The 106113-nt window shown below is 41.1% G+C and overlaps 2 protein-coding genes and 2 long non-coding RNA genes across 25 annotated transcripts; 2 read left to right on the plus strand and 2 right to left on the minus strand.

Annotated features, from left to right (window-relative positions):
• The first annotated feature begins 10423 nt into the window (after window positions 1-10423).
• LOC121816429 (uncharacterized) lies at window positions 10424-13967 on the plus strand. Its single transcript, XR_006056037.2, has 2 exons — window positions 10424-10800; window positions 13610-13967. It is a non-coding gene; the product is annotated as an uncharacterized LOC121816429 (long non-coding RNA).
• A 22888-nt stretch (window positions 13968-36855) lies between these two features.
• Window positions 36856-102027, plus strand: ZNF283 (zinc finger protein 283). 21 transcript variants are annotated; one of them, XM_060398682.1, is made up of 9 exons: window positions 84141-85831; window positions 88611-88820; window positions 89941-90136; window positions 92475-92636; window positions 92723-92795; window positions 94205-94262; window positions 96186-96312; window positions 97371-97466; window positions 99457-102027. In XM_060398682.1, the coding sequence occupies exons 6-9, from the start codon at window positions 94248-94250 to the stop codon at window positions 101280-101282; spliced, it is 2064 nt and encodes a 687-aa protein (XP_060254665.1). In that variant the 5' UTR covers window positions 84141-85831; window positions 88611-88820; window positions 89941-90136; window positions 92475-92636; window positions 92723-92795; window positions 94205-94247; the 3' UTR covers window positions 101283-102027. The 21 variants fall into 21 exon arrangements, with proteins under 21 accessions (XP_042088079.1, XP_012045886.2, XP_060254672.1 ...); XM_060398685.1 differs by having other exon boundaries at window positions 90030-90136; XM_060398683.1 differs by having other exon boundaries at window positions 84141-84224.
• On the minus strand, window positions 59660-78824 carry ZNF404 (zinc finger protein 404). 2 transcript variants are annotated; one of them, XM_012190498.5, is made up of 6 exons: window positions 78699-78824; window positions 77955-78030; window positions 77337-77463; window positions 67285-67344; window positions 63981-64107; window positions 59660-61294 (listed from the first exon to the last, which is right to left on the minus strand). In XM_012190498.5, the coding sequence occupies exons 4-6, from the start codon at window positions 67312-67314 to the stop codon at window positions 59775-59777; spliced, it is 1677 nt and encodes a 558-aa protein (XP_012045888.1). In that variant the 5' UTR covers window positions 67315-67344; window positions 77337-77463; window positions 77955-78030; window positions 78699-78824; the 3' UTR covers window positions 59660-59774. The 2 variants fall into 2 exon arrangements, with proteins under 2 accessions (XP_012045888.1, XP_042088080.1); XM_042232146.2 differs by having other exon boundaries at window positions 78618-78824.
• On the minus strand, window positions 80280-84062 carry LOC132657767 (uncharacterized). The gene is made up of 2 exons (XR_009596360.1): window positions 84033-84062; window positions 80280-83955 (listed from the first exon to the last, which is right to left on the minus strand). It is a non-coding gene; the product is annotated as an uncharacterized LOC132657767 (long non-coding RNA).
• Window positions 102028-106113: the final 4086 nt, after the last annotated feature.

The raw sequence follows: 106113 nt of genomic DNA on the forward strand, positions 1-106113 counted from the left end.
CAGAGAAGCAAACGTCACCTCCTCCCTGAAGCCTTCCCTGACCTGCACCCCCGCCCCAACAATCATCCCTCCACCCTCGGCCTCAAGCACCTCCCTGTCTCCCAGCCTTGGTCACTCTGGGTTAGGCTAATGTCCTTCTCCTTCATCAGGCTGTGAATTCCTCAGGGGTCTCAGGGGATGTTTGTGATGATGTAGGAATGAGTGAATCAACGACCTGACAAACTGACAGGGAGACAGAGCTTCCCAGAGAGGCAGTTACTCATGGGATGCAGAAAAACAGACACACCCGGTATGGACTGATGCAAATCTGTGCAGACGAATCAACCCAGACCTGAGGAACCGGACGTGCCCACAGAAGGTATTTGATAGACTTTTATTAGATTGTTTTAAATACTTTATTTATCTGGCAGTGTTGGATCTTAGTTGCATCACGTGGGATCTTTGGTTGTGGCACACAGACTTTCTAGTCATGGCACAACTGCTCTGTGGGATGTCGGGTCTTAGTTCCTGGCCAGGGATCGAACCCATGTCCCCTGAATTGCAAGTCAGATTCTTTTTTTTTCCTTCCTAATTTGGCTGTGCTGGGTCTTAGTTGTGGCACACAGGATCTTTAATGGCTGCATATGGGGTCTAATTCCCTGACCAGGGATCAAACCCAGGCTCTCTGCATTGGTAGAGTGGAGTCTTAGTCAGTGGATCACCAGGGAAATCCCTAGATTGTTAAATGAATAAATTTCAAAACACTGGAGGGGACAGACACAAGCAGATGATTAGAGACATACCCTGTTGCCCAAGGATGCAGACACGCCCACGTGGACGCTCAGACATTGGGCAGACGGGGACTTCCAGATGGGCAGTGGGGCCTGTGACAGAGAGCCCAGGTCCTCACTGCCTGATCCGCCTTGCTTCTCACTGCTTGAAGGCTTTGCTTGCTGGGGTCATACCCACTCACTGTGCCATACAGGGTGGGCACCAGGCACATGCAGAGACCTAGAGTCATGAGCCCACAGATGGACGGGCAGAGGCAGTGACCAGGACAGCCTTGATGGTTTCCTGAGCTTGACTAAACTCGACACGGGGTTTCTTCCTGACTACAGGAGACCCCAGCCTCCCTTTTCTTAGAGCATTTACCTTAGAAAACTTGTCATTGCCGATTCTTTCCCGGTTCCTTTAAAATGTAGGTAGATCCTCTCCCAGCTGCTTGCCAGTTTTACAGCCCAGGAATGTCTTTCTCAGGGACCTGGGAGCCATCCCTTCGAAATGTCATCATTAAGGAAGATAGTACCCCTGTCCCCCAGGCTCTGTGTATGGCGGGGCAGGAGCCAAATTAGCAAACACAGATGCCTGATCACAGCAAAGAACACTTGCAAACACAGGAGTAAGTCATTGTGCTGGACCATCCCTTGGACCTACCTCCCCTCTGTCTCCGGCACTTTCCCACTAGTTTGTCCAGCGCTGAAACCACCACGCCCCCCATCCCCCACCCTGCCTCGTTTTATTTCAGTGGAACTGAGTTCAGTCTCTCTGCTTTGGGAGTACAGAGTCTTAGCCACTGGACCAGCAGCGAAGTCCCTGCCAGTTTTTATATTCTGCATAAATGTTCTTCACATACATGATCAGAACTGTGGAGTTTTCTTCTGGGACTTTAGTCACAGCCTTACCCAAAGCTGAATTGTGTATATTGTGTGCCAGTATTTTCTTATTTCACATAGACTCTGCTACATCAGTATTTCTTTTTCAGATCAGACCTTAATTTTTTAAAACAGTTCAGTAGTGTTAAACATATCTAGATTGTTGTGCAGCCAATCTCTAGACCTTTTTATGCTGCAAAACTGAAAATTCAGACCCATTAAACAGTATCTTCTCTTACCCTCTCCTCCCAAAGTCTGGCATTTGCCATTTAACTTTGTGTTTCTATGAATCTGACTACTCTGTATGAAATAAAACAGTGCTTGTCTTGTTACAATTGGCTTATTTCACGTAGTTCTCACGGTTAGTCCATGTACCTTGTCGTTCATCCATGACACATGTCATAGCATGTGTCAGAATTTCCTTTTTTTTTAAGGATGAGTAATAGCCCGTTGTATTTATCTGTTTCATTTTGTTTAATCATCCATCTGTTGATGTGCACATAGATTGCTTCCGCTTATTGGCTGTTGTGAATGTGGCTGCAATGAATATGGGTGTACAGCCATCAGTTGGGGACCTTTCTTTCAATTCTTTGGTATTTATACTAAATCCGATCCCAATTCTGAACATTGCAAACTGTTGTGGATTGTTCCCCTCATTTTCTTGTTTTCAAGCATGTGATCCAGGTTGTCTGTCAATTTCTGAGGTGACTCCTTGAGAGGCAAGTGATCAAGACTGTGGGACTCTACAGCCATGGAAGGGAAGCCAAGGGGGCAGGGCTGGGCAGAGGGAAAAGCTGGGCTGTGGTTCAGCCCCACGAAGGGTTCAGTCCACTTTGGGAAGCTCTAGTGTGTGGGTTCTTAGCAGCTTCTTCATGAACCTGCTAGGATGAGAAGCAAGTTCTTCATCCCTAAAAAGATCTAAGTGATAAATCACAGCAACTACCATCCTCTACTCATTCTCTTTTTAGTATATTTTTTCCATCTCCAGAGCTTGAAATAAAGATGAATTTTAATAATCTTTGAGATGAAATAAACTCACCTGAATCTGATAATTTATTCCTCAATGGGAAGGATTTGGTGAAACAACATTTCTGTCTTTTGGAAGTTAAACGTCCATATCTTAATTAATTAAATGACATTATTTTAATTAATTAATCTAGCTGTGTTGGGTCTTAGCTGCAGCATTCAGGATCATCGCTGTATCATTCAGGATCTTTCCTTACAGCACACAGGCTCTCTAGCTGTGGCTTGAGGGCTCAGTAGTTGCTGCAAGCGGGCTTAGTTGCTCTGAGGCACGTAGGATCTTAGTTCCCTGGCTAGGGATTGAACCGTCATCTCCAGCATTGCAAGGTGAATTTACCAGGGAAGTCCCAACATTCTTACTTAAAGCAAATAATTTTTAAGAATTTAAATTTGCATTTAATATCCAAACATTCAAATTTCTAGAGTTTAGATTTGAGTCTAATATTCAAATTACATGGCTAGGTCCTTGGGTTGAATTAAGTATGCAAAAAAAGTTAGATTAAAGGATTCTTTGTTTTCCTCCTCTTCTAGTTATTTCTTGAAAATTTTCCTTCATAGTTTAAATGGAGGTAGAAGATAAATTCAGACCAATCATTAATGGATCTGGATTCATCTACGTTCACCTGAAATAACACCTGGGACAGTCCCTCCAACCCACCACCTTATTTTTCACAAAAATGTATTCAGTGATCCAATTAGTTTTGTAATAGCTTTCCGTGTTCTGGCCCTGATTATTTTTCTTTTTTTGTGACTTTTCAGGATTTTAGTTCCCTGACCAGTTTGAACCTGGGGCTACAGCAGTGAAAGCACCGAGTCCTAACCACTGGACTGCCAAGGAATTCCCTGTTTTTCCTTCTTGATAGATGTCATTTTTGACATTGACATTGAAGTTGCTCAGTCGTGTCTGACTCTTTGCGACCCTGTGGACTGTAGCCTACCAGGCTCCTCCGTCCATGGAATTTTCAAGGCAAGAGTACTGGAATGGGTTGCCACTTCCTTCTCCAGGTGATAGATGTCAGATAGGACTAATTTTTTAAAAATTTTAACGCCTTAAAACAACATGTACATAACAAGTAATTAATTTTTAGAATAGTTTTTATGCTGATGAAATTTCTAAAGCAATAATTAGCAACTACTGTAATAATATAGTTAAGAGACTATTGTGTAATACTCTTTTATTTCCACCCACCTACATTCTTTGTGGATTACTAACACCCTAATCAATGTTAGTTATTATATAGCGATTTAGGCCAAGTGAAAGCATATATGGTTTAAATTTGGAATTCAGTATTTCTAGTCTGGTATAGTAAATAATTAGCAGAAACTATGAATTGCAATATGAAACACGGAACGTGGCCAAAGCACAGATACCAACAGGGATTTTTTTTAAAAGATCCTTTGTGTGTGTGTGTGTGTGTGTGTGTGTGTGTGTGTGCTGTGCTCAGTCATGTCCGACTCCTTACAGCCCCATGGACTGTAGCCCATCAGGCTTGTTTGTCCATGGGATTTCCTAGGCAAGAATATTGGAGTGGGTTGCCATCTCCTACTCCAGTGGATCTTTCTGACCCAGGGATCGAACCTGTGTCTCCTGCATTGCAGGTGGATTCTTTACCCCTGAGCCACTGGGGAAGACCAATTCATGGTTCAGTTCAGTTCAGTTCAGTTCAGTTACTCAGTCGTGTTTGACTCTTTGCGACCTCAAGAACTGCAGCACGCCAGGCCTCCCTGTCCATCACCAACTCCCGGAGTTCACTCAAACTCACATCCATTGAGTCGGTGATGCCATCCAGCCATCTCATCCTTGGTCGTCCCTTTCTCCTCCTGCCCCCAATCCCTCCCAGCATCAGAGTTGTTTCCAATGAGTCAGCTCTTCGCATGAGGTGGCCAAAGTACTAGAGTTTCAGCTTCAGCATCATTCCTTCCAAAGAAATCCTAGGGCTGATCTCCTTCAGAATGGACTGGTTGGATCTCCTTGCAGTCCAAGGGACTCTCAAGATTTCTTCTCCAACACCACAGTTCAAAAGCATCAATTCTTCGGCGCTCAACTTTCTTCACACTCCAACTCTCACATCCATACATGACCACAGGAAAAACCATAGCCTTGACTAGACGGACCTTTGTTGGCAAAGTAATGTCTCTGCTTTTCAATATGCTATCTAGGTTGGTCATAACTTTCCTTGCAAGGAGTAAGCGTCTTTTAATTTCATGGCTGCAGTCACCATCTGCAGTGATTTTGGAGCCCCCCAAAATAAAGTCTGACACTGTTTCCACTGTTTCCCCATCTATTTCCCATGAAGTGATGGGACCAGATGCCATGATCTTTGTTTTCTGAATGTGGAGCTTTAAGCCAACTTTTCACTCTCTCTTTCACTTTCATCAAGAGGCTTTTAGTTCCTGTTCACTTTCTGCCATGAGGGTGGTATCATCTGCATATCTGAGGTTATTGATATTTCTCCCGGCAATCTTGATTCCAGCTTGTGCTTCTTCCAGCCCAGCATTTCTCATGATGTACTCTGCTTAGAAGTTAAATAAGCAGGGTGACAATATACAGCCTTGACGTACTCCTTTTCCTATTTGGAACCAGTCTGTTGTTCCATGTCCAGTTCTAACTGTTGCTTCCTGACCTGCATATAGGTTTCTCAAGAGGCAGGTCAGGTAGTCTGGTATTCCCATCTCTTTCAGAATTTTTCACAATTTATTGTGATCCACACAGTCAAAGGCTTTGGCATAGTCGAGAGAGCAGAAATAGATGTTTTTCTGGAACTCTCTTGCTTTTTCCATGATCCAGCGGATGTTGGCAATTTGATCTCTGGTTCCTCTGCCTTTTCTAAAACCAGCTGGAACATCTGGAAGTTCATGGTTCACGTATTGCTGAAGCCTGGCTTGGAGAATTTTGAGCATTACTTTACTAGCGTGTGAGATGAGTGCAACTGTGCAGTAGTTTGAGCATTCTTTGGCATTGCCTTTCTTTGGAATTGGAATGAAAACTGACCTTTTCCAGGCCTGTGGCCGCTGCTGAGTTTTCCAAATTTGCTGGCACTTTTGCTCTATTTACCTACTACTGTTGAACCAGTAAAAGCAAGTGGCAGATATCATTTTGCTTAACTTCTAAATATAAACCCTGGAGTAGGCAATGAATCTTTTCCCGAGTATGACTCTCCCTCTCCCTCTCTGGAGGCTATCTTTTTAAATTGAAGTATCATTGATTCACAATGTTTTGTTAGTTTCAGTTTTTCAGCAAAGTGATTCTGTTATACAAACACATACATATTCTGAGTGGGATTCTTTTCCACTAGAGGTTATTATTGAATATAGTTCCCTGTGCTATACGGTAGGTCCTTGTTGTGTATCTATTTTATGCATATTAGTGTGTATCTTTTAATCCCAAATCCCTGCTTTCTTCTCTTCTCCCTTTGGGAACCATAAGTTTGTTTCTATGTTTGTGAGTCCATTTCTGTTTTATAAATAACTTCGTTTGTATCTTTCTTTTAGATTCTATACATGTGATATCATAAGATACCTGTCTTTCTCTGTCTGACTTACTGCTCTTAGTATGATCGTCTCTAGGTCCATCTGTCTTGTTGCAAGCGGCATCATTTCATTCTTTCTTATGTTTAAGATTACATTGTGTGTGAGTGTGTAGAAATATATATATACTGGAGAAGGAAATGGCAACCCACTCCAGTATTCTTGCCTGGAAAATTCCACAGACAGAGGAGGCTGGTAGGCTACAGTCCATGGGGTCACAAAGAGTCGGACATGACTGAGCGACTTCACTTTCACTTTCACTTTCATATATATATATATATATATATATACACACACACACTCCACATCTTCTTTTTTAAAACATTAAAAAACACTTTTTATTTTATATTGGAGTTTATTCAGTTAACAATGTTGTGATACTTTCAAGTGTGCAGCAAAGCACCTCAGCCATACATACACATGCGTCCATTCTCCCCAAACTCCCCTCCTGTCCAGGCTGCCACATAATATTGAGCAAAGTTCCCTGTGCTATGCAGTCAGTCCTGTCAGTTATCCATTTTATTATTATTTTTAAATGTTTATTTATTTATTATTTATTTGGCTGCACCAGATCTTAGTTACAGCATGTGGGATTTTTAGTTGTGGCACATGGGATCTAGTTTCCTGACCAGGGATCGAATCTGGGCCCCCTGAATGGTCAGTGCAGAGTCTTAGCCACTGGACCATCAAGAAAGTCCCTTGGTTATCCATTTTAAATATAGCAGTGTGTACATGTCAATCCTAAATTCCCTAACTATCCCTTTCTCTTACCCTTCCCCCTGGTGACCATAAGTTTGTTCTCTAAGTATGTGACCCCATTTCTGTTTTGTAAATAAGTTCGTTTTATACTGCATCTTCTTTGTTTATTCATCTGTTGGACACTTAAGTTCTGCAGGCTATTTTTAAAGAGCTAAATGATTTGAAACTCAGTCATTTATCTCCCATTCACACAATAACTGCAACAATAATGAAGGGCCAACAAAGAGAAATATTCACAAACATGAACTTTTGCCCACAAAGAAGTTATAGGTTTGAGGCACAGTACCCATTAAAATCTTTTGGAGAATCTATTTTATTTGTGTGATCAAGATAAAAGTGCAACCAGACAGGCCCAGATGCCTTGAGGCAAGAGGTGCCCAGTGCAGGCATGAGGTCAGGCATGAGGTTGGGCACTACCCTGGGTTGTACCCGTGTAGAATTGACCAGAATTCATGCAGGGACGGTTGCCACAGCAGGGAATCAAGAGAAACAAGTTTCCAAAGGCCCCAGGCACAGGTGAGGCTGAGAGGCTATGAATGAAGTAGCGCCTAAGACCTGTCTGAATGCTCCCCTAATTAAACTCTTCTACACAATTATCTGAGCCTGGTGATGATTAGAGTTTAGATCCTAAACTACTGACACTATTATCATTAGTGATTAACTACCTATTACAAGTTTCTATTTGTTCTTGTCAATTCTTTAAGTTGTATCTTTCTAGGAATTTGTTATGTCATCTGTTACCTTTCTTCTCCCCCCTCCACCCCCGCTTAAAAAAATTATATATTTGGCTGCAACAGGTCTTAGTTGCCACCTGTGGGATCTTGTTTCCTGATCAGTGATCAAACCTGCCCCCCTGGCATTGGGAGAGTGGAATCTTAGCCACTGAAACACCAGGGAAGTCCCTTCCTTCCTTCCTTTCAGTGTTTTCTCCTTAATTAGCTTATGCTTCATTAATTCACTTGCTTGGCTCCAATTCCTGTTACTCATTCTGGTATTTTAAGTTTAATACCTAATTTTCTTGGTATATTGTTTGTTGTTTTTGCTACTGTAATGCATAGTGGCTTGTTTCCTTACATTAAATTTGAGGTTGTCTGTAAAAGCTCTTCAATGTATGAATGGAAGTTACAATCCTCCAGAGAATTTCCTTGATGATTTTTCCAAACACCCTGGCACTCCAAGCCCGGGATCGATTTTATATTAATTTCTCAGCCTGAATTTCCCAGAACATGCTAGCAATATAAATCAAGGTACTAACAAAATATTAAGAGAGGTACACAGTAATTTGGGGTTCCCTGATGGCTCAGACAGTAAAGATCTGCTGCCTGCAAAGCAGGAGACACACATTTGATCCCTGGGTTGGGAAGATCCCCTGGAGAAGGGAATGGCAGCCCACTCCAGTATTCTTGCCTGGGGAATTCCATGGACAGAGGAACCTGGTGGGCTACAGTCCATGGGGTTGCAAAGAGTCAAATACAGCTGATCAACTAACACTTTCACTTACACAGCAATTTACAAAAAGGATCTTATATCACGCCCTCCCTTGGCTTATTCCAAAAAAGGAAGGTTGGTTTAACATTTTAAAAAATCAAGGTATGCTGCCATGTTATCAAAATAAAGAAGAAAAATTTTACGGTCGTATTAGTAGACACAGAAAAGACATCTGATTAAAACAATCAACAGAAAATTATAATAATAATTATGAAGATTTTTAGCAAATTAATAATTACAATGAACTTATTTCTTTGGATTAAAGAGTGTGTGTTTTTTTAAAAAAGAAAGTTAGAGCAAACATCATACTAAATAACCCACCCAACAAACAACCCACTCAGCAAACATACACAATGCCCATCACACATAGTCAGAGACATACACTGACATGTCACATGCATAGATGGGCATACATACACATGTAACACAGAATCACAGAGATATGCCACAGGCCACACAGCAGTCACACTCTAGCCCTGTCATGCTACACGCAAACACACACACACACTTTCACCACAGTCACAGATTCATCCCAATCCTGTCATCCTGTCTCTTCTGTCTGGTGCACACATATGGCCTTGTCACACGGTCATAGAAAAACACTCCCACTCCATCATAAGCAACAGATAAGCTCATACAAAGCTTATGAATGTTGGCTTAAAACTCAACATTCAAAAAACTAAGATTATGGCATCCAGGCCCATCATTTCATGGCAAATAGATGGGATAACAATGGAGACAGTGAGAGACTTTATTTTCTTGGGCTCCAAAATCACTGCAGATGGTGACTGCAGCCATGAAATCAAAAGACGCTTCCTCCTTGAAGAAAAGCTATGACCAACCTAGACGGCATATTAAAAGGCAGAGACATTGCTGACAAAGGTCCATCTTGTCAAAGCTATGGTTTTTCCAGTAGTCATGTATGGATGTGAAAGTTGGATCATAAAGAAAGCTGAGTGCCAAAGAATTGATATTTTTGTGCTGTGGTGTTGGAGAAGACTCTTGAGAGCCCTTTGGACTGCAAGGAGATCCAACCAGTCCATCCTAAAGGAAATCAGTCTTGAATATTCATTGGAAGGACTGCTGCTGAAGCTGAAGATCCAATACTTTGGCCACCTGATGTGAATAACTGACTCATTAGAAAAGACCCAGATGCTGGGAAAGATTGAAGGCAGGAGGAGAAGGGGATGACAGAGGATGAGATGGTTGGATGGCATCACCAACTTGACAGACCTAAGTTTGAGCAGACTCCGGGGGTTGGTGAAGGACAGGGAAGCCTGGCGTGTCACAGTCCGTGGGGTCGCAAAGAGCGGGACACGACTGAGCGACTGAACTTAATTGAAGCTCATACAATGCATTTTACATGCAGCTACAAAAACAAACTGGCCACTTCGTAGGCACAAATGCCTGCTTACACACACCCACACACCCAATTCCATGTCACAGGACATCTCAGCCCTGTCGTGTGCACAGTCATGCAAATACAATATCACCTTTCATACAGTGTGACCCACTTTTGGCCCTACCACGCGCACAGTGTTCACACACAGCTCTTACACCACACCTGTCCCTCACTATCACGGAAGCACACTCCGACCTTGTCCCATACCTGACTCTGCATCACACGCAACCAGGAAACACCCTCATCTGTTTTGACCACCCCTCCCTTCTTGTCTGTCGCACCATCACCTCCCTCGCAGCTCGCGTTCACCTGGACAGCTACCCTCAACCGCCGGCTGGGGTCCGAGTTAGCAAAGTCCTCCCTTTCACGCCCTACATCTATTTCTGTTTCCACTGGACCGGCTCACAACCGGAGCCCAAGAACCACAAGACCGCTCTAAGGGGACTTTCGAGACCGCCTGTCATTCGCGCCTTGTGAGCTGTGGGAAATGTAGTCCAGAGCCGGGAAAGCAGAAGACACCGGAAGCCTAAGGGCCCTGGGGCATCCTCGCCGCGGAGTTTTCTGGGAGTTGTAGTCGGGGCTCATAGTGCGCAGGCGCCGGATCTGGCCATCCTTGGTCTTGGGTGCCAAGGGTGAGTGTTCCGAAGCCAGCAGGTGCTGGACGATATGAGTGCCTGTGCACCTTTGCGCTCCGGAAGGCCCAGTGTAGGCTGAAGGTCCCTTCAGGGGCGCAAGCACCTGGAGTCCCAACAGGAGTGTGTGTGTTTGACTCTGGGTTACTGTGACAGGCGAGGGACAGATTGAATGGCTTTGGATGGGTGTGGTGGTGTTCTGGAGCTGGTTCCTACAGTCAGATGCTCAGAAAAATTGAAACGTGTTACCACAACCGTTGATCTGGAGCGCCTCATCCTGCACTGGCTTGAAGCAAGGCTTCGGTTCCTGGCCAGAGAGCAAGGTCCAGTCCAGGAGGTGAGAGCACTGAATCCCAGCCACTAGACTAATGGTCAGTGACAAGGTCCTGGCCCTTGAGCTTTGCAGAAAAGGAATTCTCACAATGATGGAAAGTAGTGTAACAAAGGATTTATTAGGAGGAAAAAATGAGTACAATATACATGGATAGACACATGGGCAGACTCAGTTGCTGAGTCTCACCTTCATGGAAGTTTGAATTACTTATATGGAGCATTTCTTCTGGTTTTCCTTGGCTAACCATTTTGATTTGTCTGGTTCAGAGTCCATATTTGGTATATCTCAGGATCCTCCCCTCTATGCATCTCTTAGCCGAGATGGATTCCAGTGAAGAGGCCTATGGGTAGTTAACGTCACTTAGCATCATTCCCCTTTTGACCGCCAAGGAGCCTCTCTGTGCATGTGTAGTTGGGGCGGTCTCCTGACTTGGAGAATGAGAAATATGTGGTCTCTTATCTTCTATCTGGGCAGGGCCCAGCCTCCGCTCTCTATCCTGCCATTCTTGTTTTGAAGTATCTACCCTAGGGAGGCCCATCTACCTCCTGCCTCACCATTACAGTAGACCCTCAGTATCTGCTGGAGACCCGCTATGGATAGTGCTGAGGATGCTGAAGTCCCTTTAATAAAACGGCATAGTATTTGCATGTGGCCTGTGCATATCCTTCCCTACACATTGTCATCTGTGGATTACTTGTATTAGATATTATTTACCTAATAACTAATGACGCAGTTTTGATCCCTGGGTCGGGGCGATCGTCTGGAGAAGGAAATGGCAGCCCACTTCGGTATTCTTGCCTGGAGAAACCTGTGGATAGAGGAGCCTGGCTGGCTACAATCCATGGGGTTGAAAAAGTCTGACATGACATAGTGACCACATAACAACAACAAAGCAAATCCAAGTTTTGCTTTTTGGAACTTTTTGGAATTTAAAAAAAATTTTTTTTAAATTAATGCTTAGTTAAATTCATGAATGCTTAACCTATGATATGGAGGGCTGATTATATTTAAAAGTTACATAGACTTAAAAGAAATATGTTTAGAAAACTAAGGTAGTAAATACTCAACACATCACTTCCTAACTATTATCTATGCTCTTGAGATTATGTCTGTTGTGTCTGTAGGGTGGAGATAACTGTATCATGGTGTTCACTGGACATCTCTTTCCAGCTCCACCTTCAGTGATACCACATTGGTAGCTAGAAATTGGCCATCACAGGACACTTAACACCCATGGGTATTGGTAATTACTACAAATGAGGACTTGATGTATTGTTTTGTTGGTCTGGGAATGAGGGAGCTTCCCAGAGTCCTACCTCCTCCACCTGCAATGTCCTTCTAGTGCCCTCTTTTGGTTAAGCTTACCATTGCGAGCTGAGGCAATTGTTTAATAATGGAAACAAATGACTTACCATGTCTTCACTTGTTGGTGTTTACCTGCTGAGTCATGTCTGACTTTTTGCAGCTCTGTGGACTGCAGCATGCCAGGCTCCTCTGTCCTCTGCTATTTCTCAGAATTTGCTCAAATTCATGTCCATTGAGTCAGTGATGCTGTCTAACCATCTCATCCTCTGCCGCCCTCTTCTCCTTTTGCCTTCAATCTTTCCCAGCAACAAGGTCTTTTCCATGAGTCGGCTCTTCGCATCAGGTGGCCAAAGTACTGGAGCCTCAGCTTCAGCATCAGTCCTTCCAATGACTATTCAGTGTTGATTTCCTTTAGGATTGACTGGTTTGATCTCCTTGCAGTCAAATGAACTCTCAAGAGTCTTCTGCAGGACCACAATTCAAAAACATCAATTCTTTGGCACTCAGCCTTCTTTATTGCCCAGCTCTCACATCCATACATGACCACTGGAAAAACCATAGCTTTGACTGTACAGACCTTTGTTGGCAAAATGATGTCTCTTAACAAATTTCAAAAACAAATGTAGTATACAGTATTGTCGAGAATGTGGGGGAATGAGAACTCTCATGGGGAACGACTACAGTCTTTTTGCAACTCATCTGGATATAATTATTACAATGCCTGAAAGCAAACCCCTAATAAACCAGCATTTTTACATATAAGACAGAGAAGGCAATGGCACCACTAGCCTGGTAGGCTGCAGTCCATGGTGTCGCCAAGAGTCGGACACAACTGAGCGACTTCACTTTCACCTTTCACTTTCATGCACTGGGGAAGGAAATGGCAACCCACTCCAGTGTTCTTGCCTGGAGAATCCCAGGGACGGGGGAGCCTGGTGGGCTGCCATCTCTGGGGTCGCACAGAGTCGGACACGACTGAAGTGACTTAGCCGTTACATATAAGAGTCTAGTTTACAAAAATTCTGACTTGAAAGAAGATGTGAATACAGTAAGGCTTAATGAAGCCATGCCTGTCATGCCAAATTAATCTCTGGTTAATCCTTTGAGGACATGTTAGTCTCTGCTGAACAACATGATAACTATTTGTGGCTATTAAAGTCATTAAAATTAAATAAGATTTAATATTCAGTTCCTTAGTCAAACCAGTCACGTTTCAAATGCTTGTTAGTCAGTGTGACTACCAGTTGCTGTATTGGAAATGTTGAAAGCATTAGTTGCTCAGTCATGTTCGACTCTTTGTGACACCATGGACTCTGTTGTTTGAATATTTAAAAACTAAAATCAACTCAGTATTACTAAGTCCAAATGGATAATTTTACTTGTTTTGAGAGATTTTATGCTGCTTTCTACCCTCTCAGATGCTTACTCTTTCTTGATATACTCTTGATATACTTTCTTGATATACTGAAAGACTTCACTCCTTACTGTTTTTCTCCTCACTGAAAAGCATTAGCAAAAGGAATTGACGAGAAAAGTCAAACTGCGAAGAATTGTGGCATCAGAAAATGTGAAATCTGTGAGATCAATTTAAAATCCCAATGGACTTCCCTGGTGGTCCAGTGATAAAGAATCCATCTGCCAGTGCTGGGGACATGGGTTCAATCCCTACTCTGGGAAGATTCCACATGCTGCAGGGCAACTAAACCCATGCACCACAACTACTGAGCCTGTGCTCCACAACAAGAGAAGCCACTGCAATCAGAAGCCTGCACGCCGCAACCAGAGAAAGCCTGCATGCAGCAACGAAGCCCCAGCATGGCCAAAAATAAATAAAACCACAGCAATAAATGTTTTTGTAAAATGTATTTCTTTTTATTTTGTAATGACAAAAAGCAATGTCTGCTCATTAAAATGAGAAGACAATACAAATAAAAGGACAGGAAAAATACCCTTTGTTCTACTAAGCCAAGCACCAACACTGTCATCACTCTGCAGTAGAGAGTCCCAGGTCATGTTTGATGCACCTAATATGCATCAAATTCACAGGCTTTCCCCCGTCATTCAAACATTTTGTACTTCAGTACTTTATTAAACAATGTATCATTGTTTGGATGTTAAAACTGCACCAACAAATTCCTTAATGTTGGATGTTCTAGTTGTTCCTGTTTCCCAATAACCAATCCCAGATGACAGGACAAGGAGGGCTATGTCAAAATAAAGAAATAAAAGACCTGAAAAATGGGTGCTCTGAATTATCATTTCTTAGCAACGTGGACCAAATCCTTGATTTTGGCAAGACCATGTCATGGGATCATTTCCCCAGAGATAGCTACAGGATTCACCCAGGGGTGCTCAGGTTTAGAAGCAGGTGCAAATCTTCGGTCCCAGAGGAATCTGTGCCTAAGGAGTGATGAGTGTGGATAGTAGCTCTAGGGAGCATTAATCCACCCCGTCCTCCTGCAACACAAGGTTCCCAAACTTCTATCCAATATGGCAGCTTCCTCAGTCTTTTTTTCTAGGTAGGGAGTGCTAGGATATAGAGGGGATGTAAGGACCGAGGGGCCTGGTGGGCTACAGTCCATAGGGTTGCAAAGAGTTGGACATGACTGAGCAATTGAGCACACAGGCATGCACACAGACAATTATACATCTGAGAGAAAGTTTCAGTTGTTCTTGATACATAGGAAATCTATATAAAAAAAGGAAAAGCTTTTAAGCCAGTGAAAGAGCTGGCTCAAAACTCAACATTCAAAAAACTAAGATCATGGCATCTGGTCCTATCACTTCATGGCAAATAGAAGGGATAACAGTGGAAACAGTGAAAGACTTTATTTTCTTGGGCTCCAAAATCATTGCAGACAGTGACTGAAGCCTTGAAATTAAAAGATGCTTGCTCCTTGGAAGAAAAGCTATGACAAATCTAGACAACATATTAAAAAGCAGAGACATTACTTTGCCAACTAAGGTCTGTATAGTAAAAGTTAATGGCTTTTCCAGTAGTCATGTATGGATGTGAGAGTTGGACCATAAAGAAGACTGAGCATCAAAAAAATTGATGCCTTTTAACTATGATGTTGGAGAAGACTCTTGAGAGTCCCTTGGACTGCAAGGAGGTCAAACCAGTCAATCCTAGAGGAAATCAGTCCTGAATATTCATTGGAAGGACTGATGCTGAAGAAGCTGAGGCTCCGATACTTTGGCCACCTGATTCGAAGAACTGACTCATTGGAAAAGATCCTGATGCTGGAAAAGATTGAAGGCAGGAGGAGAAGGGGACGACAGAGGATGAGATGGTTGGATGGCATCACCGACTCAATGGACATGAGTTCGTGCAAGCTCAGGGAGATGATGAAGGACAGGGAAGCCTGGTGTGCTGCAGTCCAGGGGGTCACAAAGAGTCAGACACGACTGTGGGACTGAACAACAACAACAGGAAATCACCCTGAAACTTAATGACTCAAAACAAGCCTTGGGAATTCCCTGGCAGCCCACTGGTTTTAGGACTCCACACTTCCACTGCAGGAGGCACGGGTTCCTGGTTGGGAAACTAATATTCTGCATGCTGCATGGCATGGCCAAAACAAAAACAGAACCAGCAGTAATAACAACAACCGAACCAAACCAAACAAAACTGCAATTCTGTCATCAAAAAAGGAAATTGCTATTGGACAGCACGTCACCGTTGACGGCCACACTGGGCAAAATATCCTTTACAATGAAGGTAAAAGAAAGATAATTTTAGTCGTGGAGGAGCTCAGCAATGATGTCAGCCAACTAAACTGTTGGTGGGAACCCTTCAGGGAGATACTTACACGCATGATCAGTTGTGTCTGACTCTTTGTGACACCATGGACTGTAGCCCACCAGGCTCCTCTGTCCATGGGATTCTCCAGACGAGAATTTTGGTTGCCATTCTCTTCTCCAAGGGATCCTCCTGACCTAGGAATTGAACCTGTGTCTCCTATCTCTTCTGTTTAGCAGGCAGATTCTTTACCACTGAGCCACCTGGGAAGCCTGTTCAGGGAGGATATCCAGCCAAACGACACTTACATTAGAACTAAATTTTCATGGAAGGATAGATGAGGGGCACGCCCCGAAGTGGTGCCCCCACACACCTCTGACCTTTCAGTTCCTCTCAAAATCTCAAAGCACTTTACCCTTGCAAAGTCTTTGCAACGCCAGAAATTCTCCCCTCCATATCTTCCCCTGAAATACTCTTTCTCATCTTTGGAACAGCAGCTTAATCACTAATTTCTCTTTCAAGCCTTCCCTACACTCACATATCATGATTACCCATCACAAGTTCTCCAGAAATCCTTTTCTTTTTGTTCTTGCAACTCATCACAATGTGTGATTTTATGTTCCTTTATATTTGGATTATTCTGTGGCTGTGTTCTTTGTCAAATAAAGTGTCCATTAGGTCAGACGTTGTGACTCTTTGATTATTCATTGATGTATGTTAGTTGCTCAGTCGTGTCTGACTCTTTGCCACCCTATGGACTGTAGCCCCCCAGGCTCCTCTGTCCATGGGATTCTCCAGGCAAGAATACTGGGGTGGGTTGCCATTTCCTCCTCCATATTCATTGATAGCAAGGGTCAGAAAACTATGTTCCCAGGACTTCCTTGGCGGTCCAGTGGTTAAGATTCCATGCTTCCAGTGCCAAGGGTGTGTGTTCAGTCCCTGATTGGAGAGCTAAGATCCCACAAACCAGGTGGGACAGCAAAAAAAAAACTTAAAAAAAAAAAACAAACAAAAAACCCTGGGTCAAGTCTGACCCACCACCTGTTTTGTACAGCTAATGAGCTAAGAAAAAAAAAAAAAATGGTTGTCACTTTTTTTAAACGAGAGATAAACAGATTTGTGACGAGTTGAAAATTATTACGATTTGAACTTCACTGTCTTTAAATCAAGTGTGAGGGGAACACAGCTCCACTGTTTGTTTAGACCTCGCCTATGGCTGCCGTCCCACTGCAGTGGCCACGTCAAGTATTTGCAACAGACACCCTGTCCTGAACACTTACTGTCTGGTCCTTTATGGGATAAATGTGCCAATTCCTGCTCTATAGTCAACACAGAGACAAATATCTGACAGATAGTGGGATTTATTTGTCCACATTCAGTGTATCAGTTAGACATCAGGCATTTACCTCAAGAGCTAGAATTTTACTTCTTTTTTAAAATTTTTATAATTTTATTTGTTTATTTTTGGCTGCTGTGGGTTTTTGTTGCTTTGGGTGGGCTTTCTCTAGCTGTGGCAGCCAGGGGCTACTCTCTAATTGCCACGCGCGGGCTTCTCCTTGCAGCGGCTTCTCTTATTGCGGAGCCCTGGGTTCGAGGCATGAGGCCCACAGTAGTTGCAGCACGCAGGCTCTGTAGCTGGGGCTCTCGGGCTTAGTTGCTCCAAGGCATGTGGAATCTTCCTGGACCAGGGATTAAACCTGTGTCCCCTGCATTGGCAGGTGGATTCTTTACCACTGAGCCGCCACGGAAGCCCTTTGTTTATCTGTTTTTTTAAATTTTATTAGAGTGTCGGTGGCTTACAATTGGATTTTTAAAAGCAATCACTTTCTTCCAACAGTGGGAAAACAAGAGGCTTCAATTAGGCAAAGGGGATTCCTGGGTGCTAAAAAGTCAGGTTTGCCTCACCGGCTGGTAGGCAGTGAACCCAGAGCGGCTCAGTTGGAGGGTTGAAGGGAGAAGACTGTGGAGCTGGATGTGGAGACGATCAACACAGGAGAAAGTGTGAGCATGGGGACACGGGAGTTTGTCATTGATTCTGTTGCTGCACAGTCTGTGTGCAAGTCACGCACGTCCCCTCTGCTCCACCCTAGGGACATGTCTGTCTCCTTGCATCACAGGAAAGTTTCCTGCATGGTGCATCGGTCTTCCTGGATTTTTCTCATCAAGCGTTAGTAATTGATCATGTCGTTATTTTTTTTTTAACCAAAGTCAGCCATTTCTCGGAGGTATTATCAATTCTCCTGGCAGACAATGTCACCGCTACCAGTGACATTATAATGACTGTCCTAGTGGGAAATGAGGTCATGGTGTCTCTAACCTATAACTGGGGTGCTTTCTCACACCCTGAGATATGAACCCTGGCAGAGACAGGCTCACCAGGCACATATCAGAGGGCTGCTTGGTGAGTATGTTTTTCTTTTCTCTCCTTTTAGAAGAAGTCCCCCAAAGTGACTTTTGGTGTTGGAACTTTATCTTGGAGTCCTACTATGCTTTCTTAGTTGGGAAGAAGCAGTGTGTCACCTTAAATCTGAAGATTACAGTGAAATCTATGACCTTCGTGAGGACTCTACTAGCGCTTGCAGGTTTTTTTAGATTTTTTTTTAATGTGGACCATTTAAAAAGTGTTTATTGAATTTGTTACGATATTCTTTCTGTTTTATGTTTCAGTTTTATGGCCCCAAGTTATGTGGGATCTTAGCTCCCCAACCAGGAATTAAACCCGAGACCTCCGGCACTGGGAGGTGACGTCTTAGCCACTGGATGGTCAAGGAAGTCCCAGTTCTTGCCTGTTTATGGCATTTACTGTGTTACTCTTCTCTTCTTTATTTTTTTTAAGCAAGAGGATAGAACTTATTAGAGAGGAGGAAAGTACAAAGCCCTTAGCATAGACACTGCGAGGGGGTAAAGAGTCCCCATCTTCTTTTTTGTTCTTGGCTTCCTGAGACCTCTTTTGTCCATACTTTCTCAAGATTAGACTTGCTAGAATTCTCCTTGCCTTCCAACCTTTTAAAACTTTTCTTTAAAACTGGGGACCACAGGACCTCCATTGTAGGAATATTGTGAAGAATAAATATATAAATGTCTGGCTTTGACACAGAAAATGTGGGTTCTTTTTTTTTTTTTCTCTCTTGTTTTCTCTGGGATCAAGATCAGCTTTAGAAAAACAACCATAAAGAGCTATCCCCTTGGGTGGTGTGAGGAAAAGGCATAAAGCCTATTCTTTTCAAGTTCTTCTTAGACCATAGGGAAGAGATGCAACTGTTGACTCTGAGTCTTATAAGGAGAGATGTATTCCTTTAAAAATATATATGTATTCATTTGTTATTTTTCTTTTTGGTTGCACTTGGTCTTTGCTGCTGCGTGCTGGCTTTCTCTAGCTGCTGAAAGCAGGGGCTGCTCTTCATTGCAGTTCATGGGCTTCTCATTGTGGTGGCTGCTCTTGTTGTAGAGCAGGCCTCTAGGCACATGGACTCAGCCAGCACATGCACAAGCTTAGTTGCCCAGAGGCGTGTGGAATCTTCCCGGACTAGGGATCAAACCCATGTCCCCTGTGCTGGCAAGTGGATTCTTATTCATTGCACCTGCCAGCCGGGAAGTCCAAGGAGAGATGTATTCCTGAATTTATTTCCCAGAGCCAAGCATAGATGTAAAGCCACTCATGGACCACATTGTCGTCACTGAGCCCGAGTCACAAAATGAGCCATGACTTTAGGACAGGAAGCCCTGAGTTTGGGGCTCTAATTCAGGATGGTTCCCTCTCACATGCCCAGATAAGACCGCACCCTGCCCTCGGTGCTGGAGAGGAAATGAAACGTGCCAGGGCCGGGCCCGGCAAAGAGCCCATTGAATGAGAAATGATGGAATGATTGTTTTTTGGCTTCAGCAAAGTGGATTTATTGTAACATGTAACAAGTCCAGAAGGTAGGGAGGCTATATGCCTTTTTTATTTAAAGCGGCTCCATGATGTTATCAGGGCTCAGATGTTTTTGAATCTTTGCCTTCTGTCATTCTCTGGATCTCATTCTCTACCTGGTTTCCCTGCAGTGCCCCAAACTCTCAGAATATCAAGATAAAGTAAAAAGAAAAGAAAAGGAACCAAACAGACTTCTTTCTTTTTAAAAGGTTTTTCTAACAATTTTATTTATTGTTCTGAGTTTGACTATTTTATTTATTATTAAAAAAACTTTTTTTATTAGAGTCTAGTTGATTTACAATGTTACCTTAACAACAATGTTGTGTTAACTTCAGGCATAGAGCAAAGTGATTGTTATACATAAACATACATCCACTCTAGATTTGAACATGCCATTATTTTTAACATTAGTCATTTGGTGCCTGCAGGGAGAAGGTTGCCACCTTGCTTCCCCCCAGCTGGCTGAAGGCCAATGCCTGAAGAAGGAAAAATCTAAATTGATTACCCTTCTTACTTGGGGACTGTCTTTTCTGTCTGAGTATGCGACCACTTGCTTGAACTCACTCTTCCTTTCTTTCCCTTATATGTAATGCTGTTTTTTGACAAAGGAAAGCTCACTCCAAAATATCTGGATGTCTGTTTTTTTCTCAGCACACTGCTTGGCTTGTGGGATCTCGGTTCCTCAACCAGATATTGAACCCGGGCCCCCTGCATTGGAAATGCCAAGTCCTAACCTCTGGACCACCAGGAAAGTCCCTGGATGTCTGTGTTCTTATTCCACATTTTTAATTCTCATTATCTCATGTCTAGTTTTCCATCTCCACACTGTGTTGTTGTTGTTTAGTCGCTAACTCATGTCTGACTCTTTGCAACCCCATGGACTGTATGTAGCCCACCAGGCTCTACTGTCCATGGAATTCTCCAGGCAAGATTACCAGAGTGGGTTGCAGTCTCCTCCTCCAGGGCATCTTCCCAACCCAGGGATCAAACCCACATCTCCTGCATTGGCAGGTGGGTTCTTTTTACCACTGAGCCACCTGGAAGCCCCTCTCTGCATTGTACTTGTTCCTAATGACTTGTGTTCATGCACCACAACACATGGGATTCTGTGGAATTATCACAGGATCTGCCCTGGTGTTCATGGCTCTGTACTCCTTCAAGGCAGATTGAAGTGTGTGTGTGGGGGGGCACTCCCTTAAATCTGGCTGGTCCCCAGTTGCTGTGTGTGTTGGCTACTAAAGCTTCTTACCTGTATATCTCTCAGGAGTTTTGCCCTTCATTAAAGAGCAGCCTGACCAACAAGGCTATCACCTGAATGGCTAGCGATTAATGATTGACAGGAGTGGGGTCTGTAAACCTAGCCTATGGTCTCAGTGAGGAGTTAACTCTGTGCCACAGTGTGCTACAGTCCCTTGGACTGCAAGGAGAACCAACCAGTCCATTCTAAAGGACATCAGTTCTGACTATTCATTGGAAGGGCTGATGCTGAAGCTGAAACTCCAATACTTTTTGGCCACTTGATGTGAGGAACCGACTCCTTGGAAAAGGCCCTGATGCTGGGAAAGATTGAAGGCAGGAGAAGGGGACGACAGAGGATGGTTGGATGGCATCACCGACTCGATGGACGTGAGTTTGAGTAAACTCCGGGAGTTGGTGATGGACAGGGAAGCCTGATGTGCTGCAGTCCATGGGGTCACAAAGAGTCAGACATGACTGAGCGACTTAACTGAACTGAACTGAACAGTGTGTGCACCAGGGCCCCCTTGTGGGAACAGGCTTGCTTAGCCTCTCTCCTGCGGCACCTGCCTCCCGCCCTCCCTCTCTCCTGAGAGTTCTCTCAGTTAAGCAGCTTGACAGCTTCTCCATCACAGGCTCTGCTCCACGGGAACTTGACCTAAAATGCTGATTATCCCGCTTCATAATGAACAAGAGGCTTAGCTTAAAGGCACGAGACTCCAAATCTGAGCCGCTAAGAACTGATGTTCCAGTTATCAAAGACATCTCTGAGATGGAGTGTGTGTGTGTTCCTTCAGCATCCTGTGCTTGGCACTGGAAATCGGAAATGGCGTGAAGGTCTTCCCATGGGCCATTATTCCTGGATATTTGGAAATTGATTGATGGGAATAATTGAATATGACACCTCTCCTCCTTCCTCCCTTCCTCCTTCCTCCCTTCCTTTCTTCCTTTTTTTTTTTTTCCCTTTTACCATAACCCAGTAAAAATGGACTTTAAGGTCGTACTGCTAATCTATAGCCCTCCCTGCTTCCTTCAAATACAACAGCTGCTTCCTCAGAACTACCAAAGGCATGAGCCTTTGAAAGTAAGATGCTGTTTAATTCCCCCTTTTCTGAGACGGCTTTGTGCTTTAGCTGTAAAGTAGGAGTTGAGATAGGAGACATGGAGAAGCCATGCTTGGATTCAAAGGTTCCTACATTACTGTCCTGTAATTTCAGGTAATTTATTAAGTTTTCCTCATCTATAACAGATGATGATAATAACACCTCTTTTATTTCTTTATTCCCCATCATACAGCTTAAAGGACCTCAGTTTCCCAACCAGTGATCAAACCCATGCCCCCTGAAGTGGAAACACGGAGTCTTAACCACTGGACTGCCAGGAAAATCCCAACATTTATTTTTAAAGAGAATATTAGTAAGTTACACTATTACATAAAGTACTATACTTAGAACATTGCCTTCCTCCCTTGATTTAATTCTCCAGGCAAGGATACTGGAGTGGGTAGCCATTCCCTTCTCCAGGGAATTTTCCTGACCCAGGAATTCTCCTGCATTGCAGGCAGATTCTTTACCAGCTGAGTTATCAGGGAAGCCCATTTTAAAAGAGAAATTAGTAAGTTAAAGTATCACATGAAGTACTATACTTAGAACATTGCCATCCTCGCCTGTTTTTATGTACTTGACACACACGTTTCAGTCACATACCTCCCCTTCATGACTTCCAGAGTTTCTGCTTAGCATGAACAATTACTTTTCCAAACCAGAAAGGTTTAGAATGAAAAGGGGCTCTGATCAAACTCCATGGGTGCATTTCTGCCTTTCTTCTTGCAATATTCCTATTGAATTGCTACTGAATGTGTCTTTTCTACCTCAATGCGAACACTGGCTCCCAGCATCAACACATTTATTCACATTCTCGATGCAGTAAAATATAGTTTCAGAATTGCTTCAACCACAGAAAACACACCTACTAAACGGAGTTCCAGATTTGTTTGCAGTTAATTTGCTGTTCTCTTCCACCACCTACCTCACTCAAGACTGGGGGTGTCTGTTCAAATATTGTCTTGTTTTCTTTTCCCTCTTTCCTCAGCGCAGTTATGGTAGTCATTGAAGTCCAATTGGGTTCATTGGTTTCAGTTTTAGTTTTTTTTAATCCTTTCCCATCCTTTCTGATTTTTTTTTATTTTTGGAAAATGTAGAACGTTTTAAACATGGTTTTAAAAAAATCAAAGTATGTTCATTTTTTTCAGTTAGAGAAGTGTCATTGCCTCCCTTAACTCTTTTAGTTTATGAGCATCTATTTTCCATTCCGGTCTGGTAATCTCTCTTGTGGAAAGGTCACAACAAGGCTCCAGTTTGTGCCCTTGTTGAGTGTAAGCAGAAGAGAGGGAAAGGGCTGTAGATTGGAAAGCCTCAAGTTCCACAGAATGACTGGATCACTCTGGTGGTGGTAGTAGTAGCTTAGTCGCTGTGTCCTGTCCAACTCTTGCAACCCCATGGACTGTAGCCCACCAGGCTTCTCTGTCCAAGGGATTTACCAGGCAAGAATACAGGAGTGGGTTGCCATTAACTTCTCCAGGGGATCTTCCTGACTCAGGGATAGAACTCAGGTCCCTTGCATTGCAGGCAGATTCCTTACCCACTGAGCCACCAGGAAAGCCCAGGGATCACTCTATTCATTGCCAATTCCCTGCAAGGCACTCCACTTTAAAACCTAATGAAGCAGAACTTGGTAGGGAGATTTCTTCCATCACCTTTCACCCTGGGGTTTGGTGGAGAAAGAAAGGAGAGAGTATCTGGGCAGAGCTGGTAACCCTACATCTGTTTTCATAATTTTCTCAATTCAGCAAGGCTTTTAATTTTCCTGGATCAACCCCTCCAAAGTCACATCACTTGAGATTAAAAAAAAATTTATTTATTTGATTTGGCTTCCGTGGTAGCTCTTTACCACTGTAAAGAATCTGCCTGGCAACGCAGAAGACATGGGTTCAATTCCTGGGTCAGGAAGATTCCCCTGGAGTAGGAAATGGCAACCTGCTCCAGTATTCTGGCCTGGGAAATCCCATGGACAGAGAAACCTGAAGGGCTTACAGTCCATGGAGTCACAAAAGAATTGGACTCAACTTAGCAACTAAACAACAACAATTTATGTTATTATTTATTTGGCTGCACTGGGTCTTAGTTGTGGCATACAGGATCTTTTTTATATTTTATTTTATTTATCTATTTAAAAAATTAATTTATTTATTATAATTGGAGGCTAATTACAACACTGTGGTGTTTTTTGCCATACATTGACATGAATCAGCCGTGCACATGTGTCCCCCTGTCCCGAACTCCCCTCCCCCCTCCCTCCCTATTCCATCCCTCTAGGTTGTCCCAGTGCACCAGCTTTTAGTGCCGTTTCATGCATCGAACTTGGACTCATCATCTATTTCACATACGGTAATATACGTTTTCCATGATATTCTCTCCAATCATCCCACCCTTGCTTTCCCTCAGAGTCCAAAAGTCTGTTCCTTACATCTGTGTTTCTTTTGCTGTCTCACATATAGGGTCATCGTTACCATCTTTCTAAATTCCATATAGATTTGTTAATATACTATATTGGTGTTTTTTTTCCTGACTTACTTCACTCTGTATAATAGGCTCCAGTTTCATCCACCTCATTAGAACTGACTCAAATGCATTCTTTTTAACAGCTGAGTAATGTTTCATTGTGTATATGTACCACAGCTCTCTTATCCATTCATCTGCTGATGGGCATCTAGGTTGCTTCCATGTCCTAGCTGTTGTAAACAGAGCATGCAGGATCTTTTTATTTATTTATTTATTTTAATTTTAAAATCTTTAATTCTTACATGACATGCAGGATCTTTTAACTGTGGCATATGAACTCTTAATTACTTTTGGATGTGAGATGTTGTTTCCTGACCAAGGATGGAATCTGGGCCCCCTACATTGGAAGCTGGAATCTTAGCCACTGGACCACCAGGGAAATCCCCACCTAGGATATTATTATCTAATATTATGGATATTGGGTCAATATATATCCTTGAAATACTATACAGGGGAGCAACAAGTGTAGAATATCAAAGGTCTCTCTCCAAAATTATCATCTTTCTTGACCACATTTGCCAATATTAGTCTCATTTACATCTTTTCTACTTTTAACAAGTATAGTTACTTTTATTTCTATTTTATTAATTTATTCTTTTATCTTCATGCTATGTTCCCTCTAGTGTCCTAAGCAAAATTAAGCAAAATACATAAGTTAATTAAATATTTTTTTTACAGTTTACAATTATTCCTTCAAATCTATCAAATCAGGCAGGCTGAGCATGTTACTCAAATTCTCTATATTTTGTTTATTTTGGGAACTCAGTGACATTTTTCAGATAGATATCTGTTAAACTGTATCTTGTGTCTTTCTATTCCCTAAAGCCTTTTACTATAAAAAGGAAACTGTCAGTTCAAAATCCTACAGGATTAAGGGACTTCCTTGGTGGTCTAGTGGTTAAGATTCTGTGCTTCCAATGCAGGGGCCACAGGTTTGATCCCCAGTTGGGGAACTAAGATACCACATGCTGCACGATGTGGCAAAAAAAAAAAAAAATCCTGCAAGGTTAAGCCATTAACGTGAATAAATAAAGCTTATTTCATGGAGACTACAGTGAATTAGAGGATGACTTCCCAGTCAATAGAGGTGACAAAACCTAGCTCCATTTACCATTTTTCATGGGAAAAGCCTGGCCATGACTATAGCATTTTCTAATTTTTTAAGCGAAACCAAAAAACTAGATTGTTCAGAAGTTGGCATTTAATCTAAAATTTATAAACCACAGAATGGGAAAAAGAAAAGACATACTGGTGCCATAACTGCCCATTTTCTGCCACTGTGTAGCCCGTGTTTAGACAAACATCATTCCTAAATACATAGCCACATTGCTGTTCTTCAGTTGCTAAGTTGTGTGAGACTCTGCAATGCCATGGACTGCAGCACTCCAGGCTCCCTCGTCCTTCACTATCTCCCAGAATTTGCTGAAACTCCTGTCCATTGAGTCAATGATGTCATCCAATCATCTCACTCTCTGCTGCCCCATTCTTTTGCCTTCAACTTTTCCCAGCATCAGAGTCTTTTCCAGTGAGTCAGCTCTTCACATCAGGTGGCCAAAATATTGGAGCTTCAGCTTCAGCATCAATCCTTCCAATGACTATTTAGGGTTGATGTCCTTTAGGATGGACTGGCTTGATCTCCTTGTAGTCCAAGGGACTCTCAAGAGTCTTCTCCAACACCACAGTCTTAAAGCATCAATTCTTTGGTGCTCAGCCTTCTTTATGGTCCAACTCTCACATCTGTTCATGACTACTGGAAAAACCACATAAAGTGCTAGCAAATCATTTACAACTTGGAAAATAGCTAGTTTATTCTTTCAAGATAGTTTTAATCAATATATGTATATCCAAAAATCTGAAGTAAGATTTTACAAATATGAATCAAGGTAAAATTTGCCACATGAAGGAAAAATAATACACATCTTATCTTTCCCTCTAGACCATCTGGCTTTGAATAAAATAAGCTGCTGGATGTTGACATTATGGCTCCTGGTGAGTTGGTATTGGGGATTCTCTTTCTCTTCCAGACTGGAGTTGGGCTCTTAGGGAATTTTTCACTCCTTTATTTTTATATGTTGACCTTGTTCACAAAACACAGTCAGAGGCCCACAAATGTAATTCTCAATCAGTTGACCTTAGCCAACTCCCTGGTCCTTTTCTCTAGGGGAATCCCTCAGACACTGGATGCTTTTGGTTTGAAACATTTCCTGGGAGAAGCTGAATGTAAGGTTAGCTTTTATACTCACAGAGTGGCCCGGGGGGTTTCCCTCTGTACCACCTGCCTCTTGAATGGCTTCCAGGCTATCACAATCAGCCCTAGTAATTCCAGGTGGGCAAAACTCAAACTTGAAGCTCCGAAATTTGTTCAACCCGCCTGTTCCCTCTGTTGGATTGTTCATCTCCTGATAAATGTTGTTGTGCCAGTGAGACTGACTCACCAGATAATTACCGCAAATGTAACAGAAAAGCAACATTTTGGATTGTGTTCTGCAAAAATGCCTGATTCATTTTTGACCTCAATCTACGCCTTCCTGTTTCCTTTCCTTGATATGCTGTGTTTGGTACCCATGGGTTGGGCCAGTGGTTCCATAGTGCTCTTCCTGCAAAGACATAAGCAGAGAGTCCAGTATATTTACCACAATAGTCTCTCTCCCAGAGCATCCCAGGAGGCTTCTGCCATTCGCACTGTCCTGCTTCTGGTGAGCTCATTTGTTTCCTTTTATTCTCTCTCCTCCGTCTTATCACTTTATATGACTTGCTTTGTCAGCCCCAGCTTGCAACTAGTGAATGTCAGTGCATTCCTGGCTGCTTGTTTTCCAGCTCTCAGCCCCTTTGTGCTCATCAGGTGTGACACTCAAATCTTCAGAACCTACCTTGTTATTTGTGGTAAAACAAAAATCTCCAAATAGTCCTTTTACAAACAGCTACCATTCATTCAACACTTTTTAAGCACTCAGTATTCAGTGACTGAGTTTAACTGTAGACTCATCTAAAATGTATTATTTTTCAATGTGATTTGTGATTTAGTTTAGTTTTCTGTATGCTTTTGTATTTTCTCTTTGCATATTGTCTTCCAATGCAGCAAATATGTTTTCCTCTACCCAAGAAAAAAGGGATCACTTTTATTGACTCTTGGCATTATCCTATATGACAGGGAGCTATTAATAATTCCAGTGGAAGACCTACTTGATACTATTCTTGCCCTACTACATATAATTTGATTTAGCTTTTTAAGGCCTCATCCTTAAAATGGATCAGCTAAGGACCAGCAGGCACTTGAAGAAATATTGTATCCTGAAACAAAGACAAAGACAAACAGATAGGGGAAAATCATGTGGGAGAAAAAGGATATTAAAGAAGTAAGCTAAAATGTTACAGTTTGTAAGCAATATTGTTGGTGAGATACGGAACTCTATTACATGCATAAGGCAAGGGTAGTATGCTATCAAAAGAATGATAGAAGACCAAAAAGACTACTGGGACTTAGAAACATGACAGCAGAGGTGAAGTACTCAGTAGAGTGGTTGGAAATTAAAATGGAGGAATCTGTAGGAAATCGGATGAAGGGATAAGAACATTAGAAACCTTAGAAAAGAAACAGAAATGATATATGCATCCCTATGTTCATCTTAGTATTATGGAAACAACCTACATGCCCACTAATGGATGAATGGATAAAGATGTGGGAGATTCACAGATACACAAGAATATTATTGAGCCATAAAAAGGTGAAATCCTGCCCTTTGAGACAGCATGGACGGACCTTGAGGGAATTATGCCAAGTGAAAAAATCAGACAGAGAAAGACAAACAACATATGGCTTCATGCATATTGTGGCATAAATATAAAAAAAAAAAGAATCAAAAAACAAAATAAATGAACAAGCCAAATCAAACTAAATGTGTAGACATGGATAACAGAGTGGTGGTTGCCAGAGGGGAAGGAGTAGGTTGGTGGGTGGGAGAAGGTGAAGTGGTTAAAAGGGGTGTCTGGCTTGACCACACTGACTCCATTTGTCAGCTCATTCTCAGACTCACAGTCCTACCATCTTCCCCTTCTGAGTGACTGAACTTAGCCTCCTCACAAGGAATGCACCCAAACCAGAAAAGTTCTCTATCAATTTTTACCCTTGCCTTCATCTGATAGGCAAATAGTCGAACGCTTTGCTGGTGCCGATGGTCAGTGGTCATGAGACCCATCAGAGAGAGGAAAAATGCCCCATTCCTGTCAGTGTGGGTGTCCTTTTTACTTGGTAGTCAAATTCTATTTTTAGCTTTGACCCCTTTAGATTACCCCACACCCTTTTTGATGACATGGAGTGCAGCTGTGAATGCTTCTGGATCATCCATCTACCAGATCTTTCCTGACTGTATGTAAGTTAACCACAATGAACTTTAAAATTGCACTTTATGTAGTGGCCTGCTTAATATTCCAGTCTCAAAGTTTCTTCTCAGTTCAGAGACTATGACTCAATATCTTTACTTCCCCACAGGCAGTCAACTGCAGAGTCATGGATGGAAGCTAAATTTTTGGTGGTAAGGAGGCCTAAGTGCATACAGAAATAGAAATATAATGTTATACACATGAAACATAATGTTATAAACCAATGTTACCTGGATTAAAAAAAAAAGAAAAAAATAATGGCCCCAAACTTCCCAAATCCAGGAAAATAAATGACATCAAGATTCAAGAAGCCATATAGACTCAAAATAGGATGAATCCAAGTAATCCACAGTGAGATCATGGTAACCTGAAAGAATACACATATAGAAGATATACAAAAGAAAATGAGAAAGACAGCCGACCACACACACACACACACACACACACACATCAAGGAAACAGAAAGGAATATAGCAAGAAGGGAAAAGTGACAAAAAAGCTGTAAGACAAACAGAAAACAATTAACAAAATGACAATAGTAAGTCCTTCCCTGTTAATTATTACTTTAGATAACAATGGATTAAACCTCCCTATCAAAAGACAGAGTTGTTGAAAGAATAAACAAAAAAAGATCCAACTATATTTTATCTACAAGAGATTCAATTTAAATTTAGACACACAGACGCTGAAAGTGAAAGCGTGGAAAAAGACATACCATGCAAATTAAAAATGAAATCATGGGTGTTGTTTAGTCACTAATTTGTGCCCAACTCTTGGCAACCTCATGGACTCTAGCCTGCCAGGTTCTTGTGTCCATGAGATTTCCCAGGCAAGAACACTGCCATCTCCTTCTCCAGGGGATCTTCCTGACCCAGGGATCGAACCCACGTCTCCTGCACTGGCAGGTGGATTCTTTACAGCTGAACCACCGAAAGCATGAGTGGCAATACTTTAAGTACCTAAAATAGATTTTGTCAAAAGTTCAAGTAGGGCATAAACATATCAAATGAAAACGCCTGGACATCTATTGCCTTGTTATAATGATTCTTAGTAGCCCTCAGTCTCTTCTGACACATATACATGTAAATAAGAGGTGTATGTATGTATTTTACATTTTAAAAATTTTTATTAAATTATTTTTTAATTTTTGCCTGTGCTCGGTCTTTGTTGCTTTGCATGGGCTGTCTCTAGTTGTGCAGAGGAGGGGCTTCTCTCTGGACGTGGTGTACTGGCTTCTCATTGCGGTGGCTTCTCTTGTTTGCTGCACAGGCTCTAGGGCACGCAGGCTCAGTGGTTGTGGCACACGGGCTTAGTTGCTCCACAGCATGTGGATTCTTCTTGGACCAAGTATCGAACCCATGTACCCTGCATTGGCAAGCAGATTCTTATCCACTACACCACCAGGGAAGTCCTGTATTTGACATTATTAACAGGCATAGAATATTGTTAAAAATCTGGCATACATAACTTTTGTAGGGAACAAAGTATAAAGAAGGTTGAGAAGTGCTTGCAAACGAGACTCTCAACCAGGGCTGAACATTCTTGCAAATGAGATGTTCTGCCCAGTGTAGGGAACTAGGTTTAAGAAAGGTTGAGAAGTGCTTGCAAACGAGACTCTCAACCAGAGCTGAACATTCTTGCAAATGAGATGTTCAGCTAAGAATCCTATTTGTTCCCGTGGGAAAAGAACATTTCTTGCACACAAGGATGTTTCTCTGATTCCTCAAAAGGAACAGACCCTGGGACAAAACGGATTCTAAGTTGATAAGGAAGTTCCCCAAAACAAAGTCTTAGCTGCAGTAAATAAGTCAAGGTAAAGGTTATCTCGCCCTGCGCCTGCACACTGTATAATAGTCTCTGAATCATAGTGCTTGGCAGCTTGCCCTGTAGGTTGTTGTGCAAGGGATATAAAATAAAGCAGCTGTAAGAAGCAAGTGTTAAAAATATAAAGATTTAAACCACTCTGCAGTGTTGGTGTTTCATTCCGTTGCCAGCAAACTTTGCCCTTGTTCATACACTCATACAAACACAGTTGCCTTCAGTTTCTATATCAAAAAGTTTAAAATTTCAGCACAGATAAATTTTTTATAACTAATGAATATATTTTAAAAGTATATAATTGTGTAAGTACAACCCAAGAAATAGAAAACACAAAGTAACTTTAAATCCTTTTATCAGCTTATCTCTTCATCTTCCTGTCTTCCTGTAGTTTCCACATTCCTGAATTTATAATGTTTGTTTTTTATTATGTACCACTTGTGCACAAAATATTGCTTGTTTTGCCTCTTTTTAAAGTTTTATGAATGAAATTATACTGTATGTATATAATGCTTTGCTCATCATATTTGTTAAATTCAGTAATTTTCACTGCTGTGCACTGTCCTACTGTATATGTACTCCACACCTAATTATCCATTCCTCTTCTGATGGGCATGTTTCATTTCTGGATTTGTTATTGCAGTGAAATGAAAACAGTGAAAGCAATGTAGTGAAATCAATGTTGTTGATTTTGATGACAGTGAAAATTTTGATGACAATGAAAATTTTGATGAAACCAATTCAGTTCAGTTCAGTTCAGTTCAGTTCAGTCGCTCAGTCGTGTCTGACTCTGCGACTCCATGAATTGCAGCACACCAGGCCTCCCTGTCCATCACCAACTCCCGGAGTTTACTCAAACTCATGTCCATTGAGTCAGTGATACCATCCAGCCATCTCATCCTCTGTTGTCCCCTTCTCCTCCTGCCCCCAATCCCTCCCAGCATCAGACTCCTTTTCCAATGAGTCAGCTCTTCGCATGAGGTGGCCAAAGTATTGGAGTTTCAGCTTTAGCATCAGTCCTTCCAGTGAACACCCAGGAAACCAATTAGGGTGAAGCAAAAGAGAGACTTTTGGAAGAGAAACAAACCAACCAACAAAAAAAGGTCAGAAAAGAAAATCCTTTTTTTTTTTTTCGGGAATGCTTAGAATTTTATTCTGAAATTACAATAGGAGAGGAGTTTTATCTTCTCCCCTAATACTATGCCCATTAACTGTTCATCTATTTTTATCTACCATTTCAGATAAGAGAAAAAAGTCTGACAGAAGAAACTATAGATATTTTGGTTCAGCATTGCAACTGGCACAGGTCCTGCCTAAGAAATAAAAACTTGATTTTGTATATTTAGAATATTTTTAAATGCAATAATCATTTTTGGAAATAAAACAAGTAATTTTCTGACTGACTAATTACATCGTCTCAGATTCCATCCCTTATCTGACCCATAAGATAGGACATCTGATTCCCTAATTCTGGGCTCTGCTCTAATCTACCTGCCCCTACCAGTGGGAATTTATTTCTTTAGTCCAGGGTTTTCAAAGTCATTTGCTCAAGTTCCCTTAACATCATAGAAGAGTGGAAGCCTACCTCAGCCATTCCATTACTTTGATTTCTTTTTTATTTTTCAAGGTTATGCTGATTTGCATTCTTTCCCATAAAACATCTTTGATTCATTATAAAATATCCAAATCTTTTGGTAGATAAATTTCAAGTCTTTTTCTGCATATTAAATTTGATTCTCCAACAAGATGATATGACACTATTCTATTTTTGAGGTAATGAAACTGGATTATTGTCCTGTTCAGTCACGTCATTCACTATCAAAACACACAGTCACGATTCCCAGGCACATATAGTGGTTGGTAGATAATCAAACTAAAAAACTAACATGCCAAGTTAGATAACATTGTACTGTTTTTCAATTCCAGCTGGACAGTGTCCCATTTTCACAATCACCATGGTACTCACACAAAAGAAAAACCTGTCAGAAAAAACATCTCACAAATACTGTCATGTTCAGTTTTACTGACATTAATAGAAATACACAAAGACACAGACCTCAAGTCTCTGTCCTTCTCACAGGTCCCCATGGTCACAATATCCATTCATGACCATTTATTGTTGTTTCCCAACAATGGCATATAATCTCTAATACAAACTGCTTTGAAAGTGAAAGTTGCTCAGTCATGTCCAACTCTTTGCGACCCCATGGACTATACAGTCCATGGAATTCTCCAGGCAAGAACACTGGAGTGGGTAGCCATTTCCTTCTCCAGGGGATCTTCCCAACCCAGGGATCGAACCCAGGTCTCCCGCATTGCAGGGAGATTCTTTACCAGCTGAGCCACCAGGGAAGCCCAGGAAACAGAGATTCACATTTGCAGAAACTATCCCATCGATATAAACAACTCTACACAGTGTTCCAGATGTCGAATTGCATCCACAAGCTCACCTAAGGCGATACACACTCATCTTTTCAACTGCCAGACCCTGCTCCAGTCTCTCATACCCAGGGAAGCTCGTCGTCGCCCAGCTCAGGGTCATTTCCATGACTTTTACCCCAGATGCCTCAGCTCACTGAGGCCTAAGCCCCCTAACTGAGAGAATCATTCCTAGGTAGGTTGACAAGAAGTTCAGGGTCCCAGAGGAGGAGAGAGGGGTCTGGAGTTCTCAAGGAGGAGAAAAGGACAAACATTTTGTTCTTTAAGCCCAGAGCCGATGATTGCACAAGAAAACAACTCATCTTGCTCAAGGATATGTTTTCCCTTAAACTCTGTAGGAATGATAATATAACAACAATGTATCCTGCTTGTGGACATATTTTTCCTTCTTGAGAACCTTCTGACTAATTCTGTCATCTTAAAATATATATTATATCTCTGTTCATTTCCAAGGCAAACCATTCAATATCAGTAATCCAAGTCTATGCTCTGACCAGTAATGCTTAAGAAGCTGAAGTTGAATGGTTCTATGAAGACCTACAAGATCTTCTAGAACTAACATCCCCAAAAGATGTCCTTTTCATTATAGGGGACTGGAATGCAAAAGTAGAAAGTCAAGAAACACCTGGAGTAACAGGCAAATTTGGTCTTGAAGTACAGAAGGAAGCAGGGCAAAGGCTAATAGAGTTTTGCCAAGAGAACACACTGGTCATAGCAAACACCCTCTTCCAACAACACAAGAGAAGACTCTACACATGGACATCACCAGACGCTCAATACCGAGATCAGACTGATTATATTCTTTGCAGCCAAAGATGGAGAAGCCCTATACAGTCAGCAAAAACAAGACTGGGAGCTGACTGTGGCTCAGATCATGAACTCCTTATTGCCAAATTCAGACTTAAATTGAAGAAAGTAGGGGAAACCACTAGACCATTCAGGTATGACCTAAATCAAATCCCTTATGATTATACAGTGGAAGTGACAAATAGATTCAAGGGATTCAATCTGATAGAGTGCTTGGAGAACTATGAATGGAGGTTTGTGACATTGTACAGGAGGCAGAGATCAAGACCATCCCCAAGAAAAAGAAATGCAAACAGGCAAAATGTTTGTCTGGGGAGGCCTTACAAATAGCTGTGAAAAGAAGAGAAGTGAAAGGCAAAGGAGAAAAGGAAAGATATACCCATTTGAATGCAGAGTTCCAAAGAATAGCAAGAAGAGATAAGAAAGCCTTCCTCAGTGATCAACGCAAAGAAATAGAGGAACACAATAGAATGGGAAGACTAGAGATCTCTTCAAGAAAATTAGAGATGCCAAAGGAACATATTATGCAAAGATGGGCATAACAAAGGACAGAAATGGTAGGGACCTAACAGAAGCAGAAGATATTAAGAAGAAGTGGCAAGAATACACGAAGAACTATACGAAAAAGAGCTTCATGACTCAGATAATCACGATGGTGTGATCACTCACCTAGAGCCAGACATCTTGGAATGTGAAGTCAACTGAGCCTTAGGAAGGCTAGTGGAGGTGATGGAATTCCAGTTGAGCTATTTCAAATCCTGAAAGATGATGCTGTGAAAGTGCTGTACTCAATATGCCAGCAAATTTGGAAAACTCAGCAGTGGCCACAGGACTGGAAAAGGTCAGTTTTCATTCCAATCCCAAAGAAAGGCAATGCCAAAGAATGCTCGAACTACCACACTAGTGCACTCATCTCACATGCTAGCAAAATAATGCTCAAAATTCTCCAAGCCAGGCTTCAACAGTACGTGAACCATGAATTTTCAGATGTTCCAGCTGGTTTTAGAAAAGGCAGAGGAACCAGAGATCAAATTGCAAACATCCATTGGATCATCAAAAAAGCAAGAGAGTTCCGGGAAAACATCTATTTCTGTTTTATTGACTATGCCAAAGCCTTTGACTGTGTGGGTCACAACAAACTGTGGAAAATTCTGAAACAGATGGGAATACCAGACCACTTGACCTGCCTCTTGAGAAATCTGTATGCAGGTCAGGAAGCAACAGTTAGAACTGGATATGGAACAACAAACTGGTTCCACGTTGGGAAAGGAGTGTGTCAAGGCTGTATATTGTCACCCTGCTTGTTTAACTTATATGAAGAGTACCTCATGAAAAATGCTGGGCGGATGACGCACAGGCTGGACTCAAGATTGCCAGGAGAAATATCAGTAGCCTCAGATATGCAGATGAAAACACCCTTATGGCAGAAAACGAAGAGGAACTAAAAAGCCTCTTGATGAAAGTGAAAGAGGAGAGTGAAAAGGTTGGCTTAAAGCTCCACATTCAGAAAACGAAGATCATGGCATCTGGTCCCATCACTTCACGGCAAATAGATGGGGAAACAGTGGAAACAGTGACAGACTTTATTTGGGGGGGGGGGGCTCCAAAATCACTGCAGATGGTGACTCAGCCATGAAATTAAAAGATGCTTGCTGCTTGGAAGCAAAGTTATGACCAACATAGACAGCATATTAAAAAGCAGAAACATTACTCTGCCAACAAAGGTCTAGTCAAGGCTATAGTTTTTCCAGTAGTCATGTATGGATGTGAGAATTGGACTATAAAGAAAGCTGAGCGCCAAAGAATTGATGCTTTTGAACTGTGGTGTTGGAGAAGACTTTTGAGAGTCCCTTGGACTGCAAGGAGATCCAACCAGTCTATCCTAAAGGAAATCAGTCCTGAATATTCATTGGAAGGACTGATGTTGAAGCTGAAACTCCAACACTTTTGCCACCTGATGCAAAGAACTGACTCATTTGAAAAGACCCTGACGCTGGGAAAGATTGAAAGCAAGAGGAGAAGGGGACCGCAGAGGATGAGATGGTTGGGTGGCATCATCAACCCAATGGACATGAGTTTGAGTAAACTCCGGGAGTCGGTGATGGACAGGGAGGCCTGGTGTGCTGCAGTCCATAGGGTTGCAATAAGTCAGACACGACTGAGCGACTGAACTGAAATGAACTAATCCTGTCATCTTAAAATGTAAAGTATGGGAGTGGGCCTAGTAAGACCATTACAACCTTGAGACATTCTTTTGATTTATTGTAGTAACCAATTTAAAAAGTATATAGCTCCCTTGCTAAGACTAGCGAGGGGGGCACTCTCCATCCCCTGTCTGATGTCTATGTCAGAAGCTTTCTCTGTCCCTTTTCATACTTAAGTAAAACTCTGCTACTCAAAAGCTCTTGAGTGATCAAGCGTGGTCCCTAGTCCTGAAACTAAATCTTTTTCGGAGATCACAAATCTGACATCGTTCAAAGTAAGCTATCATAACCCCCATCTCCACCTGCCCTGGACTTCAGAATGCCTTCCTCGACGTTCGCTGACAACTTCCTAACTCTCCCTCAGCCACGCCAAAGACAACGAAGCCACTAGGTTCGGCCAATACTCGGAACTTCTCTCTCCAGCAAAGATCAGAAATTCAGATTGGCTTTAGAAAAGGCGCCTGTGACAGGCGGAGCCAAGTTGCATGCTGGGATGAAGGTCCAAATTCCCACCTTCCGGGGGATTCACTGGCTCCGGACTACATTTCCCAGACGTCTTTCGGCACAAATCCTCTCCGGGCGGGGCGAGTTGACGGAGAGCTCTTCGAAGTGCTCCGCTGGAGCCTCTAAGGATTTTCTGGCTCTTATTTCCCATGAACCTCTGGGCCTAAACTAACCCCAGTCTCTGGGTCCCTGTCCGGTGTCTTCGAGATTTTTGGTCTCTGCGCGGTGAGTCGGTCGCGTTGGAGCAAGTGGTCAGCCCCCAGGGACGGTGGGACGGCTCTGCGGACATCTCCAGCGCCCGGTCAGAAATGGCAGTGAGGGAGGGAGGCGCTCGAGGTGAGAAGGCCCGGCGGCTGACAGGTTGTGTGTTGTCCGGAGCCTCAAGCCTGGTGTGTGAGCGAGAGTCAGAAAAATGGTGTGTGACAGACGGCGTGACAGGGCCAGAGTGTGTCTCCCTAACGGTGTGCGAGATTGGGGCTGTGTGACAAAGTGAGGTGCGCGGTCTTGTTAGTACGTGTGGATTGCTTTGGCGGGACGCTCTAGGTTCCCTCTAGATTCTCTTAGTCGCTGCCGGAGTTAAGGGACCACAAGAAAAGTAGCCGTGTCTTAAGCCCTAGAATGTGTGTTTCCGGCAAGAAGACACAGATCGAGTCTTGAGATGAGGATTCTACAGTTTTACATCTGGAAGCGTCCTCATCACAGTCTCCTGGGAAGATGTGTAGGACTCCTCTTTGCGGGGCCAGCTTCATGTGTCAGCACCACTGCAACCAGACCTCTGTCCCCAAGAATTGCTCTCAGCTGAGTTGCAGCTTCCCCTTTAATTCAGTTTGTTTGTGTGTGGACTACGGCAGATGTGACCCCGAAAGTGTTTTGTTTGTTTTTAGGTAGGTCTATCTGTGTTCCAAGGAATGCTGGTGTCTCACGATTTCTTCTCATCCCTTCCCGCCGCCCCTACCGACCCCCCTCATCCCCACGTCCTCCCGCACCCCCGGTGCTGCTGGGTTTCTGAGATGACCCTGAGAAGTAGGAAATAATTCTTGCATATTTTTTGTTGCTGCATGTTCAGGTGAATTTGTCTTTCTTTTTTAAATTCATAGTTCCCTTTGTTTCTTCTCTTTCTCTGCGTCTCTTTTTTAAGTCTTCATTGAATTTGTTTCAACGTTGCTCCTGTTACATGTTTTGGTTTTTTGGCGGAGGGATCGAGCTCACACTCCCTGGATTGGAAGGCGAAGTCCTAACCACTGGACTGCTAGGGAAGTCCCACCTTTGTTTTTAAATCATGAGAATTTTAGTTTTCCTTGACCTTAAATATCTCCATTAGTAGTGTCTGTCCTGGGCCTTCTGGTGAATGACCCACCACGCTGATGTAGCCCTCTCCCCAGAGACCCCCTATTGTCCTTCTCCTCAGTCAGTAGCCATCTGTTCATATGGCAAATTGTTCAAATCCTCAGATGCATTGGAAGACATTTTTCAAGGATTATATCCAAATGTTTTAAATGGACTATTCAGTGAAGAATGAGAATGGTGTCGCCACATTTGTTAAGTATCTACTCTGTAGGAAATATTGTGTTTATGTGTGTAGATTTCCTTGCTCTCACTTCGAAGGAAAAAAATGATTTGTGTTCGTTCAGAGGAGAATCTTGACAGTGGAAGTGTCTCACTATAGTAAGCTACAGCTATAAGATGTTGAGGAGCTGGTAGATGTCATTTGTTTCAGACCCACTGATTTTCAGCGTTGGGCCTGTTGGTTCAGTTTTCTTCATGACTGAATTCCCTATCACTCAATTTTTTACATTTGCAAATATCTTTATTTTTCTGATTGGGCTTCCCTGGTAGCTCAGCTGGTAAAGAATTCATCTGCAATTCAGGAGACCCCAGTTTGACTCCTGGGTCAGGAAACTTCCTGGAGAAGGGATAGGTTACTCACTCCAGTATTCTTGGGCTTCCCTGGTGGCTCAGGTGGAAACGAATCTGCCTGCAATGTGGGAGACCTAGGTTTGATCCCTGGGTTGGGAAGATCCCCTGGAGAATGGAACAGCTACCCACTCCAGTATTCGTGCCTGGAGAATTCCACGGACAGAGGAGCCTGGCGGACTACAGTCCATGGGGTCCCAAAGAATTGGACAGGACTGAGCAACTTTCACTTTTATTTTTCTGATGACAGAGTTAACACAGGTTTGTTGGAAAACATTCACCAATCCAGGAAATGTATAGAGAAGAAAGTTAAAAATTATATCCCGTAGAGTTAATCATTCTTATTATGTTGATGTCTTTTTATTCAGTTGTTTAAGTCAGGACAGGCTCACTTCAGCACACCTAGACTAAAGCTTCTTTTTCCTTCTGCAGCTCTGGCTTTTCTGGACTCTGTGTTTCACCAATAGAGGAACCCTATGGAGCACTAATTAGTTCCTGGGATTGTAGAACCATGACTGACGTAAGTTGGTCTTTCTCCTTGACATGGTGTGATGTTTAGGTCATGTGGATCTTTTCCTGAATTACCCTAAAGCTTTCTACTTAACAGAACCCCTTCCTTGAACCTCCTTCTCAGTTCGTCCTGTTCCGGTAAAGGGTGATGCCAAATAGCCCAGCGTCTGCCCTCTGTGCCATTTCCAGTCGGCACCATCGTATTTATCAACCACTTGACTCAATGTCTCCTGTGGCTCAGTCTTCCATCAAGAGTAGTGAAGGGATGGAGTCCTCTGAGGGAAATATTTGAGCATCTGTCCAAGAATAACACAAAGGAATATACTGAACAATCAGTTCGCTTTTATTTATATACTAGGAAAACCAACAGTAGGTTGAGTTCATCATCTTTCAAAGGCACGAAGAGGATTCATATAAAGAGGAGGAAAGAGGGGAGAATGAAGACTTCAGACCTTTGGAAAGAAACAGTTTTCCTTTTGCAAGCCAAGATGCCGATTAATTCATGTTCTATCTAGAAAAAGAAAAGGATAAAGTTCCCTCAATAGTTTTCCTTTTTCAGGCTAATATGTAGCCATCAAAGAAGCAGGTCAGGGTGCTCTGCCCTTAGCCAGCTGAATGGTCACCCATGGGAAGAGTTTCAATTGTGTATTCTCTGGTAGAGCTTTGGTATTTAACTGGCACTGATCCATATCAGGCTGTCTTAGGTCTTGCCTTTTGTTATTACTTCAATCTTTGTTCAGCCAGGGCTGCCCCGTTTCCCTAATTAGGGTTTCTCATTCCCATGACAAGTCTGTGGTGTGATGAGTTAGTGATGAGGGTTCCTTTGGGTCACACAGGAAAACTTGGAACTTCTACATAAACCTGAGTTTTCCTGAAAGATAACTTAGAATATAGGATTTCTTAGTTTCAGCTTCAGTTTGTATGAGATCACATGTTTTGTAAACTTTCAGGATTAGAGTGGGGAGTGAGTGGTTCTTTCCAGGGATTCCCTTATCAATAAACACCAGTGTCAAAGTCCATTTTGTTATTGACCAGGTTGTGACATCTGTGTCATGTCTGATCTTCTATCCGTATCTGCCAACTCGAGAACAAGCAATGTGTTAAGCGATGGATAGTTGATGGTACCACATAAGAAGAGGATCTGGATTCTTAAATACTGGATGATAACAGACTCCTGGAATTAAGAAAATCTTTAAAATTTTTGTTCACTCTGAATGTATAATAGTTATTAATCTTGTACGTTCATATGATGAACTGAATTGCATCTAATAAAAATGTTTTATGTATCCAATTCATCACAATAAGAAAAGAATGCTAACCACAGGGAACTATACTCAATATTTTATAATTATCTATAAGGGAAAAGAATCTGAAATCCCTGTGCTATATACCTGAAACTAGCACAATATTATAAATCAACTATACGTCAGTAAAAAATTAATATAAGTTATAGAAAGGAAAATGCCTATGATATAATCTAACAAAATGATTCACTTGAGGTTTAATGATAATCCTTAATTTAATGGAAATCATTTTTCTAAAATAAGAGATTTTATAATACATTTGGGAAAAGTGGGGTTTTTTTTCCATATTTTTTTAAAGGGATGAGATCGTGTAGCAATTCCTATATATAAAGAATTTATGAAGTGGGCACCTAGCAGATTGTATGTATGTATACACACCCAGAAACATCCCTGTCCCTTCCCCCAACACACTTTTTATTTAATAGAAGAGAAACTGGGATTATTTTATGCATATCAGACAGATCTGGACAGCTGAGTTATCTCACAGTATACAGGAAGTTTTGCGATAACAGGTTTCTTCTTGAACATGTAGACACTCTGCTTTAATCAAACTAATTTCCTTACTTTTTCCTACCCATCTGTTTCACAGGCTTTCAGCTGACTTGGTTGCTATGTTTTTCTCTTCTTATAAGTTATCCTTCATACTCCTCTCTTTTTTCCTCTTGGAAATATTTTTTCACTTTCTTTAATTTCACAAGTAATGAGCGGGTTTTTGGTTTTAGGGCTTGGTGACATTCGGGGATGTGGCCATTGACTTCTCTCAGGAGGAGTGGGAATTCCTGAACCCTGCTCAGAGGGACTTGTATGTGGATGTGATGTTGGAGAACTACAGCAACTTGGTCTCACTGGGTAAGCTCATCTGCCTGAAATAATTTACTTTTCTATCTGCAACATCAGCTTTCTCCACTGGGAATTACAGGGCTGTTTTTGAAGAAATCAGGTGAATTTCTCCTTCATGTTCTCAAAATAATGCTTTGGTATTCATTGGCTTAGAAATGGGTTCATTGAGCACCTTGATCATCCCATCCCTCAGGAGCTTCAACCCTCTGGCCTTTTCTGCAGTGGCCTCTCTTCAATGACCAAGGAGCTGGATTTGTAGTATGGGGCATATGTTTATTTCATAACTACTGTCAGAGAAACCACATTTCAGACTGTGTTTAACGTCAGCATTTCTACAGGTGATCTCTGTCCTTGCTAGTCTTGCTATGCTATGCTAAGTCACTTCAGTCGTGTCCAACTCTGTGCGACCGCATAGATGGCAGCCCACCAGGCTCCCCCATCCCTGGGATTCTCCAGGCAAGAACACTGGAGTGGGTTGCCATTTCCTTCCCCAATGCATGAGAGTGAAAAGTGAAAGTGAAGTCGCTCAGTCATGTCCGACTCTTAGCGACTCCATGGACTGCAGCCTACCAGGCTCCTCTGTCCATGGGATTTTCCAGGCAAGAGCACTGGAGTGGGGTGCCATTGCCTATGTGGTTCTTTTATGTGAGGGACCATAGAAAAGCCAGAACAGAGTTACTGAAAGAGAGAGTACCCAGAAGTGAGTGAGGGAGACAGGAAGAGCCCAGGTGACAGGCTGTGGTGTTGGTTATGGGGAATAATGTGGATTGTTCTCTCAGTGATTAGAAGCCATGATTTGGTTTACGTGGGGTTTTAACTTTTTTATTTTTAAGTGTTACACAAACACCTATGATAAGCTGCTTCCAGGGTTTGTTAGAAATTGCAGCTTGTCAGGTCCTACTCTAGCATCTGTATTTACTTATGGTCCCTGGTGATTTTTATTCCCCTTAAAAAGTTGCTCCCCTTTGTTATATTCTCACCCACATATGGGAAGTGCAGCTAAAAACAAAATCCTGATACACTGTGGCTTTCAGAAGAACCTCTCTACTTTAATAGAGTGGTGGACTGAATGAACAGAAATTCATTGCATACTAAGTGAACATGTTCTTTTACTTCCAACATATTTGAAGTTGAAAATTACAACCTGAACTTTGCACTTTACAAAGTTAAATCCTACACTGAGTTAAAGCCTAGAAATGTCTCACAAAACTTGTTTTCACCTTAGCAAAATAACAACAGTAACAATAATAACATTAATAGTTAACATTATACTTACTAAAAACCAGGCCCTGTACTAAGCAGAGCAAATACATGAATGTTTTTAACTTTTATAACATCCCCATGAGGTAGGTACTATTTTTAACCCTTTTTATAGAGGAGATTACTGAGACACATACACAGTTTAAATGACCTCCCAAGGTCACACAGCTGGTGGGGACAAAGTAGCAACAGTTGCACCTAAGAAGTCTGGCTCTAGAATCTGTGTTTTAAAACCACCATTATGTGTTTTGTTTGCTCAAAAGAGGCAGAACCTGAATGAGCCTAAAACAAGGTCATTTTTCTACTTTATATGATCTCATGTTCTTCATTCCCACTGTTTCTCTCTTCTCTGGAGTCTTTGTCAATATTATTTTTACCTTTATTGCAAATTAGACCAAATGTTTTGCACTTATTATTAAAAAAAAAACCAAGAAACAAATCTCTGCACCATTTGAGATTTCTTTTCCTGCAACCAGACACTCCATTTCTAAGCCATATATAGCAGCATTATTGGAGCAAGGAGAAGAGCCCTGGATAATTGTTGGGGATGTGAGGAGGTGCAAAAAGTTAGATCCCAGGAAGGCAAAGGCAGGAGGGAGCCATCAGCCCAGGGAACACCCTCACAGGTCACACAGGAGGAGAAAGGGAACAGCTGGGATGGTGTTTGGAAGTTCGTTATGAAGGACCAAGGCCTGTAGAGTGAAGGCCTGACACCTGGGAGAAAATAGAGATCTCAGTTTGAGCTACCAGAGGAACTTCATATTGATCTCATTTCTGAGACTCCTTGTTTCTCTTCTTCTATTTCCCTCCCATTTCAGCAAGGAATTCTTTTTTGTTCCCATTGGAACCATTTTACTTACATGTTGGATATAGCTATTTTCCAGCTGTTTTGCATTTGTGTATGTGAATGAATATACATACTCGTTCATCAGTTCACCACGTATTTGGAGTTCCTACTCCTAGCCAGGCTGCATACTGGGCACTACTAATACCATCACGAACAAGATTGATAAAACTTGCTCATTCTTGTGTACTTTGTGTCATTGGGGAGAAACATAAATAAGTAAATAAATAGATAAATAGTATCATGTAATGAAACATGTTATTCATGAGAGGCAGGCAGCATAAGAGAACAGAAAATGATGGGAGATGTTGGAGAAGACTCTTGAGAGTCCCTTGGACTGCAAGGAGATTCAACCAGTCCATTCTAAAGGAGATCAGTCCTGGGTCTTCTTTGGAAGGAATGACGCTAAAGCTGAAACTCTAGTACTTTGGCCACCTCATGCGAAGAGCTGACTCATTGGAAACGACTCTGATGCTGGGAGGGATTGGGGGCAGGAGGAGAAGGGGACGACCGAGGATGAGATGGCTGGATGGCACCACCGACTTGATGGACGTGAGTGTGAGTGAACTCTGGGAGTTGGTGATGGACAGGGAGGCCTGGCATGCTGCAGTTCATGGTGTTGGAAAGAGTTGGACATGACTGAGCAACTGAACTGAACTAAACTGATACAGCTAATTCAGATAAGGGGGTCAGGGAAAGCATTTTTGAATAGAAATGTGAAGTCTAGGATCAGGTTATATGAATACCTGGGGGAGGAACATTTTAGTCGCAATGAACTGAAGGGCAAAGGCCCTGAAGGTGGTAAGGAACTTTATTGGAAGAACTCTAAGAAGGGTAGAGTTAGTAAAGGAGAGTGTGCTGGTCCCGGAGATAAGCACAGGTTTGATAATATACAGTTGTAGTTTTCTTAGGAATTTGGATTGTTTAGTTTCAGTCTGAATTCATTCATCTGTTCTTGATTTACATTCCTTATTTCTTGAATAAAAATTTATAATATTATGTTTCAAGTATATAGCAAAGTGATTCAGTTATACATACATATGTGAATATATATATATTTCAGATTGTATTCCATTATAGGTTATTACAGGATACTGACTATAGTTCCCTGTGCTATACAGTAAATGCTTATTGTTTTTCTATTCTGTGTATAGTAGTTTTGTTAATCCCATACCCTTAATTTCTTCCTCCCCTGACTTTCCCCTTTGGTAACCGTAAGTTTCTTTTCTATGTCTCTGAGTCTGTTTTTGTTTGGTATATAGATTCATTTGTATTATTTCTTAGATTCCACATATAAGTGATGTCATATAATATTTGTCTTCCTCTGTTTGACTTACTTCACTTAGTATGATATTCTCTAGAGCCATCCATGTTGCTACAAATGGCAATATTTCATTCCTTTTTATGGCTGAGTAATATTCCATTGTGTGTATATATATCATATTCTCTTAAACCAGTTGTCTGTTGATGGGCGTTTGGGTTGTTTCCATGTCTTGGCTATTATAAATAATGCTGCTATGAACCTGGGGTACATGTATCTTTTTGAATTAGAGTTTTTTGTCTTTTCAATATGTATGCCTAGGAGTGGGATTACTGAATAATAATAATTGCTCTATTTTTATTTTTTTAAGGAACCTCTGTTTTTGTTCTCCATAGTGACTGTACATTTTACATTCCCACCAACAGTATATGAGGGTTCCCTTTTCTCCACACTGTCTCCAGCATTTGTTACTTACTTTTATGATGGCCATTCTGACTGGTATGAAGGGGTGCCTCAGTGCAGTTTTGTTGTGCATTTCTGTAGTAATTAGTGATGTAGAGCATTTTTTTATGTGCTCGTTGGCTAACAGTGTGTGTTCTTTGGAGAAATGTTTATTTAGATCTTGTGCCCATTTTTTGATTGGGTTGTTTGTCTTTATTGATATTGAGTTGTATGAGCTGTTTGTGTATTTTGGAAATTAATCCCTTTAATGAGGCTTTTATGAGGAGGAACTTTGAGGCTATTAAATGTTGTATTCCTCTTCAAACTTTGTTTATTCATATGTTGGATTTCTAGTCAGCAGATTGTAATTTGTTCTTCCCATTATTTATTTTGAAGCTCAAAATATATGAGCTGGTCCCAGATGTGATCCATGGGAACCCTCTAAATAGTAGCTTCTGTGTCCTTTGGCATGTCTCCACCACACTTAGAGCACCTCCTTATTTTCTGACATAACTCCATGTTCCAGCCCTAAAGTCAGCCTTTTCTTCAAGGTGCGCTGGTTCCTTTTAGTTGAGTATGGTATTTAGAAGCCAGAATCTGAGTGCTAGATTTGCTCATTGCTGCTGGGGAATGGCTGTCCCTAGGCCCTCTCAGTGAACAGAGTAGGGAGAGAATATGTTTATATGCATGCATGCATATATGTACACACACTTACATCTATCTCATGAGTTCACACAGATGTCTCCAGTTCCTTTTCAACACTACAGGTTTTATTTCAGCTTATTCACCTTCCATTTCTAACTCCCTTTTCTGACAATGAAAAACCTGGGTTCCATTATTCTTAATGTATTTATAGTTGACCCTTGAACAACATGGGTTTGAACCACGCAGGTCCACATATATGCAGATTTTTTTCAAGAAATATACAGTAGACTCTCCGTTTCCACAGCTTCTACATCCATGGAAAAGGAAGGCCAACTATGGGACTTTGCATCCTTGGGTACCTGAGGTGAATTCTGGAACCAATCCCCCGAGATACTACCAAGGGATGACTGTATTTATTTGATCAAACTCTCTGTGACTAACCAGTCTTCTGTTACCACTGCCACCACCACCTTGATCGTGTGATTGCCTTTCTTACCCCCTTGGGCTGACAACCAGGTCACTCGGCACATGAACACTTGTCCTTACCTTGCTTGCATTCTGACTCCTGACATGAGACAACCCTTTTACATTGTGACCATCCTCATGCTGGCTGACCTTCAGATCCTGCTCTGGGCCTCATTTTATTAAATCCTGATCCTTGAGGATGCGTTTTGAAAATATTCTGTGTGATGAGACAGAAAATCTTCATTAAGCTCTTCTGCTGTATACTGAAGTGAAGTGGTTACCTTGCAGGAAATTGCCTGTGTCAATGTTTGAATTATGAGTTAAACTAGCTGCTTTTTTCATGGAACACCCCCTTTTTTTTTTCCTTGAAAGAATGACTGACAGGCAGACTATGGTTGAAGCCTTGAGTAGTTGGAAAACATTTTCTTCTAAATGAGCATGTCACTTTAAGAACAACTGAGAGTATTTATTGCCAATGATAAAATTTAAACTTTCAAATAAATATTAGAATTGTGTGAAGCTTATATCCATTATTTTGAGTTTACAGCTTCCCAGTAAATATTTTTCTGATGAGGTAGATATATTTTTAACTTATGGTTTTCTTTGATATTATGTAATAAAATACGTCAGCATTTCAAATATCTGCAGAATTCAGTGAACCAGTATTTTTCAAATGACCAGTGCATGATATTACAGAATTATGCATGGGTAAAAAAAAAAATCATCCAAAGTGCAATGGATTCTGTAACATAATATGAAGAATTCATGAGTATGGTTGCATATTCCACCTTGGAACTAACCTTTTAAGAAACCATCACTTCTCATGTTTTACTGTATCAAAGAATAGCATCCACTATTACTTAAACAAGCTCATAGAATATTCTGCTATTTTATAATTACATATCTGTTAGAGGCTGGATTTTCTTCATATGCTGTTTTCTTCAGTGCTATTTCTTCAACCAAAGTAGCATTGCCAGTTTGAATGCAAAAGAATCCAGCTGTCTTCTGTTAAGCCAGATATTAAAGAGACTTACAAAATATTTTAAGAAGTTATTCATTAATTTTTTGTTTTGGAATTTTTCTTCCAAATATGGTTACTTTTCATAAAATTCATAATGATTTATCATTTTTAAATAAATTAATAACTTTAAATTTCTCAGTTTTAATTTCTAATATGGTTAATTTCAAAAGATATAACCTACATAAACAAAAGCTCTTTTGGGTCCTCAATGCTTTTTTTAAAAAAAAACAGCTAAAAGGAAGTTAAACTTCTGTTCATTTACTGTCACTGTTGAGCCTTAAACAAAAACATTCAAATACCAAGTAATTATAATGGAAGCTCAATTCATATTTGTTGAACTACTTATTGAGGCTAAGTTGTACATAAGTGCACTCCTTTTAGTTTACATTTGGTTATCTCAAAGTAATTGTAATATTAGGTTGGTCAGTTTAAATACTGGCTTCCTTCTGGATATACACACAGTCTTCACATCCAAATGTTATTGTATACAAAACAATAAGAAATTATTAAATAAAATAGCAATAGTCAGTGCAGTTTAGGCCTGTGCCCAATTAATGTTGATTAAAATTGCTTGCCACAATTATTTCCACAGTACTCATCCAACATTTATTAGCTTACCAAGGTATTATACAATCACCAATAGGCAAAAACACTAGATTTGTATACTTGTATTGCAGATACACTTACACATGTGCAAGCAAGGGATTCACAATATTGAAGAGTATAAGAGTCTACTGAGACCAGAAAGTTTGAGAACTATTGCTCCAGGGTATGGTTCTTACTTTCAATATATGGTCTTTGAGAGGCCTCAAAGTAGATGCTTGGGAGTGTTCATTGAGGTCTTTCCATTTGAACTGGGCTGACTTCCAGTGTGCAACTTCTAGAATCTCTGATTGTAGTCAATACCCCAGGCACCCTGTGAATGCATAACATTTGGTTACAGATCCAAGGGAGAAGCCCTGCATAGGTTCCTGGGGCTCCTTTTCATGGCTTCTCCTTTGATAAACCTTGAACCACAAATTCCACTCACCTTAGTAGCCCTAAATTCAGATCCTAATATTCTTTGCCTAGTGACTTGATTGGTGGAAGGGCACATTTTAGTTTAAGAGACTGTTTACAAAGGAAGATGATGAGGAACTTGTTAAAATGACCTTTGTGGAATCCTCCAGAAAACTGTCAGATCAGAACGTGATGATGACAGAAAACAACAAAATTCTGTAAAGCAATTATCCTTTAATAAGAAATAAATTTTTTTTTAAGGCAAAAAAAAAAAAGAGAGAACATGATGAGATCACAAGAGCTGAAAAGTCACAACTGAATTTGTTGTTGAACAGAAGAGAGGCTTGTGCCTAGGAGTTTACTAAGTCTCCTGATTCAGTTTACTTATGAGTATTATTTTCAATGTGTCTTTACTTCTAGTATAAAGGACTTTTTTTTCTGGTAAAGGGAATAAAATGTTTTGGTTTTCTTGTTTTCTTTCAGATTTGGAGTCGACATATGAGACAAAAAATACATTTTCAAAAAAGGACATTTTTGAAATAAATTTTTCCCAGTGGAAGATAAAGGAAAGAAGTAAAACCATTGAGCTCGAGGCATCCATTTTCAAAAATAACTGGAAATGTAAGAGCAGATTCAAGGGGCTCCAGGGACACCAAGAGAGATTCTTCAGTCAAGTGATAATCAGCTATGAAAAAATGCCCACTTACAAAAAGCATGAATCTCTTATTGCACATCAAAGAACTCCTAATCAAGAAAAACCTTACATTTGTAAGGAATGTGGGAAGGCTTACAGTCATGGCTCAAAACTTGTTCAACATGAGAGAATTCATATGGCTAAAAAACATTTTGAATGTAAAGAATGTGGGAAGGACTTTTTAAGTGCCTATCAACTCACTGTGCATCAGAGATTTCATACTGGTGAGAAACCTTATGAATGTAAGGAATGTGGGAAGACCTTTAGTTGGGGATCAAGCCTTGTAAAACATGAGAGAATTCATACTGGTGAGAAACCCTATGAATGTAAAGAATGTGGGAAGGCCTTTAGTCGTGGCTATCACCTTACTCAACATCAGAAAATTCATATTGGTGTGAAATCTTATGAATGTAAAGAATGTGGGAAGGCCTTTTTTTGGGGCTCAAGCCTTGCTAAACATGAGATAATTCATACAGGTGAGAAACCTTATAAATGTAAAGAATGTGGGAAGGCCTTCAGTCGTGGCTATCAACTTACTCAGCACCATAAAATCCATACTGGTAAGAAACCTTATGTATGTAAAATTTGTGGAAGGGCTTTTTGTTGGGGCTATCAACTTACTCGACATCAGATATTTCACACTGGCAAGAAACCCTATGAATGTAAGGAATGTGGGAAGACCTTTAACTGTGGCTCTAGTCTGGTTCAACATGAGAGAATCCATACAGGTGAGAAACCCTATGAATGTAAAGAATGTGGAAAGGCCTTTAGTCGTGGCTATCACCTTACTCAACATCAGAAAATCCATACTGGTGAGAAACCTTTTGAATGTAAGGAATGTGGGAAGGCTTTCAGTTGGGGTTCAAGCCTCGTTAAACATGAGAGAGTTCATTCTGGTGAGAAATCTTATGAATGTAAAGAATGTGGAAAAACCTTTGGTAGTGGCTATCAACTTACTCGACATCAGATATTTCATACTGGTGAGAAACCCTATAAATGTAAGGCATGTGGGAAGGCCTTTAACTGTGGCTCTAGTCTGGTTCAACATGAGAGAATCCATACTGGTGAGAAACCCTATGAATGTAAAGAATGTGGGAAGACCTTTAGTCGTGGCTATCACCTTACGCAACATCAGAAAATCCATACTGGTGAGAAACCTTTTAAATGTAAGGAATGTGGGAAGGCCTTTAGTTGGGGTTCAAGCCTTGTTAAACATGAGAGAGTTCATACTGGTGAGAAATACTATGAATGTAGAGACTGTGGGAAGGTCTTCAGTAATGACTATCAACTTAGTGTTCATCAGAGATTTCATACTGGTGAGAAACCTTATCAATGTAAGGAATTTGGGAAGACCTTTACTTGTGGGATAAGCCATGTTCAACATGAAAGAATTATGTAATAATATACAAATATAAAGATACAAATACAAATACAAATACAAATAATATACAAATTATATACAAACAAATAATATACAAATATAAAGAGTGTGGGGAAGCCTTTATATGGACAGCCTATTCAAATGGGGCAGCTGATGCTGGTGAAACTTTATGACTGAAGAAATGTGAAAGAATGTGTCTGTGTATGTGTATAGACAACTTACTTAATGTGAGAAGTCTTACTCTTGAGAAACCTTTTGAATGTAGGGAATGTGCAAAACCCTAAACTGTGTATGGATAACTGATATCAGAAAATTCATATTAGTGAGGAATATTTTGAAAATGAGGACTATGAAAAGGCCTTTCAACTTCTGTATGATTTTGAACATCTATACTAATGTGAAGCCATTTAAATGTAGGAAATGTGTAAAGATCTTTAATTCATAATACAAAGTCTCATAAGTGTTGGAAAAATTATGCTCATCAGAAACTCTTAAAGGGATATGGGAAGATTTTAAATTTAGTTTGGTTCTTGCATATCAGAGAATTCATACTGCTGTGAAATCCTGTGAATTTAAGGAGTATGGGAAGACTTGTAATCATGGTAAACATCTTAAAATACATCAGGGAATTTATCCTAATGAGAAGCCATTTGAATTAGAATTGTAGGAAGGCCTTTAGACAAGTACCACTCCAGCTATTGTCCAGAGATGTTCTGCCAGTCTATAAAATCATTGCCTGTCAATCATGAGATAAATGCAGAAAGTGAGAGTAAATGTTTGGAAACTTTTATAGAAATTTGATATTGCCATAACATTATCATTATATTTTACAAAAGTATCAGTCAACGAATGATTGGAAATTAAAAATGAAAACTTTGTCCTTTATCAGTTGAGAGACAACATTCATACTTTAAAACAGGAGACAAGTTACAAAGTAACTTAATTAGAATAAGAAATTCTTCACTCCTCGGACAATGATTAGAGTAGCAGAATACTTAATGCTTCATAAGATATGTATGATGTATATACTGTTAGGACCAAACTGGAGCCAGGACACGCTCTAAGGGGCAGGCTAGGCCTGAGGTTTAGTCTCTAGGAAAGCTGAGGCACTGGGAACTCCCACAGGCAGTGTAGCTAGACCAATCAGAAAAATCCCCGTAGCGCCCCGCCCATGCCAGACCCAAGCCAATCCAGATAGGGATGCGAGGTTTAAAAGTCCCGCGCGCGCTTACAGTTTAACCAATCAGCTATGCTGTTACAGAAACAAACAAAGAACCGTCTGTATAAAAGTAGATGTGATTCAGAGCTCGGGGCTCTTGTTGGATTCCACTGTGCTGGATGAGACCTGGGCCCTAACTCGAGCTAGCAATAAACCCCTTTATGCTTTTGCATTGCTGTGGACATCTTATTCTCTCAGTTTTGGGGACTCGGACTCTGGGCATAACAATACTTCAGACTTTGGTAAATCTGAATAAGGAAAAGTCAAGAAAGTTGGCAACATTGTAGAATCATTAATAAGAAAAGATATAATTAGAGATATGGAATTTTTTTTAATTTAAGGCAACACAATGTATTTAAGCATATTTGGATCAATAAGCAAAGGAAAAGACTGAAAAAAATTGCTCCAAGATCTATTTCGTAGAAACAATAGTTGGAAATTGTCATCTTCTTAGGTATCAATTTCAAGAGGAAAAACAAATTTTTTGCTATCTCTTCTGGATAACATATATCTAGTAACAAAACTAAATGGAGATAGCCTCTAAAAAGCAAAAGCTAGATTAATTGAATTTGCATGCATGCCTGTTCAGTTGCTTCAGTCACATCCAACTCTGTGAACTCGTGGACTGCAGCCCGACAGGCTCCTCTGTCCATGGAGATTCTCCAGGCAAGAGTACTAGAATGGGTTGCCATGCTCTCCTCCAGGGGAACTTCCTGACCCAGGTAAATGCAAAATTTTTAATTAAAATACCAGTAAGCAGAATCCAGATGTAAGATTGCACAATAGAAAATAATTTTTATGGAATATCCAAGCCCCAGATTTTCTGGTTTAAATGGAAATATAGGCTAACTGACAAAAAAAACAAAAACAAAAACGAATCAGTATGAGTTTAATTCATTCTGATAGTTCACCTTAGATTTGTGTGACTTTTAGAGTAGGAAATTACATACAATGACTTAATTCTAAGAAGAATTTAGTATTTGTAAATCAGAATGCATCTCAAAATTGGTGACTTCATTTTCATCTGGGTAGCTGTTATGATTTAGTGCCAGCATGAAAGTATATTAGTTATGATAAAATAAAAGAATGCTTATATACTCAGAATTTGACCCTTTAAAAATGACTGATTTCCAAAAAATCAGTTACATCAGAACTGGACTGACAAATGTCTGTGGTTCATCTTGGTCATTGTTTTTATCTGCACTCACCTCTATGTCCATTTTTGCAGATAGGCCATCCATGGTATCTCTGTTCAGTCGTTTATGGTCTAGTGGTTGACAGCATTATTCCACATAATTGTAATAATAAAATGTAACACAAAGCAGAATACTTTGAGTGTTTTAATAGAATATATCATCACCAGTTAGTATTTTACTCCTCCTGGGTACCATATTTGCATGTTAACTAGGCGATACGGCGATAGCACCTTATCCTACCATTTCTGAAATTGTAGGTCTCAGAAGCCACCAGTGCTTAACAGTACTTGAGGAACAAAGGAAATTAACTCTCTGATTAAAGAAGCTTATGAAGCAGCATCTTCTAAAATACCCTCTTAAGGAACTACCTAAAGTACCTTATCAGCTTATCAAAAGACTAAAGAGTAGTGAAGAAAATTGTTCAACTGTGTTTAAGTTGGCGTATCTCAAACTTCACTATGGCAATACCAATTCTCATGACTTATTAACATCTTGAGGGTGTGAAACTGCATTGGGAGGTGCAACCATAACTAAAAGAGACGATAAAGTTGGAAATTTCAGTCACCAAGTCTGATTGTTTAGCTATGACAGGAGACAGTATCGTACTTTCAGTTGCCTTCTAATGTTTTCTGTTACTTATGAGTAAATATCTTTGTTGTGTCTAAGTAGGCATGGCTCCTGAGTTTTATCAAATGCCATTTTATCATCTCTTCCTGCAGTTGTATTTAATTGTTATACTGTGATAATTATTTATACTGACAGACTCTTTGACTTCCTCCTGTTTCTAGGTATACTCAGGTTAGCCATTGGTGTGTGTGTGTGTGTGTGTGTGTGTGTGTGTTGGATGCACTACTTGATTTCACTATTTTATTTAGAATTTTTACATCTTGTGAGTGAGACTATATGATGATTTTCTTTTAGAATATATATATATATATATATATATATTTTTTTTTTTTTGTGATTACCTGTTCTTTAAAACTGCATTACTGTATTGGATTGTTTTGTTTTGAATTGGAGGTCCTTAATCATTTTTCTAGTTTAATCTGTTGATTTTCTTGTCTTTGAATTTCTACTTACGGACACAACAATTTCACTGAATATCCAGCACAGTTCCTTTAAGGAATCTTCATAGTACCAGCCAAGATCCACATAAAAAGAGCATTCCAACATAGTCCCTAATTGAAAATCTTCCAGTATGTGTTCTGGAAGATACTGTGTTGGGAAGTCAGAATGCCTTATAGGACTGTATAATTAGCCATGTCTTTCAAAGTATACACATTTCTTTCTGTGCATACTGGGAGATAGAATTGCTTGAATTTGTTTATGGGTATATCCATGTTCAGCTTTAATAAGTTTAGTTCTCCTATGTATTAAATAGATTTCCAAACAAATATACCAGCTGGCATGCCCAACAGCAGTGTGTGTTTGTATCCTTGACAATATGTGGCATCATCAGTTTAAAAATATATGTACATATTTTGCTACTGTGGTAGATATACAGTGGCACCTGATTGTAATGATTGTGGTTCGCATTTCCAGTTTTCTGATTGTCTGTTGGCTATTTGAATTTTTCATTATCTCTTCACTCCTTGTTCATACATCATTGGATGCATTAGGTGTGTACAGTTTCACAAAGTATCTGCACAATTTCTAGGACAGGATTTAACACGTAGCCCATCGTGTGTGCATTTATCCTCCACTAGACGGGGAGCTGGTTGATGGCTATGATGGAATCAGCTTTGTCTTCGCATCTCCAGCTCCCAGTATGATCCATGAGTTTTAGTTGTTTAACACAGTTAGGATACACTCATCAGAAATTAAAAGAACCAAAATGACTGAAGCAATGAGGAAGTATATTGAGTCATATAATATGATCCATTCTGGGCTGGTTGCCCTTTGTGCCTGACATGAGAGATATGACATGAGAGAGATTGTGATCTCCACCACCATCACATTAGAGATTTGTCTCACTTTTCTCCTATATTGAGTTTCTAGTTCTCTGCTCGCTCCCCAGGTGGAAAACCTCTAGTTGCTTTCTTAGAAGGGGGTGATTTTTTAAATAACTCACATGGTTAAATAACTCACAAAGGTTATTCTCCTCTTCTGTTTCTGATGTCTCATTTTGACCAGCAGATTCTTGGGCATGTTCTTTTCACGGTCCATGGCAGAAGCACAAAATGCTGAGCCAAAGCATCTTTAAAGTCTGTACACCCATCCTGATCAGTTCACATTCTATTGATTAGACAAGTCAAGTGGACAAGCCCAACATTAACAGAGGCAGGGATGAGCCATGCCAAAGGCAGATGGTAAAGGAAGAATTGTGGGAAAACAGTATAAGCTACCAGGCTCATAATAGCCTAGGTCAGTCAGTTCATTCGCTCAGTCATGTCTGACTCTTTGCGACCCCATGAATCGCAGCACGCCAGGCCTCCCTGTCCATCACCAACTCCCGGAGTTCACCCAAACTCATGTGCCTCGAGTCGGTGATGCCATCCAGCCATCTCATCCTCTGTCGTCCCCTTCTCCTGCCCCCAATCCTTCCCAGCATCAGGGTCTTTTCCAATGAGTCAGCTCTTCGCATGAGGTGTCCAAAGTATTGGAGTTTCAGCCTTAGCATCAGTCCTTCCAATGAACATCCAGGACTGATCTCCTTTAGGATGGACTGGTTGGATCTCCTTGCAGTCCAAGAGACTCTCAAGAGTCTTCTCCAACACCATAGTTCAAAAGCATCAATTCTTCGGCGCTCAGCTTTCTTCACAGTCCAACTCTCACATCCATACATGACCACTGGAAAAACCATAGCCTTAACTAGATGGACCTTTTTTGGCAAAGTAATATCTCTGCTTCTTAATATGCTGTCTAGGTTGGTCATAACTTTCCTTCTAAGGAGTAAGCGTCTTTTAATTTCATGGCTGCAGTCACGATCTACAGTGATTTTGGAGCCCAAAGAAATACAGTCTGACACTTTCCCCATCTATTTCCCATGAAGTGATGGGACCAGATGCCATGATCTTAGTTTCCTGAATGTTGAGCTTTAAGCCAACTTTTTCACTCTCCTCTTTCACTTTCATCAAGAGGCTTTTAGTTCCTCCTCACTTTCTGTCATAAGGGTGGTGTCATCTGCATATCTGAGGTTATTGATATTTCTCCCGGCAATCTTGGTTCCAGCTTGTGCTTCTTCCAGCCCAGTGTTTCTCATGATGTACTCTGCATATAAGTTAAATAAGCAACAACATAGGTGGCTTCCCTGTATTACCTTATGGGGGTGGCTGAGCAATAGTTAATCATTTCAAAGATAATATATCTCCATGATGTCAGCCAACAGAAAAATATAAACCTTTCCTATAACCACGCTCATAGTTGCCATATAAATTTATAAATTTACATCTATTTCTTTTAAAAATAGTAAATTATCATGTATTAATATGGTTTAGATTGAATCTTCCTTGGTGGCTCTGTGGTAAAGAATCTGCCTGCCAATGCAAGACATGTGGTTTCAGTCCCTGGGTTGGGAAGGCCCCCTGAGAAGGGAATGGCTACCCACTCCAGTTTTCTTACCTGGGAAATCCCATGGACAGGGGAGCATGGCAGGCTACAGCCCATGGGGTCGCAAAAGAGTTAGACACAACTTAGTGACTAAACAACAAATTGAGTCTTATGATGACTTGTGGCAGAATGATTGTCACTAATATGTCTGTTTATGAATCAGTTCAGTTCAGTCATTCAGTCATGTCCGACTCTTTGTGACCCCATGGGCTGCAACACGCAGTCCATGAATAGTTATGAATAGTTGTGGAGAAAATTACAAGAAAAAGGGAGAAAATGTGTCAAAATTCTGTATGTTAAGATGCTTTGTAATACCAAAGTTAAAGAAATTTCTCCTTCATACAGACTTCCTGAAAATGTGACCCCCACCATGTGAGCACAATTTGACAAAGAAATAAAAGGTATGGGCAGATAAATAGATGTTCTTAATTTGCGGGGTTGTCTCACAACATGGAACTCCTCCAGGTTAGTATTATTTGGACCTTAGTGCTGGACTGAGAGGTGCTCAACAAAAGGCTCTGCAGGGTCCCACTGACAGCCTTTTAAAAGATGGAGGCTATTGGAAGAGGTCATCAAAAGGACGTGACTACTGGTTGACCTGAAAGCTGGACCCTGGCAATTGGAGATTCCTTCCTACCCCCTTCCTTGGAATGTGCAGTCTTCTCAATGTTCTCATACTAGGAGCCATTTCAAGGATGCAGTCTTGAGATATTGTGTTGTGGAGACCATCTGGACAGTAAGTGTGACTGAACTCAGTTAAGGCTTCTCTGTAGACAGCTTGCAGTTGCCCAAGATAAACCTCCTACATAAGTTCCCTTGCTTATTTACACTGCCACCTACAATCTGGAGTGGTCTGCCTATTCTGTTGCCCTCCATGTACATGGGTCAGTTTTGAATTTTACCTGGAAACTCCTGAGTTTGCAAACCAACACCAAGAAGGGAAAGTGCTTGGAGACTTTAGAGGAACTGGAAGGTCAGAGGTGCGGGAGCATCACTCCTGGATGTGCACTTCATTTCCCTTTCCCTGAAAGCTTAGTTGTGATTTAAGTATCATTTGGCTGGATCCCCTCCCCTAAGAGTTCCTTCAAACAATTTCCATAGGTTACATCCAGTGGATGGCATAATTGCTGAGCTCCATCATAGCTGAGATTTTTTCTTTTTTGTGTGCATTAGTCTGGGTTCTCCAGAGAAACAGAATTAATAGGTGATGACTCATATACACTTTGCCAACAAAGGTCTGTATAGTTCAAGCTGTGGTTTTTCCAGTAGTCACATATGGATGTGAAAGTTGGACCATAAAGAAGACTATGTGCCAAAGAATTGATGCTTTTGAACTTTGGTACTGGAGAAGACTCTTGAGAATCTCTTGGACAACGAGATCAAGCCACTCAATCCTAAAGGAAATCAATCAACCCTGTTAATCCAAAAAGGATTAACACAAAGAAAACTGTACTGAGGCACATAAACAGCTGAAAACTGAAGGTAATGAGAAAATCTTGGAAGCATGAAGACAAAAATGACTTGTCTTCAGAAATGAAGCAGAAAAATATACAAGACCCAGAATTCAGTAGCAAAGAAAAGAATCCATAAAGAACAAAGGCATTTCAGTAAAAGAAACAATGAAAATTTGTCATTAGCAGACATGTACTCCAAGAAATTAAGTTCTTCAAGCTGAAAGGAATTGATAATGGAAATTTAGATCATTGGGAAGGAATGAAGATCATGTGAAAAGGTAAATATATGAGTAAATAAAAAAGTTTTTTGGTCTTAATTTGTTTAAAATACAAGACTGTTTAAATTTCCAAGTGGAGTGCTGATGTGACTTTTTGGATTACTACTTCTTAACTGCAAAAAAAGAGGAAAAAGTACTGATGCAATGGAGAGAGCTGGTGGTCAATACATGAATCAGGAGATTAAAGCTAGCTTCACTTATGTGCCCCCTGTTATTTGACAAAATAGTACACAATATTGTCTATGAAGTTATCTTGTCAAAAATGTTTAATCTGATACCTAATCAAGCCTCTGGAGAAGGCAATGGCACCTCACTCCAGTACTCTTGCCTGGAAAATCCCATGGATGGAGGAGCCTAGTAGGCTGCAGTCCATGGGGTCTTGAAGAGTCAGACACGACTGAGCGACTTCACTTTCACTTTTCACTTGCATGCATTGGAGAAGGAAATGGCAACCCACTCCAGTGTTCTTGCCTGGAGAATCCCAGGGACGGCGGAGTCTGGTGGGCTGCCGTCTATGGGGTTGCACAGAGTCGGACATGACTGAAGGGACTTAGCAGCAATCAAGCCTCTACACACAGTGTTCACAGTAAATGCGAAGGTTAGAGAAACAAGTTAAGCCTATCTGAAGAAAAATTAGCACAAATCTAGAATGGGCAACATTATATGGGTTATTTCTCCTGAGCCTTCAAAGAGTTTGACCCACAAAATAGGTGGATGATAAGTTCTTGACCAAAACAGACTCAATTGCCAGAATCGTAAAATATAGGACCTTAGTTTGTTTTGAGCTTTTAGAAAAAGCAAACACTTTTGAAAGACATTTCTTAAATAATTGGAGAAATCTGTAAATGGACTGATTATCGGTCTAGTATTAATGTCTTTTAGGCGACAATGGCCTAATAGTCATGTAGAAGATAATCTTTAAATCTAGGAGTTGTATTTTTGAGTTGTATGTTGATTTTTTTTTAGAGGTGAGGTGATACCTGAAACATTTACTCAAAAAGCACAGCACTATGATATACTATAGTATACAACATATATATATATATGTATATATGTTCAATATGTTATAAATATGATAGCTGTGAATATATATACATTCTTAGATGGAGAGAGAGTGGCAATACACTGAATCTAGGTGGAAGGCAAACAAACCTTCATTATACCATTGTACCGTTCATGTAAATGTGAAATTTTTCAAATACCTGAGGAAAACTTTGCCAAGTCAACACCTCTCTTTTGGCTACCCAACTGAAGTCTCTTAATTTCCATGAATTGTAGAGAATGTGAATTGTCTGTCACCGATATTACAGAAATTACTGTAAGAAAATTTCTTCAAGCCATTTTGTAATTTTTCAACAGCTACACACTCAGCATTCAACAAATGCATAGGGTTTCTTCCCATTATTCATCTTTAGGGGGATGAGCTCTGAATAAAAAAATTTCCTGTTTAATACAGCCTATGGGATTTTGTGCAAAATTAATGCTTTGACATGAAACATGAAATATGGATGATTTTTAAAATGCTCATAGGGTCTTCCTTCCATGTGAATTTATAACAATACTAGTAATTATCATTAAAGAATGATTATTAATAGTAAGCAAATACTCTGAGCCAGACACCCTTCCAAGCATTTATATTTATGTTAAATAATAATCTTTAGCATAACATAGTTAGGTGGTAGAAAAGTGATAATATTAAAGGATGTGCCAAGGCTAAAGGCTTTCTGACTTTCATTACATTAAGAGTTTCTCGCCAATGTGAAATCTTTGATGTTGAATAAGTTGAGAGCAACGAGTAAAGACCTTCCCACATTCCTTACATTTATGTGGCTTCACACCAGTATGAATTCTCTGATGCTGAATAAGTCGCTCGCTACGATTAAAGGCCTTACCACATTCCTTACATTCATAAGGTTTTTCACCAGTATGAATTCTCTTATGTTGAGAAAGACCTGATATAGAACGGAAGGCCTTTTTACATTCTTTACATATATATGGTTTCAAGCCAGTATGGACTGTCTGATGATAAATTAGTTGAGAATTAAGTCTAAAGGTTTTTCCACATTCCTTACATTCATAAGGTTTCTCCCCAGCATGAATTGACTTGTGTGTTTTAAGGTCTCCGACACGACTGAAGGCTTTCCCACATTGTTTACATTCATATGGTTTCAAGTCACTGTGAATGATCTGATGTTGAATAAGGTAAGAATGGAGCTTAAAAGTCTTCCCACATTCTTTACATTTATGGGGCTTCTCACCAGTATGAATTCTCTGATGTTGTGTAAGTTGAGAGCCTCTACAGAAGGCCTTCCCACATTCCTTACAATAATAGTGTTTCTCACTACTATGAATCTTTTTATGTTTAAGAAGGCTTGAGGCTCTACTAAAGGCCTTTCCACATTCCTTACATTCATGAGGCTTTTCACCAGTATGACTTCTCTGATGTTCAGTAAGTAGATAGCTGCGAACAAAGGCCTTTCCACACTGTTTACATTTATATGGTTTCTCACCAGAATGAATTTTCTTGTGTTGATAGAGACTTGAACGATGACCAAAGGCCTTTCCACATTCCTTACAGATATAAGGTTTCACACCATGATGAATTTTCTGATGGAGACACATATGTCGGTACAACCTAAAAGTTTCCCCACATTCCTTACATTCGTAGGGTTTCAAACCAACATGAATGTTCTGATGTTCAGTAAGGTGAGAAGGACGTCTAAAGGCCTTTCCACATTGCTTACATTTGTAGGGTTTCACACCAGTATGAATTATCTGATGTTGAATAAGCTGTGAATAAAATCTAAAGGCTTTCTCACATCCATTACATTCATAGGGCTTCAAATCAGTGTGACTTTTTTTATGTCTAATAAAATGCTGGAGAACTAGGAAGGCCTTTCCACATTCTCTGCATTCATAGGGTCTCACACCACTATGGTCTTTCAGACTTTCAGTAAGATGTGAATATTTCCTAAAGCCCTTCCTACATCCCTTACATTCATATGACTTCTCTTTAGTGTGAATTCTCTGATGCAGAGGAAGAGATATATGTTTTTGGAACATCATTTGACTAAAATGTCCCACTTGAGATGCCTGTTGTCCTTCAAATTCATTTCTGTTCTGTGAATCATTTCTAAAAATAAACCCCATAAGGTTGAAGGTTTTACTTTTGATTGTCTCCCAATGGTATGAATTTACTTCAAAACTTCTTTTTTCTGAAGATAATTTGTTGTTCTCAGTTGTGAAATCAAAGTCTGAAAGAAAACAAGAAAATGAATAAATGCTATTTTTCCGGTACAGGGGAAATATAGTAAGAATAATGATAAAATTGACAAGTAAATCCATTAGAAGTAAAAGGCCATAAAATTCTAAATTACTGTGATAAAGTTTTTTAAAGGTGTGACGGACTCAGAAAATTGTGAAAGTTCACATGAGAATGTAATGTTTGTGAGTAGGCAAAGAGAAAAATCAATAGTTCTCGATTAGTGGATCAGAATTATCACAGGAATTTCTTACATATACTACTCTCCCCCCTTTTTATTTTATTCTTTCTTTATTATAAAGAATAGCTTTATTGCTTTGCCAGGCAAAAGGAGCTGCAGTGGGCTAAAACCCTCAAGACTATGTACCAACCTGGAGGAGGCAGTGAGAAGTTTTATAGTAATGGTTCAAAGAAGGCATGATCAGCTCATGGATATACTACCCTTTAGATATCCACTGAGACTGAGTGAATCAAAATCTATGAGTAGGTCTTGATCAATTACATTTTAATATTTTCTATCATATGGTTTTTCCAGTAGTCATGTATGGATATGAACTGGACTATAAAGAAGGCTGAACTCCAAATAATTGATGCTTTCAAATTGTGGTGCTGGAGAAGACTCTTTTGAGAGTCCCTTGGACTGCAAGGAGACCAAACCAGTCAATCCTAAAGGAAATTAACCCTGACTATTCATTGGAAGGACTGATTCTGAAACTAAAGCTCCAATACTTGGGCCACCTGATGTGAAGAGCTGACTCATTTGAAAAGACCCTGATGCTGGGAAAGGTTGAGGGCAGGAGAAGAGGGCAGCAGAGGATGAGATGGTTACATTCAATGGACATGAGCAAACTCCAAGAGCTAGTGGAGGACAGAGGAGCCTGATGTGTTGCAATCCATGGGGTCACAAAGAGTCAGACATGACTTAATGACTAAACAACAACACAACCAGATGGATCTCTATGTAATTTTTCCAAAGGTCTGTCTTTATCTTAGGATGAAACCCAAGCATATAACCACAAATAAGAAGACTCTGTCTTATTTCTACAAATTAATTTCAAGCCCTTGACATCTTTGTTCCCCTATATCTGACCACATTGCTTCTTTTCAGCTACTAGAACATATTGTGATGTTTCCCATTGCCTGTGGCTTCACATGAATGCTCTACCTTTCAGGAATCCTCTTAGGTGGCTTGTATAAATGACTACCTCCAGGTGTGGCAGGTTAGAAATCACTTCCTCAGAAAGGCTGGCCCTGCTAAATGTAAGTATATTCATATCCTTTATTCTATATCCCAACACCTAATTCTGTCTTCATGATGCTTTTCTTTAGTACATATTGTCTCATTTATTTTACTTATTTTCATACTCTAAAGCTCACATATGCATTTCTTCTACTACTGAAAAACAAGTTGTATCATACGGTATTACATAATTAACCGAAGAATAAAATACTGAATTAAAAGTAACGGATGAAAATCACAGTAAGGATTAAAGTCAAGGTCACTGGAGAAGGCAGCTGAGTAAAATAATGACCTAGTTTATGAAAATTATGTGGCAATCACCAACTATCTCTCTCTGACTCTTAATCTCTCACATTTTATTGCCTCAGTGGGTGCATGCATGCTAAGTTGCTTCATCTGTAGCCTGCCAGACTCCTCTGTCCATGGGATTCTCCAGACAAGAATATAGAGTGGGTTGCCATGCCTTCCTCCAGGGGCTCTTCCTGACCTAGGGGTCGAACTCATGTCTTATGTCTCCTGCATTTGCAAGCAAGTTCAGTCTCATCAAGGACTTCCCTGGTGGCTCAGACAGTAAAGCATCTGTCTACAATCCGGGAGACCTGGGTTCAATCCCTGGGTTGGGAAGATCTCCTGGAGAAGGAAATGGCAATCCACTCCAGTACTATTGCCTGGAAAATCTCATGGACAGAGGAGCCTGGTAGGCTACAGTCCATGGGGTCGCAAAGAGTCAGACACGACTGAGCGACTTCGCTTTCCTTTAGCTTTCTTTGCCACTAGCGCCACCTGGGCAGCCCTTTATTGACTCAGAACTGTGAGATAAGTTCTCAAAAGATCTAACCTAAGTATAATTAGAATCCCAGAAGAGAGGAGAGAATGATCTAATTTTTTCTAAAAACTGAACAAAGACACTTCTGAATAGAACCTATCAAATCACTGAAAACCAACATTTCCACTGCTATAAATTTTTAAAAAATACTCAAAAAGTTAATGAGCTTGATTCACCCTACCAATGTAAAAAATTACAAAGTCTCATTTGTAGTAAAGAGAAAACAAGACTCTTTGTTACCTGTTCTCTGTACAGATGAATCAGCAATTAAAATAGAATATTTATAGATATTCTGAACATATACATAATATGAAATTTGCCTTCTTTGCCGGTATTTATGCAGAAAAATCCCAGGATTCAATCCTTTGGTCCTTTAGAAAAGGAAGCAACTACAGGATGGATCAGAAGGAGGTAGGACAGTAAATGAAGGATAGGGGAGATGTAGGTGCTGAATGGAGGAGCCCATTTCCATCTAACAAAGCCCAAAATAGTCCTTTGAGAATATGGAGCAGAAATTTTGTGAGTGTCTTGGCACAGAGCATAAAATATACAGTTAAAAAAGTAGATATTCCAGACAGCAGATTCTACATTATTCCAGGCAGATGTCCTTACCCAGTGATACCAAGTTAGTATAAGTCTCCAACATCACATCTTTGTACAAATTCTTCTGATCTGAATCTAGGCATTCCCACTCCTCCTGAGAGAAGTCTATGGACACATCACTGAATGTAAGAGGCACCTGAAATGACAGATCCATGTATTATTTGTAAAAGCGGGAAAAAAATTCAAGATGAAATATTGAGTTGCAGCAGGGGGCGATATATCATAAAAACAAGTAAGCTGAAGTTAAAGATCATGACATGGTTAGATGAGAAGAAATAAATTAGTGTATCTGAAGTACAGTGCCTCAGTTCAGTTGTTCAGTCATGTCTGACTCTTTGTGACACCATGGACTGCAGCACGCCAGGCTTCCCTATCCATCACCAACTCCCAGAGCTTGCTCAAACTCATGTCAATCGAGTTGGTGATGCCATCCAACCATCTTATCCTCTGTTGTCCCCTTCTCCCCCTGCCTTAAATCTTTCCCAGCATCAAGGTCTTTTCCACTGAGTCAGTTCTTTGCATCAGATGGCCAAAGTATTGGAGCTTCAGCTTCAGCATCAATCCTCCCAATGAATATTCAGGACTGATTTCCTTTGGGATTGACTGGTTGGATGTCCTTGCAGTCCAAGGGACTCTCAAGAGTCTTCTCCAACACCACAGTTCAAAAATGTTCAGCTTTCTTTATGGTCCAACTCTCACATCCATACATGACTACTGGAAAAACCACAGCCTTGACTAGATGGACCTTTGTCGACAAAGTAATGTCTGCTTTTTAATATGCTATCTAGGTTGGTCATAACTTTCCTTCCAAAGAGTAAGTGTCTTTTAATTTCATGGCTGCAGTCACCATATGCAATGATTTTGGAGCCCAAGAAAATAAAAGTCTCTCACTATTTCCATTGTTTTCTCATCTATTTGCCATGAAGTGATGGGACCAGATGCCATGGTCTTAGTTTTTCTTTTTTTTTTTAATTAATTATTTTAATTTGAGGCTAATTACTTTACAATATTGTGGTGGTTTTTGCCATAAATTGCAGCCATGGCTGTACCTGTGTCCCCCATCCTGAACCACCCTCCCACCTCCCTCCCCATCCCATTCCTCAGGGTTGTCCTAGTGCACTGGCTTTGAGTGCCCTGTTTCATGCATCGAACTTGGACTGGTGATGATCTTAGTTTTTTGAATGTTGAGTTTTAAGCCAGCTTTTTCACTCTCCTCTTTCACTTTCATCAAGAGGCTCGTGAGTTCCTCTTTGTTTTCTGCCATAAGGGTGGTGTCATCTGCATATCTGAGGTTATTGATAGTTCTCCCAGCAGTCTTGATTCTAGCTTGTGCTTCATCCAGCCTGGCATTTCGCATGATGTACTCTGCATAGAAGTTAAATAAGCAGGGTAAAAAATATACAACCTTGACGCACTCCTTCCCCAATTTCGATCCAGTCTGTTGTTCCATGTCTGGTTCTAACTGTTGCTTCTTGACCTGTATACAGATTTCTCAAGAGGCAAGTCAAGTGGTCTGGTATTCCCAGCTCTTTCAGAATTTTCCACAGTTTATTGTGACCCACACAGTCAAAGGCTTTGGCCTAGTCAATAAAGCAGAAATAGATGTTTTTCCAGAACTTTCTTGCTTTTTCGATGATCCAACGGATGTTGGCAATTTGATCTTCTGTTCCTCTTTCTTTTCTAAATCCAGCTTGAACATCTGCAAGTCTCAGTTCATGTACTGTTGAAACTTCACTTGGAGAATTTTGAGCATTACTTTACTAGCATGTGAGATGAGTGCAATTGTGCTGTAGTTTGAGCATTCTTTGGCCTTGCCTTTCTTTGGGATTGGAATGAAAACTGACATTTTCCAGTTCTGTAGCCACTGCTGAGTTTTACAAAACCATCAATCTTGATTTCACTTTTAAATAGAGATCAATAACTAAATTTAAACAACTTGCCAGATATAATACTATTTACAGCTAGTAAGATAACATAATTTATACTATAGCCCAAATTATTATTCTGAAACTTGGGGATTCTTTTTTTTAATGTTTTATTTTTTATTTTTTGGCTGTGCCATTAAGCATATGGGATCTTAGTTCCCCGACCAGGGATGGAAGCCCTGCCCCCTGCAGTGAAGCACAGAGTCTTAACCACTGGACCAGCAGGGAAGAATCAATGTGGGGATTCTTGACTAAAGAAGAATCCAAACAATTTTATCTAATTGGAGAAAGGCATCCATTATTGTCAAGATACAAGTACATTATATGTCAGATTATATCATAAGTATTTCCCTTACTCTGACAAGTTTACATTTTCATAAACATCAGGTTTTTCATAGACATCAGGTTTAATCTTTCTTAAAGTGTTAGGTTATTAATAATAACAACATATATACTATTATAGTATTTTGGCTGGACAAAAATCCTAACCTCTTCCCCAAAGTTTAGTATTATCCAGCAGATGTGGTTCCCAATGATCTTCCTTTTTACAATCTCTTATTGAACTTCTGGTTCTTGAGTTAAGAATACACAAATATAGAATGATCCAGAATAATACTGAATCACTCAAGACCAGGAATTTCTCTTCCACCACATAATGGACCTCAGAACCCTATTCATTTCTCAGTGATTCCTTAGCCAGAACCCCACCTCTCTCTCTTTCTCGGAAGGGACCAACTCCATTTCAACCCAAACCTAAAAGCTTTTCAAAGCTGAGGTCTCATCCCACACTGAAACTGAGACCATTGATAACCAAATTCACCCTTTGTTGTTGTTCAGTCCCTAAGTCATATCTGACTCTGACCCCCATGTACTACAGCATGTCAGGCTTCCCTGTCCTTCACTATCTCCTGGAGTTGTGTTCAAACTCATGTCTGTTAAGTCAGTGATGCCATCCAACCATCTCATCCTCTGTCGGCCCCTTTTCCTACTGCCCTCAACCTCTCCTCTTATCTACCTGGAAAACAGTGGAGAAAGTTCTCTCTCTTCTGGTCAAAGAGGACCACCATTTTTATATATAATTAAACTACAAACCCAACAAGGGAAGCTCAAATATTTCCTTCAAGGTACTCTACCCCTTCACTGCTCCAGCACTGCCCCTAAGAGAAGAATGAACATACAAGATACATGAATTATTTGATGAAAAACTGAAAAACCAGTTCAAAAGAAGGGAGCAAACAGAGAGGACAAAATCATACTCTGTAAAGGGAAAAAGTGAAAATTGGCTCAGAGATACAGCTTCCCTAAGAAGATTTTGGGCTAAAGAATGAAAATATTACTTGAATTAAAAACTATAATATTTCAGGAAGGAAACAGAGTCATCCACTTACCGGGGCCATGATTTTAGAACTGCCAATCATTCTCAGAAGCTGAGTCCAGAGAAGCCAGAGCTGAGGAAGGAAAAAGAAGCTTTGAGACCCAGCGTAGCTCAGAACTGCAAAAATTAAGTTATGAGAGCCTTTCTTTTTTCTTCTTTATTCCTGTTTCCCATCGTCCTTGCCACTCTTCCCCTTCCGGAACACATAAACACATGTCAGGGGATATAAGTAGCAGTCCAGACAATTCTGGCTTCCCTGATAGCTCGGCTGGTAAAGAATTTGCCTGCAGTGCAGGAGACAGGTTCAGTCCTGGGTTGGGAAGATCTCCTGGGGAAGGAAATGGCAACCCACTCAGTAGTCTTGCCTGGGAAATCCCAGGGCCAGAGGAGCCTGGCAGTCTACAGTCCATGGGATCACAAAGAGTCTAACATAACTGAGTGACTAACTCATACACACACACACACCCCAGACAAATCCAAGCACCCTTTCTTATGCCTAGGAAACAAGCCACATAAGCATGGATACACAGCAGGGGCTCTCTGAAGCCAGTTCCAGACACACCCCTCTGGCCTATTTCTAATTCTGATCATACCATATGTACCCAGCCTGGGTTGTCCAGTCACAATGAGTAGATCCTCCCCAATCAAGCTCTACCTGCCAGGGTTGAGACCAGGCCATACAACAAAAACTTCAATAAGCTCATGGCCTCCCAGTGGATCTGGACTCTGCTAGACAAAAGGCAGAAAACAGTAGAGACCAATCTGAAAATCTTAACTACTGTAAAACTGCCTGCCCATGTGAAGCCTGAACTTGACTCTCAAGGTCCCGTGGGGTGACAAACCTGGGTTTTTCCCATCAGGATTCACTTTGCTTTCTGACATGAATTATTTCCTGTGCTCCCCCACATCCCTTGTTCCCAACCCACCCAGCACCCACAAGACAGAGGTAAATTTATGCTCACTATAGCTGTATAGCAACACATAGATTTTTGTAACCTTCTATGTGATAGCTTCTCTATACACATTAACTTTTAATCCTAAAATGTAATTATTAACTCAGTTCAGCAGATGGGGAAATAGAAGCTCAAAGAAGTAAAGCTATTCCCCCATATAATTAACAGTAAGTAGAAGTGATGTGTTTTGAAACACATTTCTATAAACTCAACTTTTTTTTAACTGTTGTCTCTGACACCCAGTTTTTTTTTTGTTGTTGTTGTTCCATTGTATGAAATCTGAGCACAGGTAATTAAGATATCACCTGCCAAAAGACCTACTAAAGATGTTTTAAACCAATGAAGAGTACCATTTCACAGGTATTCTACTGTCAGATTTTAAAAGTTACATGCACCATGTACATGAACATTAATACATGCATCATGTATTAATAAGGCTGTAGGAAAATAAGAACCTTATGCTCATGCTGTCCTGTAGACCTATGAAAACGTACTGCAATTGAGACTTGTACAAAAAATATGCATAAGAATAATTTAATGATGGAAAGCCATTTCAGAGACTTCATCAAAAAAAATAACAGTAAAACGTGCCTAGAAATGTATAAAGGAATATGATGACAGACACTAGTTAAAATGAAAAAAAAAAAAAACTGGAGAAACGTCTAAAAGTACTTAGATGGATAATTAATTAAATAAAGTGTATTCATTCATATAATGGAAATGAAGTAAAGGGGATTTCCTGGTGGTCCAGCAGTTAAAAGTCCACCTTCCAATGCAGGGAACACAGGTTCAATCCCTGGTAAGGAAACTATGACCCCACAGGCTGCAGGGCAACTAACCCCTTGCACCACAACTAGAGAGACTTGTGCCACTATGAAGATCCAGCACAGCCAAAATTAAAAAATAAAATGAAGTAGATATTTAAAATGATTGGGCAGATCACTGGTTCTCAATTGGGGGTGATCCTGCTCCTCAGGGCACATGTGGCAATGTCTGGAGACATACTATGTTGTCAAAATGTGTGGAGGGAGGCTACTATCTAGTGGGTAGAGACCAGGGATGCTACTAACCACCCTACAATGCACAGGAAAGCCCCCCACAATAAAGAATTTTCTAGTCAAAAATATAAACAGTGCTAAGGCTGAGAAACCCTGACATAGGCTTATTAAAGAAAGATAACATAATTCAGAATGTCAAGAATATGTTATTCACAATGTCAGTATATGATAAAACTTAATGAAAATGCAAAGAAACAGGAAAATGTTACTGATAATCAAGAAAGAAAAGTCTCAATAGAAATAAACCCAAAGATAATCCAGTCAGTGGAGCTAACAGACAAGGATTTGAAGATATTATGATTAACATGCTAAAGAAAAGAGAGGAAAAGATGATAAAAATGGAATGCAAAATGGGGTATATCAATAGAGATTCACTTCAGTTCAGTTCAGTCGCAATAGAGGTTAAGGCTCTTAAAAAAAGAATCACATGGATATTTTATAGTTATAAAAATATATTCAGTTCAGTTCAGTTCAGTCGCTCAGTCATGTCTGACTCTTTGCAACCTCATGAATCACAGCATGCCAGGCCTCCCTGTCCATCACCAACTTCTGGAGTTCACTCAAACTCATGTCCATCGAGTTGGTGATGCCATCCAGCCATCTCATCCTCTGTCGTCCCCTTCTCCTCCTGCCCCCAGTCCTTCCCAGCATCAGGGTCTTTTCCAATGAGTCCACTCTTCACATGAGGTGGCCAAAATACTGGAGTTTCAGCTTCAGCATCAGTCCTTCCAATGAACACCCAGGACTGATCTTCTTCAGGATGGACTAGTTGGATCTCCTTGCATTTCAAGGGACTCTCAAGAGTCTTCTCCAACACCACAGTTCAAAAGCATCAGTTCTTCAGTGCTCATCTTTCTTCAAGTCCAATTCTCACATCCATACATGACCACTGGAAAAACCATAGCCTTGACTAGATGGAATTTGTTGGCAAAGTAATGTCTCTGCTTTTCAATATGCTGTCTAGGTTGGTCATAACTTTCCTTCCAAGGAGTAAGCATCTTTTAATTTCATGGCTGCAGTCACCATCTGCAGTGATTTTAGAGCCCCCCAAAATAAAGTCTGACACAGTTTCCACTGTTTCCCCATCTATTTCCCATGAAGTGATGGGACCAGATGCCATGATCTTCGTTTTCTGAATGTGGAGCTTTAAGCCAACCTTTTCACTCTCCTCTTTCACTTTCATCAAGAGGCTTTTTAGTTCCTCTTCACTTTCTGCCATAAGGGTGGTGTCATCTGCATATCTGAGGTTATTGATATTTCTCCCAACAATCTTGGTTCCAGCTTGTGCTTCTTCCAGCCCAGCGTTTCTCATGATGTACTCTGCATATAAGTTAAATCAGCAGGGTGACAATATACAGCCTTGACATACTCCTTTTCCTATTTGGAACCAGTCTGTTCATGTCCAGTTCTAACTGTTGCTTCCTGACTTGCATACAGATTTCTCAAGAGGCAGGTCAGGTGGTCTGGTATTCCCATCTCTTTCAGAATTTTCCACAGTTTATTGTGATCCACACAGTCAAAGGCGTTGGCATAGTCAATAAAGCAGAAATAGATGTTTTCTGGAACTCTCTTGCCTTTTCCATGATCCAGCGGATGTTGGCAATTTGATCTCGGTTCCTCTGCCTTTTCTAAAACCAGTTTGAACATCTGGAAGTTCACGGTTCATGTATTGCTGAAGCCTGGCTTGCAGAATTTTGAGCATTACTTTACTAGCGTGTGAGATGAGTGCAATTGTACAGTAGTTTGAGCATTCTTTGGCATTGCCTTTCATTGGGATTGGAATGAAAGCTCACCTTTTCCAGTCCTGTTGGAAAACTGCTGAGTTTTCCAAATTTGCTGGCATATTGAGTGCAGCACTTTCACAACATCATCTTTCAGGATTTGAAAGACCTCAACTGGAATTCCATCACCTCCACTAGCTTTGTTCATAGTGATGTTTTCTAAGGCCCACTTGACTTCACATTCCATGATGTCTGGCTCTAGGTGAGTGATCACACCATCGTGATTATCTGGGTCGTGAAGCTCTTTTTTGTACAGTTCTGTGTATTCTTGCCACCTCTTCTTAATATCTTCTGCTTCTTTAGGTCCATACCATTTCTGTCCTTTATCAAGCCCATCTTTGCATGAAATGTTCCCTTAGTATCTCTAATTTTCTTGAAGAGATCTCTAGTCTTTCCCATTCTGTTGCTTTCCTCTATTTATTTGCATTGATCACTGAGGAAGGCTTTCTTATCTCTCCTTGCTATTCTTTGGAACTCTGCATTCAGATGCTTATATCTTTCCTTTTCTCCTTTGCTTTTTACTTCTCTTCTTTTCACAGCTATTTGTAACGCCTCCTCAGACAGCCATTTTGCTTTTTTGCATTTCTTTTCCATGGGGATGGTCTTGATCCCTGTCTCCTGTACAATGTCACAAACTTCTGTCCATAGTCCATCAGGCACTCTGTCTATTAGATCTAGTCCCTTAAATCTATTTCTCATTTCCAGTCTATAATCATAACGGATTTGATTTAGGTCATACCTGAATGGTCTAGTGGTTTTCCCCACTTTCTTCAGTTTAAGTCTGAATTTGGCAATAAGGAGTTCATGATCTGAGCCACAGTCAGCTCCCAGTCTTGTTTTTGCTGACTGTAGAGAGCATCTCCATGTTTGGCTGCAAAGAATATAATCAATCTGATTTTGGTATTGACCATCTGGTGATGTCCATGTGTAGAGTCTTCTCTTGTGTTGTTGGAAGAGGGTGTTTGCTATGACCAGTGCGTTCTCTTGGCAAAACTCTATTAGCCTTTGCCCTGCTTCATTCCGTATTCCAAGGCCAAATTTTCCTGTTATTCCAGGTGTTTCCTGACTTCCTACTTTTGCATTCCAGTCCCCTATAATGAAAAGGACATCTTTTTTTGGGTGTTAGTTCTAAAAGGTCTTGTAGGTCTTCATAGAGCCGTTCAACTTCAGCTTCTTCAGTGTTACTGGTTGGGGCATAGACTTGGATTACCGTGATATTGAATGGTTTGCCTTGGAAATGAACAGAGATCATTCTGTCATTTTGAGACTGCATCCAAGTACTGCATTTCGGACTCTTTTGTTGACCATGATGGCTACTCAATTTCTTCTAAAATATATTACTGAAAATTAAAATTGTACGGGATGATTTAATAGCAGAAAGCTGTTTTAATTAACATAAAGTTAAATTAACAATAATCTTATACTGAGAGAAGAACAGAGCTGAACATAAGAGAAATATAAGAAACTGTCAAAATGTAGAAATGAACACCTAAAACAAAATAGAACAGAAAATTTATTTGAAGAAATAATGGACAAAAACAGTGCAACTGTCATGAAATATCTTGATATATAAATGAAAAAGCTCAGCAAACCTAACCAGTTGAAATAATGGAATCCATACCTAGGCACATCTTGGCCAAACTGTTGAGAAACAAAGCTGAAAAACATATATTAAAAGTATGTAGTTTAAAAAAAAGACATCTGTTATAAATAAACAAGAAAAATATTCCATATCTCAACAGAATCTTTAGCAGCCTGAAAAACGGGATCATGTCTTTAAAAAGTGCTGAAAGGAAAAACCCTGAGAACTCTGAATCTTATACCCAGAGAAGATATCTTTCAGAAAGGAAGGTGAAATAATGATTTTTTTTTTTTTTTAACAAAGTGAAGTCACTCAGTCGTGTCCAACTCTTTGTGACTCCATGGACTGTAGCCTACCAGGTTCCTCCATCCAAGGGATTTTCCAGGAAAGAATACTAGAGTGGGTTGCCATTTCCTTCTCCAGAAGATCGTCCTGACCCAGGGATTGAACCCAGGTCTCCTGCATTGTAGGCAGATGCTTTACTGTCTAAGCCACCAGGGAAGTCAGCTGAGAGAATTTTGTATCAACAGATCCATAATACAAGAAATACTAAAGAACAGAAATCAGGCAAAAAGAAAATAATCCTAGATGGAAGCATGAATGAGCAAAAAAGCTAGGAAATATTTCAAGCTAAATGATTATGGAAATATGGCATAACAAAGTTTATGAGATGCAATCACACCAATGCTTACAAAGACATTTTTAGGACTTCCCTAGTGGCCCACTGGATAGGAATCTGCTTACCAAAGCAGGAGACACGGATTTGATCCCTGGTCTGGGAAGGTTCCACATGCCACTGGGCAACTGAGCCCGTGCGCCACAACTACTGAACCTGTGCTCTAGACCCGCAAGCTGCAACCACTGAGCCCATGTGTCTAGAGCCTGTGATCTGCAACAAGGGAAGCCACTGCAATGAGAAGCCCTGACTTGTTGCAACTAGAGAAAGCCCACTCAAAACAATGAAGACCCAGGGCAGCCAAAAGAATTAAGTAAATTATAAAAAACAAAAGAATAAAAGACCAAAAGACATTTTTAGCTTTAAATGTATATTTTTGTTTTTGTTTAGTATTCACAAACGCTGCAGATAAATACCATTCATTATCTCATCACCACTGATAACTGCTAGGTGTACTGAAGCCATAGCAAATCAACTGGTAGTCAAATTATTATGAAAATACTTTGTCAAATTACTGCAATGCCAAGTAAATCCATAATTTATTTTCTCCCATAGATATCATGAGCATTTATAATGACTACCCACTTATGTTTTCCCTTTCTTTTTACCTTTTGATCCCCTTCCCCTAAACATAAATGTATGTTTTATAAAGTAGAATGGTTAAAAAACAATAATTTATCTCTGGAAGCTAGAAAAGGAAAAACAAATTAAGTCTACAGAAAGTAAAACATACTAAAGGAAACAAATGGCATAAAAAAACCCCAGACATATAATAGAGAAAAATCAATAAAGCCAAAATCTATTTCATTGAAAAGATAAGATTAATAAACCTCTTGGTATACTGTCAAGAAAAACATTGCCCATATCAGGAATATAAAAGGAGATATCACTACATATTTATAGACATTATTTTGATAACAGATACATTGATAACATAATTTTATGAACTCTATGACAATAAACTTGAAAATGTAGATGAAATTTAAAATTTTCTTGAAAACACAATTTATCAAAACTGATATAAAAAATGGAAAATCTGAATATAGTTAGATTTATTAAAGAAATTAAATCTGTATTAAAGACCTTCCCATGAAATGTCAGGCCCAGAGGTTTCAGTGGCAAATTCTCCAAACACTTAAGGAATTAAAAATGCCAACCAAACTATCTTTTCTAGAAAACAAACCCTCAAAATGGACCATGTCATGAGGTCCATAATTATGATATCAAAACCTGACAAGGACATTATAGGAAAGGAAAACTACAGTATATCTCTCTCATGAACGTAGACGCAAGAATATTAAATACAATATTAGCAAGAAGAGACCAGTGATATGCATGAGCAAGAGTTTATTCTAGAAATGCAAAGTCACTTAATTTTCAAAAAGCCATCAATGTAATCTTCCAACTTTAAATAAGACAGCGTTTCCCTGGTGGATCAGTGGTAAAGAACCCATCCACCTGCCAATACAGGAGGCACAGGTTCCATCCCTGATACAGGAAGATCCCACATGCTGCGAAGCAGGTAAGCCAGCATGCCACAACTCTTGAGCTTGAACTCTAGAGCCTGGAAGCCACAAGTACTGAGCCCCAGTGCCCTAGAGCCCTGTGAAAGTAAAAGTCTCTCAGTCATGTCCAACTCTTTACTACCCCATGAACTTCTCCAGGCCAGAATACTGAAGTGGGTAGCCTTTCCCTTCTCCAGGGGATTGTCCCAACCCAGGGATTGAACCCAGGTCTCTTGCATTGTGGGCAGATTCTTTATCAGCTGAGCCACAAGGGAATCCAAGAATACTGAGGTCGATAGCCTATCCCTTCTCCAAGTTTGACCTAGGAGTCTCCTGACCCAGGAATTGAAACGACCCAGGAATCGAACCAGGGACTCCTGCATTGCAGGCAGATTCTTTACCAACTGAGCTATCAGGGAACTCCGTGCTCCACAAGAGAAGCCAGCACAGTGAGAAGCCCGTGCACCACAACAAAGAGTAGCCCCCACTTGTAGCAACTAGAGAAAAGCCCGTGCAGCCCTGTGAAGACCTAGCATCGCCAAAAATAAAACCACATAAAATTATTTAAAAAATAACAAAGGAGAAAAACTATTCAATTACTTCATTAAATGCAGAAAAACTATTTTATAATATTCAACATCAGTTCATGATAAAAATCCTTCAAACTAGGAATGGAAGTGAACTTCTTTAATTTGATAAAAGGGGGTTGGCAGAATAAAACTGGGAGGTGAAATATGGACCACTGCCCTGAGCTCAGGAACAAGGCAAGGGTGTCCACTTTTACCACTTCCATTTAACTTTCTACTAGAAGACCTCTCTAATACCATATGAGGAAAAAGTGAAATGAAACGTATGAAGATTGGAAGGAAAGAGGTAAAGCCATCTTTATTTGCAGATAACATCATTTTGTACATAGAAAACTTTTTTTTCAATTCTATAAACTATTAGAATTAATACATGAATTTATTAGCAAGTTTGTTGAGTAAAAGGTCACAGTATAAAACAATTATATTAAAACAAAGCTATTAAAAATGAAATTTTAAAAATCCCAACAGTATAAAAAATATGAAAAATATGAAACACTTTGAAATGAACCTAACAAAAGAAGTGTTTTCAACTTATAGACTGAAAGCAAAACATTAAGGAAAGAAAGAAGAATTAAATAAATGGAAACTTATTTTACGTTTATGAGCTGGAAGAATCAATTTTAAGATGACCAATTTGCTCTAAATTGATCTATTGATTCAATGTATCCCTAAACAATATCAGGAGCTTTTTTTTAGAACATTAATAAAACTCATTCTAAATTTATATGGAAATGGCTCTGAAGGTAAAGAATCCGCCTACAATGCAGGAAACCTGGTTTGATTGCTGGGTTGGAAAGATCCCCTGGAGGAGGACATGGCAACCCACTCCAGTATTCTTGCCTGGAGAATCCCCATGGACAGAGGAGCCTGGCGGGCTACAGTCCATGGGGTTGCAAAGAGTTGGACATGACTGGGCAACTAAGCACAGCACACAGCTAAGAATCCAGAACAGTCAGGGCAAGTTTGAAGAACAAAGTTGTCGAGTGTACATTGCCAGTCATCAAGACATATGTGTTATGTAATTACTGTAATTTAAACAGTGGGACTGACACAGGATTGACAAACAGACCAACAGAATAGAGTCCAGAAAGAGACTTGCACATATACAGCCACTTTTTTTTTTTAACAATAAAAGTCTAACTGTAAATTGGAACAGAAAGGATAGTCTTTTCAACAAATGGTACCAAAGCAAGTGGATAGCTGTATGGAAAAAATGGTTTTAACCCTGATCCTACCACACACACATATAAATCCAAGATGGATCATATGCCTAAATGTGAAAACTAAAGCTATAAAGTTTCTGGAAGAAGAAACAGGAAAATATCTCCATGATCATGGGATAGCCAAAATTTTCCTCTTTTTTTGGGGGGGGTGTTCATTTTTATTTCCACTTATTTTAGACTTAGAGAAAATTTGCAAGAGTAGTATAGAGGGTTTCCTGTATATGCCTCAACTTACTGTTGACATCTTAGGATGATTATCAAAACCACGAAATTAACAATGGTATAGTAGATACTATCAATGGCATATCTTATTCAAATATCACTAGTTTCCCTCTATTAATGTCCTTTTTCTTTTCCAGGATCCTATACATGATCCCACATTGCATTTGGCTATTATTTCTTCCCACCCCATAATATTTATTTTTTTGGCTACACTGGGTCTTAGTTGCGGCATGTGGGATCTTTAGTTGTGGCATGCTAACACTTAGTTGTGGCATGTGGGATCTAGTTCCCTGACTCGGAATCGAACCTGGGCCTCCTGTATTAGGAACAGAGTCTTAGCAACTGGACCATCAGGGAAGTCCCAGACTGTTTGTTATTCCTCCTCAGTGTCTTCCAGTCTTCACAGTCTTTCCTGTAGTAATGGTTTTCAATTGCTGCCATAACAAATTAACCATAAATATATCTTAACACAACACACATTTATTGTCTCACGGTGTTTTGTGGACTTGGAGTCTGGACACAGTTTCACTGGGTGCTTTCCTCAGGCTGGTCTCGGAAGTTACAAACAGGTGTCAGCTGGGCTGTGTTCTCATTCAGAGGCTCAACTGGGGAAGAATTCAATTCCAAGTTCATTCAGATTGTTGGCAGAATTCATATCCTTGTGGCTAGATGACTGATGGCCCCAAATTTTTTATGGCTGTCAGCTGGAGGACACCCTCAGGTCCTAGAAACCGCCTGCAGTTTCTTGCAACAGGAACTTCTCCAACATTGCCACTTACTTCATCAAGCCCACAAGGCGAGTCTCTAGCTCCAGTCTGCTACAATGGAGTCTTATATGATAAAATGGAACCACAGTAGTGACATCCCATCACTTTTTCCACAAAAACTAACATGATCACAGGACTGACGTTAGGCCACAGGTTAAATAATTTAGAGACAGAAGGGCTTGGGGACCCTGACAAGGATGCTTAATCTACATGGCCCTATGACTTACAGATACGTTACTATCAGACAGTATATTTCATCCCCAGGGAAAGAAGGATCATATGCCTTTAAAATTAAAGTGTATTTTACCAATGAGGAAACACAAACTCACCTTAACTTAAACTTTTTAGTTGTTTAACAAAAATTCTTTCCTCTCTCAGGATCCTACTTTTTAGAGACATGCAGCACTAGGAAAAGAGAAAGTGAACATGAGACATCAGCATTTTCTTGGAGAGCACATTCATTTACAAAACACGGCCCCCTCTCATCCAGTCCACCATAAACAACCAGATGGGAGTGAACAGCTGGAACAGCGTTGACCTCTCCCAGTGTGAGAGAGGCTGGGGTCACTGATGTCTAGGGTGGAGTCTGTGGAATTGACAGCAGGCTTCTGGGGCCAGAGTTTCGGAAATGCTGTGGCTGTGAAACACAGCTGGCCCCTCGAAACTTTCAAAGGGGACCCTCCCAGGAGGAAACCCACTCCTAGGACGTCATTAGATCTTCCCAAAAGCCTGTTTGGGGCCGTATTCAGCTTCAGAAAATCTGATCTCGTGATCCAATCTGTGTCTTCTTGCCGGGATCCTCCATTCTTCCATTCTAAAGCTGACACTCTGGTTTCCCTCCTTTATCTGCCACAGACCCCAACGGGAGACAGAGACAAGAGACAAGGGTTCCAGTAACAATCCACACAGCCACACAACTGTCGCTCATCCAAAAGCCACGCATCATTTAAATAAGCACCATCACCCAGTTAAATAATGACACACAAACGTACACTTCATGGAGACACGATTACACATACGAGTTTCTCAATAGGTACATAAATCTCTGCTGCTCACGCAGACACGAGCCTTACACTCGAGGACTGACACGTCTTGTCCGCGCCCGGAGCGTCCTCGCCTTGAGCGCCTGTCACCAGAGGGGGTTCCAGTCCGGCTACCGAAATAGACCATGGAAGCCTGTGCCGTTTTTATTTTTGGATGGGATCTCCTTAACACGTAAGGACTACAGCTCCTCCGCCACCGGAAGTGCACCCAGGGCCCGAGGCTGATGCGAGCCCGGTGGCTTCTGGGAAACGCAGTCCATCCGGAACATTTCTGGCGCTGAGAGAGCTCGGCGCTTCGAATGCGCAGATGCCAGGACTGTGTCGGCGCACGGTGGAGAATGGCTAGACCTCGGAAGGAAGATGGTTGCTGGTGAGGTTAGCGTACGTAGAAAAAGCGAGTGGAATCTGAGTCCAGTCTGTAGAAGGCGGGGTGGGATCCTGGGGACTTCAGAGCCCCAAACCTGCGGCAGGAGGAGACGGCGGGCTCTCGGGTACGGTGGTGTTTTGGGTATGGTGGTTTCTTGGGTATGAGCTCTGAGTATTGGGACTTCAGTCTTTTGACCCTCATCCCTACCCCCATTCCTGCTCAGGTAGCATCAGCATCCCGAGTACCCCAGAAGCACACCTGGCATTAAGTGTGCATTTGTTTTTAAAGAAAGAACCCCTGGGGTTGTGTGTGTTGGCGTTTCATTCTCTGTGTTTTTGTGGGACCGCAATGTGTGTCTGTAACCATGTATGGCGGCTTCCCTTGTGGCTCAGCAGTAAAGAATCCGCCAGTCAATGCAGAAGATGGGCTTGTATCCCTGAGTGGGAAAGATCCCCTGAAGGAGGAAATGGCAACCTGCTTCAGTTTTCTTGCCTGGGAGATCCCATGGACAGAGAAGCCTGGCAGGCTACAGTCCTTGAGGACACAAAGAGTCAGACACGACTTAGCGACTAAACAACCACCATGTATGGAATTGTGTTTCTGTTTGGTTTGTTTCCTAGAGTGTAAATGTGAAGATGGTTTGTTTCAGATTTTGAGATATTATAAAACTTGTTAAGCACACTTCCTTCCCACTCCTCCAACCCCACCCTGAAATTCCTCCTGCCCAATATCTTGCGTTTCTTTCCGTTAAAGGCTACGTCTGGCTGACTTTTGCCAGAGACATACACTAGCAGGGCCAACTCATCCGTTAGACGCAGTATGCAAAATGCCTAGTGCCCACAATACTCTTTGTTGTTCGTTTAGTCGCTTTTCCCGACTCTTTGTGACACCATGAACTGCAGCACCTCAGGCTTCCCTGCCCTTCGTTATCACCTAGAGTTTGCTCAAATTCATGTCCATTGAGTCCGTGATGCCATCCAACTATCTCATCCTCTGTCGCCCCCTTCTCCTGTCCTCAATCTTTCCCAACATCAGTGTCTTTCTTTTCCAGTGAGTCGGCTCTTCACATCAAAATATTGGAACTTCAGCATCAGTTTTTCCAGTGAATATTCAGGGTTGATTTTAGGGGCCTACCAAAAAGTCTTTTAAAATCAGAAATAAACATTAATTTTTGGTCAAAGGAAATGTTTAATTCAAAGAAACTCATCTTATTACTATACCTAAAGAATCACGAAATACTGTTATTTTTATTTTCTGTTTATTGATGAAGTTCTAACACAGCCCCGCATTGTACCCAAATCAAATCAGATTTCAGTCCAGCCTTATTCCTCTTCAGTGGGACTTGTGAAAACAGCACTGTACCTGCTGACCTTAGGTGAAACTGTGGTAAACTCTGACTTTCCCTCATGTGAGTTTTCCATGACCCCAGGATGAAGTGGAACATTTCCTTCCCCAGCTGTCTGGGCACCTTGAAAATGAAGTTTGAACACATATTTTGGTCTCCTAATAAAACTTCCCTCCCCAGACTCTTTGTAAATAAGCATTAAAAAGTTTGAGTGCTTTTGTGACTGTGTGTGAATTATATAATATAATGCACACTTTGAGGCCTGTGAGATTATGGCCTTAGTTACGAGATTGTGTGTTTTTATCTATGCGTATGACTTAAAATGTGATGCCTTGAAAGACATGCTTTCATTATGTGGGCATTTTATGGATATTGTGAATGTGGATTACTTAAAATAGGTTTATTAAGTGTGAACAGGCTTATTAAGTGAGAAACTACATGAGATGGAAATATGTGATTCTGATTATATGAACATAGAACCCTGTGATATTATGACTGTGTATCTTGGTGAGTGACGATAAGTTGCCTTACTCTTCTCAACAATGAATGAGAGGAATGTTGCACCTTTATGGACCAATAACTTTAAGATTTGGGTTAAAGGATTTGCTATTTATTTGGCAAATCATTTGGATATTTTATACTCTCTTCAGTCCAGTTCAGTTCAGTTGCTCAGTCGTGACCGACTCTCTGCGACCCCATGAATAGCAGCACGCCAGGCCTCCCTGTCCATCACCAGCTCCCGGAGTTCACTCAGACTGACGTCCATCAAGTCAGTGATGCCATCCAGCCATCTCATCCTCTGTCGTCCCCTTCTTCTTCTGCCCCCAATCCCTCCCAGCATCAGAGTCTTTTCCAATGAGTCAACTTACCCTTAAAAAGAAGAAATTCTGACACATGCTATAACACGGATGTATCTAGAGAACATTGCATTAAGTGAAACAAGCCCATCACACAAAGATGAATACAAGAAAAGAAAACTGAAGACTAATATCTCTGAAAAACATAGATGCAAAAACTCTCAACAAAATATCAACAAATTGAACTCAACAGAGTATTAAAAGGATCATATATTAGGACCAGGACTTCCCTGGTGGCTCAGTGGTAAAGAATATGACTGCCAATGCAGGAGACATGGGTTTGATCCCTGGGTTGGAGAAAGAAATGGCGACCCACTCCAGTATTCTTGCCCAGGAAATCCCAGGGACAGAGGAGCCTGCCGGGCGATAGGCCATGGTGTCGCAAAAGACATGACTTAGTGACTAAACAACACTAGCGACTAAACAACACTAGGACCAAGTGGAATTTATCCTCCGATACAAGGATGATTCAACATATGCAGTATGTACCACATTACATCACTTTAACAGGATGAGAGATAAAAATCATAGGACTATCTCAATAGATAAAGAAAAAGCATTTGACAGTACATCCTTTCACGATAAAAACTCTCAACAAATTGGTATAAATGGAACATAACTCAACATAATAGAAGCCATATACAGCGAACTCAGAGATAACATCATACTCAGTGGTGAAAGGTTGAAAGCTTTTCCTTTACAAACAGAAACAAAACAAAGGTGCCCACTCTCACTGCTTCTATTCCACAGAGTACTGGAAGTCCTAGCTGAGCAATCAAGGTATAAAGAAATTAAAAGGCATCCAAGTCAGAGAGGAAGAAATAAAATTGCCTTTGCAGATACAAACAAAAGAGATATACAAATACATATATATTTTCTAAACACTATACATCAAAACTGTTAGAACTCATCAGTGCCTTCTGTCAAGTTGAATAATACAAAATTAACATACAAAAACCGGTTGCTATTTTTATACAGTAACATATGTAAAATAATTCCATTCACAATATCACTAAAGACAATAAAAATACTTAGGAATAAATTTAAATAAGGAGATGAAAGACCTGTATACCCAAAATGATAAGACTTCATGGAAGAAATTGAAGATACAAATAAGCAGAAAAATATCCTGTGTACTTGGGTCAGAAGGATTAATATCATTAAAATGTTCCTACTACCCAAAAGCCATCTATAGACTCAGTGCAACTTGTATCAAAATTCCAATGGCATATTTCACAGATATAAAAAAAATTATAAAATTTTGTATGGAGCCACAAAAACCTGTAATAGCCAAAGCAATCAGAAGAAAGAAGAACGAAGCCAGAGACATCCCACTTCCTAATACCAAACTCTACTACAAAAATGGCTACAAAAATGAGCTACCACCCAGTAGCTCAGGTGGTAAAGAATCTGCCTCCAATGCAGGAGACCCGGATCCAATTCCTGGGTCGGGAAGATCCCCTGGAGAAGGGAATGGCTACCCACTCCAGTATTCTTGCCTGAAAAATTCCACGGACAGAGGAGCCTGGCGGGCTGCAGTTCATGGGATCACAAAGAGTTGGACAGGACTGAGCAACTAACATAGCAATTCTACTTCTGCTTGTATATTCAAAATAAATGAAAATAGTTATTTGAAGAGGTATGTGCACTCCCATGTTTCTTTCAGTATTATTCACAGTATGGAAACAACCTAAGTGTTGACGTTGTGGCATATATACAATGGAATTATTCAGCCATAAGAAAGAAAAGAAAGACCCATTTGCAACAGCAACGGTGGATATTATGCTAAAGTGAGATTAAATCATACAGAGAGATATTGTTTATTATCTGTCACATATGTGGAATCTTAAAAAAGGCGAATTCATAAATACAGAGTAGATTGATAGCTATTACAGATTGGAGGGCCGGATGTGAATGGGATACTGTTTTATAAGGGTACAAATTTGGATTAGGAGGTAAGTCCTGGAGAGCTAATGGACAGTATAGTGATATAATCAATAATACTGTATTATAAACTTCAAAGTTTCTAAGGGACTAGACCCTAATTGTCTGAAACCAAAAAAAGTCATGAAAACTAGTTGAGGTGATAGAAGTGTTAGCTGACAGTAAGATGATTATCATATTGCAACACATTAATGCATCAAATCAACATATGTTGTACCTTAAAATTACACGTCAATTAACCGGTTAAAAAGGAATAAGAATTATATGGTGTGATTTCTTAATTGGAAGACGAATAACTTTTTCAAAATACAAGTAATATTTCAATTCCCTAACGATGTAAGAAAACCAAAGAAAAGAAAAGCGGAGCGTTTTTCTGCTTCTGTTTCATGTCCCATTCAATGGTTGCATCTCATTTTCTTGGCCAAGGTTGAATACAGGGCCAGGTAGTAAAGAAGATGGTTCATTATAGCTCAGCCCGTCCCTTTTACGATCTCTATTTTTCCTTCACACATAACACGTCTTTACAATTATTTGCCATTTACTTTTCTATACATATTTCCAATTTCTGTCAGGAAACAACGGGGGGGGGGGGGGGGAAGCCAAGTTCTACAAGCGCCCGACGGCTTACACGTACTCCACCTACTAATTCAAAACCAAAATTGCAGACAGGTGGGAAGCTCAGCGGCAGACAGCATTCTGGGACGTGTAGTCTCGGAGGCGTCCTGTGATTCGGCACTTCCGCTCCGGGAAAGCGCGGAGGAGTTTTTCGCTGTCCTGGAAAATAAAAAGGCATAACCCAGCGCTGTGTGTGTCTGGTGGTGTTTCGCCCACCGGAGGGCAAAAACACGAACCTCGCTGCTTTCGTGGATTCTGGGAAATTCGATTCAGGCCTGCGATGTCGAAAACGTCACTTCTGGTCAGGGGGCGGGGCAGTAGCTCCTGCCCCTCTCGGGGATCCTGGGAAATAGTCCAGGAGCTGCGAATAGTTGAAGGTATTTCCGCTTTAGGAGGTTGCGATTGCGGCCTTCGGTTCTCACAGGTAGGTGAGTGATTCCCTGGGAGCCTGCCGTCTCTTTTAACTTTTCTGACCCGGTCCTGGGATCGGCTGGACTCGGTCTTCGGTAGCAGGGCAGAACAGCCGAGACTTGCGACAGAGGGCGGGATGGAAGGGCGAGGGCGGCCGCTTGCCTTCCTATTACCGGCTGGATTTCTCTGCGTTTGGGGGGAGTTCACAAGTCCTGGGGTTGTAGGCGGACTGAAATCGACAGTTTGACTGTCTCCTGGTCTCTTTGCTGTCCAATCCGCCTCCTCCAGCACCTTCCACATCGTTAGTTACTTCCTAGCGAGGTAACGTTGGTTGCGAATTTATTCTTTCTGTTCCTTGGATTCCTTTTCTGTAAAAAGGGATACTAAGAGTATAAGGCAGGTACTGAAAGGTTGTTGTTGAATGCCCGCAAAGACGCCGGGATTCTTGGCCCCCGGAGGAGAAGAATTCAATCCGGGGCCAGAGACGAGGCTTGATCGCTCAAAGCTTTTGTGTAATAAAGTTTTATTAAAGTATACAGGAGATAGAGAAAGCTTCTGACATAAGCATCAGAAGGGGGGCAGAAAGAGTACCCCTCTGCTAGTCTTCAGCTGGATGTTATATAGTCACTAACAGTCTGTTAATGAAAGAAAGGAATGTCTTAAAACTCAGAATGGCACCAGGCCCCTCACCCATAAGATGCATTTTGGGATAATCTTGGCACCAAATGGTTCATCCTGGGCCATAACATGATTAACTTGAATCTTGAAGAAGGGCAGATCACCATACAAATAATTTCATTTAGAGGAACAGTATCTGAGTATAACATACTGGTTTGTCAAGTAGGTTCTGAGCCAAAAGGCGGAATGGACTTGAAGACAGAGTTTGGGATAAATGTATAGTACATTAGCATAGCTTAAGACAAACATTTCCATGAGAAAAAGGCATTGGTTATCTCTAGGTTTGAGAATAGTGTTGGAGAAGACTCTTGAGAGTCCCTTGGACTGCAAGGAGATCCAACCAGTCCATTCTGAAGGAGATCAGTCCTGGGATTTCTTTGGAAGGAATGATGCTAAAGCTGAAGCTCCAGTACTTTGGCCACCTCATGCGAAGAGTTGACTCATTGGAAAAGACTGATGCTGGGAGGGATTGGGGGCAGGAGGAGAAGGGGACGACCGAGGATGAGATGGCTGGATGGCATCACGGACTCCATGGACGTGAGTCTGAGTGAACTCCGGGGGATGGTGATGGACAGGGAGGCCTGGTGTGCTGCGATTCATGGGGTCGCAAAGAGTCGGACACGACTGAGCAACTGAGCAACTGAATTGAACTGAACTGAACTTCAGGTGAAACCAGGTGTCATTATGGCAACACAGTATTTTAAGAGAAACCTTTTAAATTTGTATAGAGAAGGAAAAAAATATCGCTAGTTTGTTGCCTCCTGTCGCTTAAGAGATAAAAATATCCGACACTTGCAGGCTATTTCCTGTTTGGAGACCCCTGGCCTTCCTGCCTCTTACCCTCTCAGTACTCACTTGCCTTTCGTAGATAGAAAAGCAGTCTATCGAAATAGTCAACCATTAGGAAACTGGCTGCAGAGGAGACTTTTGGGATCAATTTGTTCAGGTAGGTTGAAATTTTATTGGAGAGGATTTGAAAGCAGGGTTAGTGAGTTTGGCCGTCTTTGTAAAAATTTGAAAGCATTCTCATTTAATCTTATTTTAAATATTATTTAAAGCTTGTGTACTGATTATAGAAGAAATGTACATTCATTGTAGAGAATTCAGAAAATGTAGAGCTATGACATAGTCAAAACCATTAAGAATTACCCATGTAGATACATATGTTATAACTTATAGGATGTGTATGATGTGTATAGGACACAGACCTATAAGATATAGACGACTATCAACATTTAAGTGCATTTCTGTTTAGCAGCTTTTCTATAAGGATTTATCTATATTATATATAATTGTTATCAGATTATTCATATCCTTAACTCTTAATTCTGGAAATTTCCAGACAACCTGCCAGGCTCTCTGTCCCTGGAATTCTCCAGGCAAGAATACCAGAGTGGGTTGCCTTTCCCTTCTCCAGGGGATCTTTCCGACCCAGGGATAGAACCCAGGTCTCTCTCATTGCTGGCAGATTCTTTACCATCTGAGCCACCGGGGAAGCCCCACAAAGTGTAATATAATGACTCCTGTGTAACAGTCATCCTGCTTCAGTTCTTGCTGATCTCGTTGCAGCGCTCTCTCCCATGCACAGGTTTTTCCCATTGAGTATTTTAAAGCAAACCCAGATGTTGAGTCAATAGAACTTAAACATTAATTATTATACCGAGACTATATTAGTTTGCTAAAACTTGTTCCGTCGTTCAGTTGGGTCCGACTCTTTGCAACCCCATGTATTGCAACATGCCACATCACTGACACGTTACTGAATGTAAGAGGCACCTAAAATGACAGATCCATGTATTATTTGTAAAAGTGGGAAAAAAAATTCAAGAGGGACTACTGAGTTGCAGCAGGGGGCGATATATCATAAAAACAAGTAAGCTGCAGTTAAAGATCATGACATGGTTAGATGAGAATAAATAAGTTAGTGTATCTGAAGTACAGTGCCTCAGTTCAGTCGCTCAGTCATGTCCGACTCTTTGCAACCCCATGGACTGCAGCATGCCAGGCTTCCCTGTCCATCACCAACTCCCAGAGCTTGCTCAGACTCATGTCCATCCAGTCGGTGATGCCATCAGCCACCTTATTCTTTGTTGTCCCCGTCTCCTCCTGCCATCAGTCTTTTCCAGTGCGTTAGCTCTTTGCATCAGATGGCCAAAGTATTGGAGCTTCAGCTTCTACTGGTACAAAATATCACAGCCTGGCTGGCAAGACAACAAAAACTGGAGCTAGGAGTCTGTCAGCAGATTTGGTGTCTTCTGAGGCCTCTCTCCGTGGCTTGCAGATGGCTGCCTTCTTGTCATGTCCTCACAAGGTCTTCCCTTTGTGTGTGCGCATGCCCCTACTATTAAGGACCTCATTTTAACTTAATCACCCCTTTAAATGCCTTGTCTGCCAATGCAGTCACATTCTGAGGTTCTGGTGATTAGGACTTCTATGTGTGAGTATCGGGGTGGGACTCAGAATTCAGTCCATAGGTATTAACAGCAACTCTTAAGATTTTTCACACTTGGCCACTAAGAGAATGTTTTTTATATAAGAAAGTTAGAAAGAGTTGGAATTATGAAAGGAAAATGATAAATTTCCTGTGCTTCTTTGGAGTTGCACTTGCCATGGGCACGTAACTCTCAGTTTCATCTTTTTCTCCTGTTAGGCTACAGGGACCTCTGATTCATGGACCTGGGCCTATTCTTTTTGGAGAGTCCAGCACAGGGTCGGCATAGAGGAGTTATTTAGTGAGTAAGTGTGATGCAAACAGTCGTCCAGAGGGGCTATAGCCTGGAATTAGAGAACAAAGTAGAACGGCAATCTATAGCCATATGCCTTGTCTGGTGCCTCACTTTCCTTTGGCGAGCTGTAGAATTCACCAACTTTTTCCAAGCATTCAGAGTTTGATGTATCATCAACTCTCTTGCCTTCTGGGATGGCCCACACTCTGTGAAGTGTGTTTCTCTCTAAGTAAATCCACTTTTTACCTTAAAAAACAAAAGTTGATGTATCATCATGCCTAATATTGTCATGCTGTAAGACAGATTTCCTTGGAAGCAAATCAATTTGTTTAAAAAATGGAAGCATAGTTAATTTACAATATTGTTAGTTTCGAGCTTTCCGGATAACTCAGTTGGTAAAGAATCCACCTGCAATGCAGGGGACCCTGGTTCAATTCCTGGGTCGGGAAGATCTGCTGGAGAAGGGATAGGCTGCCCACTCTAGTATTCCTGGACTTCCCTTGTGGCCCAGCTGGTAAAGAATCCACTTGCAATGTGGGAGACCTGGTGTTTGATCCCTGGGTTGGGAAGATCCCCTGGAGAAGGGAAAGGGTACCCACTCCAGTAGAGTTGGACCCAACTGAGTGACTTTTACTTTCATGTTAGTTTCAGGTATGCAGCATGGTGATTCAGTTATTTATATATATGTGCATATATGTATGTATATATTCAGTACATATGTATATATACTCTTTTCGGATTCTTTTCCCTAAAGGTTATTATAAAATACTGAGCATAGTTCCCTGTGCTATACAGTGAGTCCTTGTTGATTATCTGTTTTATGTATAGAACTGTGTATATTTTAATCCCAAACTCCTAATTCGTCCCTCTGCCTTCCCCTGGTAACCATAAGTTTGTTGTCAAATCGATGTTAGTGTTCCGTCTTTTTTTTGTAATGTCAGGATCATGATGGGGATGCTGAGAAGAGCTAACATTTGTTGGGCACCTCTTCTGTTTCAGTGCATTTCCAGTGCTCTGTGTGCAATAATTATTATTGTCATTATTAAAATGAAGAAACAGTCGAAGAAGTTGAATAAATGACCTGGTGACCCAGCAAGGGGCAGAGCCAGAGTCAAACCTCAGCAACTGGCTTTCAGACCTCCTTGTTCCAGCACTCTGTGACCAGCACAGCTTGCTTAACTTCTCTGTGCCTCGGTTTTCTCACATCAGGTAACCACAGAATTAAAATTTTGGAGGCTTCCCTAGTGGCTCAGATGGTAAAGAATATGCCTTTAATGCAGGAGACCTGGGTTCGATCCCTGGGTCAGGAAGATCCTCTGGAGAAGGAAATGGTACCCCACTCCGGTATTCTTGCCTGGAAAATTCCATGGACAGAGGAGCCTGGCGGGCTACAGCTGAGGGGGGCACAAAGAGTTGGACACGTGATGATTAAAAGAAATATGATGTGGAAAGTGCTTGAAATGGTGCCTGGCACGTAATGCATCCTATATGTGTTATAGACTACAGTTGTACTTTTTTTCTATTACAGAAGAGTATGCAGAGTGAAAAATGCAGTGAGTTCTTAAAAGTGCAAGAATATTTTAGGGTTTTCTTTTCTCCCCCATTTTATTCTTTTGCTACTTCAATTTGACCATACAGTTGAGCAAAAATGAATCGTTTCCATAATAACCTTTGTTGAAACTGATAACTAACAGAATTGGTTTTCTTTTGAACTTAGTCAGTTCCCGGGGGCGGAGAAGGCAATGGCACCCCACTCCAGTACTCTTGCCTGGTAAATCCCATGGACGGAGCAGCCTGGTAGGCCACAGTCCATGGGGTCACTAAGAATAGGACACGACTGGGTGACTTCTCTTTCACTTTTCACTTTCATGCATTGGAGAAGGAAATGGCAACCCACTCCAGTGTTCTTGCCTGGAGAATCTCAGGGATGGGGGAGCCTGGTTGGCTGCAGTCTGTGGGGTCGCGCAGAGTCGGACATGACTAAAGCGACTTAGCAGCAGCAGCAGCAGTTCCTAGGAATAATCATATGGTCTCTATTGCTTTAAAAAGGCCTGAGTCTGCACCATTCACTATGGTAGCCATTGGTCACGTGAGACTTTTGTTCTTCAGATATGGCTGGTGCCAACTGAGACGTGCTGTTAAGTGTAGGATACACAAGAGATTTCAAACACTGAAAAAGAATGTAAAATATCTCTGTTGCAGGTTGAAGTAATATTTTGGGTATGTTGCATTAAATATATTGTTAAAATAAAGGCCACTTCTTTTTACATTTTTCAACGAGTCTGCTAGAAACATTTAAATTACCCATGTAACTTGCATTATGTTTCAGCTGGGCACCACTGGTGTAAATGGAAGCCTCCATTGTTCCTCTGAGGATTTGCCTCCCAGGGCATTTACAAATTACTCTTACCTCTTTAGAACTTCGAGGGCATCTTACAACAGAGAGAAGCAGGAGGCTAGTCATCAGGAGGCCTGAGTGCCAGTTCTAGCCCTGCCTTGGGCTTCCTGGCTATTAGGCATTTCAGGTAAGAATAGAATACTGCAGTGGTTCCCAAACCTGCGCCATATTAGAGTCACCTAAGGAAGTTGGTAAAAACTGTAAAGACCCAGTCCTTTTACCATTTCAATGAGTCTGGGCTTCTGTGGGTTTGTTTTTTGTTTATTGAATTTTTTTTTTTTTTTTTACAGTATTGTTTCTGTTTTATGTTCTGGCTTTTTGCCTATGAGGCATGTGGAATCTCCCTGACCAGAGATTGAACCCACACCCCCTGCAGTGGAAGGCAAAATCTTAACCATTGGACCACCAGGGAAGTCCCTGGACTAACGTGTTCTTTTTTAGCTTTCTGGATGATTGTGATGGTGTTCCAGTCACTTCCTATTCACCTTATTTAGGAAGGCGGAATCCCTGTCCTAAACAATATGAGATATCTGTGCCGGGCAGATGAGGTTGGCAGCAGTTTATCACATACAGCCATGCAAGGCCATGCATGGTTGCACTTGGGTCTAGAATGAAGCAGCAGTGGCTCTGGGAGGCAGGCTCTGTATTAAACAGAGGGTAGGATGGCAACCCACTCCAGTGTTCTTGCCTGGAGAATGCCAGGGACGGGGGAGCCTGGCAGGCTGCCATCTGTGGGGTCACACAGAGTCAGACACGACTGAAGCGACTTAGCAGCAGCAGCAGCAGCAGCAGGGTAACCCTTGGTTCTGGCAGGAGGATGTGGTTGGCTTGCTTGAACAGTTTTGAAGCTGGCACAGAGGCGAAACCTGTTAGGCTGAGAACTAGGTGGGCTACATCTGATCATTTGGTGGGGTGAACTGTGTCAGGTCTTCATTGATAAAGGTGATCGAATGACAGCATGGGGAGGTTACCAAGAAAGAAGGTTTTCTGTACTTACAGTTTCCCCAGAAAGAGACACAGCATGCCACCCAGGGCCATACGAGGCCTGTCACGCAGGAGTCACGGAGCAGAGCAAGAGGACTCTGTCCTTATGACTATAGTGCTGGGAAGTAAACAGGTGGTGACAGCCCCCTTTGGGGCACTAAGAACAGGCGAGCAGGGGGCGGTGGTTGGGCAGGTTATCTTACATTGACTAAAAAGTTTGTCGGAATTTTTTCCATAGCATGTTATGGACCCTTGTGACCCTCACATGCCTTGGAAAGCTGGCTTGTGGGGAATGTGTTACTAACTGTGGTTGACAGTCTGGCCCTGTGATTCAACAGACTGAGGAAGAAGTCAGGAATCACAGATGTTAAGTAGCTAGAATCTAAAAACATGGTTAAGGGGTGGGGCTTCTTGGCAGTCCAGTGGTTAGGACTCCACACTTCCACTGCAGGGGACACGTGTTTGATCCCTGGTTGGGGAACTAAGATTCCACATGCCATGTGGGGCTGGCAAATAAACAAATTAGTTAATTAATGAATTAAAATAAAACATGGTTAAGGGAATCTCCTGGCCGTTCAGTCTTTAGGCCCAGCACTTTCATTTCAGGGGCCCAGATTCGATCCCTAGTTGGGGAACTAAGATCCCGCAAGCCACAAGGTACAACCAATAAATGAATAAATAAAACCATGGTTAACCCACAGGCGAGCTAGGTGGATGGGGAGTCTTCCCCAGGGAAAAGGTCATGTCTGGAGAGAGCAGAGGAACTAAGAGTTAGGCCTTCTGGGCTCTGTGAGGCTCAAAGGTGTCAGGGTAGAACTGGGAATTTTAGGCCTTACAATAGAGCTGACCAGAGCTTGGAAACCACTGCACGGTGATCACGGTTACCACTCCGTGTCATATTACCTGGGGTTCATTTCCTGGTACAGTGTCCTGACTGGACAATGAAATCACAGGCTGGGGTGCTAGGAGAGGGGTAAGAATGCAGATGTTAGCAGCCCTCCTCCACAGTTTCTGATTTAATTAGTTGTGAATAAGTTCTGAGCATTTCTTTGTTTTTGTTTTGTTTAAAAAAAAAAACAATTTAAAAAATACAGCTTTTAAAAGTTGCTTTCTGTTTAAAGTCTGACCATTTTTTTAAAACTCCCCTGTGAGTTTGAAGTGCTGTTAGGTTAGGCTCTCGGTGAAAATCTTGACTCTCCTGTTGGTCACTGGTTAATCATAACCAAGTTAGTTCCTGATTTACAGATCAGACCTTGGGACTAAGTAGTAGGATGTTGGAGATGTCAGTATTCAAATACCAGTGGTCTGATTCCAAAGCCTCCACCCTTCCTGACTCTGTTCTCACCTCCTTCAAGCAGATCCTCTGACTTCAGAGTCCTTTTCCAGTTGCCATGTCTGTCTTCTGTCCCCAGCTCTCAAGCTCTCATTTCTCTTTCCATGAGACCTCAGACTCCCATCTGTGTTTTTTTTTTTTCCCTTAGAAGCAACAGAGGTACAAGATCTAGAAGATTAGCTCCTTTGTGAGAGTGGATTCAGGTTCCTCCCCTGCCTCTTGACCTCATCGAGCCTCGGCTTCCTCATCTGTTACGTGGGAACAACAATCGTGACCATCATCATTTACTGAGAACTTTCTAAAATGCCAGGTACGGTGCTAAGGGCATTTAGCTCATTCATCCCTCACAGTAACCCTAGGACTGACATTCTCTTTTTTTTTTCTCTCCTGTTGTAGCTGAGGAGAGGCACAGAGGCGGAGGTGATCAGACCAGGGTCACACCGCTTGTACGACACTAGATTCTTCACAGGTGTGTGGGAGGTACCTAACGGAGCAGTGTGTGCCAAGTGCTTCTCAAGGTCCTTAGCACATACTCAGTGCTTGTGCAGTGTTAGACATCGCCATTTGGATTGTTTTTGTCATTACTATGATTAGCTTGTTAATTAAAATGGCATACTGATTAACTTACTGTTAAATAATAGGGTTCCGTTAATTTTTCTTCAGCTCAGTGATATGAGTCTTTTTAAGGCCCTACCCTTGGTGGCTTAGAGGTTAAAGCATCCGCCTGGAATGCGGGAGACCAGGATTCGATCCCTGCGTCAGGAAGATCCCCTGGAGAAGGAAAATGGCACCCCACTCCAGTACTCTTGCCTGGAGAATCCCATGGAGGGAGGAGCCTGGTGGGCTACAGTCCATGAGGTCGCAAAGAGTCGGACACGACTGAGCGACTTCACTTCACTTCACTGTTAGCAAAGTCAAATTAGCAAGGTCTTATATCTTTGAAAAAGTGGTCGTTCATAGTGTCGTGAAAAATTTGACACTACGACTATGAAAGTAGAATAGTGGTTACCAGGGGCCAAGGGGATGGGCACTGGAGAGTTAAGTGTTTGATGAGTACAGAGTTTCAGTTCCTGGTGGTGGAGAAGTTCTAGAGACAGATAGTGGTGGTGATTCACAATATGAATGCATCTAATGAACTCAACACCCTAAAAAAATGGTTCACATATAAAGTTTTATATGATATATATCTTACACAGGGAAAAAATCATCAATTTAATCTTAAATATTACTGCAAAGGCATCAAATTAAGTATGATAAACCAAGCAAGAATAACACATCAGAGGCTAAAGGTGATTTTCGTATGACAAAGCAACAGCCTCTGAAAGATCCAGTGATAGAAACTATTTATGAGGACAGGTTTTTCGTTACTGAACATGACCTGCTTTCTGCTGCTACTGAGAAATAAGGTGCCTTGGAAGTGTTCTTTGAGCTTTCCACCTGCTCATTTAATTCTGACAGCAATCCTGAGCATTGTTTTGTTTTTATACTCCAGGTTTAGTTAAAAGTATAAGTTCTGTTCACATGGTGAAATGTTACGTTAGCCTGTGCATTTTGCCACATAAGTTGGACTGAAATTGTGAATACAATTTGATTATTTTAGCAAAGCCAATAGCTGTACCAGATAGACATTGTTAATCCCTCCATTTTCTGCTGTCCTGTGGGTTCAATCCCTGGGTGGGGAATATCCCCCGGAGAAGAAAATGGCAACCCACTCCAGTATTCTTGCCTGGGAAATCCCATAGACAGAGGAGTGTGGTGGGCTGCATTCCATGGGTTCTCAAAAGAGTCAGACACAACTTAGCAACTGAACAATAACAACGTGGGTCAGTGACATCCTTGACCAGACGTTGACAGTTTTTTTCCTTCTTCTCCCATCAGGCCTTCCTAAGACTCAGCAGTTCCCCAGAAGGAGGAGGACAGAATGTCCAAGTTCAAGGTGAGTCGGGCTTGCCCTTCTGGGCATTCAGCTGTCGCCTCATTTCTCGGCGGTCAAGCACATCCTGTTCCTGTTTCTCGGGAAGCCCGGAAGTGAGCACTTGAAGTGAGCAGTAGGCATCTGAGAACCTCTTCCAGGAAGAGTGCCAGAGGATCACTGGTTTTCAATTTTCATATGGTTTCATTTTTGTTGTTTTATCACTTTTTTGTAATTTCACATATCAGAGTAGAATAGAAGCTGTTACAATAATGCTGTATGCAAGTGATTCTTAGTCATGAGCGATTGGGCCCTCAGGCCACGTCTGGAAACATTTTTGCTGTCGTGACTTGGGGGATGTCACTGATATAGTACATGAGAGCCAGGGGCGCTGCTAAACACCCTGCAGTGCACGCAGCAGCCCCCTTCAACAAGGAATCATCTGGCCTCGAATGTCAGCAGTGCCGAGGATGTGAAACCATACTGTCCCCAGTGCTGTACAAGAACAGTAGCCAAATGTGGGTAAAAATGTGTGTAATCAGTTCAGTTCAGTCGCTCAGTCGTGTCTGACTCTTTGCGACCCCATGAACTGCAGCACGCCAGGCCTCCCTGTCCATCACCATGCTCAAAAAACCGAAGCTTGAAATCTGCAATAGGAATTTTACAGAATCTGAATATAAAACCCCAATTGGAGTATGTGCAAAGAATATTAACAGGTGGGACTTACCTGGAGGTCCAGTGTTAAATATTCTATGCTTCCACTACAGAGGGGTGTGGCTTCAGTCGCTGGTTGGGGAACTAAGATCCCACATGCCATGTGGTATGGCCAAGGTAATTAAAAAATATCTATATATTGGCTATGTCCTGCCTGCCATGGGACACACACAGTAGGATTTGCTCCAGGACCTTGCTTCAGACAAGGAAGCTACTCTGTGAATCCATTGATACCTCTGTTGCTGAAAAAAAATAAAAATTTAAAAAAAAGAATATTAACAGGCCAAGTTCTGAAGAAGAAAAATAAAAACACCTAGTAAATATGTGAAAATATGATAAGCTTATTAATGATCAAATAAGTACAGATAATCAAGTTAGTTGTTCTTTTGCTGATAAGTTTGCTTAGGATTTAAAAATATGGTTATATTCAAAGTGTGGGATATGGAGAATTGGGGCTACTTATGTGAGAGTTGGACTGTGAAGAAAACTGAGCACTGAAGAATTGATGCTTTTGAACTGTGGTATTGGAGAAGACTCTTGAGAGTCCCTTGGACTGCAAGGAGATCCAACCAGTCCATTCTAAAGGAGATCAGCCCTAGTTCTTTGAAAGGAATGATGCTAAAGCTGAAACTCCAATACTTTGGCCACCTCATGTGAAGAGTTGACTCATTGGAAAAGACTCTGATGCTGGGAGGGATTGGGAGCAGGAGGAAAAGGGGATGACAGAGGATGAGATGGCTGGATGGCATCACCGACTCGATGGACTTGAGTTTGAGTGAACTCTGGGAGTTGGTGACGGACAGGGAGGTCTGGCGTGCTGCGATTCATGGGGTCAAAAAATATTGGACACAACTGAGCGACTGAACTGAACTGATATACTCTTGGAGGAGGATAAAGTAAGAGAAGAGTTGAGAAGAAAATCTGCTGTTGTACGTAATAATTTTGAAGCTGCCTATTCTTTGACATGGTAATTTTTCACTGTTTGGAACTTATCCTAAAGAAATAATCGGAAGGGAAGCAAAAAAATCTGTATAAAAAGTTGTCCTTTTTAGCATTTATTATGAAAAGGAAAATATATACAATATAAATGCGTTATTGGGGACATTCAATTATGTAACAGTAAAATTGACTCTGGTCTCTCAGCACCTGGAACCACTTTGTACACATCCTGCCCACTTTTCTCAGTTGTTACCCTTCCTCCAGGGAGAATCAGGAGTGTGATTGATGTTGTAGGAGGCAGTGACCTTCAAGGATGTGGCCGTGATCTTCACAGAGGAGGAGATGGGGCTGCTGGACTTGGCCCAGAGGAAGCTGTACCAGGAGGTGATGCTGGAGAACTTCCAGAACCTGCTCTCAGTGGGTGAGGATGGGTGCCCTCTGTGACTGAACAGAGACCCCCTGCAATATTTATGTGCCCTTGAACAGGCAGAGCTTCGGAGCTCTTGAACCGAATTTCGGTTTTCTAATCAGCATGAGATGCAGAGACCGCAGGGCTTTTTGTTCGTTAGTTTCTTTTAATATTTGTTTATTTATGGCCGCATCAGGTCTTAGTTGAGGCACACGGGATCTTGGTGCTTCTTGCAGGATCTTTCAATGAAGTGCACGTTCTCTAGCTGCAGTGCATTGGCTTAGTTGCCCCATGGCATGTGGGAACTTAGTTCCTTGACCAGGGACTGAACCCGCATCCCCTGCATTGGTTATGAAGGCAGATTCATAACCACTGGCCCACCAGGGAAGTCCCACAGAAATAGCATTTTTCTTTCTCTGCTGACCAGTGTGTTTGTAAACATACTATAAATTGTCCGCATGATTGCTCTACCTTTTTGGCTTTTCAAATTGTAATCATCTCCAATTAGTGGGTCATTCTTTAAGGAACTGAAATAAAATAGGGTAGAAAATATCACAGCACTTGGCAGTAACTGCACGATGCGATAAAAACTATGGCCTGTTGGCGAGAATAGTGTGAGAAATGATGAAAAGGGTGCAATGACAATAATGTCTTCCAGTAATTTATACTTAGTCTACAGATCCTGGAGGCTTCTCAAGTGGCTCAGTGGTAAAGAATCCACCTGCAATGCAGGAGATATGGGTTCGATCCTTGGTCGGGAAGATCTCCTGGAGAAGGAAATGGCAACCTACTGCAGTATTCTTGCCTGGAAAGTCCCATGGACAGAGGAACCTGATGGGCTACAGTCTATGCGATCTCAAGAGTTGGATATGACTTAGCAACTAAACAACAACAGCAATGACTATACATCCTCGGTTTTGCATAAAATATATTTCTGCCAATGGGTCAAAATTGAAAGCTTGGAAAAGACTGATTTTGATGTCAGTGTTGATACAGTGTAAACCACAATTTTTCATAATTTGGGCTTTCTAATACATTCATTTTAAATGTTTGTCCTTGCCTTTTTGCAGGGCATCAATCCTTCACACCAGATGTTCCATCCCAATTAGAGAGAGAAGAAAAGCTGCAAATGATAAAGACAGCAGCCCAGAGCTGTTGTTCCTCGGGTGAGAGTCCTATGACTCTGAGTCTGTCCTCCTTCTCGTCGCCTCTCCAGCTGTGGCTCTGGTCCAAGTCAGTAGTCTGGATTACTGCCACAGTCTTTGTAATGCTCTCTCTTCTGCTTTGCTTTTTCACAATCAATTCTCCACTCCAAGTGATTCTTTTAAATCCAAACATTGTCATTTCTCTGCTCAGATCTCTCATTCAGAATAAAATCCCAGTATAGAAAGTGGCTTGTGATGTCCCCTATGCCCATCAGTTTTATAGTCTACTTTTTAGAAACAACTTTTTCACAGGGCAGAGGTAACATAAGGGTCTAAATATTGACTCCTAAATGAAAAAGGAAAATCTTTACCCATACAGGAAAAGGGTATAAGAATTTCAGAAACAGTCCATCTGTATGCCCCATGGCCATCTTTATGCCCTATGCTTTTTTTTTTTTTTTGCCTTCCGAGTGATTATTGCCAAGATTTTTTTTTTCTTTTTCACACTGTGTGGCTTCTGGGATCTTAGTTCCCTGACCAAGGATCCAACCTGGGCCCTTGGCAATGAGAGCGCAGTGTCCTAACAATTAGACCACCAGGAAATTCCCTGATTTTGTGATTATCGTGGTTTTCTGCCAGCAGCATTCACTTAGGTTAGCCCTGCATCTAGTGAAGCCTTTCAGCTTCCCAGCTGTTTCCACTTCCTTTCCTGTGATGAGTAAGTTACTTGCAAAAGCTCTTTTACTTTTGTAACATGGCTCAAACTGTCACAGAGACATCAAACTAGGATTTATTTATCCATCCAGCATGTACTTCTGAAACCCTGACCATATCAGACAGAGTTCTGGGAGTGGTGATAAGCATGTGAACAGTACAGAATACTTGTCCCTGTGGGTATTACATTCAAGCAGGAGAAGACATAAAATGAAAAAGATCAAGGACTTTTTGTGTCCTATACTATGTATATAGTATGTCAGATGGGAATATGTGCTACGTAAAAACAAGACAATGTAAGGCTAATGGAGATTTCCAGGAATGTGGAATAAAGGGAGAATTTAGTATATATTGTTTGGTAATAAAAGAGGCATCACCGATAAGGCGTTATTTGAAAAGACACCTCTAAAGAAGTTACTAGCAAGCTGTATGACTAATTGGTGAAACAGAGTTCCAAGGAGAATGTAACTCTTCCTGTCCAATACTGACTTTTAAAATCTGTATTCCACCCTATTTATTTACTCCTTGCAAGGTCTTACTCTGTTTTAAAGATTAGGTTATCTTTTAATTTTTCAGTCTTTTTTTTCCCCCCATGGAAGTTGTAGGAATTTTATTGATGTGAAGTTTTAGAATAGTGTATGTTATTATAGTAAACTTCTCTGCATATTGTCTTCCTGAAGGATATTTCCCAGCAGGAGACAAAAGACCAGTCTCTCTGCTTATACTCTGAACTTTAGGCCCTTAGGTAATATATTATTTTCTCCTAAACATCTATCTTTCCAACCTACCAGGGCCTCCAAAGCTCCTTCCGGTGGAGTAAACTTCTAATAAAGCAAAAGTTTTCAACACTGCTTGGGAATGTCTTCTGATAATCTGTTAGTAAGGGTCTTACATGAGCTTTTGAGCATTTCGATCAGATGTGCAATTATGTGAAAGCTGTTCATTGAACACTTGTTGCAGTAGGGAAAGTAAGGCTTTGAGTAACATGCAGCCTCATCTTGGTAAACATTCCCTAGGATGTATTTTTCTTGCTGTATAGCTACTAGATCTCTAATTTATATTTCACCTATGAAACTTATTATGATTCTAAATGGATCCCACGAATGTGTAGTGAAAGGGAGCCTGGTGGAACACCTCTTGGTGTCTGGAGGTATGCAAATGATACATGATGCTGAAGGAAAATAGAAGTTTTTCATGTCCCCGTAAGGCCTTAGGGTGTGGGCCTAAGTTGATAACCTTGGCATTTCTGAGCAAAGCACTCATATGCCCCATCTTTTAATTTTCTTTATCCTCTTAGGAAATCAGAATCTAAATGGCATAGAGACTCTTCAAGAAGTTGGATTAAGGTATCTGCCACACGAAGAATTTTTCTGCTCAAAAATCTGGCTACAGGTTACAGAGGAATTAACCAGGTGTCAAGATTCCATGGGAATTATTCAAGGAATTGGCTCTCAATTGGAAAAACAAAGTGACACACTCTATAAAGATGAATTCAGTAAAGACTTCAGTCAGAGTTCACATCTTCAAGTTCAGCGCAGAGACTACACTGGAGGAAAACCTTATAAAGGGGTGGAGTGTGGGAAGGGTTTCATATGGGGCTCTCACCTTCAAATGAACCAGACAGCCTCCACAAGAGAGAAGCCCTATAAATGTGAAAAATGTGAAAACACCTTCCGTCGGTTTTCAAGTCTTCAAGCCCATCAGAGAGTCCACAGTAGAGCAAAACTGAACAATCATGATACATCACATAAAGGTTTTAGTCAGAGGTCATATCTTCATCAACATCAAAGAGTCCCCGCTGGAGAGAATCCACACAGATTAGAGGAGTGTAAGAGGAACATCAGAAAAAGCTCACATTTTCAGGCTCCTCTAATAGCCCACCCATTGGAGAAACCCTATAAATGTGAGGAATGTGGGCTGGGCTACAGTAAGCGCTCCTATCTCCATGTCCATCAGAGAGTTCACACGGAAAAGAAACCTTATCAATGTGAAGAGTGTGGGAAGGGCTTCAGTTGGCATTCACGCCTACAAGCTCATCAGCGAATCCACACTGGGGAGAAACCTTACAAATGTGATGCGTGTGGCAGGGGCTTCAGTTATAGCTCACACCTGAACATCCATTGTAGAATCCACACAGGTGAGAAACCATATAAGTGTGAAGAGTGTGGGAAAGGCTTCAGTGTGGGTTCCCACCTCCAAGCCCATCAGATAAGCCACACAGGAGAGAAACCTTACAAATGTGAGGAGTGTGGGAAGGGCTTCTGCCGGGCCTCAAATCTTCTGGACCATCAGAGAGGCCATAGTGGTGAGAAACCCTATCAATGCGATGCATGCGGAAAGGGCTTTAGTCGTAGCTCAGATTTTAACATTCATTTTAGAGTCCATACAGGAGAGAAACCATATAAATGTGAGGAGTGTGGGAAAGGTTTCAGTCAGGCCTCGAATCTTCTGGCCCATCAGAGAAGCCACACTGGAGAAAAACCATACAAATGTGGTACATGTGGGAAGGGCTTCAGCCGGAGTTCAGATCTTAACGTACACTGTCGAATCCACACAGGAGAGAAGCCCTATAAATGTGAAAAATGTGGGAAGGCCTTCAGTCAGTTCTCAAGCCTTCAAGTGCATCAGAGAGTCCACACTGGTGAGAAACCGTATCAGTGTGCAGAGTGTGGGAAAGGCTTCAGTGTGGGCTCACAGCTGCAGGCCCATCAGAGGTGCCATACTGGAGAGAAACCCTACCAGTGTGAGGAATGTGGGAAAGGCTTCTGTCGGGCCTCAAATTTTCTGGCTCATCGTGGAGTACACACAGGAGAGAAACCGTACCGATGTGATGTGTGTGGTAAGCGCTTCAGACAGAGATCATACCTTCAAGCCCACCAGAGGGTTCACACTGGAGAGAAACCATATAAGTGTGAGGAGTGTGGTAAGGTCTTCAGTTGGAGCTCATACCTCCAGGCCCATCAGAGAGTCCACACAGGGGAAAAACCATATAAATGTGAAGAGTGTGGGAAAGGCTTCAGTTGGAGCTCCAGTCTTACAATTCATCAGCGAATCCATGCTGGGGATGAGGGTGACAAGGACTTTGCCTCATCAGAGAATACACACAGCAGAGAATCTCTATGAAATTGCATGTGTTAATACCTCACATGCGTGCTGAAATGGTCCTGTCATAGAAAACAAAACATTTATTTCCTCCAGAACTCGCAAACTGTCATGGTGGTTGGGTGACCACACAGCAGAGAAGCCTCATGAGCGTGGAGACAGAGAGCTTCATTCAGAACCTTGACATTTAGCAGAAACTACATGGATGAGAGGCATGGGAAGGATGGGTCCGATCTGGAGGGAACCAAAAGTACTAAGACAGAAATGCCCAAATCTCTTCCACTAGAACAGAAGTTCCCAGAAGGCATGGGCTTTGTTTACAGCAAGTCCACTCTGCCTCTTCAATGCCTACCACACTGCAGGTGTCCAGGAATGTTAAATGAGTTAAAGGGAGAACAGTCACTTTTGAAATTTTTATTCAGTTCCTCTCTAAAATTGTCTAAAAGCTTGTAAACAGAGGAATTCTCCAAGGCTTGGAGGATTAGATTAGACACTTGGGGTCATCTTCCCAACCCTGCAGGTTTTGTGAACTAGTGCTTATCAAACTGAAGGTCATAACCCATTAGTGGGTCCAGAATCACCAGGTTGTGTGTGGCCAGCAATTTTGTATGCTAACAGTTCCTTATTGAGATGTAATTTGCATGCAAGCACATGCATAAATCTCAAGTTTACAGCTTTATGAATTTTGACAAATGTATCTACTTGTGTAATCATCACCAAAATCAGTATATACCACATTTCTATTAAACCTAAATGTTTTCTTGTGTACCATTCTTGTCAGTTCCACCTCCAGAGGAAGCAAGTATGATGATTTCTATATGGTGCATTAACTACATCTGTCTGACAGTATTTGTGTATCAACACAGGTTTTCTTTATTTTGGTAAATACTTAGGAGTGGGATTGTTGGGTTGTAAGAGTATGTCTAACTTTGTGAAAAACAGGTGTTTCTAAAGTGGATATGCCATTTTGCACTTCCACCACGAGTGCATATCAGGGTTTTAGTTTTTAGCATTTCAGTAGTTTTATAGTGGTTTCTCATGTTGGTCTTAATTTACATTTCCCTAATGACTAAGTTGAGCATCTTTATACATGAATGTTTGATAACCATAGACCTATTTTCTTTGGTGAACATGTTTTCTTGTTCTTGGCTTTTGAGTTCTTTATATGTTCTGGACACTTGGCCTTTGTCAGTTATGTGTTTTGCAGATATTTAGTCACACTGTGTGGTTTTTGTTTTTGCCCCATTAGTATTTTTCGCAGAGCATTTAAGTTTTTAAAATTTTTGATGAAGTTCAGTTTTTGTCTTCTGTGATTGTGCTTTGGGTTTCAGATATAAGAACTCTGCCTAATTTAATGTCACGAAGGTTTCTCTGCCCCCACTTTTTTCTCCTACTCTCACAGTTTCAGGTTTTACATTTAGTCTCTGATCCATTTGAATTAATATTTATTTATTTGGCCGTGCCAAGTCTTATTGGTGGCATGTGGGATCCTTGCTCTTGTGGCATGCAGAATCTTTAGTTATGGGCTTCTGGGATCTAGTTCCTGGACCACAGATCAAACCCAGGCCCCCCTGCAGTGGAAGCCGGAATATTAGCCACTGAACTACTGCAAAAGTTTCTGACTCATTGACTTTGGTGATTCAAACTCATATGAGACATACAATAAAGAATCAACCAAATTACTGTATTCTCTTGGGCCCATGAAGGTTATAATACACTTTTGAACTTTGTATGTTTTTCAACTTGCCACACTTGTAGGATCTCTAATCTCAACCAGGGATTGACCCCAAGCCACTGCAGTGAAAGCCTGGAATTCTAACCAGTGACTCAGCAGGGAAGTCCCTATAATACAACCTTAAAGTGTTTTTAAGTTTTTCTTGGGCATAGGAGGGCTGAGAGGAGCTACTCCACGTTCAAGGTCAGGAGGGGGGCTGTGAGGAGACAGCCCTCGTCCAAGGTAAGAGAAACCCAAGTAAGATGGTAGGTGTTGCGAGAGGCATCAGAGGGCAGACACACTGAAACCATAATCACAGAAAACTAGTCAATCTAATCACACGGACCACAATCTTGTCTAACTCAATGAAACTAAGCCACGCTGTGTGGGGCCACTCAAGATGGGCGGGTCATGGTGGAGAGGTCTGACAGAATGTGGTCCACTGGAGAAGGGAATGGCAAACCAGTATTCTTGCCTTGAGAACCCCATGAACAGTATGAAAAGGCAAAATGATGGGATACTGAAAGAGGAACTTCCCAGGTTGGTAGATGCCCAATATGCTACTGGAGATAAGTGGAAAATTACTCCAGAAAGAATGAAGGGATCGAGCCAAAGCAAAAACAATACGCAGTTGTGGGTGTGACTGGTGACAGAAGCAAGGTCTGATGCTGTAAAGAGCAATATTGCATAGGAACCTGGAATGTTAGGTCCATGAGTCAAGGCAAATTGGAAGTGGTGAAACAGGAGATGGCAAGAGTGAATGTCAACATTCTAGGAATCAGCAAACTAAAATGGACTGGAATGGGTGAATCTAATGCAGATGGCCATTATATCTACTACTGTGGGCAGGAATCCCTCAGAAGAAATGCAGTAGCCATCATGGTCAACAAAAGAGTCCGAAATGCAGTACTTGGATGCAATCTCAAAAACAACAGAATGATCTCTGCTCGTTTCCAAGGCAAACCATTCAATATCACGGTAATCCAAGTCTATGCCCCAACCAGTAACACTGAAGAAGCTGAAGTTGAACGGTTCTATGAAGACCTACAAGACCTTTTAGAACTAACACCCAAAAAAGATGTCCTTTTCATTATAGGGGACTGGAATGGAAAAGTAGGAAGTCAAGAAACACCTGGGGCAACACACAAATTTGGCCTTGGAATATGGAATGAAGCAGGGCAAAGGCTAATAGAGTTTTGCCAAGAGAACGCACTGGTCATAGCAAACACCCTCTTCCAACAACACAAGAGAAGACTCTACACATGGACATCACCAGATGGTCAACACCGAAATCAGATTGATTATATTCTTTGCAGCCAAACATGGAGATGCTCTCTACAGTCAGCAAAAACAAGACAGGGAGCTGACTGGCTCAGATCATGAACTCCTTATTGCCAAATTCAAACTTAAAGTGAAGAAAGTAGAGAAAACCACTAGACCATTCAGGTATGACCTAACTCAAATCTCTTATGATTATACAGTGGAGGTGAGAAATAGATTTAAGGGCCTAGATCTGATAGACAGAGAGCCCAATGAACTATGGAATGATGTTCATGACACTGTACAGGAGACAGGGATCAAGACCATCCCCATGGAAAAGAAATGCAAAAAAGCAAAATGGCTGTCTGGGGAGGCCTTACAAATAGCTGTGAAAAGAAGAGAGGTGAAAAGCAAAGGAGAAAAGGAAAGATATAAGCATCTGAATGCAGAGTTCCAGAGAATAGCAAGAAGAGATAAGAAAGCTTTCTTCAGTGATCAATGCAAAGAAATAGAGGAAAAGAACAGAATGGGAAAGACCAGAGATCTCTTCAAGAAAATTAGAGATACCAAGGGAACATATTATGCAAAGATGGGCTTGATAAAGGACAGAAATGGTATGGACCTAATAGAAGCAGAAGATATTAAGAAGCGGTGGCAAGAATACACAGAAGAACTGTACAAAAAAGAGCTTCACGACCCAGATAATCACGATGGTGTGGTCACTCACCTAGAGCCAGACATCCTGGAATGTGAAGTCAAGTGGGCCTTAGAAAGCATCACTACCAACAAAGCTAGTGGAGGTGATGAAATTCCAGTTGAGCCATTTCAAATCCTGGAAGACGATGCCGTGAAAGTGCTGCACTCAATATGCCAGCAAATTTGGAAAACTTAGCAGTGGCCACAGGACTGGAAAAGGTCAGTTTTCATTCCAATCCCAAAGAAAGGCAATGCCAAAGAATGCTCAAACTACCGCACAATTGCACTTATCTCACATGCTAGTAAAGTAATGCTCAAAATTCTGCAAGCCAGGCTTCAGCAGTACGTGAACCATGAACTTCCAGATGTTCCAGCTGGTTTTAGAAAAGGCAGAGGAACCAGAGATCAAATTGCCAACATCTGCTGGATCATGGAAAAAGCAAGGGAGTTCCAGAAAAACATCTATTTCTGCTTTATTGACTACGCCAAAGCCTTTGACTGTGTGGATCACAATAAACTGGAAAATTCTGAAAGAGATGGGAATACCAGACCACCTGACCTGCCTCTTGAGAAATCTATATGCAAGTCAGGAAGCAACAGTTAGAACTGGACATGGAACAACAGACTGGTTCCAAATAGGAAAAGGAGTACATCAAGGCTGTATATTGTCACCCTGCTTATTTAACTTATATGCAGAGTACAATCATGAGAAACGCCGGGCTGGAAGAAGCACAAGCTGGAATCAAGATTGTTGGGAGAAATATCAATAACCTCAGATATGCAGATACAATACCCTTATGGCAGAAAGTGAAGAGGAACTAAAAAGCCTCTTGATGAAAGTGAAAGAGGAGAGTGAAAAAGTTGGCTTAAAGCTCCACGTTCAGAAAACGAAGATCATGGCATCTGGTCCCATCACTTCATGGGAAATAGATGGGGAAACAGTGGAAACAGTGTCAGACTTTATTTTGGGGGGCTCCAAAATCACTGCAGATGGTGATTGCAGCCATGAAATTTAAAAACGTTTACTCCTTGGAAGGAAAGTTATGACCAACCTAGATAACATATTGAAAAGCAGAGACATTGCCAACAAGGGTCCGTCTAGTCAAGGCTATGGTTTTCCAGTGGTCATGTATGGATGTGAGAGTTGGACTGTGAAGAAAGCAGAGCACCGAAGAATGGATG

The sequence above is a fragment of the Ovis aries genome, chromosome 14 (genome assembly GCF_016772045.2).
Source record: "Ovis aries strain OAR_USU_Benz2616 breed Rambouillet chromosome 14, ARS-UI_Ramb_v3.0, whole genome shotgun sequence".
Classification (NCBI taxonomy): Eukaryota; Metazoa; Chordata; class Mammalia; order Artiodactyla; family Bovidae; genus Ovis; species Ovis aries.

What these genes read in the sequence shown, in the direction of transcription:
- ZNF283 (XM_042232145.2), top strand. An exon ending in CAGCAACTTGGTCTCACTGG is followed by an intron (nt 41,343 to 48,752) that starts GTAAGCTCATCT and finishes GTTTTCTTTCAG; the next exon opens with ATTTGGAGTCGACATATGAG. An exon ending in TTACTTGTGGGATAAGCCAT is followed by an intron (nt 50,339 to 99,671) that starts GTTCAACATGAA and finishes GACTTCAGTCAG; the next exon opens with AGTTCACATCTTCAAGTTCA.
- ZNF404 (XM_012190498.5), bottom strand. Translation starts at nt 67,314, where the DNA reads ATGATTGGCAGTTCTAAAATCATGGCCCCG. An exon ending in GTTCTAAAATCATGGCCCCG is followed by an intron (nt 64,108 to 67,284) that starts GTAAGTGGATGA and finishes CTGTCATTTCAG; the next exon opens with GTGCCTCTTACATTCAGTGA. An exon ending in TACTAACTTGGTATCACTGG is followed by an intron (nt 61,295 to 63,980) that starts GTAAGGACATCT and finishes GTTTTCTTTCAG; the next exon opens with ACTTTGATTTCACAACTGAG.